The sequence below is a fragment of the Syzygium oleosum genome, unplaced genomic scaffold, assembly GCF_021117445.2.
Source record: "Syzygium oleosum isolate NSW1041296 unplaced genomic scaffold, Sole_v2.1 Sole_v2.42, whole genome shotgun sequence".
Lineage (NCBI taxonomy): Eukaryota > Viridiplantae > Streptophyta > Magnoliopsida > Myrtales > Myrtaceae > Syzygium > Syzygium oleosum.
Window position 1 is genome coordinate 1,428,825 of NW_026607526.1, and position 143,248 is coordinate 1,572,072.

General features: G+C 40.7%; 8 protein-coding genes, 2 long non-coding RNA genes and 3 pseudogenes across 17 annotated transcripts; 7 read left to right on the forward strand and 6 right to left on the reverse strand.

Moving 5' to 3' along the window:
* Window positions 1–3,683: 3,683 nt before the first annotated feature.
* On the reverse strand, window positions 3,684–4,685 carry LOC115662061 (ATP synthase subunit b', chloroplastic-like; annotated as a pseudogene).
* Window positions 4,686–5,996: 1,311 nt separating this feature from the next.
* On the forward strand, window positions 5,997–8,043 carry LOC115691206 (pentatricopeptide repeat-containing protein At5g61800-like). Its single transcript, XM_030617789.2, has one exon. It carries the CDS (start codon window positions 6,144–6,146, stop codon window positions 7,896–7,898), a length of 1,755 nt encoding a protein of 584 aa, XP_030473649.2. The 5' UTR covers window positions 5,997–6,143; the 3' UTR covers window positions 7,899–8,043.
* A 202-nt stretch (window positions 8,044–8,245) lies between these two features.
* On the reverse strand, window positions 8,246–11,393 carry LOC115691208 (uncharacterized). 7 transcript variants are annotated; one of them, XR_008815164.1, is made up of 5 exons: window positions 10,920–11,385; window positions 10,700–10,814; window positions 10,468–10,582; window positions 8,902–10,242; window positions 8,246–8,792 (listed from the first exon to the last, which is right to left on the reverse strand). XR_008815164.1 is itself a non-coding variant. In XM_030617792.2 (5 exons), exons 1-5 carry the CDS (start codon window positions 11,018–11,020, stop codon window positions 9,305–9,307), a joined length of 1,185 nt encoding a protein of 394 aa, XP_030473652.2. In that variant the 5' UTR covers window positions 11,021–11,387; the 3' UTR covers window positions 8,246–9,304. The 7 variants fall into 7 exon arrangements, 3 of the variants coding, with proteins under 3 accessions (XP_030473652.2, XP_030473651.2, XP_056162187.1); XR_008815163.1 differs by having other exon boundaries at window positions 8,246–8,797; XR_008815166.1 differs by having other exon boundaries at window positions 8,896–10,242.
* A 6,595-nt stretch (window positions 11,394–17,988) lies between these two features.
* On the forward strand, window positions 17,989–38,498 carry LOC115691215 (uncharacterized). Its single transcript, XM_030617797.2, has 20 exons — window positions 17,989–19,089; window positions 19,376–19,862; window positions 20,624–20,711; window positions 20,836–21,017; window positions 21,145–21,281; window positions 22,668–22,734; window positions 23,568–23,724; window positions 23,826–23,940; window positions 27,911–27,986; window positions 28,077–28,259; window positions 28,386–28,546; window positions 29,387–29,492; window positions 30,042–30,246; window positions 30,358–30,644; window positions 30,875–30,996; window positions 32,926–33,070; window positions 33,245–33,337; window positions 35,299–35,372; window positions 37,390–37,443; window positions 37,726–38,498. Exons 1-20 carry the CDS (start codon window positions 18,083–18,085, stop codon window positions 38,018–38,020), a joined length of 4,041 nt encoding a protein of 1,346 aa, XP_030473657.1. The 5' UTR covers window positions 17,989–18,082; the 3' UTR covers window positions 38,021–38,498.
* Window positions 38,499–39,217: 719 nt separating this feature from the next.
* Window positions 39,218–43,369, reverse strand: LOC115691225 (actin-related protein 6). Its single transcript, XM_056306265.1, has 8 exons — window positions 42,829–43,369; window positions 42,270–42,530; window positions 41,181–41,388; window positions 40,986–41,049; window positions 40,497–40,581; window positions 40,322–40,372; window positions 40,173–40,235; window positions 39,218–40,086 (listed from the first exon to the last, which is right to left on the reverse strand). Exons 1-8 carry the CDS (start codon window positions 43,302–43,304, stop codon window positions 39,957–39,959), a joined length of 1,338 nt encoding a protein of 445 aa, XP_056162240.1. The 5' UTR covers window positions 43,305–43,369; the 3' UTR covers window positions 39,218–39,956.
* A 2,638-nt stretch (window positions 43,370–46,007) lies between these two features.
* Window positions 46,008–49,643, forward strand: LOC115691224 (uncharacterized). Its single transcript, XM_030617810.2, has 5 exons — window positions 46,008–46,703; window positions 47,688–47,844; window positions 48,441–48,661; window positions 48,801–48,974; window positions 49,233–49,643. Exons 1-5 carry the CDS (start codon window positions 46,482–46,484, stop codon window positions 49,317–49,319), a joined length of 861 nt encoding a protein of 286 aa, XP_030473670.1. The 5' UTR covers window positions 46,008–46,481; the 3' UTR covers window positions 49,320–49,643.
* Window positions 49,644–51,211: 1,568 nt separating this feature from the next.
* On the reverse strand, window positions 51,212–52,677 carry LOC115691252 (probable calcium-binding protein CML17). The gene has a single exon (XM_056306301.1). It carries the CDS (start codon window positions 52,615–52,617, stop codon window positions 51,901–51,903), a length of 717 nt encoding a protein of 238 aa, XP_056162276.1. The 5' UTR covers window positions 52,618–52,677; the 3' UTR covers window positions 51,212–51,900.
* A 6,491-nt stretch (window positions 52,678–59,168) lies between these two features.
* LOC115691235 (vacuolar protein sorting-associated protein 52 A) lies at window positions 59,169–72,510 on the forward strand. The gene is made up of 20 exons (XM_030617837.2): window positions 59,169–59,592; window positions 60,469–60,563; window positions 60,703–60,760; window positions 62,409–62,504; window positions 63,798–63,899; window positions 64,594–64,677; window positions 65,365–65,445; window positions 66,181–66,324; window positions 67,220–67,311; window positions 67,622–67,703; window positions 68,362–68,544; window positions 69,327–69,442; window positions 69,522–69,580; window positions 69,845–69,945; window positions 70,549–70,599; window positions 70,999–71,178; window positions 71,253–71,387; window positions 71,497–71,571; window positions 71,698–71,755; window positions 71,854–72,510. Exons 1-20 carry the CDS (start codon window positions 59,590–59,592, stop codon window positions 72,156–72,158), a joined length of 2,100 nt encoding a protein of 699 aa, XP_030473697.1. The 5' UTR covers window positions 59,169–59,589; the 3' UTR covers window positions 72,159–72,510.
* Window positions 72,511–83,337: 10,827 nt separating this feature from the next.
* On the forward strand, window positions 83,338–84,075 carry LOC130136101 (uncharacterized). The gene is made up of 2 exons (XR_008815154.1): window positions 83,338–83,779; window positions 83,900–84,075. It is a non-coding gene; the product is annotated as an uncharacterized LOC130136101 (long non-coding RNA).
* A 692-nt stretch (window positions 84,076–84,767) lies between these two features.
* On the forward strand, window positions 84,768–86,083 carry LOC130136102 (uncharacterized). Its single transcript, XR_008815155.1, has 2 exons — window positions 84,768–85,443; window positions 85,633–86,083. It is a non-coding gene; the product is annotated as an uncharacterized LOC130136102 (long non-coding RNA).
* A 12,837-nt stretch (window positions 86,084–98,920) lies between these two features.
* On the reverse strand, window positions 98,921–103,008 carry LOC115691216 (probable galactinol--sucrose galactosyltransferase 6). 2 transcript variants are annotated; one of them, XM_056306183.1, is made up of 8 exons: window positions 102,838–103,008; window positions 102,644–102,700; window positions 102,107–102,550; window positions 101,598–101,989; window positions 100,996–101,508; window positions 100,644–100,853; window positions 100,348–100,482; window positions 98,921–99,879 (listed from the first exon to the last, which is right to left on the reverse strand). In XM_056306183.1, the coding sequence occupies exons 1-8, from the start codon at window positions 102,991–102,993 to the stop codon at window positions 99,189–99,191; spliced, it is 2,598 nt and encodes an 865-aa protein (XP_056162158.1). In that variant the 5' UTR covers window positions 102,994–103,008; the 3' UTR covers window positions 98,921–99,188. The 2 variants fall into 2 exon arrangements, with proteins under 2 accessions (XP_056162158.1, XP_030473661.1); XM_030617801.2 differs by having other exon boundaries at window positions 102,644–102,686; window positions 102,840–102,960.
* Window positions 103,009–118,346: 15,338 nt separating this feature from the next.
* Window positions 118,347–122,737, reverse strand: LOC130136158 (aspartate--tRNA ligase 2, cytoplasmic-like; annotated as a pseudogene).
* Window positions 122,738–132,531: 9,794 nt separating this feature from the next.
* LOC115663525 (disease resistance protein RUN1-like) lies at window positions 132,532–138,998 on the forward strand (annotated as a pseudogene).
* Window positions 138,999–143,248: the final 4,250 nt, after the last annotated feature.

The following is a 143,248-nucleotide window of genomic DNA, read 5'->3' on the forward strand; positions in this document are numbered from 1 at the left end:
TTCTGGCCGCCCTCGCAATGAGATTTGATGGTGCTGGTGAAGTAATACATGCCGTTCGCATTCGCAGGGAGCTGGTATCTGTAGCTCTCGCCTTCCTCACCTTCGCCCAACACCTTCGACACCTTTCTGGAGCGGTCGTAGTCTTCTTTTGATACAACGGCCAGGTTCTGAGTTCCCTTAAAATGGACGTCTGCAGTATATAGTTTCATCACAAGCGTTAGAATCGACGGGTGGGAATGACAAAGGACGCCTCCAGAAAGATTTGATCAGAATTGTTCGCTTATCGATTTTTTGCGATACAAAATCACTCATACGTACATATTGGAATGAAAACGATTAAGATGAGATAGAAGCAAACGAAGAAACAATCGCCTTCATGCAAATAATATCAGATAGACTCAGTTTAAGAATAATATAACAAACGGCGTCAATCACAGTGCAAAAGATGTGTAAAGAGTAACTTGTGCCTTTTCCTTTAACCTGGTGTGGGCTGGATGTTATTGAGAGTAATTGGCTTGATCTGGTAATCTCTGTACAGTACCTTCTCACATGTGATGCAATTGTTCTTTATTTAAGCCAATGACTAAGTGAAAGAACCAATGTGACGATAAGATATCAAGCAAAACAGTGAAGAAACTAAGGAGCTGTGTCAATGGCTTACCCAGAGAGTCACCACCCATGAATACTTTGCTGGCAGCCCAATCATCATAGAACCCGGAAGTTATGTTCGGCAGAGAAGTCCACCTACGTCGTCGCTGACAGTGTGGCGTGCTGCCGTCAAGCCCCTTATGAGACACGTCATCGCAACGACCAGCGGCACAATCAGACTACTTCTGACCATCTTCTTCTTGCGGAGGAGGATTTTCGGGCTTTTCTAGTGATCTGTCTCTTGAGAATCACAACAAAAGATGGAAGTGTTCTGGGACTAAGAGATGTCGGAAATGCAAAATCTCGTGGATGTCTAGAAGAGTATGTCATACGAGGATGGTTTTAATTGTCTGCGATCACAGCAATTATTGACACTTTCCATGGAGAAAATGAGATGGGTCAAGTTTGGAGACTGGTAAGAGTTGAAGAGTTCAGATTCAATGGTCCGACCCCCTCGAGGAGCTTGCCTTCCACAGTCGTGTTGAATCCATTCAGACATTTGGGAAGCTTCCCCAGTCAACTGTGAGAAATCTCTAAACGCATTGGATTGTTTTTGTCTCGAACACAGTTCAATGAAAAATTTATGTTGTCCTTTGTTGTGGATTAACTAATGATGCTTGAGTTGTATAGCCATAAGATCTTGAACTGTTGTACTCCGCGCTTGAATTGTGGTGACTAGATTGAATTTACTTATCATACACAGGGAATTATTCACTTTTCAAAGTAATGATCACACGTAACACGACAATAGCCAATGCATTAGAAATTATAAAGTTTATTTAATTAATTACTTAGAGGGGCACTCGTTAACAAAATCTGTTTACCAATAACTTTATGAGGGGCATTTTGATATTTGGAATTAGTCCCTCGTTATAAATAGCACGAGTACAGCATCATTTGCGAATGTTTGCCAGTAGCCAAGGGCCATTCGCTTGCTCTCCACCAAAGTTCCAACACACATCTCTCTCTCTCTCTCTCTCTCTCTCTCTCTCTCTCTCTCTCTCTCTCTCTCTCTCTCTCTCTCTCTCTCTCAGAGACAGTACTTGAAGAAGATGGGCAGAAGCAGCATGGCGATGGCTCTGGCTTTGGTCGTGTTGGCCTCTATCGAGTGCGAAGCGGTGACTTACTACGTTGTCGGAGACGGCAGAGGATGGACTGCTCCGCCCAACATCACCGCTGGTTTCTACGCCGACTGGGCTGCCAATAAATCCTTCGACGGCAGCGACGTTTTGCGTAAGCAATCTTAAGCCCCTCCTCCTATTTCGTTTTCGCGACATCGATTTGGAATTTGAGAAGAGAGAACTTTCAACTTTTGTAATAGGGAATAAAGCTGAATGAAGTTGGAGGACTTACCTGAGATTGACCGGTAGGAAGGGCATTTTCATATTTTTGGTGTAGGGATTGATATTCGTGCTGGTTATATTTTGGTAGGGGTCAGCAAAAGAGCCGGAGAGCCTAAAAGCCCGGACTGGCCCGAATTTTTTGGGGCCCCGGGCTCGGACCAAGCTTTCAGGCTCCCCTTATTTCTTTTCTTAGGCTGGCTCGAACTTGTTTCCAAAAACAAAAAAGGAATAATACACAAAATAGTTAATAAATTTTGGCGCGATATACGATATAGTCTCTAAACTTTTAATTTATTCAATGCGGTCCTAAACTTTTGGTTCGTGTTCAATGCGGTCCCGAATTATATGAAAAGGTTAGATATTGTCCTTCCATTAATTCAAGATCATGGACAACATTGATACTTTCATATAGTCCAGGGACTAAATTGAGCATGTACAAAAGTCAATGGATCACATTGAACAAATGAAAAATTCTAGGACCACATTAAAGATTAGGTTAAAGTTTGAACAAATTAAAATTCGAGATATGACATCGCATTGAGCCAAAATTTAGGAGTTATTTGTGTCATTTTACTTATGAAAGAAAACTTAAAAATAACAAATGTAAAAACAATACATAATAGAATATACGTTATTCATACTCGAAACACTTTGATAAAAGTCAAAAATGAATTTGAAAAAAAAACATATAAAAAAAGTGATTTTTTATGTGAAAAAATATATTAATTATTACACGATATAGTCAATGTATTAGAAATTGCGAAGTTTATCTAATAAATTGCTTAGGGGCACCCATTAATGAAATCCGTTTACCGATAACTTTATGAGGCGCATTTTGATATTTGGAATTAGTCCCCTGTTAAAAATAGCGATACAGCAATTTGTACGACACCTTCGGTTACCAAAAATATATATATTAATTATTCTAATTTCGCTCTCTGTAAAATGAAAAATAATAATTACTCGGGCTAGGCAGCCCAATCTTCGTTCCAGGCATTTTTATTAAATTGGGGCCGATCCGAAACAATTGGCCTGGCTCGTGCTCACTCACACCTTTCGGTAGCCGACTAACTGCGGCATTGCCTTTGAATTATAGGCAAGACCACTTGCACGGGTCAAAAACCTCGACCTTACCAATTCATGAGCCTCGTAGCACTACAAAAAAACATCTTTTTTCCGATGAAATTTCCAACGAAAAATTTGAAAAAATTCGTTGGTAATTCGTCGTCGCAAATTTTTCCAACGAAAATTTCAATTTTCGTTGAAAATTTGCGACGAAATTTTTTTCGTTGGAAAATTCGTGGCTAAACTAGTTGGAAAAACTACAAAAAAAAAAAAAATTTGGGTCGAAAAATTGTGGCAAAATTAGTTGGTAATTATTTGTTGCAAAATTCGTCATGACAAAAATCGTGCAGGCGAGGGCCAGCCTCGCCGCCGGCGAGGGCCAGCCTCGTCGCCGCGACGGCCGAGGTCGCCATGGCCGGCAAGCTCGAGCTCGTCCAGATCGGGGCGAGTTCTGGGTGACCTCGAGCTCGCCGACCATGGCGAGCTCGGCCTCGCATGGCCGGCGAGGGCCAGCCTCGTCGCCCTTCGAGCCGGCCGGCCGCCCCGACGACCTGGTCAAATGTTCGAGCCGTCATGACCAGGGATCGGGTGCCGGGCTGATTCATGAAATGGACAAGTTTGTGCATACACTAACTGGTTCACATTACTCACTTGCAAAGTATCTCTTTACACGGATACATAAGAAAATTCAAGAATTCTAGACATTCTTGCGTCCAAATCCATCCCAATTCTCAATAGTCTTTTACCTTTTCTTCTTTCAAAGATGCAGAGCGAAGAATCTCCGGCATTGATGATCGATTTCAACTACAGAGTGGGGCAAAGCGGAAGATGGTGAAAATCATTTGATGGGGAGGACCTTGTTGACGATGTCTTGGCTGAGGACGGCGATCTGGGAGTCGAGGGCCTTGATGGTCTGCTCCTTCTGGTTCTCCAGGGTGGCCAGCGCCTACTGCAGCTTCGCGTCCACCTTGCGCCGCCCGTCCAGCAGCTTCTGCTCCAACTCCGCCTGCGTCTCCTTCTTCATCTTGCTCAGCGTCGCCGATATCTCCGCCCGCGCCGCCCGCATCGCCGCCGCCGCCTGCTCCTCCAGCTGCTTCACCTCCGCCGACGTGTCCTTCACGCTGCTCAGCTTCTCCCTGATCGCCGCGTCCCGCTCGTCCATGAAGCGCCCCAGCGGGGAGAAGTAGATCTTGTCCAGCGCGAACATCAGCAGCACGAACTCGCCCATGATGACGGGCAGCGTCAGGTTGAAGTCGAATAGCGCCGCCTTCTCGATCTCCGCCGCCAGCGCCGACAGCGGCGAGCCAGGAGGGCGGAGGACGCGGCGGCGGCGAGGTGGGGCAGGGATTTCACGGAGAGGGAGGCGAGGGGCTTCGGGAGCCTGAACTTGGGGACGGAGAGGGTGACTTGGGGTTGCTGCTTGGGCTTTGAGGCGAAGAGGGTAGGTGGGATGTGGGTCTTGCAGGAGGAGGAGGAGGCCACGATCATCTTGGCCATGGCTAAGATTCCGAGGACGGCGGCGGCGGCGGCGAGACTTTCTCTCTCTAGCGACGGTTCTTTGCCGACTGCGTTTTGGAGAGAGAAAGAGAGAGGGAGAGATGTTGATAAAAGGGAAGAAGAAGAAGACGAGAAGAAGGAGACGAGACAGATTTTTCGTCGGGAAAATGAAAATATTTTCGTGGGAAAATTTGTTGGAAATTTTTCGTTGAAAATTTCCAACGAATTTCGCGACGAAAATTTTTCGTTGAAATTTTAACGAATTCAAAAACCGGTATTGTTCGGTATTTTTGAAATTAGTGGGAAAATTCGTTGGAAATTTCCAATGAATTTTCCGACGAATTTCAATTTTCAAGAAATTATTTTAGTGTGTCGATTTTCGTTTGGAAAATTCGTTGGAAATTTCCAACGAATTTTCTAACGAATTCAAAAAACCAGATTGTTCGGCATTTTTGAAATTCGTGGGAAAATTCGTTGGAAATTTCCAACGAATTTTCCGACAAATTTCAATTTTCAAGGCAATTATTTTAGTGTGTACGATTTTCGTTGGAAAATTCGTTGGAAATTTCCAACGAATTCAAAAAACCCGGTATTGTTCGGCATTTTGAAATTCGTGGAAAATTCGTTGAAATTTCCAACGAATTTTCTGACGAATTTCAATTTTCAAGGCAATTATTTTAGTGTGTACAATTTTCGTTGAAATTTCAACGAATTTTCCCACGAAAAATTTTCGTTGGAAATTTCCAACCAATTTTCCGACCAAAAATTTTTCGTTGGAAATTTCCAACGAATTTTGACGAAAATTTTTCGTTGCTTAATTTCCGACAATTTTACTTTTCGTTGGAAAATTTATCGCAAATTTTTTCGTCGCAAAAATTCGTGGCAAAAATCCAGTTTTTTTGTAGTGTAGGGTATTCCATGTCCCAACTAGATGGGCTCTCGTGTCCTTACCCGATTCGTCCTTCTCGGTCGAACAGCTCGTCGTCTTACATGTTCCCGTGATCGAGATCTCAAATTCAGATAGTTCCGAAGCCGGTGTATCTTTAGATTGGGGTTAGCAAACATGAGCACCTTGTCTTAGACAGTGATGCATATACCAATAGGGTTATCACAATACCAATAGGTTTCATGAATCCAATCTTATCCACGACAATATCATGCTTATGATCAAACAATACGCTCATTTAATATTTATGCAGATTTCCGATATAACGGAACGCATAGTTTCGCTGCTAAATCGAAAGAAGACTACGACAGTTGTGCCAAGGTTTCTCCCATTGCTAAAGGGTCCAGTGGCCTGGGCTACGGATACACACTCCCGAGAAAGGCCGGAATGTACTACTTCATTTGCACGATGGACAGCCACTGCGAGGCCGGCCAGAAGCTGGCCATCAACGTCACCTCCGCCACCTCCGCCGGCTTCGCGACGTCGGCACCCTCTTGACGGTCGTCTGCACTTTCGCCTTGTTTCTGCGTGGTCATTGAAAATCGGTTCATTGTAATCTTGCATGGCTCTTTTGATATGTGTTGAGAAGATACAAATCTTGCACGTATCGCTCAATCTCCTTTCAAGAATCAAATTTTGTATTCATGTCTTCTTCAATCTTGCATGGCTCTTCGTATGTATTGAGATGCATCCGACTTTCCTATTTGAAGTCTCAATCTTTGCACGTTCGCTCAGTTCCCCTTCTCAAGAAAATGCATGGAAGTTGTCCTTTTGAGTTACCAAAAGGAAGGGAGCTGATGTTGATACCCTGTTCGTCCGCGCTTCTCGCCGTCCTCAAGAAGTGCAGCAGCATCAAACACCTTCACCAAGTCCACGCTCAAGCCATCGCCAGTGGCCTCCTCGCTGCCGCCGACCCGAGCCCCGTCCTCGCCCGCATCCTCTCCGCGTTCACCGCCCTCGTCCCCGCTCCCTCTCTCCCCTCGAGCCCGAGCGCCGAGGCATCGGCGAGCTACGCCTCCTCGGTGTTCAGAGCCATCCGGGGCCCGACGACGTTCTGCTACAACACCATCATCAGAGCCCACACCCTGCTCGCTTCCCCTGTCTCGGCCCTCCTCCTGTTCGTCGAAATGCGTCGCCTTGGCTTGCCCCTCGACTTCCATTCATTCCCTTTTGCTCTCAAGGCCTGTGCCCAGCTTCAGGCTCTCTCTTTGGCTCGGGCCCTCCATTGCCAGGCCCTCAAGCTCGGGTTCGCGGCCGATCTTTTCGTCGTCAACTCTCTCGTCCGTGTGAATTCTGTGTGCGGTCATGCGGCCGATGCGCGCAGGGTCTTCGATGAGAGTTCTTGCCGCGATGTCGTGAGTTTTAACAGCATGATTGACTGTCTTGTGAAGTCCGGTGATGTCGAGAACGCGCGGAGATTGTTTGAGGAAATGCCCGAACGAGACGCTGTCTCGTGGGGTACTCTGCTGGCTGGTTACGCACAGACAAACCAGTGCGATGAGGCTATTCGGCTGTTTGATATCATGATTGCTTCAGGCATTCAGCCTGATAATGTCGCCATTGTTTCTGCTCTCTCTGCTTGTGCGCAGCTGGGTGAAATTGATCGAGGGAAGAAAGTACATGAATATATCAGGCAATATAAGATACGAATAGATTCTTTCTTGTGCTGCGGATTGGTCGACATGTACATGAAGTGTGGTTGCATCGAAATAGCGATGGAGCTGTTCGAGGCGAGCCCGGAAAAGAATGTGCATACTTGGAATGCCCTGCTTGTAGGGCTAGGGATGCATGGATATGGTCATTCATCACTAGACTACTTCTCAAAAATGGTTTTCTCAGGTTTACGACCTGATGGAGTGAGTATTCTTGGAGTTCTTGTTGGGTGTAGCCATGCCGGTCTAATCCGTGAAGCCTCTGAGATTTTTGACAAGATGGAATCGGTATATGGCGTTGTCCGAGAGCTCAAGCATTATGGGTGCATGGCCGATTTGCTTGCCCGGGCTGGTCTGGTCAAAGAGGCCGAAGACATGATACATAAGATGCCGATGAGAGGTGACATCTTTGTCTGGGGTGGGTTGCTTGGAGGTTGCAAAATACATGGAAATGTTGAAACTGCAGAAAAGGCAGCTAGGAATGTAATGGAGTTGTGCCCTGAAGATGGCGGAGCCTATTCGATTATGGCCAACATATACACGAGTGTGAACCGGTGGGATGATGTGGTCAAGACTAGGAGATCATTGAGTGCTAGTGCCGCGAAGAAGAGCTCTGGCTGTAGTATGATTAAACTAAATGGGATCAGCCATGAGTTTCTTTCTACAGATAGCTGGCATCCTGAAATTGAGGAGGTATACTTTGTTTTACATTTAATAGGACAACACCAACAGGAAGGGTGGTATTAACTTATGTTCCACATCACGCGCATGTTGAATGCGCCAATATATTTTCTTTGGAGGCAAATTTGCTGATTCCCATTTGATGTACTAATGTATATAAAGTCAAAATGTCTATTCATCGAGTTATTGTGATCAAAGTAAGTTGTTCATACCATGTCAAAGAACATCAATAGGATTCAACTCTTGAAAACCAATTGCAATTGTGCACGGCGCTTTTTTTCTCAAAACTAGAAAGGAAAAGAAACTTCAGCTTCGACTAAAACCAACAACACGGCAAGGTGTGCTGAGAAATGCAACACCGACAAGAAAGATTCGAGTTTCTGCATTTCCCATAAGCAGAGTACTATCAGAAGTATTGAAAGAGCTCATCATTTTCAGAGAACAGATCTTTGATGCAGGCATTTGGGTGTGCCTTCAGCTGCACACTGAAGGCTAATCTCTTTTTTCAATGGCGCTTACAAAAATATCGTTCCCGCCCACCACACGGGGTGACTAACTCCTGCTGCAAGCCAATACAACAAGATCCAACAAGGATCAGATCAGACTACAGCTACCATACTGACCATCAAAACTAACCATCTCAGTTAAACTCTCTTACCAGATCAGATCGACCCCCCTCTCGTTGTTTCCTCTTGTTATACATTGTCTCTTAACTTATTGCTTCATTTCATTCACTCCTTGACACACCTTCTCTAAAGACTCTTGACCAGGTCATGATGGCATGAGCACACTCTACTCAAGTTAGTCGACAACCCCCCGAAAAAGTTACAAAATAAGAAGTCAGAGAGAACGTCACCGTTCCAGTTGGAAAATCGAGCCAGAGAAGGCATCTCCATAGTTGATGTTACCCTGCATATGTCTTTTCCTTCGTCCAACAGACCATTTAGTTCATCCTAAATTCTGAACTGTCGTGAAGATATACCAACATAAGAATATGGCAGCTGGGCACTGCACGACTAGTTGAATATTTTTAGAAAAACTAATGAGCTCTTCAGCAAAACACCTGTACCATTAAGATATCGCCTTCTGACATGAGGACATTCTTGCATTTATATGCTCACTAAAAAAGCTCATATAGGAGCTGGTTGATATCTCATTCTCGAACAGAGGCAATGCTGCATCTACCCTCTGTCAGATATCTGTTCCCAGAAGTCCCATCGCACAATGTAACTTAACATGCACCAAGAAAGTGTCTGAATCCATATATGTCCATATAAAGAAAATTCTCCACGGATTGTCTGAGATGAGAAAGCTTGGTTTGTTTTGTCGTCTAAACTTTTGCACCATGAACACTTGCAACCATCAGAAGCAGGTAACACTATGATCGTTGACTACGTAAATCAAGGGCAGATGCATACTTTAGGGCATTTCTGAACTAAAAGGCATATTGATATAGCTGCAAGAAAAAGTGTCTATAAACCAGTACCCAAATTGCTTTGGAACTCTGGTTGCCAGAAAAATTGCCCAGCTCCCTCATTGTTTCCAAAAGGTTCCTTGCGCTTCCTAATCGTTGCGTCGAAAATCCTACCCTCATCTTCTGAAATCCATTTACATGGCGAGAACTCGAGCTGTTCTGTGCTTGAGGTTCTGCCCGGGAGAAAACAGAATTCCTTGTTGACCTGCATTTGTGATGCAGCAAGCGCCATTCTCTCCTGGGAACAATTTAAATCAAAATCCTCAGCTTCAGGAACTGGACTAATTCTCATGCTCGCACACCGATCTGAATTCAAACTCAACCGTAATGACAAGTCACATTTTTCCTCTGAGGATTTCTCACCGGTGTTTCTGGCATTGACTCTTCCAATAATGTTCAAAGAACCTTCAGAACTATTATGGGATAAAACATTGCGCAGCATACCAGCTTCAGTAGACTCTGGAATTGATGTCCCTATGGGGGTTCCAACAAGTATAGTGCCTGCATCATCTGGAACTTGTGAAACTGTCCGCAACTCCTCAGCTTGATAGTGGGTTCCATAGTACAAGGGATATACCGAACCAAAGTTCATAAAGGTGTTTGTTTCCATGGTCATCAATCCGTTAAATCTTCGGGGACTACTGTCAAATGGAAGAGGGTGACTGCAAGGAGAAGCAAGTTCATGTCTTTCAATCACATGATTGGAATGCTCAGCTGCCAAGAGATGGGAACTTGCAGTTTCGGACCTTGCAACGTTCGGAAACTGTGTAGAATGAACCGCCGGTAAATGTGGAAATCGTCTGTCAGTTATTTTATCCGAAGTTCCAGACATCTCAGCAACAGGTTCCCGTACTCTTGGAGTCAGATAAGTCCTAAAATTATTGTGCCTTTGACTTCTTGAAGCTCTCACAGCGACACAACCCAAATTCAGTGCAGCTGCTCATGAGCGAGCACATTAAATCAACACAGATACATGGAGAAACAGTGTAAAAAAGATTCTAAATTAAGTCCAAAAACACATGGACACAGACCAAAATAACAATCACCGAACTCTCTACTGCCATGTATTAGCTGCATTAGGAGCTGAGCCTGAAGCTGGTGAACCTTCAAAAAACTCAGAGCTAGATCTAGCAGAATGCAGTCTAAAAAGCATTTTAGTACCTTCAACACATGGTGGCAAAAGGTCTCCGGTTTCAGTGCTCTCATCCCTCCGGATAATGGTGTTAATGGCATCATTAACCCTCTCCCATAGAGTTTCGAGATCCATGTACTCCGCCTAAGCAAACAAACAACAACTTAAATTACAACAACCCACCATAGAAAAACCCACGAAAAGACACATAAACCCAACAACCCAAAAACCGCAAGAAAAAGTCGAAAGAACAAGAAGAACCTCGGAATTAGCTTTAGAGTACATGATTTCCTCAGCTTTGAGAACAACAGTGGGAAGCTTCTCTAGCCATTCCCGGTTCTTCTTGGTCGCAGCGCTGTGAGCCTCTTTGACGACCCTGATCAACACCAAGCGGGGCAGTCCCCAAATTCACAACTCCAACACAAAAACACCAACTCTAACAGCCAAGAATTCAAGCACGAATCAACCAAGACCAACCCACCTGAAGATCTGCTGGATGATGGACCCTCGCATGGGCTGGTGCCTATCGCTGTGCCAAGCTCGCCTGACGCACTCATAAGGTCTCGGACCAGGCCTTGGCATCTTCCTCCCCACGAGATTCACATCAAGAAAACAAGAACCAACGAAGCAGAACAAGAACAAGAAGAAGCAGGGGAGATTTTCTTTATGATGCTTTCAAGCGGCTAAGAGAGGGAAGAAGCTTGATGGGGTCACTGTGGGGAGTGCGAACGTCGTGCTTTTGCTATCGCTTGCCACTTTCGATGCCCAGTTCGCAGTGGGTCGAGAGGGGGGGATTGAAGAGGGGAGGAGAGAGAAGGAGTTGCTTTCGCTTTCCCCATTCGCTTACGGCCTCTGTCCTCCCCAATAATTCACACGAAGCCTTTCTTTTCTTTTCTATAATGCTTGAATGATATAACATGGAATTGTATTGTACCGCCTGTAATTTGCCCCACGGGGCGGTTTTTCTCCTCTCCGGTGCAAGAGATTATCAGAGAGCAAGGACACGGTCAAATCAAATGGATGTCCCAGAATCCAGACAGACCATATCATCATCATCATTCATCATTCACCCAAAAACATTTACAGAGAAACAAAGTTTTATCAGATTCCAAGTTTCAATCTCCCTTTCACAGTGGCTCTCTTATTATACCTTAGTAATTCGTCCCGCGGGGCGGGTGGGGCGGGCAGGGCGGGCCCCAATGTTTTTCGGCCCGCCGGAACTTAGACAAAACGCCCCAGGCCGACCTCGAACGGGACGGTCCCGACCTGTTCGGCCCTAGCCCGATTTCCGTACTTCCTTTAAATTTCAAGAATAGATTGGTTATTATGTTTTCAAACGCCAAAATCATTCTTTTATTTGTTTATTCTTCTAGTTTAAGAAATAGTTGGGGCCATGCCAGGCCAATTCAGGCTTAGGGGACCCCGAAATCCCGGCCCGGGGCTATTCGGGTTGGTCCGGTCCGGGCTCCAGGCGAGTCGGGCATGCCTCCGATCGGGTGGACAGGGAGCATGACTCGAATTTTTACTCCCCCCGTGAGTTCACTTGACAAATTTCTAGTCAAACCTTGCCTGACCAGGCCCAGCCACCTTGAAAGAGTGGAGGTGAGCAGACCTTAAAATCTCAACCAAGGTCCTGACAAGGGCAAAATGGATCTGAAGCGGGAAAAGAACAATGTCATGCCTTATCGACCAATCAGGCTCTACAATTTGTAACATCTAAGATTCAATAACTAAGATAATGTAGGAATTCAATGACACACGTGGTGGACCATATGGAGGGAGGCATGGACACGGTCATACCCCCTATGACATGTCACAACCTACGCGGTTGTCCATCTAGGCCAGCAATATGTCATGCTTTCGTCGAGACTTTGACAAGACGCTTAACCTCCGTTCATATCGCGAAAAATGAATAATTTAAAAAATATCTTAATAAGAATGATCGATTATATCGGTTATAAAAATAAATGAACGAAAAATAATTTTATTATTCATGAAAATATTTAGGCATAGATTGTTATCGATAATGCAAGCATTTTCTATTGACTGATTATTTTAAACGATCATTATTTTGGAAAATATTTTCAAATTATTCATTTTTTGCAATACAAAAAGAGCCTGGAGATCATTAACAGTTTACTTTGTGGGGGCTTAAACTATCCATTAGGGGTGAGCATGGTTCGGGTGGGCGGTTCCGACCCTGAAATCGGGAACCGCTCACTAAAGACCGGTTCCAAAAAATTGGAACCGAAAATCACTTGTTGGCTTCATGGATCCACCCAGGAACCCTACAAACATAGTGACTAAGTATATTCCCTGAAATTATCTGCTAACAGAGGCTCAAGTAAATACAAAATCACAGCTATAGCAAGAGCAAAAGGCAACGATGAGCCGAAAACTGACAAATCTCGAACTCAACTTCAACATAATTGGAAGCACCCTAGGTTGGGAATCAAATTCGCCAATAGCAGCAAAAAGAATGAGTACCCTTAAGTAGAAAATTTCACTTGCTTGCGAGTTTGCGACTCGGTGACAGAGTTTAAGGCAAGGCGAGAGCCTAATGCGAGATGCGAAGGAGATGCGAGATGTGGTGGAGGGTCATAGGTGAGGCAATTGTGAGTCTGCAACACAGCGACAGAGTTGAAGGTGTGGTTACGTAAGACTCTCACGGTAAAAGTGAGATGAGATTAGGGTTTCTTCCGTTTGTTTTAATTTTGGGGATCGTAAGATGCGAGCAGGACTGTAGGGTAAATGGCAAAAGACATGCAAGAAAGATTCACTTTAACTAAAAGTGAGCCGGAATTAATTATATATATATATATATATATCTCAATCTGGTTCAGATAGGCAGATTAGTAGTTCCACACCCAGAATCGAACTAGTACTCACCGGTTCCTATAAATTGGAATTAGGAACTGGATTGGTTTCTATGGAAACCGCTCGTTCTGGGCTAGTTCGGGGCGGTTTCTGATTCCTTTACACACCCCTATTGTCCATATTTCTTGCATTCCCTCCTTTTTCTTCACTCCAATTTACATGGTAATGTCGTTTGTCGATGCATGCGTTGTGTGCTTGCTTGATGCTTGGCTTGTGATTTTGAAGAAGTCTGAGTCCAATTAGGGCCGACGTCTTGTCAATTATCGTATCAACAATCAATCGTTACTCTGATCCGATGATTGCCTAAATATTCCAGATCGATGTTGATGTGAAACCGAAAGTTTCCAGTGATTTAGATCCGGAGTAGGAGAATGGGGTGTTGTTTTCAAACTCACTGGCCCACGAAACAACATAAACCCCCCAACGAAAATCATGATTAGACCAATGAATTCCCTAACCAATCATGTTCCGTTTGAATAACACCAACTTGGATTAACTTACATCTCATCAAAACCAAATTTTATGGATGAACTTATGTATGCTACAACCCTAGCAAAACTGAGAAGTATAAATAAATTAATAGTTGGTCGACAGTCTCTTTTGGACCTACTGGCATTATAATCTTCTTGGCCAGATTCCAAATTATAATTTGCATTATAATTCGCATTTTTCAGAAAATAATGTCTTTTCTGTTTATTTTTTTCTCCTCTTTTCCTTCTTCTTCCCCCAAATTCGCCATATAATTATTGAAAATTTCAATGGAGCCTTTCATCCTTCAATGTCATGTCCATGTCTGTCGCTTTATCTACAGAAAGGCTGGCTATCCGTTTGCTGTGCCATGGTACTTCTTGATATCGAAAGCGCTCCGCGTCCCAACGACCGACGTCCTTTCATTGAAGAGCATCGAAGTGAAATATCACAAACTCGTGAAAGAACAGATGTAAGGCATGCTATGTTCTTGATTGACTCATTTGCTCATCTTCTTTATTTTTTTCGATTTATTTTTATTTAATCTCCTTTAATAGTATCGAGATGGGATAATGATACAAACAGTCCCTGAACTTTGACTCAATCTGCAATTTGATCCCTGAACTTTTAATTTGTTCAATGTAGTCCATGAATTTTAAGCTAATGTTCAATATGGTCCCTGAACTTTTAATTTGTTCGATGTCATCCCTGAATTTTTGGTACATGTTCAATTCAGTCCCTGAACTATGTAAAAATGTTCAATATAGTCCCTGAACTTGAATTAATGAAAATGACTGCATTGAATATTTTCATATAGTTCAGGGATTGAATTGAACATGTACCAAAAGTTCAGGGATGACATTGAACAAATTAAAAGTTCAAGGACGACATTGCACATTAGATTAAAGTTTAGGGACTACATTGAACAAATTAAAAGTTCAGGGACCAAAATGCACATTAGGCCAAAGTTCAGGGACTGTTTGTGTCATTTCCCCTATCAAGATAGAGAGAGAGATTTTTACGGCATTGATGTTTGGGGTGCAAACGAGCTCAAGAAGGGCTCGGACTGAAATTCGGGCCGATTCGAGGTTTTCAGCTCTACCGGCCCTGTTTTGCAATCCTAACTGTTGTGATGGACTTGGGCGGGCTTGGGAGGTTTCTCGATGGTAACTAACTATAGGGATGAGCATCGGCCGGGTCTCGATGGCATTAGTTGGCCCAAGCTGATCATACAAGAATAGGCTCGGACCAAACTAAATCGATCCTTGCCATACCAGTTTGGGCTTAGCCCAATTTTGTTTTGCTTTTTCTTTTTCTTTGTTTTTTGGGTAATTAAAGGGGTAGAGCTTAAAAATTACATCATTACTCTCCTAATAAAATATGATGAAATCTAATTCCCTAATAACAAACGAAGCAAACCTATCAATGACCTATCTAATACATAATTGTCACCTACATTATTGGGTTGGATAACTAACAATTTTTTTATTATAGTTTGGCATCTAATACCTAACAATTTTGTTTTCCTTTTCAATTAGAATGGATAAGTTATTATATTTTCGCCCTCACAGATGACTTTTTTTATATATATTTTCGACCACTTTTTCGAATTCAACCCATATCATTGCATCAATTCTCGTTCATTTGATTTTAATTATGTTGTGTTAACTTATGTATGCATTTACCACAGTGTCTTGAGCATGAATAATGCATTTTCTATTATCCTATTCTTTCGCATATATATACATATCAAAAATTAGTTCAAGCAGGTTCAGGCATTTTGAGCTTAATTTTCTCAAGACCTGACCGGCCTTAATAAAAACATAGGACAAGCCCAAAATCATGGTGCATGCCTATGCGAGCTTCCAAAAATCTAGCTAGTCCGGTTCAGTAATTTTTGCAATACGAAATCGAAAGGAGAGGTCTCGATTTGTTTTATCATAATTCTCACATAGCCATTACGAGTTTCGCATGTGTATATGTTGCGCTTCAACAATTCCTTGACCTATACATATTAGCTTGCACCCGCGAAAAGTCTTTAATATCGTACTTGCCTAAAATTTGGCCGAATATGTAATATAGTCCATCAACTTTCAATTTGTTCAATTTTATCCCTGAACTGTAACCCAATGTGCAATATGATCCTTGAACTTTCAATTTATTCAATATAATCCCTAAACTTTTGGTAAATGTTCAATTTAGCCCCTAAACTATATGAAATTGTTCAATGTTATCCCTGAATTTGAATTGATAGAATGACAACAACGAACATTTTCATATAGTTTAGGGACTGAGTTGAATATGTACCAAAAGTCCAGGAAACCACATTGCATATGGGGCCAAAGTGTAATGATCATTTGTGTCCTTATCTCTTTGAAAAAAACTTCAACTCAGTGAAATTTATAATTGCAAAATTTGGTCTCACCTAAACTTAGAAAACTCAGCCTGCCGTAGACTGGACACAAGCAAGACTAATCTTTATATTATATGAAGAAATATAGAATAAAGATCACGAGTTGAAACAGCACAATGATTATGTAGTGGTGGAGCATTTCTTGGATCTGGAGATGCCTTGTACGTCTTCTTCGTGGCTTTCCAATGAATGGGATCTCTTTCCCTCTTCAATAAGAAATTTGGGACCATTTCTGCATTAAACAAAGTAAGAATGGTGCGTGTCCTTCTTATGGATGCAGGCGTGCGACAGAAGTCATTGATGTTTGCCCTCTATCTTTTACTTAAAGAAAGAAGAGGTGTCCCATGGCAAATGGGAAGAATAGAGTAGTAATTACTAGCTCTCCTTTTGATCTCGAATGTCGAAAAATGTGGATCTCTGTCCGGGTGTTTTCTTTGTCGTGTATAGTTAACTAAAATCACGGTTCTAATGATCGAGATCGAAGGAGAACGCCATGCGTGACAGAGAGATCATATTCACGTATCACCTCATTGTTATCTTGTCTCATTTTGAATTTATCTGTTGTTCGATATCATACTACTATAATTCATCTTGATAATATATATAGACTTTTACAGAAATTAACGGTTTACATTGAGGTTCAAACCACTTGTGGTATTGCTTTATATTGTGAAGAGATCGGTCTACGCCGAAGTAATTTTTTTTTAGCGATCATCTAGTTTCAACATTGAAAATTAATATCATCTAGATTGAGTATTCCATTCACCTCTAGTAGTATCGTCCAATGAGTTATTACTACCTTTATGGCTGGCTATTGGTGGACAAAGATCTTCCTCTCTTTTGATACTATGACTCTCTCGATGATTGCTTGTGCTCCCGTTGAGCTCACCGCCATAGACAAAACTCGATATCGACGAGGCGAGAGGAGGTGTCTCCTCAAGATCCCTTGTCGCCCTCGAGATCTAAGTAAGATATCTTGGGTTCGTTAGGTCTTGACGGCCGTGCACGCACAGAGAGCAAGAGACTATTGAGGGTTAAATGCGAAGGCATTGACACTAAAGCAATGGTGGTGCCGCCTGGAATGGACCATGACAACTTCGCGAATGGCGGCGATTGTGTCGGTAGCTTGGGGCTACGGCCAAAGTGGCTAAATAGAGAGAGATCTGGTGTTTAGGTTTTCATGCCTGTGTAATCAATTGTATTGAGGATTAAAGTCAATTGAACACGAATAAAAATATAGCATCACTACTAATAAAGTGAGCACGGATAAAATTTTTGTGGATAAGCATTAAAGAGTCACGAGTTCATACGATGCTATATAAGTAACTTTACGGGCACAGATCTTACCTAATTTAGATAGCTTAAAAGTCGTAGTATCACCTTATGAAAGCAGCTTTAATAAATAATTACAAACAATAAAATTCTCGGAGTTCTTTTATTATTGGACATTTCAAGAAGGGAAATTCCATAATCCCATATTAAAAAATACTGACGAATTCTCGTCAGTTCGAACTGCTAGATGTAGAGATGGTAAGTTTTTCGATTATAAGATGATTTTAAAATGATAGTAAGATTATTAATTAAGATAGTCAAATTCACTGTTAATTAAAAAAAATTACGGCATATGAAGATAATTATTTATAAAAAAAAGAACCTCAAATAAAAAAGAAGAAGAAGAAGAAAATACCATATACTAAAACACATAACTCGATCACATTCCGAAAAATAAAAATAAAATAAAATAAAAACTCCGCGAACAAAACGCGGTAGTCATTCATAAAACGGACTGCAGCTCCGGCTTCGGTCTCCCTCCACGTTTCCCCGGGCGGATGCGTTCCCGTTGAGGAATCCCGATCGATCGCCGCCGCCGCACCGCCGCCGCCGCCATGTCGATTCGCCGGCCGCCGCAGCCGGCGGCGGAGTCCCCCTGGGACACGATGCTCCCGGGCCCGCCCAGCCGCAACAACTTCGGATCCATGGACCTCTCCCCCTCCGGCCTCCTCGCCTTCCCCTCCGGCTCCTCGGTCACCGTCGTCGACTCTCGCTCCCTCCAGCTCATCACCACCGTCCCCCTCCCTCCTCCGCCCCCTTCCTCCGCCGCCGCCTCCGCCGCCTCCCTCTCCCCCTTCGTCACCTCCGTCCGCTGGTCCCCGCAACCCCTCCCCCACTCCGTCCTCCTCTCCTCCGCCTCCGACGACCTCCCCTCCCCGCTCCTCCTCGCCGCCGGCGACCGCCACGGCCGCCTCTTCCTGCTCGACCCCCGCTCGCGCTCCCCGCCCCTCCTGACCTTCGAATCCGACTCGGTCTCTCCTAAATCCGGCATCCAAGACCTGTGCTGGATCCAGTCCAAGCCGGATAGCTTCCTCCTCGCCGCCCTCTCCGGCGCCTCGCTCCTCTCCCTCTACTCCCCCGCCACTGGCCGCTGCATTTGGAAGTACGATGCCTCGCCGGAGTACTTCTCCTGCATTCGCCGCGATCCGTTCGACTCGCGCCGTGCGTGTGCCATCGGGATCAAAGGGTTTCTTCTGTCGATCAGGGCGCTGGGCGAAACCGAGGAGGACATCTCGATCGGCGAGCTGCAGATCAGGACGGATTGCAGTGAATTGCAGAGGTTGGAGAGGGATTTGAGCGGATCGTCCTCGTCGTCACCGGCAGCTGCGGTTTTCCCTACTTATGTGGTGAAGTTGGCATTTTCGCCACACTGGAACCACATCTTGTATGTGACGTTTCCGAGGGAATTGGTTATTTTTGATTTGCAGTACGAGACAGCATTGTATGCCGCAGCATTGCCTCGAGGTTGTGGCAAGTTTCTTGATGTGTTGCCGGACCCGAACCACGATTGGCTTTACTGCGCGCATCTCGATGGAAGGCTCAGCATTTGGAAGCGAAAAGAGTAAGCAACTTCATAGCTATTCGTCATCCTAGGCAATGAGCGTACTTGAAATTTTGAAGCTGCATTTCGTCGAGAGGATCATTGCGTAGGGAATAACTTTTAGCTTGGTTTTTATTTCCTTTGCTTGTATGGTTGTCATGCGCGGCGTTCGTCAAGTAAAGCTAGAAGCTGTATATTTGTTGTCGATGATGAGTACCTTGTTGAAATGTGCTCTCCCTCTTTCCCCACTTAGTTTGATGGTTTAGCTTGGCATTCAGGCTATTTGCTTACAAGCATGGTAATGCAGGGGAGAACAGGTGCATGCTATGTGTACTATGGAAGAGTTGATGCCTTCCATCGGCACAATCGTACCTTCTCCTTCGATTCTTGCAGTCGTCATCTGCGAATCAGATTCCACCCTTCAGAATGTTGCAAGGCAATACTCTGATGCACCTCCTTCACCTGCCTCCAGTGTGGAGTTTGACAATCCTTTTGATTTTAGTGACGATTCTCTTCTTGTTTCTAAGACGCGATTGATCTCCATTTCTGATGATGGAAAAGTGTGGAACTGGCTTTTAACTTCTGAGGGTGATTTGTGTGCTCAAAAGGACACAAATGACGCAAGTGCCGTGCCTGATGCCACTGCTGTATCGGCTCTTGAGAATAATACTGAACACAGTGGTTCTACCACTGAGGGAATTGCGTCTGAAGGAGTTCAGCAGTCAGTGAATGTCAGTGATGCTAGAAGCCGCGCGTCAAAATCATCCCTCAAAGAGACGGAAATCTCATTTAAGGTTTGTGGGAGAAGAAGTTCTTTGTAGTCATTCGAGCTCCTAGGTGTTATCTATAGCTAATCAGATTTGAAAAGAATCTCATGGTTAAGAAGTATAATAAACATTTGCACTGTAGCTCTCCTGTGAACAGTTGAAATGCTGATAACCTGAAATCATACTTGCATGCATTAATAATGAATATTCTGCAGCTGTGGGCATACATGGAAAGATAATTCTCGGTGCCTTCTTTTCTCCAGTTTGGCAGTGAACATGCCCTGGTTAAGCTCTAAATTTTAGTTTCCTTCTTTTAAAGCAATGGTGCTGTTCTTTTGAATGGGATCATAGGAGAGAGAATCGTGCTGGATAATTTCTTTCTGTTGTCTGTTCTTATTAGGCGTTAAGAGGTTAAATTTCTCTTCAGTTATGTTCTGTTAGCGACAGATCAACACTCATATTAATGTCATACTTTCGGACATCTTTGATGTGGACAAGGGCCATCTGAATGATCAAATGTTCTTGTTATCCTTGCTAAAGTCGTGATTGCTCCATTCTGTGATTTCTGTGCATACTCTTGTTCTTATTATAGTTACTAACTAATGGATTCTAATTGTTTACCATCTCATTGAAATTTAACTCCCAGTGCCAACACATCCTTCCATTTAGGACTATTTCTCGTGTTCCCCAACATTTTCCATTTATGTCTATTTCTCCCAGTGCCAACACATCCCTTGTTCTCTGTTTAGCATAAAAAGGCATAGTGACAAGTTATATTCCTGATGCAGATGAGTTTAGTTGGACAACTTCAACTTCTTTCATCAACAGTGACGATGCTGGCTGTACCATCCCCTTCGTTAATCGCTACATTAGCCCGTCAGTTGCATTCTATCACCTCGTGACATATCATAGTGTTTTCTTCACTTGCTGAATAATATAGTTAATGTCTATCGAGGATGTTCGAGATTTTTCACTGATTAATGAACGTTAAAATATGAAGGTGGGGGAAACAGTCCTGCTGTAGCTGTTCCACTGGTTGCTCTCGGAACACAAAGCGGGGCGGTTGATGTTATTGATGTTTCTGCCAATGCCGTTGCGGCAAGTTTTTTAGTTCACAGCGGTGTTGTTCGTGGATTAAGATGGCTTGGCAACTCTAGGCTCGTCTCATTTTCATACATCCAGGTCCATTTGCTGTACATGCTATTTTACTCCTCCCTCCATTAGCATTATTAATGTCCCCAGCCATAGCATTAGATTTGCAGGTCTGCTGCCAATTTCTAATGCATGACTCATGTTTAATTGACTTCAGGCAAATGAGAAAACTGGAGGCTACACCAATAAGCTCGTTGTTACATGCCTTCGAAGTGGCCTTAATAAACCATTTCGCGTTTTACAGAAGCCTGAACGTGCACCAATAAGAGCTTTAAGAGCTTCCTCATCCGGAAGGTTGACTTCTCTTTGCTTTCTTTTGACTTTATAGGGACGGTTTAACTACACAGTATGTTTTTTGAGAACGATCAGCTTAACTCTAATACGTTATGGGTACCATGGTGCTACAAAAGAAATAAATAAAGAACTTGACCATAGTATGGATTAGCATGGTCCTATAAGAGGGTGATCTTGCTTATCACTTAATCTCTATCTATTTCAAAAAGGACCTTACAGCCAATGGACCGAGTCAGTTGATGTACTCATGAGTTCTATAAATCAAATTTCGAGTTCATAATTATGGCAGTCCATGTGTTAAACACCTAATTTGCTGCAATTAAGGATTTATACCTTGTTAGTATCAACTCTGTGTAAATACATACTTATCATGTCATACAAGTACATACACAAGGAGATTGTAACAATTTATATGATAAACGTGGTGGCGTTTTGTGATTTTCTTACCTTTTTGAGCTTGTTGGTCCTCACTTATCATTCAAAGCCCAGTTAATCACTCCAAAACTAGTTTCGGAGTATCTTTGTGTTGTATCTTAAGTAATCGCATTTCATGAAAAGTAATTATGATTGGCTTGTGATTTACATGCTTGGAGTTAGGAGTTCTGCCAATAAGTTTACTAAAGAAAATGAATTCCTGCAATTCCATCTCATTCTTGTGTTGCTTTATTGCCCACTAATAGTTTTTACTGTCTTTTATTGTTATCTCTGTCAATTCTTTGATGTAGCTTAAGAAAACTTGATGTGGCCGGCTGCAACCTATTGCAGTTAGAAGCAGTTAAGTCATATAGTAATTCAAACTCACTAATTGTCAGAGAATTTATTGGTGTAGTGAGGCGAGGGGTGGGCATGGGGCTTGACTGTGTTATTTTTTGAGGTGTAACTAGAAGAGCGGCCTAGTACTCGTGATCTTGCACAAAATACGTGGACAGATTTCTTTGCAAATGTGGGGTGTCTTTAATCGCATGCAAGTGATTACAATGACATGGGAACATTGAGATAATTACTGACACTGGAAAGACTTGTAAGGTGGTGGTTCTTGTCTTCTGGTTAAACAGCCTAATAAAGAATAGTATTGATCATAAGTCATGAAAGTCTAGGCAATGCACCTTTAGTTGGTTGCTGACATTTGGGATCTATTTAGCATAACGTTTAACTCATTAAAAAAAGTTGGAAGAGGATCTGTTGGTAGCAACATTGTTCTGACTGATGAATTACTTCTGATATGATGGTTATAAACAATAAGGGACTATCAAGTGAGAACTCCTATTTGTTATTTTCCTTCCTGGATTTTACCTTTCTATTCGACTCCTTCACCTTCAGCACAGCATTATTACTGTTTTTGCCTTCATGTGTCTTAGTAAGTTGTGTGATCACAACGCATTGCAGGTATCTTCTTATTTTGTTTCGTGACGCTCCTGTGGAGGTCTGGGCTATGACTAAAAACCCTATCATGGTAAGTTAGCTTGTAATATCTTCTGCATCAGAAACATTTTGCACACTTGTTGCTCAAATGATACTGACTAACCATTGGCCATTGTTTGAGTTATGTTATTACTAACTTTACATATGGTGCTTTTCCTGTACCCATTGATGGAAACTAGATTTTGCAGTCTTTAGCTGTTGGTAATCTCCAGATTTTGATGTTCTAGTGAAGCTTCTCAAACCATATTAAAGCTAGTGAACCGATTCTTGTGATTATTTACTCCATGGCATGCCACCAAGTGAAGTCAATATATGATATTGTAAACAATAAGAAACATGTTGGAGTATGAATTGTTAAGGTACAAGAACTTGATCGTTTCTTGACCAGACATGCTCTATTCCATAATACATGGATATGAAGTTACATTACCAGAGTTAGCTGCAGCATATAAATTTTTGACCCTTGACCATTCTGTAATGACTAGGATGTGAATGCTTCTCCATACTCATGATATTAGTTCATTCTCTGTAATGCTACATTTGTGGTTTTCATTTTATGCTATGGGATATTTTGGGTGACAAGTACTGCATTAATGACCCTGTCTCATAAAGTACCAAAAATGTAGTTCTTATTCTACTCGATCACGTCAATAGAATTTTATGCAAAATCTGCACGTTTACATTTCCCATTATTTTGAGTTTCCTACCTTATGTGATCTAGTTTTTGGTATAGTAAAGTACCGTATTTTGCAAATTATCATGTTAGCCATATGAGTGGAGCATGTACATCTGATGCTATCCTACAGCTTTGCCATATTGAATGCTGTGATTTCGGTATTTATCATGCTTTATATCTCTATGTAGCTTAGATCATTAGCCCTTCCATTCACGGTATTAGAATGGACTCTTCCAACAGTTCCGAGACCAAGTCAACTGCCTAAGCAATCACCATTACTGTCCAAAGATGAAGGAGCTGTAGCAACAGATGGGATATCTTCTCCGACTACATCTTCAGATTCCAGTGAGCATGTCCATATACCTGCTAGTTTCTGTCTTGTTGTAACCGCTGAATATTTCAAAGTTTATGTTTCATTTTAAGTGGAGAGTGACTTTCATCTGCAGAAGCATCGACCCCGGATGCATCTCATGACGATACAACTGAAAGTTTTGCATTTGCTTTAGTTAATGGTGCACTTGGAGTGTTTGAGGTTCATGGACGGAGAATCCGTGACTTCAGGTATGTTGATGTGTCATACTTGCGTATGGAATCTTTCAATGTCGCTTGGTTGTATCTTTGTTGAATAAACAGCTCTTCAAAGAAAAGATTTCTAGAAATCGGCATATCACTACTTGTCTGTGTCATGCCATTTTTTAAGCGGTCACTAAATTTGTGGTTCATATTTGAATGCATTATAAGATACTCCATTTATGCTTGTCAATTCCTATTTCTTAGTGGATTGTTCTTTGTTGGATGATAAAAGATTTTATTCAGAAAAGAAAAGGCTTTGGAGACATGCCAACTTAAACCTTGACGTACATCTACTTTTGTGTTAAATGATTAGCTTCGGTGGCGCTTAGTCATACTTGAGAGTTTGTCTACATGGTGATCAATCACAACCTAACTCTTACAGCATGTTTGGTTGCAGAAATGACTATTAACATCACAAGTATGTTACCGTTTGACTGTCTGTTACAGTGACAGAGTGATCCCTGGCTGCAATAGCTATTACATGACCCCGTGTAATAGCTATTACATGACTCCCTGTGTAATAGTTATTACAACCTTACTGTACTAACTATTTCTAAACTAACCGTCTCTTCTCTTCCACTCAATCTTCCAATTTGATTATTAATTACAACTAAAATTTACATTAATTATAGCTATAGTTTATGTTATTTAGAATTTATAACACCAATGGTAACTATTTCGACATAATCACATATTATATGATCGATAATAAAATATTAAATAATAAGCAATGTTATCTTGATTACACATAACTATTTATTATGTAAGAAATTATTCATAATCTAATAATTAGAATAATATTAGTTGCTTACTATTAGGTAGGATTATCTAGATTTCATAATATAATAATTATCTTAATAACTAATCTTACTTAATGCTCAAATTGTTATATTGTTATTGTTTCAATCATGCTACTGGTTATGTAATAAATAACGTTTATTTTTATGTAATTACATATTATATGATTAAATTTAAGTCGTAATCATAAATTAATAATTCAATAATAGAGAAAACTAATATATTAAATTGTAATATCTTCATTCTATAACTTGGTCTTTACACTTATGATAGGTTATTAAAGTGATAATACTATAACATAATCACATGTTATTTGCTTAAATTTTAATTATATTCATATGTACATTATTAAAATATAAATAAGTATTTTATATCTTGAATTATAGGAGATGATGATCGCAGAAGTCCTAAAACTCTGTCGATTTGTCAATTTAGTCCTAAAACTATTTTTGGATCATTAAATCCTAACACTTGTCGCCATATTTCGAATTAATCGTTTTGTTTACTCCGTCGCTTTTTCTTAGGTGGAAAATCTACGAGGCATTTTTTATTAATTTTTCTTCTATTCTTCGCACATTCTTCGCACAAGTGGCGCATCGGCACCACATCAGAAAGGAACTAACATTAAAAAATAATTAAAAGGGGGCAAAAAACAGAGATTTGGGGAAGGGGGGGTCCACCGCCTCCATTGCCAGCAAAGGTCACTGCCTCCAGTTTGTGGTTGCGGCAGCCCTCACTAGGGCAAGGTGACCCTCGTCCAAGGGTGGCGAAGATTGCCGCGGCCACCACCAGGCAAGGGCCATGGCCCTCACTTGTCGCCCCCCCTCTCCTTTCCCATTCCTCTCCTGCAATCTCCCCTTTCATTTCCTTTTTTAAATTTTCACTATATTTTTTCTTAATCTTTTAGTTTATTTTTGAAAGGGATAATGACACAATCCCTGAACTTTGACTCAATGTGCAATTTGGTTCCTGAACTTTTAATTTGTTCATTGTAGTCCCTGAATTTTGGCCCAATGTTTAATGTGGTTCCTGGACTTTTAATTTGTTCAATGTGGCCCCCGAACTTTTGGTACATGTTCAATTGTCCTTGAACTATATGAAAATGTACAATATAGTCTCTGAACTTAAATTAATGAAAGGACTACATTGAATATTTTTTCAAAGTTCAGATATTATATTGAACATGTACCAAAAGTTTAGATATCACATTGAACAAATTGAAAGTTCAGGACCACATTAAACATTGGATTAAAGTTCAAGGACTACATTGAACAAATTAAAAGTTCAGAGATCAAATTGCACATTGAGTGAAAGTTTAGGGACTGTTTGTGTCATTTTTCATTTTCCTTTTTTGAAATGTCAGTATAATTGTAAATACAAGACAAAAAGATGAAAAAATAATAAAAAATGCTAGGTCGGATTTTTCTGTCGACCAGAAGGTGATTGAGTTCATGAAAGGACCAATTCAATGAACAATAAAAAATTTTAGGATTTAAAAGCCCTAAAAAATAGTTTTAGGACTAAAGTGATGAAACATATGTTTTAGGTTTTTCCATGTTATTATCCCTAAAATATGTATCCAATAGGGAAAATGACACAAATAATCCCTGAACTTTGGTCCAATGTGCAATTTGGTCCATGAACTTTTAATTTGTTCAATGTAGTCCCTGAACTTTAACCCAATGTGTAATGTGGTCCTTGAATTTTTAATATCATCCTTGGACATTTGGTACATATTTAATTTAGTCCTTGAATTATATAAAAATGTTCAATGCAATCCTTTCAATTAATTCAAGTTCAGGGACTACATTGAACATTTTCATATAGTTCAGGGATTGAATTGAACATATACCAAAAGTTCAAGAATGACATTGAGCGAATTAAAAGTTCAAGAATCACATTGAACAAATTAAAAGTTAAGGGATCACGTTGAACATTAGTCTAAAGTTCAGGGATTGCATTGAACAAATTAAAAGTTCAGGAACCAAATTGCATATTAGGCCAAAGTTCAGGGACTCTGTCATTATCCCTATCCAATAATACATAGGTATTAAGCTCATGAATAATTGACTTTTAATTTGATAATTATTGTGTTCCTTGTAAATTTGATTTTAGGAATATTTTGGAAATTTTGATTTTATTCTCCCTTTATTACATGGGTTAATATCACGAAAAACCCTAAACTGGTACACTTATGACAAATTTACCCAAAATTAATTTTTTGACTACCAACAACCCCAAATTGGTATCCCTGTGACAAATTTACACCAACTATAACCCCCAAAAATCCCAAACTGGTACACTTGTGACAAATTTTCCCTCCGTTAGTTTCTGTTAACTTGGATTAATACCACAAAAAATCACAAACTGATACTCTTGTGACAAACGGAGGGTAAAACCCCAAACTGGTACATCTATCAATTGTTACGTGTCATCCAACTCAGCAATTTGATGGTAAAATTAATAGAAACTAACGGAGGGTAAATTTGTCACATATGTACCAGTTTGGGGTTTTTTTGGTCAAAATATTAGTTTTTGGTAAATTTATCATAGGTGAACCAGTTTGGGGTTTTTCGTGGTATTAACCGTATTACATTTCATTCATGAAATTAAACAATGTCATAGGTATTACATTACTTAAAGCAAACAAAGTAATAGTTATAACAGCTTTATTAAATTTTAGCGTAATAGCTAGTAAATTACACCTTTTCTATTAGTGCAATCAAATGCAAACGGGTGTTATGGGTTCGTAAGGGTAAAACTATGTGGATCTGTTTGTGTGGGCAATGTCATTATTTGTGATGTTTTGGACAACTGGGTGTGAATTTTCTGCATTAGGAGTGATGTAGGGATTTTCCGGCTCAATAGGCTTACTTTAGATTTCTCATTACCTTGCACATGTTTGAGCTGATTATATGAGTCAATCTGCCACATCCATGAACTTTCTGCCACTGAAACAGTCTAATTTGCAATGATTACTATGACTAATCTTCATAAAAATATAGTCTGAAGCTTAATTTCCACATAGATCTTTGAAGCATATGCTGGTTGTCTGCTCATTTATTACTTTGCCACTTTATTACATTTCAAATCTTTAATATCTGCTTTGGCCAAGTTCTACTGTAAGTTTCACAAAGGGCTACCTTTTACTTGCCTGTAGACCTAAATGGCCTTCATCTTCATTTGTTTCGTCTGATGGGTTGATCACAGCGATGGCTTACCGCTTGCCTCATGTAGTACGTATCTCTTTACTTGACAGCTGATTGTTAAAGAACCGATGTTTCCAAATTATTAGTTTGACTTATAGTAAATTTCTTATTTCTCAGGTCATGGGGGATAGGTCGGGGAATATCAGATGGTGGGATATAACTACTGGACATTCCTCCTCATTCAACACGCATAGGGAGGGAATACGAAGAATAAAATTTTCACCTGTTGTTGCTGGAGACAGGAGTCGAGGACGCATTGCTGTTCTATTTTATGATAACACTTTCACTGTTTATGATCTGGTATATTCATATATAGACTGTTGATTACAACTCTTTTCTGCGGATTTTGTGTCCGTAATTCTTGCTTGAGAAATCTTGTCTTTTGTTTAAGGACATTCACAGAAGTTTACATTCTTTTATGTGCAGGATTCGCAGGATCCATTAGCTAATTCTCTCTTACAACCTCAGTTTCCTGGAACCCTCGTACTGGAACTTGACTGGCTATCCGTTCGATCGGCTAAGGATGACCCGTTAGTTTTATGCATAGCTGGAGCTGATAGCAGCTTCCGCTTAATTGAGGTTAACATGTATGTCCTTCTAATTGTAGGTCACCATTCTTTTTTATTTTTTGGTTTTATTATATCTTGCTTGTATAAAGTATAATATAGGCCTGCATTCTCCATAGTTCTGATTTATCCATAGTCCAGTTGTCCAGTAATTAGGGGAATATGGTGACTCAGTAAAAAGGGCTCTATTAACTATGTTAGTAATGATACTTTCGGGACATATTTTCATTTTATTCATCCTATTTCACACTCGAGCTTCTGTGAGGCTGTTGGTAGAATGTGTCCACGTGATGTAGGAATTGACAAATTTTTATGATATGCTTGTTAATAAGAGGTGCATCAGCCCACACAAGGCTTAAAAAACTTGGTAGTGAAACTTGCTAATAACATGACATATACAGGGCTAGAGCTAAGCCAATCAATATATATGACTCAATCTGGTAAATGTGTAACAGTTGTACAGCTCATCAACTACTTAGGGGATGGCCTTTCCATACAAATAGCTGAAAAGACATCCTCTGATAAAATATATCCCTAAGTTTGGTGCTTGTACCTTCCGTCTCTGCTTCGAAATAGATAATCTTAACGAGTGTAATTGTAGATATCTGGGTTTTCTGAGTTTGAATCATTTAGCCCGCTATTATTAGAGTGATGCGTGGAGTGATTGGAATAAAAGATCCACAAGGTTTCGTTTCATACTTTATGACTATTTATTGTTAACTTCAATGAACTTTCGAACTTTATTGGTTTGATTTCCATTTCAAGTGTTTTCTTATGCAAGATGGATAATTAGGTTATTTAGGATGTTTGTCCTGCAGTTGTCACTTTGTCCAATTCAACCATGCTTTTCTCTGCTTACAGAAATGACAAAAAATCTGCCTCTGGAATCCAGCCTAGGCCTATCAGAGAGAGATTTCGGCCAATGCCTCTGTGTTCTCCCATTCTACTGCCACTACCGCATGCCTTGGTACGGGCCAATTTTTTTTAACTTTTCTGACTTGTATTTACATCTTATTTTACTAAAATTACTTATAAAAAAGTCCCACTATAATCTGAATTATCATTCGGCTGTAATACTCATAAGCAATCATTAATGGAATACATGCAATGCAGTTGGGGAAATGTTAATGATTCTGCTAGCTTGATAAGTTAAACTTTGCAGTTAGCGAGCAAAAAATTTAACTCTACCCTTGTTCAGGGTTCTGAGGTTGGATGGTATCTTCATGGAGGATTAGGTGGGACTGAGATAAAAAGTTTTGAGTTGAAAGGAGAAAAGTCAAAATAGTAAATCAAACATCGAAGTTGCAAAACTTCATAGGAGTATTAGCAGAACACAAAAGAAGTTGTATTGTTGAAGCTTAAAATGCACACATTTATGGAGCTAGATAGTCCTCTTCCACTGAGTGAAGAGCCTCTCATTTCTGCAGTTTCATCAATAATGAGTTCTAGTAGCATGTTTTTTTTTTTTTGGTCGAATAGTAGCATGCTTAATTTCCTCGTATTTTCTTGACAATAGGCATTGCGTATGATCTTGCAACTGGGGGTAAAACCCTCTTGGTTCAACACTACTGGGACCAGTATAAATAAGAGGCCTCACTTGATTCCAGGGGCCGCTTCGTCGACTGGAGATCTGCGTGGTTACATGATAGATATACCACCGGTAGGAGACTCCGTGGTGCCGGAGATGCTTCTCAAAGTATTAGAACCATATCGAACAGAAGGTTTTCATTTTGCTTTAAATTCTGCATTCTGTATTTGGCTTTTATATTGAATTCCTGAATTTTTTTACTTTTATTTGTGTTGCTTACACAAGTCAGGACATGTTGTTCCAGGTTGTATGCTGGATGAAGAGAGGGCGAGGTTGTATGCTACAGTGGTTAACAAAGGCTGTATTGTAAGGTTTGCATTTGCTGCTGCTGTCTTTGGTGAATCCTCTGAAGCCTTATTCTGGTTGCAGTTGCCTCATGCTCTCAACCACTTGATGAATAAGTTAGTGAGGAAGTCTCTGCAGAGAGCTCCTGCATCTGCACAGGTACCAGAGATCGACGAGACTGCCATGCTGAGCAGGATAACTTCAAAAGGGAAGTCAACAACCGGAGCAGGGAAAAAGGATCAATTGGTGAGTCTGTCAGCTTCGAGCCAAGTGAATGTAAAGCCAAAACAGGCTTACTAAGCTCATGAATTTTAGGAGGAATGATATTGATCAGTGATCTGGCAACTCTTGATTCCTCGTTGTCTAGGCTTTGAAATTCCTTTTTGAGCATTAAAAAATAATTCCTTTCAGTAGTTCCTCTTGACTAAATGTTGGATAATTTTAAAATTGTTTATTATCTTCTATTTCATTGTCAGAGCCAAGGTCAACTAAAATCAATGGCCTTCGAACAAGAAGAGTTGTGGGAAAATGCTAGTGAGCGTATTCCTTGGCATGAGAAACTGGAGGGCGAGGAAGCTGTCCAGAATCGTGTGCATGAGTAAGGCCTGGCTCGTTTTTCGTAATCGCGGTTTGTTGAATAAGCAGACATAGATACGTGAAAAGAATGAATAAGCATTAGAAAACATGGTTTCGTGAAAAAATGATGCATTTGTTCCCGGTGGAAAGATTTGCTTAGAAGTCGTCTCCATCAGTTAGCTTGCTCCGAAATCCACATTTCGACAGTAAGCTTTGCATCTTGCTTGATCTTTGCTGGACTGATCTTTTAAAGTTTGTTGGGCCTGATATATATGTGTATATGCATTTTTGAGTTAATTATATGCATAGCATTTCCTCATGTCTTCAAAGTATTTGTTGAATAGGAGAAAGTCTGGGTTCACTTATGTTGCCTGTAGTAAATCAATATACATACGGTTCTATCTGTGCTTTTAGGTTCTTGGTCAAAAGAATTTCTAACCTCAGTGCAATTTGAGAATGGTTTAGTATCCTTTGAAAGATTTGGCCTTTAGAGGATTAGTGCCAATAGACTATGTAGTTTCTGGGGACAGTAAACTTCCCTTTTCTGCTGTGAAGTTGTAAATTGGAGTGGACAAACCTTTGACCCAATCTTATATGGCAGAGCAAACATCAAGCGTCTTAAGCTCTTGTATAACCAAAAGTTAAATCGGAACCATCACAATTGTACTAGTCTAAACCAGTTGATGAGCATGGAAAAGTGTACACTAGAATACCGACAACAACAAACTAAGCCTTCTCCCACTAGGTAGGGTCAGTTATGTGAACTATTTTATGCCATTGTGATCGATTATGTATTATTTCTTTCATAAGTTCTTGATGCTTGATATCTTTCATTATTGTATCCTGGCCTTCCCCTGCCCCTTTTAACCCCCTCTTCATCTCCTAATCCACATTATCACAGGAGTCTCCAAGGTTTTTTTTTTAACGTGACCAAACCATCTTAAACAAGCTTCTCTTATCTCATCTTTGGTTGTTGGTACCCTTACTTCTTCCAAGATGTATTTAATTTTAATCCTGTCTGTTGGTGTGCCTGCTTTTTCAATAAAGCATTCTCATCTCCACTAATTTTATGCAAATTTCGTGTTTAACAGCCTAGGACTTCTCGCCATACAACATCAATGGCCTTATTGTTGCATTGACTTCTTCCTTATGCTTCAGTGGCATTGTGTAGTTGCATAAAACACTAGATGCACTTTTTCCATTTCATCCGTCTTGCTTGCACTCTATGGGCCACTTCCTTAGATAACCTGATGTCTAATTCTCATCAATATACTATTAGAAAGTCTAATTCGAAAGTTTAAAAGGTGAATGGACATTACATGTGTGTAAGGCCATAAGAAACTCCAGAACCAATCAATGTGAGACACATTAGCATACGTGACTTGAACTTCTACTCTTACTGAAATTAAATTACATATACTGTGTCTTTGGCCGACTTAACTTAAAACCCTTTTTTTCAATGTCTCTCTGTAGTTTGAGTTTCTCGTTTACTCTTGTCGGGTTTCATCTACGAGCACTATATAAATTTACATTTCAAGATGCACTAGGTATCAGTTCATTCTTATAAGGAGTGCGTCTTTGGGTCATGTCATGAGGAAGTTACCTCTTGAGGGTCGAAAAAGTGGACTTGGAACAAGTACTTCATATCAACGGAGATGCATCAAAATAACAAATTATGTGATGCATCTCCGTTGATATGAAGTACTTGTTATATATATCAATTTTGTTCTTTTCCTGATTTTAGCAAATCCCAAATTTGATTTAGTTGGATCCGAATGACGTGTGTAGTCTGTTGTGCAGTGAAGACTTTTAACTGTCTGGCATTAATAGAATTAGAGTGTAATATTGTCATCTTCTAGAAACCTGAATTGTTATCATTCCGTGATTATTCTCTTGCTGTTAAGTTCGAAAGGTTTTAATTACGAATTGTATTTTTTATATTGACGATCAGGCTTGTGTCGGTTGGAAACTTAGAGGCAGCTGTCAGCTTGCTGCTTTCGACCCCTCCAGAAAGCTCTTATTTTTATCCAAATGCTCTACGTGCAGTTGCACTTTCTTCAGCTGTTTCAAAGTCCCTTCACGAACTTGCTGTAAAGGTGAGTTTAATCTTATAGGATTGCGAATGTGGAACTATTACTCAATGTATAAAGCCCAATATCTTCGATTTACTAAACAAATCAAAACTTGAGCTGCTTTGATGTATATATAATTATCTTTGACAATGGGCTAAAAGTGTTTGCATACCTTTTGTTGGGGGTTTTACTGTGTAGGTTGTGGCTGCCAACATGGTTAGAACTGACAGGTCACTGTCAGGTACTCATCTTCTCTGTGCTGTTGGAAGGTATCAAGAAGCTTGTTCACAGGTTTGAATTTTCTTAACTAAAGCTTTGATATATCTTCATTATTATCTAATGTTAGTTGTCTACCTTAGGGTGCGTTTGGCAACCATTATGTTTCCGGAAACAATTTCTGTTCAGAAATGATTCTTTTTTATTCCGTGCTCGGGAACAATTTCTAAGTATTTGAAGGTGTTTGGTAACTGTTCAAAATTTCTATTCTTGGAATAGAAAAAGAACAGAAATGTGTTTGGTAACTGCACAAAATTTCTTTTTATTAATAATATTTTGAAATTTTTAATATTTCTTTCTTTTTCCCCTTCCTTGGCCATGGTCAGGTCGCCGGCGCCGGCCACAGGCCAGGGCCGGCAAGGGTCCAGCCCTCGCCGCCGCCCTCTCCAAATCCGGCAAGGGCAACTCGCGGCTTGGGCGAGTGCCGCCCTCGCTGCAACCCTCACCAGATCCGGCGAGGAAGGCTAGCGGCCTGGGCGAGGACGGCTAGCGGCCTGGGCGAGGGCCGCCCTCGGCGGCCTGGGCAAGGGTCGCCCTCACCAGATCCGACGAGGGCGGCCCTTGCCCAAGCCGCGAGCCGCCCTCGCCGGATGTTGCAAGGGTCGCCCACGCTAGATCGGGCAAGGGCCGCAATGCCCTCGCTGGCCTTGGCCTGTGGCTGGTAGGAAGAAGAAGAATAAAAAAAAAATTTCTTTTCCATTTCTAATTCTTGTTCCCAGAATCAAGAAGCAACCTTTTTTGGCTTCTTGATTCTATTCCAAAACTGATTCTGGGAACAAATTTTTGCAAATTTGTGCCTAGGAACAAAAAATTTACCAAACGGATTTCTGTTCCAAAACTGATTCTGAGAACAAAAGAATAGAAATAGTTACTGTTTGGTCGGTTGCCAAACGCGCCCTTAGTCTCTGTGCAAACCAGATGAAGGTAAGTTTTGTGTCAGGGAATTCCATCTTTTCTATTGTCTGGCCTCCTCTTGAGTTTAGATAGAGAGAGATGCCATACAGTTTCACAGATGTCCTATCAGACATTCCTGATGACTGTTTTCGGTTTCTCCTACATTTTTGTGTGCTATTATATTTTTTCCTACTTCCTAGAATGTTTTCGTAGTTTTTATATTGAAGATTCTCCTAAATCATATCATAGAATTTGCTCAAATATACTCAAAGCATAGGAGTTAATATGGTGAAGAGGAAACTTAACAGTGTATGTAGTGCAAGCCTCAACTGATAGTTTTTATTGTAACAAATTGTATAAACCTCTTGCTTATGCATTCATTTAATAACATCTTCCTTCACAAGTTATGGACAATTTGATGAGGTTAATCATCATATTTCGTCAAGAGTAATTCAAATCTCTAATGAGAGGCTGGAATGAGAATAACATTGTATATCAGAACACTGTTCTAATTATCTGTTCTTTCTCCTGACTTTGTTTAGCTGTCCAATTATTTGATGTGGTTACATCAGCATCCTGTATGGTTAACAAAATCCTCTGGCTTGCAAACATGAGGAGCATTGAGGGTTTTGTTTGATTTACATCTAGAGTCCCTTTGTTTACATCTCAAGTTTTGCCACTGATGATCCCTTGGAAGTCATGTTCCTGCCAGCATAGATTATATCTCATTATAGATTGTCCTGGTGTAGATTCTTTTTGGTGCTTTAATATCTCAGTGACTAAGGATGCACATTCTATGTTGTGGGTGGAATTTGGAGGACTTGCTTATTCATTTTTTGAATCAATCCCTCTTTTGGTGGCATGATTAATACTGTCATCATCGTAATCATCACTGCTAATCAATTTTATGTAGTTATCGATTTTTTCTGTGAATAGTAAGTACGCTCCTAGTGCAAGAAAGGTAATATAAGACTGAACTGCCAAAACTAACCAAATTAAACACTGTCCAGACTTGAACAGTTTTCTCACGGACCGAGCCAAAATCAACCAAATGGCTCATCGCTTTGATTAATTTTTTGCAGTTACAAGATGCAGGATGCTGGACAGATGCGGCGACTTTAGCTGCTACACACTTGAAGGGCTCTGACTATGCAAGGTTATCCCAAAATCTCCATTTGTCAAATCTTCATTCTTACTTATCCAATTCTTTCAAACCTGATTTTCCTATTATCTATCCATTACAATCCAATATATAGCATTTATGATCTCTGATGCTTACACTTGTTTTCTGATAATAATTTCTATTTGTTGCCCTTTTATTATTTTGAGAAACAGTTGAAAATCTCTTAATCCTTAAAGATTGTCTTTTATCGAACTTTAGTGCCCTCTTCTCTCATCAATGAAAGAGGGCATGGGTCTTCAAGTATCTGTGCACATTTATTATGCACATTAACAAAATGAGATTGAATCTTTTTATTGTGTTATACTCCAAGAAAGATCCTCATTTGATTCCTATCTTATACTCCAAGAAAGATCCTCATTTGATTCCTACTCTTAGGTGGATGATGTTAATAAAGTTGCTTGTCTCTATTGTATTTCGTTTTGTCAGGACATTTCAATCAAGAACGTGCTTACTTCTGTATGCACAAGTTTCTGGAACTTAGTTTTAGAGTGAGTTTGTTTACGCTTAAGCAAAAGCAAAACTAACATTTTTTTTGTTATCCACCAAAATTTAAATTGTTCCAAATTTCAAATACATATGAAAAATTTGTTGGAATCTGTGTCAATATTTATATGTTGTAAAATTTCTAGTGTTTCGGATAAATGAAAAGTCAAAGTGCATATGTTTGAAGATTTAGAGCGTGTCTAGACTGACTTTTACCATGTACTTTTTATTTGACCTAAGTCTTGTGGTGTACACACTTTGATTTTTTTCAACTCTAAACACTTCTTTCGCCACATATAAGTAATGACACGCAATTCACATATGAAATTTTTCATGATAAACCTTAAACAAAAAGAAAATAGTAAAAGTCAATTTGGACATGCTCTTAATATATTACAAAACATGATGATTGGGATGTGATAATGTTGTCTGATATTTTAGTTGCTCTCAAGGGAAAACAAATTCCGTTACTTTTTTTTTGGGTATCTTCATGCACTAATATGGATAAGTGAATCTGGGACTCTTAGTCTTGTCTGTGTTTTTGGCCAGTGGAGATTTATGAAAGTTCCTTTTGCTGAGGTGTGGCAAATGACAATTAGAAAATACATATTTGGTAGATCTGTTGACACTCAAGAACGATAGAATTGAAAGTTATTGTATAGATGATTTAATTAATTAGATGACTTACATTACTTAAAAAGTTGGTGATTTCACTAGGCAAGGTCATATTACCATGCTATGCATATTTTCATCCTTGATAATGCTATCTACTAAGCAGGTGTACAAGATTTGGTCTGATTGTATTGGATGTATAAACATAACCAAATCTCAGAGCATCCAATTACGTAACATGACAGCGTTGAGCATGCCTAGCATTGTTCTTTCATATAAGGTGCACTTCTGCTGGAGACATAAACTATGAAAGCATTGATTTTAGTCGCAGAAAGACAAGCAAAGTCGCGTTCTTTCTGATTAATTAGTTGCTCTTTGGTCAGATCTTTCCTGCACTAGAACATTACCTTTATTTCTGGGTCTTTCCGATCTGCAGGAAATTTTTTCTTTTTGCGAGTATTCTCTGTCCATGTCTAGATACGTGAAAATTGACATCAAGCCATGGAGGATCATGTGTTACTTCTAATGCCAAACTACACGAACAAGTTGGGGAATGTCCAGACCCAATCTACTAGACAGAATTTCTCCTTCAGTTGGGTTGCTACCCAAGTTGGACATTTGCTTCTAAATCTTCTCACCCAATTAAACTGCACCACAGCAAAATTCCTTGAGACTCGGATTGAAGTGTTTTAGGGCAGGACCAACCATGTAGTTGCCGGGCCCTTTATTACTGAACAAGCTGTGATGGATAACCTTAGAATCAGTTTCTACAGTAATTTTCTTTAGTTCTTGCCAAAGCTAAACTCAGGAGATGGGCTTGAAGATGGAACATTTTCACTCAAATCGTATCTACCGTGAAAATTCTGACCATTTCATTGTGTTATTCTGTTCGCAGAGTGTTGCTGAGATGGGCAGACCATGTACTTCTGGCTGAACACAACATCTGGAGGTACTATTCTGTTCCGTTTCTGTTTCTCTTCATATGAATAAAGGGCTTTTTTTTAGGCATCTGGTGCACCTACTTGATTATGGTTGCTTTTTTTTAGGCATCCCAGATCTTTCAGAATTTTCAATGAATTATAGAATAAAGGGCTTAATCATAATGTAAATGTAGATTTTGAGAATGTAGAGGATTGGTATAAACAAGATGTGGCGAGTGTAAATAAGTGACACCTTTTCTTTGATCAAGATCATTTGATGCTCTTCTCAGAGTGTGGAACTTTTATTACAGGGCCTTGATTTTGTATGTTGCTGCTGGCGCACTCCCGGAGGCATTGGCAGCTATTCGTCAGGCGCAGCGACCAGATACAGCTGCCATGTTCATACTCGCTTGCCGTGAAATTCATGCGGCTTTTATGTCCAACATGGGTGATTCTGATGACGAGTCTTCAGTCAAGAAGGAGCAGTTAAACTTGCCTGTTTTGGACCCAGAGAATGAGGATGTCATTGCAGTCGGGGAATATTATGGGCAGTATCAGCGGAAGCTTGTTCATCTCTGCATGGATTCGCAGCCATCATTCGACTAAACAAGCTAAGCTGGGTCATTGTCCGGTCTATTATTCACTTATGTCTCTGTGCGGTGACATTGTGCAATACCTATAGCAGCGTGAATGCTCGTGGGATTCCTTCTTGCTCACAATATACGTCGTTGATGCTGGATTCTTAATTTAGATAACCAAATTGCTCTCCCGTTCGGAGGGTCGTCAACCTGAGAATATAGTGTGGCTCCACACAAGGAACTTATACTAGAGGAGGAGAACTACATTCATCAAGGGAAATCTGGCATATTAGGCTCTGGGAGAATTCTGTGTTGCAGAAAACTCTACCCAATGGGTCCATTTGTATGTATTGTCAAAAATTTTGCCGTCGTTTGAGTTGATTTCCGCAGTTTTGCGAGGAGAGTATGGCGCTTTGAGATTCACATTCTGATTTATTGTTTCCCCTGAATGTACAGATCATTGAACTAATTTGCTTATAGATATTGTATCTGTCTATTCGTGGCTCCGCCTTTGCATTTGTTCTCTTCATATTAGCCTAGTTGAAAAAGTGCCCATTGGTACAGAAACTAGTAGAGAGGTGTGATGGCTGGAATTTTCAATCCTTGTTTGTTTCATGAAAAATAAATGATTTGAAAAATATTTTCCTAAAAATGTTCGCCTGTATAAGAATGAATGAATAGGAAGTTTTTTCACCGTTTACAGAAATTTTAGACAAATTATTATCGATAATGAAAATATTTTTTTATTAATTAATTATTTCAAGCAATGATGTTTTCCGAATAATTCATTTTCAGCAAATAAATGGAACCTTTAATATGAGTTCACGTTGGAGAATTCTTTATTTATATCTAGTTAGATTGGATTTTAGAAAGACAATTTCTCCTTAATTGATGATGTTCAATTATATATTTGTCATTATAAATTCTTCTTCTAATTTTTCCTTTGGATTCAATCAAATTAGATTTTCATCGTGAAAGTTCACTATTATCAAAAAGAAACTTTCTCCTTAATTAATTAGATTCAGTTATATATATCATTGATTTTTTTCCGTCCTTTCCCTATAATTATAACCGGATGAGCCAAAGATTAGATTAATTTTTTATCATTGGATTTCTCTTTTTTTCCCCCTTTCGCCATAATTTTGGGATTATATAATTTGGAGTTCAAATTTTTTTAGAAATATCTTCAAAGATGTAATGATATGGTTAGTTTTAGCAGGTTAAATTCGCTAATCCAAAACATAAAATGCTTAAAATTAAAGAGAATAAATTAAGCCTCTTAGAAAATTTGGGACAACCAAAGTCACCCAAACAAATGATGATGGTCATAAATTGCACGGTTCAGGAAGCCAGCAGATCTGCATGAAGGTCAGAAAGTTTGGCTCAAAGCTCAGTGCCGACCGGGCGGAAATTAATGAGCAATCTTCACCGATTTCAGTACCATCATCTCCGCAGGACGCTAAACATAGAAGCTACAGCAGCAGAGAAATGAGCAGGCAGTTTATATATCTCCATCGACCGCTGACAGTGCCACGAGGTCTCGCCATGGAACTACCCAGTTGAAATATTGCTCCACTGGTAGTTGCAGAATCCAAAGTCCCTCTTTTCTGGCGGTCAGCTTGATTTGAACACCTTCACCATTCCACAGATATGCTGGATGTAGGATGCCGGAAATTATGGGCTAGCTCAGCAACATCATGAGAAAACTGCTCCGATCAGTAGTAAGCACCCATAAAGATCCTCAACCACCTTGTCTAATAATTCACCTGAAAACAGATTCAACCACTTAAGATGTATCCTCTGCAGTCCATGCCCTCCATGCCCATTCCTCAAGTATCTCAAAACATTCTTGTTTTGACTCTGCGACTTTCTAGATTCCAACCTTCAATGTCTTCTCAGAGAAGGGACCATATGGGAATGGGTTACTCAGAGTAATCAAGCATGCCGAAACGTTTGAATTCAACTCAACGAAGGAATCTCCGGCGGCATCGAGCAGATCCCAGCTCTTCATACTCAGCTTTTGTGACGCACATTGCTTCGAAATCGGGGCTGGATGCCAAAAGTGATCCTCCTCGCCACACACCTAGTAGAGGACTGAAGATAATAGACAATTTAGGCAAAAGGAGGCCAACAATAGCATCTTTGGAGTGACAAATGAAACATAGAAGGGAAAAAGTTACTCTTGTTGAGTGGTTATCTTCACTTTGTAGTAATCAGGGACAAGAGGCCGGAGTTCTTTTTCTCTGTAGGAAAGTGTCAACACTATAAGGCGGTGAAAATGCCTCACTAGAATCAACTCAAGAGGAGGTAATGGAAAGAGAAAGCTTACAGTCTCGCAGCAAATCGAGGAAAAAGTGTGCTTCCACCAGTCAATATGATGCTTCAAAATTCAGAAAAAAGAAAAGAAGAGCACAAAAAGAAGTTAACTACTGGTAATTGACAATTGCAAATGCATAGAAGTGAAGCCAGCAGTTCAACACGGCAATGCTCGAAGGACAGAATACCTTTCATAAAGAACGGGATGAAGATGCGGATGGCAGGAACTGATAGCTCGAACAATGCACTCTGCCAGTCCAGCCTGATTCATTCCTGAAAAAGAAGTTCCACAGTTGCACTTCAATGGCTGATATTTATACATTACTGAACAATAAATGATGGAAGGATCACTTCCTCAGACCAAACAAGATGTGATTGACATTTCTTAGTAACAGACAACTGGTAAATGCACCAATACATTGAATCTTCATCTAAGATGCCGAAAAGTAGATTTAGAACCAATAATGACGGATGTTGACCACAAAGACAAAAAATGACCAATGGATCAGATTAAGCCCTTTCTTAGACCAAACAGGATGTGATTTGTCACTTCCTTCGACTGAACAAGATGTGATTGACATCTCTTAGTGACAGGCACTAAACAATTCACCAATACATAAATTCATAACTAAGGTACTTAAGAGCAGACTACAACAAGATAGGAGCACAAAACGCACCCAAATCTGCAGGTCGAAAAATCATCTCTGGGACAAGGAATCGCTCATTCGTCAGGTCGAACTCCTGTATAGAAGGTAGAAAATTTAAGGAAAGTCGCAAAGGAAAATATCTTCTATATTTTTTCTGTGCACGCACCAGACATTTACGAATAAAAAAAACCCCGAAAGAGCTGTAATGAATATATACGATATTACATTTTTGGTTAAGTCAATTCTCTTTCTGTCCTCTGCAGATTCTGGCCTCTCAACATCAATAATCGTTCCACCTGATGTAAGATGAGACTCATCGGTCGAATTGAGGTGTCGTCGTGCTGCTTCTGGGTCTTTGACAAAGCCCTTTGTATGTGTGACTCCGTCAGGAAGAACATATGTGCATCTAAAGACATTATCATGTCCAGGCTTCCTAAAGAAGTACAGTTGATTCTTGTGAGCTCACTGAAGTGACAGTTGTCTACCAATATGCATTGGTAGAAGTTCTAACACAATTAACTAACTAACCAAAAACTTCTGCTGTACTGCAGGGCATTTGATTTCTTTGGGTGATACTTACTAAACTGAATGCTAAACATAGAGGCTAAAAAATGCATAGATAGAAGTTCTAACACAACTAACTAACTAAGAAATATTGAAAACAACAACTAAGCTTTATGCCTTATCCCGTTATATGAGCCATCTGCATGAATTTTTTGTGCCATTACACTTATGTATCAAGTTCTGTAAGATCCAATTCCTTATGATTCTTTGAAAGATGTATGCACTCCTCTTTCACTCCTAAATTTAGTGATATTAACTGATAAAATTAATTCAATTCCCCAGGCTATTCGTAATTTTATACCATGCTTCCTGAAGGGTTCAGCTGCTTGGGGTTCCTTATCTTGTTGACTTAAATTTTGTGCTGAAAAAATCTCTGGATGATTCAATAACAGCTGGATGGCTAGTAGCAAGGCTAGTTTTGATACCAGTAGCAGCTTAGCCATGTATAGTCATATTGTGGAGCATTAAAAATTTAAACACATTTGCAAACCATTTGCAAGTATAATGCAAACCTATGTAATTGGCAGATATTTAAATTGGGCAAGAAGAGACTTGATCTCACTGTCCCAAATTTTCAGGAAACAAACTACTGAATGAAATTCTGTTACTTACCATTACCTTCAGATTTTGATATTCATCATTTCCCTCATTTTCCAAGCAACAAAGCAGAAACAAGCTTAACTCCATACATAAACTGCTAGACTATCTTCAACTCATCATGATGAGACGTCTAACAAAATAAAGCATTACCTTGCAAGCTGCAAATCACGGTCAACATCAAGGGAAACAAAGCATAGCTTCTCCTTAACATCATCCATCAAGAAGCTCTCATCCATAACATTAATCGATCTATACGACACCAGCTCCTTCAAATAATTCGTCAAAGCCTTCCCGCCCAGATCGATCCTCTTCACCCCATAATTCAAAGTAAAATTTTGAAAAACAGGCGTCGCGTGTGTAAAAGAGAACCCGCAATCCACAACAAGACTGCACTGTGCCTTGGAGACCAACCTGACACACACCCGAAAGCCACAACAACGTGAAAAGCCATAAACAACTCGAAATTTCCAGCTTTTCAAGATTCCCATATATGAAAGAGGAAATCTTAAAAAAAAATTATCAAGACTTTAAGCTCATTCTAGTCAACTTTGATGCTTCAATAGCTTTGTTCCATCAACAATCAGCCATGACCAGAATCTCAGAATGATACCCATAACTCCTCCCAGAAGAGAAGTCCTAAACCAACCCACACATCATTTCCCAGTATCCTAATAAAACGAGGGTATGAGTCGAACATTATAGCGATTACCCTTGTGGGCTCGTGCTGGCCTCGTACAGGTGAACGAGCGAAGCAGAGTCGGCGACGTAGAGGGACTTGAAGTTGAAGTCCTCGAAGACGAGCTCGTCGGTGGCGCGCTGGATGGAAGGGAGGGTGAAGGGCGGCTCGGTGAGGAGGAGGGAGGCGGAGGCGGTGCTGACGCGGAGGTGGCTGGCGAAGAGGTGGGCCCAGATGTCGCGCTGCAGGTCGGCGTTTATGAGGTAGCCGCGGTCGATGGGCCGGCGGACGGCGGCGGAGGTGAGGTCGAGGGCGGCGGCCGCGGCGGCGGCGGTGGCGGCGGCGGCGGAGGAGGAGGAGGAGTGGGGGAGGGGGTCGGGGTGGAGGAACTTCTTGGAGGAGAGGGGGCGGAGGAGGCAGTTGGGGAGGACGGTGGTGGGGTCGAGATCGCCGCCGCGGCCGGCCTTTATGAGGCCGCCGCCGTTGTCGAGGACCACCACGCCGGACATTTCTCCGGCGGAAATAGAGAGAGCGACTGGTCAGGCAGTGGGCAGTCGGGGTGAAGTGGCATATATATCAATATGGATGGTGCGATGCCTCGGTTTAATAACAAACTCTATTTATTTCGCCAAAAAATAATAATTAATAATTTATTTTTTTAAATATATCGCTTATATTATTTAAATAATTAGTCAATAAAAAATATTTTTATTTTTTACAATAATATATTTACCTGAATGATGAAAATGTTTTTCATTCATTAATTTTTATAGGAGATATAAGAAATAATTTTTTGAAAAATATTTTCCACATCCATTATAGAAAGCCTTTTTTGTTGGTCAAAACAAACAGAGCCTTAATCAAAGGATTATTTTTTATAATTACACGATATGTATGGGACGAGGGACTATCGTTACTGAAATTTAGTCGGGTGCTCGAAAAATCTATTACTTATAAAAAAAAAGTATATAATTGTTTAATGGATCCAAATTCGACAACACCGGATATATGTTGATTCGAAAATAACAAAAAGAGTAACATTAAATTTGAAAGATTTGCATAAGTATATAGATTTATATGCCAATAATGAAATATCTTTAGTCTTTTCAAATGTCTGTGTTAAATAAAAATCAAATTGCAAACATCGCAAGATTTATACTATTAGCAAAGAGAAGTATCCGATCCTGAGTAGGACCTTAAAAAGTTTAAGGGAAGACAGGAGAAAGGATTCCCCAGTACGATGGAGGAAGAGGTTCATCCCGTATTCCAGTCCTCTCTCTGGAAGAAAACAAACACAGGGAGCGATTTTTTATGTCCAACATCACATCTGCTAAAATATCCTAAAGCCTTTTAGGCCTAATACTCAAAAAAATCTCAAATTTTAACTTTTGCCCCAATCTTACCTTTTATCTCATAAAAAAACCTTCAACTTTAGGTCATGTCCCAATTCTACCATGGCCTTTTTTTGCTCTATAAAAACCCTCAACTTTAGGTTATGTCCCAATTCTACCATAAACTTTTTTTTGTTTTATGAAAAACCCCTAAATTTAGGTCTTATCCCAATTTTAATGCCTAATTCCAATTTTACCCTTAATTTTTTTTTTTTTTGTAACCCAGGGAACCCCCGCACGGCCGACAGCCGGGGAGTAAACCCTGGGGGCGACACGTGCTAGCCACCACACATGTGCCACCGGTTAAGTCACCCTGCGGCGCCCGAGATTCGAACACTCAACCTTTTGCGAGAGGAAGAGTGCGCGCTCCAGCAGCGCCACCCAGGCGGGTGGTTCCTTTAAATTTTTAGTCCTATAAAAAATCACAAACTTTTACTTGAGTCACAAATCTGCCAACATTAACCCTTCTTCCAAAATTTCTCGTTGGAAACCGAGAGATGGAAAACTCCCGAGCATAAGCTGTTCAAGCGTTCCGAGCATGAGCTATTTAAGCGTCTCGAGTGCGAGCTCTTCGACCGCTAGAAATGAAACATTCCCAAGCATGAAAGATCGACGAGCACAAAATCACTAAGGGTGATTTTAACGAAGGGTTAATGGAGAGAAAATTTGGGACTCAAGTAAAAGTTAATGATCTTTTATAAGACAAAAAAATAATTAGAGTGAAATTAAACTGGACCTAAAGCTGAGAATTTTTATAAGACAAATAAAAAGTTAGGCTAGAATTGCTAATGAACCCAAAATTGAGGCTTTTTAATGATACAAAAAAGGTTTATGGTAGAATTAGGACTGTATCTAAAGTTGCGGGTTTTTTATGAGACAAAAAAATATTTAAGGTAGAATTGGAACATAATCCAAAGTTGGAGGTTTTTATGAAACAAAAGGTAAAATTGAGACAAAAATTAAAGTTTGAAGTTTTTTTAGAGTATTAGGCCAAGCTTTTTACGACTTTTGCAAAGAGAATTTCGCACGCCCGAAAGGATAGTTTTGTGTTGGTGGGTATCTAGTACTTCCCACTAAAATCACCCACTTTGGTCACCTCATTTCTCATGATTATGGGTTCCTCGTTGTAGCTCACTCATCTTTCTTTCCACGGAGAACTACCAAGTTGCCCGCATTCGCATAGTGCGTGCCTCAACTCTAATTTATAAAAGAAAAACAGTAGAAAAAGTCATTCCAAATAGGTAAATTGACTTAGATATCCGGGACAATAGCACAAATTATGTATAGATTTGGTCCAATACACAATGTCATCTTAGGATTTTTAATTTGTGCAATATGATTCTTGAATTTTGACCTATCATGCAATGTCGTCCCAAATTTTATTTATTTATTTAATGTGGTCTACGAACTATTAGTAAATATTCAATGCAATTCTTAAATTATGTACAAATGTTTGAAAGTTTAAGAACGACGACATTGAATAAATTAAATTTTTTTAAATAAATAATATGGCATAATGAATTAAAGTTAAGACGACAGGGGCGAAAGAGAGAGCCCCCAACTCTGACCGGGCTCACCGTGGCCATCGGCCTATCTTGAAAAGTTTCTTGCTGGGCAGGGCTACGGCCATCTCCCTCCAACCTTCGTCGTGCTAGCCTGTAACATCACCCTAGCCTTCTTCGCCGTGACCCAATACCCATCCGCCACCGGAGCACCAATCCCCACTCGGACAAGAACCTTTGCTTTGACCTCACAGACAAGAAAACCAAACCAGGGAAAAGGAAACCAAAAAACCAAAAAAAAAAAGCAGCTTTAATTATGCAGAAGCACAGAGAGAAGAGAGAGAGAGAGAGGGAGGATAAAGGGGGTCGTGACTGCCCAATTTGTGGAAGGTAAATAGGGTTATTCTCCTCAATTTGCTTCCTCCAGCTTCTCTCCCTCTCCCTCTCCCCCAAGTCACCAGACCGAATCCCTGCCCGTATCAAGATCCGCTTTCCTCCCCCCTCCCCCGAGTCCTCTTGAAAACCCAGCAAGAAAATCAAGAAACCGCCCGGAATCGGAGATTGGGGACTGCCCTCTTTGTCTCTGTGCCTGTTCTTGGTTTTTTGGCGTTTCGGGTCAACTGGGTTCGATGCTATCCCTGTTCCCGTTGATCTGAATCGACCCAGTTGGAAGATCAGCTGCATGAGCTTGGTCGTGGGCTTCAAAGGGTTGTTAGATTAGATCGGCCGCTAGAGAGAGGGAGGGGAGAGAGAGAGAAGGCGAGAGAGAAAGCAGACAGATTTCTGCAAAAACATGTCTGCAATAGTGTGTGGCAAGAGATCTTTTTTTGAGGAATTGAGTGCTGCACCGTCCCCCGTCGTCTCCAAGAGAATTCGCTGCTCGTCCTCCCCGGTCCGCTTGTCCCCTCCGAGGCAGCAGCCGTCCTCTTCTCCTCCTCCCCCGTCCTCGCACCTGCCGGGGTCGGCGGTCCTGATCGAGCAGCTCGCTGCGATCTTCCCTGATATGGACAAGCAGGTCTCGAACTGTTCCATCGTCCTGCATGTGTGCCCTTTATTTGATTCTTGTGCAGTTTCTTGGGTAGAGGAATGGAAACTTGTTCGACTTTGATCGGCTTTTAGGCTGTGAATTATCCTTTGGGTTTCTTCAATTTCGTCCATAAATGACTTTGTTTATGCCTTTTTCATACGTGCTCCTGATTTCTGGGTTTTGTCGATTTTATCGGTCTTCTGCTTCCGGGTTGTTGTTGGTAGATGATATTTAAGCTGAGGAGTTCTAATCATAGCTTTAGGTGATTTGAGTATATTAGCATTGATCTCTCTTAATGAATATTGATCTGTTAGATGTTGATCTGTCTTGTGACATGATTTTCAATTCGGTTGATTGACCGCTTATCATCATGGAACCGTATGATCAGTGATCTTATTTTCATGGCTTCAGGTGTTTTGAGCATATTAGCATTGACCTCTTTTTAGAAAATATTGAATGATTACATATCGATCGACTTGTGACATGATTTTCAATTCATTTGATTGACCACATATCATCGTGGAACCTTATGATCAGTGATCTTATGTTCATGGCTTCAGGTGTTTTGAGCATATTAGCATTGACCTCTTTTTAGAAAATATTGGATAATTACATATCGATCGACTTGTGACATGATTTTCAATTTGTTTGATTGACCGCATATCATCGTGGAACCTTATGATCAGTGATCTTATGTTTCGTCAAGAAGTAAAAATCTATATTTTCTGTTTTAGAGCGCTTCTTTTGTTACTTATCCTGTGATTATGGCATTGCCTAGCAATTGACAGCCTATGTTGTAATTGGAGTCTCGTGTTCATTGTAATGAAACATGCGAAAAAATGACCCAATTTGATATCTGAATAAACTTTCTTTTTGTTTTTCTTCCCAGATGATGATCTGATTCTCATTAGAAAGAAAATATAACCACCAGGTTGCTAATATGACCTTTTACATTGTTTTGACATGTTCCAGCTTCTTGAAAGAGCACTTGAAGAGAGTGGTAATGACTTGGATTCCGCCATCAGAAGATTGCATGAACTTCGCTTGGGATCTACTGATCCAAATTTGGGTTCTGCTCTGGATGGGTCTAATGCATCAGTGGATGTCAATGTTCCGCTTCAGTCACAAGGTGAATCTTGGATCTTGGTAAATTAACTGCCTGAATTAGGAAAGCAAGCTCCTCGAAAGTCAACTCAAAGAGCATGCTTACTTGGAGTAATATTAACTTATACGCGTTAATTTCTGTATATTTTTGGGGAACTTTGAGTTTTTATGTTCCTTCATCGTCACAGGATTCATTTTATAGATGTGGAAGTTAAACAATCAATTTCATATATTTGGATTATTAGAAAGAATGGCATGGTTCTCTTTTGAAATTGGATTACAGAGTAGGAAGGAATGCTGTCGTACCTAGGTTTTTGAATTTGCCTTGTGGCATGTGAGAGCACATTAAGCGATGAATATCCAATTTACTTTGACCTCAATTACCTGCTTTGGGGCTCTCTCTTCATCACAATCTTATGTTGCATCCTTTTCTTGAGGCGGGGGGTGGTAGGGATTTGATCCTTTTGCTTTAACCACTTGTCATGAGCCAGGCTTTAGTTCTGGATTTACCTTCTTATTGAATTTTTTATTGATGTGTCATCTTACTTTTAATTTTCAAAGTATTTTCTCCTTGTTGTGGTTTGAGTTTTATGACAGTAGACGATGGATGTTGCATTGCAGGGGGTGCAACAACTGCTGGAGAGCCAGCTTTAACACAGGATTCATCAGCTGAAGAGACAATATCAATTGATGGGGCTGAATGGGTGGAGCTCTTTGTCAGAGAGATGATGAGTGCCTCCAACATGGATGATGCCAAAGCCCGTGCTGCGAGAGCACTCGAGGCATTAGAGAAGTCCATCTTGGCACGGGCTGGTGCAGAAGCATCCAGGAACTTTCACCAGGTAGCTATTTTAGTCATATGGAGTATTTACTACTTTGACTTTCGACCCCCCTGGCCCCCCAAATACCTAAACCCCCCCCCAAAAAAAAAAAAAGACTTAAGAATGATCAGCTCTGTTATGCCGACGGTATCCCTTCCAGGAAAATATGCTGCTGAAGCAACAAGTTGAAGCACTGATTCAAGAAAATACAATTCTCAAGAGAGCTGTGGCTATTCAGCATGAACGCCAGAAAGAGCACGAAATAAGGAGTCAGGAATTGCAGCATTTGAAGCAGCTGGTATCTCAGTACCAGGAGCAGTTGAGGACTCTTGAGGTTTGAACTTGTGAACCTTGAATCTTCTAAGCTATATGCTTAGTTTTTATTTAGTTGAACATAAATTACCTCATATCTGTTATAGCATTTATATGTCGAATGTAAAGAGGTTTTCATATTTCCTGTTTGGCTCCATTCATTGACAGGTCCTTGAGATATATAGAATCCATCTTGTTGTCTTGGTGTAACCCTTGCTCTTCTTTGGTCACTAGCAATTTGATCTTTTTCTTACTGTTTTATCTTTTGATGCCATTCTAGGTGAACAACTATGCACTCACGATGCACCTGAAGCAAGCTCAACAGAGTAGCTCCATCCCTGGGCGTTTTCACCCTGATGTGTTTTAGGGAACTGAGAATCCGTTGATTTGGGCTGTTGATGTGGACTGTGGTCTTATGCGCTCTCTTTTAAAGGGTGCAAATGGCCTGAAAACATGCAAAAGCTGTAATCCTCCCCACCATCCGCAATCAGCAGTGGGTGTCTTACAAGACGAGTTAGCAAAACAAAGTTAGAAACTAGCTTGTTACATTGTTATTCTTCTTTATTCCTATTTAAGCAGATGGAAATGGTGTTGCATGTTATGCCAGTATCTGGTTGTGTGTGTGTAATTATGTGGGGATCATTGTTTCTGAAAGTTGCTGTATCACTGCAATATCACATTGTTTCATGAACTGCTCTAGCAAATAAGTAGAAGCAATGTCGTTCAAGGCACTTGCATGGGCATCCTACCGATGCCCATAGTGCCAGACAAGGAAACTTGGCGACGCGACCTTGCTCAAGTACGACAATGAGGGGGCACCTTGTGTAATGCGCAAACTGTGCTTTGCTCACCTCAAAACCATTTACCATCACCACTCAGATATATTTGGTAGAGCTTGACTGTAAGGAAGATCCTTCTCCCATCGAAACGAAAGCTCACGGAATTAGGCCAACAAATGATTAGGATAGCACCTATTATTTCCCTTATTTAAGATAATTTAATGCATGAGGTGATGTGCAATCAAAATATGACAATTTGATGCACTTTTCTTGTCATAAGCAGGTGTGCTTCAATTTGCCACCTTAATTGGACCTGTTGCTTCGTTCTGCGATGATCTGAAAGATAAAAACATTTTCAAACCTTCAATTCAGAGGATACGCTCTTTGAAGGAGCTTCAACATGTCCTCTACACAGGGAAAGCCAGTCCTGGCACTACATCCTTTTCCCCTTCTTGGCCAGTAGTTCCTGCTAAGAGTGGTACGAGAACCTTATACCATTAGTACTATGACATTCGTTGAATCTACCCGAGGTAAGTTGTAGGATATGCTTTTCCAGGAGGACCAGCATCTTTCTTGCTTCAGCTCTAAGGAAGGTAGACAGGAAAGGTTGGTCTTTTATAGAGACTCTGTGTCGGTTCATATCGATCTATCGCCGAGGAACTTTAGCTTTTTATCTGGTGGGCTGCTTTCGGTATGGACAAGTTTGTGAATGGTAGGGCCACAACTCTAAATTTCCATTAGCAAATCTAATGCAGAACTAGGTCCTTAAGGCATATAGCCCCGGAGGCAGAGTTCAGAGAAGCCCTCTGAGAATCAGAACTTAGCATGTGGGAAGATAATGCTCCTCTCCTCTGGTCTGCGACAGGTTTGTTGAGGTTTGTTTGGTCATTGGGCACGGTAAGAGGATAGAATTTTGCAATCGATTTAGCATTCAATAGGCATGGTGAGTCGCGGAGTATCGTTTAACCATCCAGTGACAAAGCAAAGCTCAATAGCTCCGAATCTCGCTTTCTGGTGCTCGAGACCCCGATAGCAAAATGTGAAGTTCTACTGCTTCGTTGCTCATGATGATGCGGCCAATTAGATTGTTGGCTGAACTCCTAAGGAAGCCTCCGTTCCGTTCCGTTTCGCTTCTATTCGCGATTTGAGGATACCTAAAACGTTCAAGGCAAGGCATATTCGATGCAGTCCCTTGAGTGTACGATAAGAATGTGGAGATTCCAATACTTCCTCTTGCATAAAAATTTAGCATAGAAGAACCAGACGTACGATTGCAGCCATGTGCAAAATACTTCATCGTTTTTGTTATTGATCTTCTATCTATTGAAGTAACCTCGAATCATTCATCAAACTTCATTCTGGACACGAGGCTCCTTCATCCTCGCGTGTTCCAGGGGTCAAAAGGGACAAGCCGACGCTACGACGTGATCCTTCGATAATGAATATGATATGTATGCCGTACAAGCGCAATGCAATACTGTTTCTATAAGTTGAGTCATATATAAGATTGAGAATGAAATTGTCGAAACTGGTGACGCGAAATGTCCACGAAGTACATTTGACTGGGCAAGCCCTTCCACCCCTTGACTCGGCCTGTGCATAAAATGGACAAAAAGAAGAAGAAGAACGAAGAAATCATCAAACTCCATCCGGGGAGTCAAATTCTGTTGCTACCCCCGCAAGGGCCGCGACCGTCCCATTCTATTCTGACCACAGGACCACTGTTCTAACGATCAACACGATGCCTACTGGTTGGTTTCTATCAAATTTCTAGGTTAAAACCCAAGGAAGGAAAGAACAAAACTATACAACACTGCAAGAGATTCCCTGATGAACAGGTGACCCCTCATAGTAAATAGGATTATGTATCTATTACCTAACGCTCGAGGTTTCTCCGTCGACGCCTCGATGACTGTCGGATCCCCTCGAGAGACACCCACGAAACACTATTCGGAACTTTGATCTTACGGTTGTGATGGACCCCGTTCTCGGACATCTGATCCTTGCGAGGACTCCATCGACACTTGAAGTGACCGGTCTTCTTCTAGGTTATATCAGTTGCCTGTACAGTGTACACCATTCGTTGGCGTTCTTGCATGACACTTGATGACTGGGGAGGCGGAGAATACAAGGGAAACGGAGTAAAGGGTCGGCCCCAAAAAAAAGGACTCAATATGCAGAGACGAGAAGCGTTTGCCCGCCCCTCATCATCCTCTTGAACTCGTCGAAGTTGACCATCCCGTCTCCGTCCACGTCCACCTTCCTGATCATCTCCTCGCACGCCTCCGCCCTCTTCCCTTCGCTCATCCCCAGCGACGACAGCACCCGCCCCAGCTCCTCCACCGTGATCACCCCGTCCCCGTCCCTGTCGAACACGTCGAACGCCTCCTTCAGCTCCGCCTCCCCGTCGCCGTCGCCGCCGCCGCCGGCCTTCTCGACGGCGGACATGGACTCCAGGAGGCCGCAGAACTCGTCCAGGTCGATGCGGCCGTCCCCGTTGGCGTCGGACCCGGTCACCGCCTCCTCCACCTCCGCGTCCGACACGGAGATCCGGAGTCCCCGCAGTGACTCCCTCAGCTCCTCCCTCGTGATGTGCCCGTCGCCGTTCCTGTCGAACGTCGCGAACACCCGCCTGAGCTCCGTCCTCCTCTCCGCGCTCATATCCGGCCGCTGCTCCTTCCTCGGCTGCTCCAGCACCGTCGCCGCCACGGCGGCGGCGCCATCCGACTTGCCGGACGCGGCGGGCGATGCAGCGGCGGCGGGAGGGTGCTCCGCGAAGAGGGTCCGGAGCAGCGCGGGGAGCTTCTTCGGGGGCAAGCGGAAGAGTATGTTGGCGAGGGAGGCGAGGAAGACGAGGGACAGCAAGAGGGCAGTGAGCAGCACCATGGCCTCCTTTGTAATGGGGAGTTTGCTGCAGGAGAAAGGGAAGGAAGTTGAGGAAGATGAGAGGAAGGAGAGGGAGAGACACTGACACACAGGGAGAGATAGACAAGACAAGGGAGGGGTGGTTGGACGAAGGAAGAAGAGGAGAAGGAGGAGGATGGGGGAGAGACGGGTGGAACGTTGACGTCCAAGTTCGGGAGGGGTTAACGCGGTATTTGGCGTGGCCGGGGGGGCCACAAAACCGCGTGGAATTAAAGCCCGGGAGTCGTCCTATCGTGGGAGAAGTGGCCATCGCAATACGCGTGGAGTGAAGAGGAAGTGTTCCGCGCGCATTCATTTTCTTTTGTTCTTTTTCTTTTATGGTCCTTTGGTGGGGACCCGCATGATCGATGGCGACGGGAATGCCGGGTTGTTCCATGAGCCTCCGGGTAGCCGGGGGGGTCCTCGTGCATGAGCTCGTAAATTATAAAAGAAGATAATAATGATCGCAAATCAGTATAACGATGGAGTCGTGCTCTTCACCCTTTTTCTTTGCAGTTTTTTTTGGCTTTGCCCCTTTTCTTCGTGCAGAGCGCCCGCCGGACCAGTAAAATGGGTAGGTCGGATTGGGTTTGAGTCGGGATCGAAAATGGTCCAATCCAAATTGATCGATTTAATATGTTTTGACATATTTCCATGTGATACAAATCTAGTAACCCATACCCGACTCAGTCCGTACCCGATTCATACTCGATCCGACCCATATTGCCGAAGCACTTCCATATTTAACCAAATCTAAGAAAATTCATATGTAATGAGAGAGTAGAACGAACGAGCACGAGCACGAGATCGAGTGAGGGCGAGAAAGGGTCATAGAGATGGGTTGGGTCTAATCAAATTGTAGACTAATTTAACATCTATATTATTTTAGGTTTTACCATTCTAAATTTATTTGTGACCCACTTACTGAATATAACTAACAACTCAGCTCATCAAATATGGATTAAGGAATGGGCATATAACACATTTTAATAGGTCTAGCGTCCGCCCACTCACCAACGTCATTATTTGCTACACTGGGCATGGCTATGATTTCAAGTTACCATGACCTCTGCAACCTCTCTCTAGATATGAAGTAGCGACCTTGAATCGGACGTCAGGCTCAATAGACTTGTCAAAATGGGCCATATACCCATTTCTTAACCTATATTTGATTAGCGGGGTTGTTATATTGATTAATTATATTCAGTATATAGGCCATAAATATGTTGAGAATGGTAAAATTCAAAATAATACGAGTGTTAAAAAGGTTCACAACTCACTCAGATCCAACCCACTTTCATGACTCTCTCTTCACTCATTCTCGCCCTTACTCGATCTAGCACTCGTTCACTCTAGTTTGGGTATGAGTTTTTTCAAATTTGGTTAAATATAAAAGCATTTTAGCAATATGAGCCGCGTGTGGTATGTGTTAGATATAAGTCAGGCCGAGTATGAATTACTAAATTTGTATCATATGGAAATGGGTTAAATAGGTTAATTTGAATCGGATAATTTTTTAACCGACATAAATCCTACCCGATCCATTCGTTTGACAAATTTAGAATCAGCCGTTTACATATCAAAGTTCCCAAAAGCATCCAGACCTCATTACTATTGAACGATTTGCATGTGGTTATCAATCGCAAATGTATGAGTGACGTATGAGTGGCGGATTTAGTGTACGAGTAACTCGAGGACGGTTGTTGGACTGAGGCATGGCTAGCTGCATAGAGGGAGCGATCGCAGATGATTATGGAGAGAGAGACAACAGCAGTCCCGACAAAAATTGTGCACCTCTCTCTCCCAAAAACAATCCATTAGCACTTGCTTCCCACCAGCAACTCCAAGGAGCTCCATCGCCGTCTTCGACGGAAACCGACCTCCATAGTGATCTCTGTGTGTGTGTGTGTGTAATGATGTGACTCGGTTCATGTGGGTCAAATTTCCAGAAAAAGTACTTAAGTGACTGCACACGATGATAGCATTTGACATGGCTAGTGATCTCTATGCGTATGTAGTGATATGATCAGTTTCACGCGGGTCAAACTCCTGGAAAAGTGCTTAAATGACCGCATACAATGATGACGTTTGAAGGCGGGCCTTACTTGTGAATAATAGACATGTCAAAACGGGTGGCCGAGTTAGATTTGGATCAGATCAAAAATGATCCGATCCAAATAGATCAATTTAATCCGTATTTAATGACTCATACCTAATTCGATTCATATTACTAAAACACTTCCATATTTAACTCAATTTAGGAAAATTCGAACCCAAACTGAGATGAGAGTGCGGAGTAAATAAGTACGAGATTGAGTAAGGGAGAAAAAGATTAATTGAATTTAAATAAGTTGTAAATCCATTTATGTCCAATTTACAACTTATTTAACACTCATGTTATGTTTATATCCATTTATGACTCATTTAGTACATATAATTAACCCAATTATGACCTATTTACTGATATATGTGTTAAGAAATTGATTTATGACTCATTTTGATAGGTTTAGTGAATAACAACACAAGATCTCACCCGTCAAAAGTGAAACTTGGGATACTTGGGATCTCTCTCTCTCTCTCACACGAGCACACGTATACACACACAACAAACACAACTCGCCCTTCTCCACCACCACCTATGCCCATCACCTTTGTTGATGTTAACACCATCCTAATTTCATCGTCGATCCATTAGGGTTTATCTATTTCAGAGTGGGTAGATTCTCAGCTTAGAATTGAGAACTGACCCCGTGATCCCCGATTCCGAAGTATTAGAATCAAGAATTGAACCTTTAGGTTTCGGAATCACTGGATTTGGAATAGGCTCATTTTATGTTTTGGTAAAAGCTGACTTTTATAATAAAATATGAAAAGTTGCACCATTTCACAATAAAAAAACATTTATCGGTCAAGTGGTCATGTTGTTTAGTATCGAAGGCCCCGTTTCAATTTTTAATACGTATGGAAGTATTGGTTTATTCTAGAAGTGGCTTCAAAAGTAGTTCAGAATCGAGTAGTACAAAATAGTTACGGATCAAACCAGATGTACCGTAGAATATGTGAGACTCTTATAGCAATACCCAAAGAGGATCACTAGTGCGGACCACGCTCCTCAACCTTTTTTACTAAAAGAAAACCATAGTCAACAATATAAAATTGCTCAACTTGTGGTTTCTCTTTCATAAAGAATAAAAAAGAGTAGCGCTTGCACAATATGTCTCGTCAGATTTGAGTGTTGTAACCTTTGATGCTCCACTTTAACTTATTCTCACATTTCTTGAGGGAAACGTGAAATGTAAGAGAGTAACGATGCTGCCTCCATCACAATGTTTCGCAAGGAAGCCGAACAATCGACTTGTCCTGTTTCCCTGAGAATACTGTGAATTGAGATTTTTTTTTAAGGGAAAATTTCAAATCATTACCCAAAGTGGGGTCATTTTCTCAAAAAAGGGTCCAAAGTGGACGTAGTGTCAAATAATGGCATGAAATGTCCAATCAGTCTCAAATAGGGGCCCGAAGTGCCCAATTAGTTTCAAGTAAGGGCCTGGGTTCGCCGGCCGGTCAAATGCTCGCCGGACACTTTGGACCCTTTTTTGAGAAAATGGCCCCACTTTGGATACTGATTTGGAATTTTCCCTTTTTTTAATTAAAAAAATTAATCAATCAAAATAAAAATAAGCGAATCGAAAAGATTGGTGAAAATATTTTCGCGAGCACACTACGAAAGTATCGAGTTTTACATTTAAATAGTTGTTCAAAGCTGTTTAAATATCTATGCTACTATAAAGAGTATAGGGATTCCTACTTTTAAACGTCTATGCAAGATCTTAGTAAATCAACGTTATACTCAATTCATATAAACTTTAGCTATAAAAATGTACATTAGCACAAACAAATCTACCAATTATTTAGAACTAAGATAGACCAAACCTACTATTAATTTCACAAGTCTCTTTCAAAGTCATTTCTCTACTAATCTTTGTCACAATATTACAATGTGTAAATAGTTTGAGTAGAAACTTCTTGTTTGGTCATGAAGTAAAAATTTGTGAGCTCGAAAATTGGGGATAACTTTCGCGCGATGTTCACTTGAGTGCCACAACATTTTTTTTTTCAACCACTTGAGTGTCACGACTTCTAAAAAAATGTTTAATTGAGTGCCATAACTTTCAGTTGATCATTCGAGTGTTATAGCTTTTTAAAAATGTTCACCCAAGTGTCAAAAATCTAACGTGACATAACATTTGTAGTTAACTTTTTTAAAAAGTTATGGAACTCAGGTGATCGATTGAAAAATTATATAATACTCAAGTGATAAAAAAAAAAGTTAAAGCACTCAGGTGAGTGCCTACAAAAGCAATGACAATTATATAATTGAAAAAAAAAAAGTTATGATACTCCGGTGAGCGCCGTACAAAGTTATAACACTCGTGGTGTCCCTTTCCCTCGAAAATTGCATGTACTCCAATAGCGTACTTGATTACTGTAGAATGAGATTATGCCACGTTTTATAAAAGATTGGAAAATTCAAGAGTAAGAACATATAAATGGAAGTAGAAGGTATAAGATTCATGGCATAACTAGATGTGTGAAGTAACATATAAGAATTTGTCTTTAAAGCTGATCAACTTTCACACTTTATTCTCATTCAATGTATATATATATATAAATCGTTGATAGCATTTTGGGAAGATTAAAGCTAAGAGATTCCACAAGAACAGAAGCATCACTTTCCGTCAGTAGAAAACAAACTCGACAGATCAAACGTCTGATGAGATTTGGGACTATTTGGGACAAATTCTGTCGAACATCGAGGCTATTTTGAAAACAAAATGATGTTCAGGGAATGTTTTGAGAATTGACTTTCAATACGGGGGCTTAATCGAAAAATCCCTTCCGCTTCCTTCGGCTAGGCTTCGGAATCAACTTCTACTGTTTCACAGGTCCTGGCCCTCTACTTCTTCATCTTTCCACAACATGATCGACAGGAGAAACACCGCGTCTAGCGATCCATCCCCGATAGCAAATCGCGGGTTAACGAGCAAATTTTGTAACCCTGGGAAGAACAACCAAATATTAACTTTAATTGTTCTTCAAGAGACGAGTAATCCTACCTTAGTCCTGATCCTGTCAGGTGATATTCAGAAAAGGAGCTTGAAATGAAAGTGCTCCGCCGACGCCGGTGGTGGCATTTTTGAATATTTGATGGGATATGGGGATATTGGACGCAATTCTATCGCGTATCGGGGTCGGAATGATGTTCAGGGGATATTTTGAGAATCGACTATTAATACGGGGGCCAATTGAAATTTTCCCCATCCACTTCCTTCGGCTAGGCTTTCAAATCAATTTCTACCATTTATTGGGTCTTTGGGCCTCTTCTTATTTATCTTTCAACAATGGGATTTGCTTGAGAAATTCTACGTCCGACGATCCATTCCAAATCTTAGATTGCAGACTAATGAGCGATTTTGGTAATACGAGGAAGAAGAACATAATACTATTAACTTTGCTTTTCAAGAAGCCAGTAGACCCACCTTACTCCCGATTGATCGGGTGGTTTTTAGAATAGGCACTTGAAATGAAAGTTCTTCACCGACGGTGACTTTTTGAACGTCGGCTCAGATATACACTATTTAACACAATTTTGTCAAGTATTGGGGTTACTTTGATAAAAGTGATTTTCATGGGTTATTTTAAGAATTGACTATCAATTCAAAGGGCTAATCAGAATTTTCTCAGTCCGCTTCCTTCGATTAGGCTTTCGAATCAATTTCTACTATCTTTTGGGTCTTGGCTCCCTCCTTCTTTATCTTTCAACAACAGGATTGCCAGAGAAATGTTACATTCACAGAGATGTTCCAGATCACAAATCGCTGGCTAACGAGCAATTATATAATTTTGCTCTTCAAGAGACGAATAGACCCAATCTAGTCGTGATCCAATCAAGTGGCTTTAAGAAAAGGCTCCTTAAATGAACGTGTTTCACCGGCGATGACTTTTTGAACGTTGGATAAGATATCAAGCAAAATCAAGCAATTTGACACAATCCTATCGAGGATTGAGGCTCTCTCGAAAAAAAAAAAATGCTCAGGGGGTATTTTGAGAATTGATCATCAATACTGAGGGCTACCTTTGAGTCAATTTCTACCACCTCTTGGGTCTTGGCCCTCTTCTTGAATCGCCGAACGTGAAATTTCTTCGTCAATATTGTAATCTTGGGAAAAGTAGCGGAATGTTAACTTTACTTCTCAAGAGACGGGCAGACCTACCTTAGTTTTGATCCGACCATATGTGTTTCTCATAAAAAAAAAAAAAGGCACCTAAAATGAACGTGCTTCATCGGCCGTGACATCGGATCGGGAAACGAGCCCACTTGACATTATTTTGCGAGTGCTGGGGCAATTTTGAAAGAAAAAGCGAAGTTAAGGATTATTATGAGAATTGACTACTAATACAGGTACTCAATTGAAAAATTTTCCACTTTCATTTCCATCAGCGGTCGGGCTGTGCTTCGTCTTTCAACAATAGGATTGCTGGAGGAATGCTACATCATACGATCCGTTGCGATTCGCAGATCGCAGGATAACGAGCGGCTTCTGTAACCTCTGGGGGAGATCATCAAGATTTCAACTTTTGCTCTTCAAGAGACGACCGAGACCCACCTTGCTCCAGATCCGATCGGGGGTGTTCGGGAGGAGGAGGAGGAGGAGGAGGAGGAGGAGCTGGTCGTATGTGAGATCGACCCATTGCGGTTTGTGCAGAGATTTTCATGGAAGGGATGATCTGCACGAGAGTAGAGATCCTAGGACGCTTCTGGGTGTTCTGGGCAGCTGCAGAATTTCTGCTTCTGGGCTAATTAGCAATGCTCTGTGCGAAGATTGCTGCGATCGTTGCTTGTTCTTCTGGAAGCAGTGGCATCTGGTCTCGTTGATACTAGGATTCGCGCTCGAAATGGTAATAGTCTGCTAATCCTTACCCATCTCTCGTTTCTGTTACTTCATGCGCTCGAATGTAAAGGTTGGGTATGTGCTTGACATTGTGGGTCTGCCCTGGAGCTTCGCAATCTTTTTGCAAGCAGCTTTCGTTTCTATGGATCGAACCCAATGCGTTCCGTTGTTTTACCCGTGGGTCGGCGATGGTGCCTCATTGTTTTGTTTCAATTGATATCAATTTTAGTGATGAGAGCTGTATGGATTGGAAGTTCACTTCTTGGGGGGGTTTTGAAGTCTCCATTCTGATGTTCACAGACTGGAACCTTACCCACTTACCCATAGATTGTGAAAATTTGGCTCTAACTACTTTCATCAGATTCTCGTCTTAGGTTTTGCAGACTCAGGTGGAAGTGGGAAGAGGAGAAGTAGTATAGTAAGAGTCGGATGCAATCCATTGAGGACGCTTTTATGAAATTTACCCACTTCCGCTGACGGAATGTCCTGTTACAGAACTTTCTGAAAGTCTGAGACAATTTAAAGGCGGTTTTGGAATGCCAGGCATGAAAGCATGAAACAAAAGAAAGTTCTCTTGGTTGTCTAGTGTGAGTCACATGGATGATGTTCTACTGAAGTTGCAAATGGACTCTAAATGTAAATAAGATGCATGACCTTGATTGCACGACTCTTGTTGCTTTTGCGAGTTGGTCGTTTAATTTTTTTTTCTGTTTGTCAACTTACCGCGTTAGTGCTGATAGAGGCAATACGCTATCTTAGCTACAGATGAACTTTCATTTGCTTGTTGAAGTAAAACATCATATCCGTGAGTAATGCCTTTGTTTAAAATTCTTTTAGCCGAGGTTCTGAAGGTAAATTGATGTCTTTACTTTAATGCGTGCAGGGTCATTCTTTTGCAGAAGCAGGGGATGCCCAGAAGAACAACTTTAATTTAGGAGAATTTGTGGGAGACTTAAATATTGAGGAGGATGCCAGCAGGTACATTTTGAATTTTCATATTTAAATTGCTAGCTCCTATTCTTTATTGATTACCTACTATAGGGAAATCTTTTCGTTTGAACTTGATTTACTAATTATTCCATGCTTTTCTAATCGTTATTATCAACCATCTGTATAGTGATGATATTTCGCTGGAAGGTCTTCAACAAGAATTGGAAGAGTGTAAAGATGATGATGTAAGTGTTTCTTTTACCTGAAAGTATACGGTATGGTGTTGAACTATGGCGCCTTCTTCTATCTCCATCCTTAGCTATATGCGTTGTTCGGTACAAGTCTCGTGATCACATATGATTTTCTCAATGTACCATTAGCATATTTGCATCCCCACTTTTCAAAAGCTAAACTTTGCATCCTAAGCTCTTTATACTCTTCTCTGCGCTGCACGTGAGTCATTAGTGAGCTCCGTTGATCGAAATTCTGATCGTTGACAATCCTACCTTATAACTATGAGCGGACAAAATTTCCCTGTTGGACCGTTTGCAATATCTTGCCCTTTCTCCCCCTTCTTGGATTTTTGGCACTAAAAATGTCAGCTTTTGCTTGAAAGTTTTCTGCTGGAGTGAAATTTTTGTGTAAATTGGTTCAACTTAATTATTTTGTCGTCACAAACTTCTTTAAATGAATCACTATCAGTATTGTAGAGAATATCTTTCTAGTTGGATGAAGAGATACTTCGAGTCTTTAATATTTATATTTTTGGTTGCTCAGTGTTAGGATAATTAACTATTAAAGCCTTCATCTAGCTTTTAGAACAGTTGGTAGTGGTCCCACCAAATCTCACACTTGGCATATCCTCCATTAGATTCATAAATTTCATGTTCAATTAGTTGCAAGTCTCATATACAAGGGCAAAGTATATTTTTGGTCCTTAAGCTTTGTTGCTCATGCTATAGGGCTTTGTCTAGCTTTTTTTGCGGGGAGGAATGTTCTTAAATAGGTAAAAATTTCCTGAGTGAGATGAGAATCTTACATTTGGAAGAAAAAAAGCATTGCCAATGCCTAAGGCTCTATGTCTATGGAGGGAAAACCATACAGTCTATTTCTTGATTTGAAAGAGGCTATCAATGTGACTCAACCTGGTGAGTTATGGGGAATGCTTGATGCAACCGCGTTAGTATACTCACCCTACACTGAAACCCAGTGCTTTTTAAGTTTTCTTTATTAATTCCTAGAAACATCTTGAATGGTCCATATTTAGAGTTTGGGTTGCATCATAGTACCTTTATGCTATTGCTGTTGTTTTTATCAGAAAAGTGTTGTAAGAACTGGACAATGACCCTTTAATTGATGGCGAAGCATTAAGAGGAGCTTTTTCAAAGAGCATTGTATTGGAAGTTCTAAGCCTTTTTTACCGAATAAATTGTGAGTCTTAACTTTTTGATTTGTACAATATGGTTTAAACCTTTTTGAAATGTTGCAATGTAGTCCTTCCTGATATTGGTCCTTGGTAAGAGCCTAAGTGACAATTGTTTCAGGACTTGCTTGTTTTCGGTAAAACAAGGTTACGACTTTTTTTCTTGGTTGGAAAGTTTAGGAATTACAAGGTTATTTTTCTTGAGGGTTTTATAGGAGAGGTACCTGATCGTGTTACAGATATGTCTTTAGCTTTCAATAATTGATACTGTTGTTGACATTTGCAGCTTAAATGTTAATATTTGCAGCTTAAATGTTAATTGTACATTGTGCCTTGTTTGTACATGTTTAGTGAGTAACTTTTACTCCAGAATGCTGACTTCTGTTGGATCGGTTGATATTTGTGATGGATAATACAGATTGGACTTTTTTTATTGACATTAGTATATCTTCAACTACCATTTCCTGTAGGTAGTCGCCAACATATTGTCCAAGGGTACAGCACTCCGTGATTACACGAAAGGGGTGGAAAACAATCTTCGGCAAGTTGAGTTGGACTCAATTCAGGTCTGCAACTATTTTAATGCATGTTTTGATTACTGGCGGCCTATTTGCATTTTGCTGTTATGTGTGATTTGCATTTGAGATTATTTTATTTCTTTGCTTAGTAGTTGGGGTAACACAAGGAGGTCTCATTTCATATTCATAAGGACGCATCCCTGACAACTGTGACAAGAGTGGGTCTGCAGATCAATAATATGCCTGAAGAATGTCTGATTAGGCTGACGTTTAATTACCAACAAGCTTCTATCTCGACCATGGATCACTGTTCTTTTTCTTTTCAACTTGATATGCTAAGTAGCACCGACACCGACACCGACACGCAACACGTGACACGACACGACACGACACGCCGACACGTCATTTTCAAAAAATAGAGAATTCCGACATGTTAAGACACGTTGTATATTAAATGTATATTTTTATATATACATGATAAATTATCATTTTTATGATTAATTCAATCAAATTAATTTGATTCAAATCCACAAATAAATAAATAATAAAAAAAAGAGTGTCGGACGAGTGTTGGTGTTGGACATTGACACGGAGGCCTCCAGAGTGTCCATGCTTCCTAGGATATGGACTTAAGTCCGCTTTTGCTTCCCTTAATTTATGTTGTGTGCGCAATTGGGTTCTCGATCTTCTTTTACTCAATTAAGTCCTCTAACTCACTTAGTTTATGCAATCAAAGCCTCCCTCAATGGCCATTGCTTATTCCGTTAAATTGTGAGTGACAGAGCTGACGTGGCAAAAATTGACACATGGCGGTTCTAAATTTGAGTGCATTTAGAGAGAGAGAGAGAGAGAGAGAGAGAGAGAGAGAGAGGGTAGGGGGGGGGGCATTGCTACTGTCTACATCCTTGTTAATGGTTGAAGAGGATGCCCTAGCAAGGGTCTGTGATGAGGGTCTGTGCCACATCAATGCGGCTTGTAAATTTCAACCATGTGAGTAATTTGATTCTGTTAGACATGGCCAGGGCAATAGGACTTGATTGTAAAAATCGAGACAGTTAGATGACTTGATTTCGCACACCAAATATTGAGGACCACCTGATGTGTGTATAAAATAAATGAAGTTAGGTCAGGGCAGGTTGTCCCCCTTCCCCCAATTCAATGAAGTTGGTGATGAATCGTGAAACAGCGTAATTGAGTCATTGAGATCGGCACATGCATGCAAAACCGATATCATGAAAGAACTTTTTTCTCTGTGGTGCTTGTGTTATGTCATCTATTTTCATGTTCCTTTTGGATGATTTGAACTTAAGATGTATCAATCATAAATAATTTTTTTGGCAGGACTATATAAAAGAAAGTGATAATCTTGTCTCTCTTCATGATCAAATTCGGGAATGCGACAGCATATTATCACAGATGGAAACTCTACTTAGTGGTTTTCAGGTACTTTGACCTGCTTAGCTCTTTACCTATTATTTACTCGCAAATGGATCGCAGATTCACACTCACTGAAGGACGAGATAACATTTTTTTGGACGATGCTGTACATTATTAAATAAACACATTGTTCTGCTGTGACTGATAAATACTTGGATAAGTTGCTCCAAGAAAGGCTTTCCTCTTGTGGAATTCCATAATTAAGCATTTTACTTTCAAATTTAGGCTTTGTTACTGTATGACCAATGTCACAATTATATTATGCCTCTTCTGATTATCATGCCTTGGATATACTGATAAATGGATTGTTTATCTGTGGATGGGTAATCTGTAGAAGGAAATTAGGTCCTGACATCAAGTTTCCTCAACCACTCATAAATTGTGAGTAGCGTGGGGTGGGGAGAATGTCTATATGGCTTCATTTCACCTGTGTTGCATTCTATTTTCTTCGCTAATTGCTATTTGAATCTTTTCCTTTGACACGTGCTTTGCATTATTCAAGTTATTCAGTGTAGGGAAGGGCATTCAGCTTGGATACCTGTGTTTAAATTGCCTTGGTCAACATACTTCTGTTAAAAGTTAAACTTGCTCCAATTCTTTTTTGGGGCTTGCCTGTTATCTAGCATGCTCATTTAGAACTAACATTTAGTTACATGTCTCTTAGTTCAGTCGGTTTTGGTAAAAAACCTTACTTCTGCAGGCTGAGATTGGGTCCATTAGCTCGGATATAAAAATTCTTCAGGAGAAGTCTATGGATATGGGTCTCAAGCTGAAGAATCGCAAGGTAAGTATCATCATGGTTGATGTCTGCTTTGTAGTATGTCTTCTTTTCTAGCATAGGCTTATGCTTTGGTATGGTAGCCTTTTTTGTGATAAAGAAAATGGTGCGTTTTTCTCATTTTTCCTGTTTTTACTCTAATGTCTTAATACTTGAAGATGACGAGTCCTTTTCATTTGGTTTGAGGTTTTATTTTCCTGAGAAAACTTGCTCAGCAAACTATTGCCTTCATTTTTTTATGTTTGGGGGGTTTGTGGGTGGGGGGTTGGTTTTGGGAGGGAAGGTGGGGGTACTATATTTATTTTCAAGCTTACAAGAAAAATATTCTGTACATTGGATTTATTGTGACGTTCTACCAGATTTCCATGGCAAAGCAAAGATGTACTTCTTTACTTCTAACTGATGTGTTCCTTGAGGCACATAAAAATTTTATTCTGTAGAAAGGCATTTGCACTCATGAGGCTCTTCCAGGTGGGGAGGAGGGGGAGGGGATTCTTAGCAATTGCATATAACCTTAAGCTTACAATTTATAGAGGGTGTGTGTTTGTTTATCTATCAAAACCTTAAAGCACGTTATAATTGTAAATAGATGTGCTTGAGGTGAGGTGAGCTTTTCCGCTGCCTTTGTAAACTAAAGGTACCTCTTTTTCTAGTTTCTGCGGTAAACCTATAAGCTTAATGTCATCCAAACAGGTGGCAGAATCAAAATTGGCGAAGTTTGTTGAAGACATTATTGTCCCTCCAAGAATGGTGGACATAATTGTTGATGCAGAGGTACTGTTTCCTCTCTTCCAGTCTCTTTTCTCAGTCATCTACGTGGTGCACTTTTTATAATCACTAGCAGGGAGCCTGTGCTTGGACAACTTGTTTAGTTCGTTTAATGGAAAATTCAAAAAGAATCAATCAATGCATTTTTTTTCCATGAAGAAGACTTTCATTTGGGTCATAAATGAAAAGGAAAAAAGCAACAAATAGTTGTTGATGCAGAGGTGCTGTTTCCTATCTTTTGGTCTCTCTTTTCTCAGTCATCTCCGTGGTGCACTTTTAGAAGCTCTAGCAGGGGGCTTGTGCTTTGACAACTTGTTTAGTTTGTGTAACTGAAAAATGGAATTAACTTGTACATCTTTTTGTCATGAAAAAGACTTTCAGTTGGGTCATAAATAAGAAGGAAAAAAGTCGACGCATCTAATTTAGAATGGCACTAATGTTATGGCAATGAAGAATGAAGATAACACCATGCCGTCTACTGTGCCCATGGAGTTGCCCTCAAGCAAATTGTAGATATGTGACAAGGACGAGGGTGATTTGGTAGCCCTAAAAACTGTGGGTCCTAGAGAAAAAATGTTACATTAAATTTCCACTACTAACTTTTCCACATCTTCAATACAAGGCAATACCAAGTTCCCTACCCATTTTCTTAGCAAAAGGTATATTATGTTCTGTGTCGTTTGAATCTTCTTTTACCCTTTAGCTTGAGATATTTAAAACATAATTTTCTTTATCATTCAGGTCAATGATGAGTACCTGCGAACTCTTGAGATTTTGAGTAAGAAGTTGAAGCACACCGAAGTGGATCACATGGCAAACACATCTAAAGCCCTTAAAGATGTTCAGCCTGAGCTGGAAAAGCTGCGCCAGAAAGCTGTTTCAAAGGTTGTTATCTTGTCTTATAAATGCATTGACATGTAAACCCTGACCTAGTCTTGTATATTTGTGTGCTCCTTATTTACTGTAGTTGGCGTACCTTTCTTTATGTCCCTTCACACTTTCAGGGTTTTATATGTATTAGATTAGATTGTGTCCTGGTCAATTATCTAGAAGAAGATCCGACCAAAAGAAAAAAAATTATGTAGAAGATCCAAATTAGTAGTTTCGAGAAACTTAACTTCGGCACTTATGTTAGGTTGCCAGATGGACAATTATAATATTTTTTGAAATAGTATAGAAAGGCATCAAGGGCTACATATTCTTAATGAACTGAACTTTGAGCTGATTTTAAATTCCAAATGCTAAATGAAAAGCTAAAATCAAAACGCTTGAAGCATAACTCACCCCAAACACAGTATGAAATATAGGCTCTTATATTCCTTGAAAACCTCAATGTTGAAGTCCTGAGTCCTCACTTAATAGCACTTCCTACGAATGATGAAATGCATGCCATGCACGGTTCACTGAGTTTCTGTTTGGCTGGGTTTTTGCTAGTATGATCACTATAAATAATAGAGTCTCATTACTAACACTGGCTCTGAACCAGGAGATCTTTGGTTTGAATTTTCCAATTGTATCACTGTTGCGAGATATTGTGAATTTACCACATCCATCTGATTTTGGTTGTCAGAACATCCATGATGCAGATTACTTTTCCTAATCTAAGTATACCCTTAGAAAATAGGGAAAAACAAGCCTTCTCCTGACAGTGATACTTATATTTTTGTGGTACTACCGAATGTCAATATACTGGCAAACTCTTAGAGATCCACTTGTACTGCATCTCTTCTATGTTAATAGTATCCTTGTACTTCATCTGATTTGATTCTGTCGGTGTTAGGTTTTTGATTTCATTGTTCAGAAGCTTTATGCATTGAGAAAGCCCAAGACAAATATTCAGATCCTTCAACAGAGTGTTCTTCTGAAGTACAAGTAAGTGGTCTCTTGTTATTTTATTAATTTTAGTTTTCTTACATTGATTTTGGCGGTTGTATCTATTATGGTTTGACTTGTTATCTTCGGATATGCTGTCTAGTTTCCTAACAAGATACTTTTGGTGCAATAACAAATTATTATGATATGATGTTTCGCATAAATCTCACTGTTAATTCCTTACCTATATGCATATAACGCACCATGATGCTTATATAAGTGGTCTAGCTGTTTGGTTTAATAAATGCAAAGCAGCAAATATTGGTATACGCTCTGCAATACCATCCGATTGACATTACATGTTTTCTAGATATATTGTTTCCTTCTTGAAGGAACATGGCAAAGAGATCTACACTGAAGTTCGTGGAGCATATATAGATACGATGAACAAGGTAAACACATTTATATTATTCCCAAAATCCAGATCATATTTTGCACGACTAAGTAGTTTACCTTACTGAGCTATGGAAATGATGTATAATATGAATTTAGAGTGGCACTAAATCTGCAAATGTGTGTAGAATGACATTGGCTGGCAGAATATTGAGTTTTACCTGTCCCATGATGTTACATTTCCCCATCCCAATCAGGGAAGTCAGGGTTCAGTTGCAGCGGGTTTTTCTCCCATCCATATCAAGACAAAGTTTTTGGTTGTAGTTTGTGGACTTTGATGGGTTTATGAAGGAACTTTTTGCGAATGGGAGAATTCAAAAACTAATGTAATGTGATAATGAGATACCTATTGACTAAATGCACTTTGCACTGAAAGTTGTTTGCTTTAATCTATTCCAGAAATGTCTTACCTCTTAAGCTATGCTTCTTTTTCCCGATCTTATTTATTACCTCCCTTAGCTAAATGTGCATTTGTCATGAGCGCTCATGTCTCAATTTATGCTCATCATCTTACTAGGAAATCTAGTTGCAGCTTTCTCAGTTCATTTTACGTGGCTTCTTTCTTGTTTATATAGACATGCTCATCTTCAGCACAATATAAGGTTGTTCCCATCTATGTATAGGTGGCTAAACATGTTTGGCACTGGTTGGCTGCAGGTTTTAAGTGCACATTTCCGAGCTTATATACAAGCGTTGGAGAAATTGCAATTAGACATAGCAACATCTAGTGATTTGATTGGTGTGGATACCAGGAGTACGAGTCTATTTTCTAGAGGAAGAGAGCCCTTGAAGAACCGGTCTGCTGTATTTGCTCTGGGGGAGAGGATTAACATTTTAAAGGTTTAATTGCTGCAACTATGATCTATAATTAGCTTCTTTAAGATTAAGGCCTTATGCACTTTCTGATGAGAAACTTTCGTCAATTGTGCATTCTGATTATGTGGTTATATTATGGACCCTTTGATAGGAATTTCCGTGCTGTTACTAGAGGGAATATAATAATTGCAACCTGTTGAGTGTCTGGCAGTCTTGATCAGTCGATCATCCCACTTAATTTTGTTGATTACCCCTTGTCAAATCATGGTTTTCTTATAGCAGACCACTATCTTAAAGGCCAGCCTTTGTGCATGAAGTTATTTGAATTTACGAATATCCAGATCTTTTATGCATGACTAAATATTCCACATAGTGAGTAACTAGTACCACTTTAGGCAAAATTAGTTATATAACTTGGCTAAATTATCTCATTTTGCAAACAAAATATTTTTTCCTGAGCACCAAGGTTTTGTTGCCACCCTCCGCCTCTCTGTCTTCATCTTGGTTAAATATATTCTCACGGCATGTAATATAATGACTGCTGACAGTTTTTCTCTTGCTGAGGATGGTTTAGGTTCATGTATATTTTTTAAACCTACCTAAAATTGTCAAAGAGCTCATGAAGAACATATAGTTTCTCAAGTAACACGTGAAGAAATAGAGAACTTTCTGACCTTATTATGTAAAGATGTTATTGCACCCCTTGATTTAAGAAACTCTTGAAATTTTCCTTCTTTAGTTTTTTCTTTTCATTATGTCTCTGTCACACGAGGGAGGTGAATATGATCTCATATCTTTGGTTTCAGGAAATTGATCAGCCTGCATTGATTCCACATATAGCTGAAGCCAGCTCACAGAAGTACCCATATGAAGTACTCTTCAGGAGCTTACACAAGCTGCTTATGGACACAGCCACTTCTGAGTACTCAGAGCATTCTCTGACTGTTAATATCTTGTTTATCATTAATAAATATATGATAACCCGGACTCACATTTTATAGGTATCTTTTCTGTGATGACTTCTTTGGAGAAGAATCTATCTTTTACGAGACTTTTGCAGGTTGGTTGGATTGCATTCCGTTAATTGACATGAAGCATCTTGTCCTTGTCCCATTTGCCATCCTTGTAGTATGTCATGTATATTTAGGTGCATTTAAATTATTTGTGACTATCTGGATGCTACAAGTATTCTTTTGAATAACAATAAATCGGGGGTTTAAGAGTTCCATTTAGACTTTGAATTGATTCTCTCTTTCACAATCATCCACCAATGTCTGTAGCAGCCACGAAGATCACTTATGTGTTGTTACTTGGATATAATCAGGTCCTTTTGCTGTCATTGATGAACACTTTGGTACAATACTTCCCAATTGTTATGATGCTATTGGTCTAATGCTTATGATACGGATAACACACCAGCATCAGGTAATGTTCGTGAATCTTATTTAATCTGCAGTTCTTTCTTTGTTAAAGAGCTAGTGCAGTCCAGTGAAGTACATTTTACTTGAAGTCATAACATAATGCCAGATGATGATCAGCTATAAATTTTGGCGAATATTTCTCTCACATTACTCTGCTGGACCTAGTCTCAGAAGTTCATAATGCCTGCAGCAAATAAGAAAAGAAAAACAACTGAGGAGTCGCACTATTAGTTGAACAATAAATGTTCTTTTCGAATTGTTGTTAAAGTTACGATGTTCGATTCGTTTGCATTAAGTGATTAACTGGTAAAAAAATACTTGACTGCCAATTTTCAAAAACCAATTTCTACTGCACAAATAACAACAGTTTTCGAATAGACTTCGACTGCCAACATCAAGTGATTGATTGGGTCAAAAATACATGACTGCCGATTTTGCTCTAACCATTTTTCACCACATAAACAAACAACTGGTTTTAGATTAACTTCAGCCATGAATTCTCTGCAGCCATGAATGCTAATGAATTTTCATTTTGTGAAAATGGTTGGTTTTGTTATTTCCTCTTAATTGGTCTTTATGTTAATATTTCCTTTCTTTTCTTCTTCAGCTAATTATGTCTCGGCGACGAATTCCATGCTTAGATTCATACTTAGATAAGGTTTGTATCTTCTCACCACATATCATTTAGTATCAATTGGCAACCTTTCTCAGTTTGTACTCTTCAAGTTCACTTAGAATCTCATGTGCATGCATCTTCAGTTTGGGTGTGTTTTCAAAGTTTCACATATTGAGCAAGAAAATTGATATCAGATTTTGATGTTTTTATTGTTGGATAATTGAAAGCGTATTAGGTACAAATTTCTTTAAAAGATTTAAGCATGGTAATAGTAATAATTTACAAGTGGATATAATGGGAACTTGATCTTATTACTGGACGGGGCGTTATGTGTTATATATGGAAGAATATAAAACCTGCTGTGAGTTTGTTGGAGCAATTTGCCACTGCTCCTACGTTTATTTACTTTATGGCAACTTACTATCGACTGAAAATGAGCAGGTCAATATTTCTCTGTGGCCACGCTTCAAAATGGTGTTTGACTTGCATCTCAACAGCCTTCGCAATGCTAATGTGAAGACATTGTGGGAAGATGACGTCCATCCTCATTATGTCATGAGGCGTTATGCAGAATTTACCTCATCACTTATTCACCTTAATGTTGGATATGGAGATGGGCAGGTAAATATGCTGATAACAAGGGTTGGTTTAACTCTTGTGAATTGATTAATATACTCCAAACTCATTGTTTGCAGCTAGAATTGAACTTGGAGCGGCTGAGGATGGCTGTGGATGATTTACTCATAAAGCTAGCAAAAACGTTTTCAAAACCAAAGCAACAGATCGTGTTTCTTATCAATAACTATGACATGACTATTGCTGTTCTCAAGGTAGGTTACAGTAATTACGTCATCTCACGTACTATCTTTCTCTAAATAGTATCTTCTCAGTCCATGGTCCACCACTTTGCCCCGCCGTAAAATATTGACTATTTTCCAGGAAGCCAGCCCAGAGGGTGGGAAAATTCAATTGCACTTTGAGGAATTGTTGAAGAGCAATACATCATTGTTTGTGGTATGAAATTTACCTGTCATATAATAGATTTCACATTTCATTGAAGAAGTTAAATCGAATCTGAGAGACCACAAAATTTGCTTTTTTGCTAAGAAATTGTCGTGGTATTGTGCTTCTCCTCTGCAGGAAGAACTGCTTCTGGAACACTTCAGTGATCTGATCAAGTTTGTAAAGACAAGGGCCTGTAAGTACCTATCGATGCTAGCTCCTTTATTGGATGGATTTTAGTTTCATTTATGCGTGACCTCTGTTATTTTCCTTCCTGCTCTCGTCATTTTTCAGCCGAGGACCCAAGTTCCACATCTGAGCGGCCTATAACCGTCACTGAAGTTGAGCCAATTGTGAAGGACTTTGGTAACCGATGGAAGGCTGCCATAGAATTGATGCACAAAGATGTGATTACCTCTTTCAGCAACTTTCTGTGTGGTATGGAGATATTGCGAGCTGCTTTAACTCAGTTGCTGCTTTATTATACCAGACTTTCCGATTGCATAAAGAAAATCCAGGGGGGATCTGCACTTAACAAGGACCTCGTGTCTATATCTTCAATCATGTATGAGATCAGGAAATACTCTAGGACCTTTTAGGTTCTCTTAATTAGTGAAACACAATTTTTGTCTCGGCCTGTGGAGTGAGGATATCACATGCAAAGATCTCGAGCACTCGCCCTTCGATTACACATTTGCTTGCGTGTCGATTATGTATTACAGAGGGTTTTTCTGGCTAAGCTTTTTGAAATTCAAAGTTTGATTATCTCGGGGCACATTGTTTTGTTGCGGCTACTTTAAATAGGTGGCACTTAATCATCACAGATTTTATGATATGATTGCAGCAGTACATGTGCTCATGTAAAGAGGCAATTGTTTTGTGATGTAGCAACAACCGTTCTTCAAGTACATGAGTAAGTCTCTCCAATTTGTTGAGATTCATTTAAATTCTGACCTTGATTGGTGACACTTGCATCGATTTTCTCAAGTCACAATTCTGCAAGCAATTTCACGTATAGGTGTTAGAAAAGATTTAATGCACCTTGATATTTTGTTGTTGAAGTTACACGTGGAAGAAGAAACTCTTGGGAAGAAGTGGTGGAAAAGATTTAATTCACCTTGACGTTGTTGTTGAAGTTACACGTAGAAGAAGAAACTCTCGGGAAGAAATGGACCCTGCATTGCAAGGGATATAGAAAATTTACCAGCGATATCAAGAATAGTAGATGGTGAGCAAGGAAAATTCCAACGGAAGGTATAGTTTTTGTCTGTCCTTTTGTATCGGAAAGATGGCAACGGCCTTTACTAAACAAATTTCGGCCCTAATATTTTGCTTTAGGCCCTTCTTTAAAACCTCTTTCTACCATCAATAGCCGTTGCCATCGTCTTGGCGGTTGGCTTGGAGCAATCGTTTCTGGGATGAGACATCAGCCTGGTCCGGATAGTTGCTATAGGGCAGATTCGAAGCAGAGGCATGGGTCACATTGTTCGACATTGCCCGAAGGCGAATGAGCTGAAGGTTTAATCGATATTGAAGGTGATGAGCGTGACATGGGTGGAGCTGCAGCTTGGACATGGCCCTGAGTAATAATAATTATTGGATGGCGGAGGAGGCGGGGCCTTGACAAGCCCCTCCGCCCACCGCCATGAGCTTCTTCGCATGGAACTGCCTAAGGTTCTCGGCAGCCTTGATGGTTTGGGAACCGAGGGCATTGGGCCGCTCCTACCCACCATCAAGTTTAAGCAGCTTGGTTCCGAGATGACAGACTACAAAGCGTGATAAAAAGAGAGACGAAAACAGGCATGGACACTCTACAATAAACAACTAAGATGTTACGACTAACTAGCGAAAAAAACAGTTTCTCTTTCAGTTTGCTTAGACCTAATCATGAAAAATCGAGACCAAACTAAATTGAAATGGATCTATGCTGTTCGGTTCACAAGCCGAAACCGCACAAGCACCCCAAACAAACCAAACCGGTAACTTCTCTTTCGCTCAGTTTAGCCGAACAACCCTACTTTTATCTCACCCTTTTTGAAGCCCGCAATGTGAAAACTACATCAGGCGCTCTTGGACCATCACGCCGTCGTCTACCCCAATCAATCATAAAACCAGAAAGATCGGTACATCAAAACGGCGATTACCTTCCCGCCGGCTAATCGAAGAGAAAAAGAACCAGAATGTGTTTGCTTCTTTCCACTCCTTTTCTCCAATTAAGTTGGAAGCCCCTTGTGCACAATCTCAGGAAGAGAATCAAAGCACACCCAGCAAGTCACAAGGCAACACAGCCAGTGGAGAGTGACTTTGTGCATTTAATTCCCACCAACAAAAGGAAAGAGCACATGGCAATGTTTCCACCAATGAAATTGGCACCATTCCACATCCCCCCCTCCCAAAAACAAAAGTTGGGATCGAATCATTTAGTGAGGAGCGGGCCCACTTCGTCTCAGGGGGACCGGTTCCTGTGGGCCCATCTCTGTTTTGTCCATTTTGTCATCGCACCAAAAAGATCCAACGGCAGCCCACGGCCCACAAACCTTATGTTATTGGACAGCCTACATTTATGGCCAAAAGAGAGGAAAAAAAGTATTTTATAATCACAATCGCGGTCCCGTGACCCTCTATTCGGAATTCGACACATATCTCCCGGTAAAAGCGATTTGGCAATAAGGGTCCTTTTTTTTTTCCCCATCTGGCGATCGGATGGCTTGAAGGATGCACGTGCCGAGATCATCGAAGCTAGCTTGTCATAATCGGATGGATGGTCTCGAGATCATGTGGCCTTTTTCTTCATTTTACCGGATTTCAAGTATCCCACAAGCACCGATGACCCTAACCGATTTGACAGATCTTATCTTGTTTCGATGTCCTGTTCCGTTCATTCCTACCCCTCCCTATGCCCTCCTTGCATCACATGCCCCGCACTCCTTTAGGATGGTCCCCTCACTTACTATTTTTCTTTTTGGCTCTCTTTATTATATGATATGACTGGTTAGAAAAAGCATAGTTTTTCTTTTAAAGAAAGATCATATGAATTGGGGGGGAGGAAGGCAGGGCGGGCGGGGGTGGGGAGGGGGTGTGGTGTGGAACTAGAGGGAGTAGAACAGTGAGACAAATGGCTGAACCAATTAGACTTGCCTAAAGTCTCTTTCTTCCCCACTTTATAGGACTTTTCATGGAATTTACCGCGTTCAAATGATACCCAAGTGGCCACTCTTCCATATAGGAATGGGGAGGTGGGAAGTTCGAATCCTCACCTTTTCAGGAAAATTGGGGGTGGGGATATTTAGTTTCAGATGTGGAGTTCGATTCTCACGCTTTGTAAAGAGGTAGAGTAAAAGTCTGAGAGTGAGTTAGGAATTAAAGTAGGACAAGACCAAAATAAAAAATCACGTACCGCTCTAACTTGCAGTCGGTTGACTGTTGAGAATACTCGAAGTCTTCTAGAGGAGTTACAGTCTCTCTCGTCCTCTCTCTCTCTCTCTCTCTCTCTCTCTCTCTCTGTCGTCCTTTTATGGACCATGAAAGTGAGATTCATTAATTGGCCAAGAAAACCATCAATACACAGAGGGAAACAACTGTTGATATGTAAGTGGAGGATTCTCTTCTCGTTATATGAGAACTAGGTGACTACGAACAGGTTGGCAGTTTTCTTTTAAATCGACTTTTTGGACATTTTTCATTGGTTTTTCATGTTGGAAGTCCATGAAAGTGAGATTCATTAATTGACCATCAGATGTTGGGTAAGTATTCTGGGATTTTCAAGAGAGAGCGGAAGAGAGAAGTCAAGGATTATATCTTTTGTCAATAGATATTGATGGCTCTATTTATAAAACATGAGAAAGACTAACAAAACCATAATTTCCTTTTTTTTTATCACTTACTAACTACCCATTAATATTTTTAAGTATACTTTAACATTGCTCCTCAAACAGGAATATTCTTGCATATGATAGGTGCAACTTTCTTCTGGAATCTGCGACTAAAGCGCTGTGTAAGCCTCCTTACACTAGACAAGGGATGTGGATAATGGCACACACACATCCTTGATAAAAACCTTGTAGAAATCAACTAGAAGCAAACTAAACTGCATCACTCCACGATGCTCATCTTTGGCTGCTCAATAAAGGTGTGCTTGACTTTGGGACTTGAAAAGGATGGGAAAAAAAAAAGAAAACTAAAACCAACAATCTAACGAGAACAGTAGCTTGATTTTGAAAGAGAAGCGGAACCAATGACCATGATCGAGAACGATGCTCAGCAGAATGACATAGAGAACAAAGAAGCTCGACTTGTGGGAGACTTCACTAGACAAGGATGCTGATAACAAGACTAACAGGTCACGGGAAACAACAACTCTCCCAGATGATGACCAAGAGATCGGCAGCTCACGAGATAGAGTTTTTCTTAGAGACAATCGGAGCAGATCTGAGACCACCACAAGTTTAGGAAGATGGTGCTAATCTTGAATGCCGACTGGTTGTGGCTACTTTCAAGAATGAAGATCGGTGGGCGAAAAACAAACAACTTGGAATCATGAACAGTAGTGGTCTCAGTGTCAGGGTGGACGATGATGGCAAAGGCGAGGTTCCGTTTATCTTTTTCTTAGGCCGATGGCAATGTAAATTATTTTAGGATTTTCAAGAGAGAGAAAAGAAGAAAATAGTCGAAAATTACATCGACACTCAATAACTTGATAAAAGAGAACATTGATGGCTCTATTCATAGATTATGAGAGACACTAATAAAACCCTAATTTTCTTTCTTTTTTATTTTATGACCAACTCCATAAATATGCTTCAACATATTGAAATATGTTTACTCTTATAGAAAGCCCTTGACAATACCTACAAACCAACCCGAAAAAGGGTACTTATTTCATACTAGCAAAAACGAAAATTTGCTTACTAACAAGTGTGGCAACCTATCTGACCAAAAAAAGCCTATCTCGATTATCTTTTCGTGTGGTTAATATACTGATCTAGCTTAAAGGCCAAATTTATGCCAAAATAATAAATAAAGTCAAGGACTTTCTGGGGAAAAAAGAACAAAGATAATTTTGTTCTTTGGCTCCCTATTACACGTCGGAGTACATAATTGTAAATCTGTGTGGGGGTGCACGTTGCAGCAAACTTCGTTGTTCTTTTCATGAGTTGCATATGCAATTATTCCGGTAAAAATTGAAACCGTGAAGCATTGTTTGCCAATTTTGTCCGCAGCCTTTTTGTCAAATATAGGAGCAACGTTGGATTTATTGTGGTCGTACCAGCACTGCAAAAACAGTGCGATGTTGATCAGATGGTGTTGTTTCTGCTCCTTCCTGCTCGTGCACTTGACTTGTCGTGCATCATACCTCATCACAGACGCAGAGAGAGAGAGAGAGAGAGAGAGAGAGAGAGAGAGAGAGAGAGAATTCACTGCTTGATTCTTGGAGTTTACTTTGATGGTGGTGGGTCTCTCTCGTGAGATAATTACAGAACCATCTAATCGTTCTTCTGTTCGTATAATTGTCTTCTTCTGACCTTTCTGCGCTGCTTTACTACGACGAGCTTGGACTTTAATAGGTCTTGGCTCCATGCAATAACAAATGCTGATTGGAAAGGTCGCATAGGTCCCAAACTGTCCTCTCTTTCTTCTTCCCCACTTTTGTTTCTTTCGAAGATTTTGAGCGGGGTTTGGAACAGTGAGATTGAGGCAAAAACAACAGTATCATGCTGTAATGGGGAATCGGAAAGATGGGTTTTTGATGAAATTGGCCAGAGTTCGGACATGTTGAAGTTATATCAATAGCGTTCGCAACGTAATCCTAGAACATCACCAAGATTTAGGTTACTTGGAAGTATGTGGATTCGCATCAAATGCAAATACCGAGAGTTCAACTCGCCGTACTCGCATGTGACTGTATGAAATAGTAATTACATAACCGGCGTATTGATAAAAGTAATCAAAGAATATCTTCGTCCACCACAAAGCTCGTGGCCTTCTCTCTCTCGCTCTCTCTCATTTTCCATGTGATTCTTTCATATATGCTCGTATTGCGACGATTCCGTGACCGAAGCAGACGATCGTAATGTGCACCATGATAGAGAATCTTCGTCCATCACGGACACCGCCGCTAAGGTCGGGTCGCGGTCAGGGGAACGGCTTCTAAAAGGGACCGTATAAGGCTCCAAAATATACCACACGGGATTCTACGGGCGGTTGGGGTAATCCATACATCATACGGTCCAATGTCACTATCGGGTCTAGACATCATGATGAAGCCGTACCCGGAGCGAAGTCATGATCGCAATCGGACGGCAGACCATGAAGGCCGAAGTAGACGGACATCGGTACGACGTTCGCACATAATGCAATCACTCCCCTTTACAGGACTGCACCCCCGCCAACGTACCCCCGTACGCCCCACCACACGCAAGCCCCACCACAAATCAAATTTGATATAACAGGTGGAGGTGGTGGTGGTGGTGGTGGGGGCCGGCGGCGTGGGCCCCGAATTCCGGCAGCAACTGGGCCTCGCGCGAAATTCCCCCTCATCTCGATTCAAGTTTCTTGGCCCATTCGACCGAGACCGGGCCCACCAACCACGTTGGAGGAGGAGGGGAATAGAAATCATGCGGATGGATCGATGATGGTGTCGTCTTCGCCTTATCCTACGCTATTCTGTGCTCCGTCCTCCTGCTAAAACCCAAGACCCGTCGCAAGAATCCGCCAACATGCCATCACCTCAGAACCCCATCATTCATCCGTTTCGGAAAAAGCGTGTTTGGCTTCTTGCGGTGTTGCTCTGGTGGTATCGTTGAGAGAAAAAACGTTGGAAGATCCGTGGATGGCGCTGATGGGCATTATTACCATTTCCATGACATGAAGGAGTGGATTGTTCTTTCTTCATTGTACATTTGCCAGTTTAGTGCCAGTAGATTATACCGAAACGATGTCTAAGCTGCCATTCCTTTCCTGCTGCGCAAGTTCCACCTTCATGTCCTAGCTGTTTGCAATGTCCAATACGTACGATCACTCGACCTTCAGTAATGTCCATTTCCGGTGCAGCTATGTTAGGATCGTGGTCTACCCTCTCTCCGACTGCCTTGTTTCCGGAGGTGGAAAATTTAATTTCTTCTTCGGATCTCTGGTTTTGGACATTAATCTTCATGAGGTGGGAGGACTAAACTGCCGCGCCCTTCCATGTATTGCCATCTTCAAGACCTAGTCTCGTCTCCGGCATATGGCTAGAACACGAGAGAAAGGAAACTTGAACATTTGCTATTTCCCACACGCACACCTGCCTCTCTCGCGACCTTTTTGCATCCGATCATCGCGACGTGCTGTAATTGCTTTCATAATCTCTTGCTCTCGTCAAACGGCACGAGATCATATGTGTTAGCCATGGCCACATCACCTTAAAGTTTCTCCATTACAGGTGGAGTGTAAAGATCTCCCTTTGGCAATGCTTCCTTTGCAAGCCCTCTCCTAACATTGAAAACCAATCGATAAAGGTGCACACATGCATGATGGGTATTATATTGTTTATAGAGCAAAAGATACAAAAAACCCTAAACTATGTCTATCGTGACACATTCACCGTAAATTTTTTTTGTGACATCAAAAATCCCAAACTTGTACTTGTATGACACATTTGCCCTCTGTTAAAGTTCTGTCAATGAGAACTGTTAAAAATCTACCTATATGGACGTCGGAAAGCAAACGGTATTGACATGGCTAAGTAACATAAAAACTGTCGTTATTTTGACTGAAAAATCATCTAACAGAACTTTAACGGAATGGAAATGTATCGCATTGGTACAATTTTGGGGTTTTTTATGTCACAAGAAAAAGTTTAGGGTAAATGTGTCACAGTGGGTATAATTTAAAGTTTTTTGTAACTTTTTCCCTTGTTTTTATAAGATATGATTAAAATATTTAATTGATTTTATTTATATAATTATTATGCATAAATAATATGTACTAACATAAAAAGGGAAGTAGGTTCCTATTTTTCAGTCCTTGATATACCCTTTATTAGGGATAATGACACAAATAGTCCTTGAAGTTTGGCTGAATGTACAATTTGGTCCATGAACTTTTAATTTGTTCAATGTAGTCCCTGAACTTTAGCCTAATGTTCAATGTGGTCCCTAAACTTTTGGTATATGTTCAATTTAATCCCTAAACTATATGAAAATGTATAATATAGTCCCTGAATTTGAATTAATGAAATGACTACATTGAACATTTTTATAAAGTTCAGAGACTATATTGAGCATGTACCAAAAGTTCAGGGATCACATTGAACAAATTGAAAGTTCAGGGACCACATTGAACATTGGGTTAAAGTTTAGGGACTACATCAAATAAATTAAAAGTTCAAGGATCAAATTGCATATTGAGTCAAAGTTCAGGGACTGTTTGTGTCATTTTCCCCCCTTTATTAATGATAATGGATATATATATATATATTTTATGTGTGTTATCTATGCGAACTTAATAGTTTTACTATATGGTTCATTTGACTATCTCATCTCGATGGAGATATAATGTATGAATACAACCTAATAAATTATACCATCGTGATATGTATACTGTTGTCGGTAGACTATCTCTATAAACAAGCCAGCCATTAAAATTATGCTTGCTAATATCAATGGTCCAAATCAATTGATACCAGTCCATGGCTGGTTCCTCCTGTCTGAATTCCTTGTATATCTCTTTACAATAGTATGTTTGCCTAGAGATAATAGGTGTTAGAGCAAGTCTTAACTTGAGAATACATCGCCAACTTCAAGCCTTATTGCCCTTTATGTCGAGTTGTATAATGGGAGTACCTCTACAATTAGTGTGATGAATGTCTCCTTTTAATATCTAGCTTATTTTAAAATTATGATAAATTTTAAAATTAATTAATAAATATGTTAATTACTAGACGATATTCTACCTTTGCTAAAACAAGAAGTTTTTTCTGCTATAAAAAAGGCAAGCTTCTGTATTTGCTCTAGTTTTTAGACTTACTCTTACCTGATTGAGATATTAAAAATTATTAACAAATAAAAAAGCCAAACGGATGCTTCCATGGAACAAAGTGCTCTTAATAGGTAAATAAGATGGAAAGTGCCTTTTTCTAGGAAAAATAGTTTGTAAAGAGTATAGGTTTGGGTAAAAAAATCTTGATGTTTGGCAAGAAACCCACAATATACAAATTTAAGCTATTTTTAATCAAAACTCTACATCACTCTCAGCACTTAATATTATCAACACACAAAATTTATCGTTTAGCGGTTATGAGAGCACTCATTCTGTCTTTGATGAAAAAAAAAAACTCTTCAGTCTTTACGTGGCAATTCAAGTTTTTAGACGTAGAGCGAACAAAAAAAGTCAAGGGCTTTGACAAATTTTAGTAAAGCTAACATAAGAAAGTACACTAGAAGTCTTAAAGTTTATGCACCCAATGCAATCGAGTCCGTTTAATGAACAGGACTGTTAGTCGCTTATGGCACTAGGAATTTGGCTGCGTGAGAGCCTTAGATTACATTTCTTAATAATGGTTTTGGATTTGATCAAATATTAACTTAGGTACACTTTTTTATAAAAGATTTAGGACTCGATTAAATCAATTGAAATGTTTGAAACTTGAATTACTTACATAAAGTTTAGAGCTTTTAACTTACTTATCTTGAGATAAACTAAGATATGATAATAATCAGCAGTCCATTTACTCCTCCTCGAATTTCAAAACCATCCCCATGTTCAAAATAGCCCTTGTGCCTTTTCATTGTGTCCATCATTGGTTTCGATTGCTCTACTAGAGTGCTTTGTTGGTGTCGGAATGCTTTATTGAAATTGTCCCTCGTATTGGTTTCTCTCTGTCTCTCTCTGCTAGCTAGGTGTCACATTCTAATGTGGTGTTGGTGTGGTTTATGAGGTACCAAGTAGCCACGAAATCAACAACTTAAGATAAAAATAAAAATATGAGAGAGAATTAAATTACTATGCATTAGGAAAAACCCTTTCTTAGTTAGGTCTCCAACTTTTCTACAAAAGTTTCATGAGATCCCATGTCCGGCTACTTAAACATAAAGAATAACATCATTTTCTTTTATGAAGTATTTGTTTTACATATACACGGCATAATTCGTTTATTTGATGTTAAACGAATAAGGAACTAACCAACCCAAATTCAAATCAAGTTTAATTCAATTGTTGCACCTTCATAACACGAAAATGATTGTTGATCCAATCTTAACCTTCTTAATCAACTTTTCAATTATACTATCTTGGAAAAATGACACAAATGATTCCTGAACTTTGGCTCAATATGCAATGTGGTCATTGAATTGTTAATTTATTCAATGTTGTCCCTGAACTTTTGGTACATGTTCAATTTAGTCCCCAAACTATATGAAAATATTTAATGTCGTCCTTGATCTTGAATTGATGGAAGGACAATATTGAATATTTTCATATAATTTAAGGACTATATTGAACATGTACCAAAAGTCTGAGGACTATATTGAATAAATTAAAAGTTCAGGGACCATATTGAGCATTAGGCAAATATTCAGGGACCACATTGAAGAAATTAAAAGTTCAAGGGTCACATTGCACATTAGGCCAAAGTTCAAGAACTATTTGTGTTATTATCCCTACTATCTTCTTAGGTACAAAAACTATGAACATGACCGTTTGTGCTTAAATATTTCTTGCACACATGGTATGGAAAAATAGAGGATTTCAAGCCCCACCCATTTGAAAGTCTTGACAAGTGAAGCTTTATGTTCATGTCGTCCCATATATTATATTACAAGAGCGTCTCGACTGCTTTTTTTTTTTTTTTAGTATAATCTCACATTGCACTGCAAAAACAAAAAGAAAAAAAGAAAAATCAATCCACAAGCTGGAAGGTTAGGAGAGAAAAAAGATAATGTATAAAACGCCTTCCATTAGATTGATGTTCGATTTGATGTAGAAGAAAAGCAGAACATAACGATTGGGGGACCATGAACACCCCATACCTTTATCTCCCAAATAAAATCAAAAGAAGATCCCCTCTTCACATGGTGGCATGTGGTTCCCTTGGAATGGTTTCAAAGAAAATTTTCATCCAATATATATATTTTTTCTTGGAGCCATTTCCTATATGCTTGAGAGTACTAATTTCCAAGATGATCCAATAATTGCATGAGTATGGCTACAAACATGGAAATCTTGATGACCAATTACAAAACCTGATACTAACATCTTCATTCATGCATTGATCATTGCATACGGTTTTCTAGTTACATCTCTTTTTTAGGTTTTTATTTGCACTTTCCAGATGCTATTTGGAATGTAGGGTTAGCAATTATTGTTGGTGTGTTGTATTCGTATTTCTAATTCAGTCGTATCCCATTTGTATTGACAGAACATGCATTGTAACGTAAGAAAAGATAAATGTTTTACTTATGATAACGTAGTAATTCGTGTCCATGGACAATATTCTTTCATTGAAGGATATTTACTTTATATTTCACAACGTAAATTGGTCATATTTAGAGTTGTGCATCTTACCTAACTTGATGTGTGAGATATGAATATTTAACGTATTGTTATGAAATTAGGGTTGATTCCCTTTTTTTTCTAAATTTTTACTTGATGTAATATCTGATGTGAGTGCACAAAGAAGTATTTCTTTACAAATCTTCTAGTTCCGACGTGAATGGCTTGTTTCTTACCAAAATTAGGCTTAGTATGGTGAGGGAAACTTCCTGCTGCAAAAGGAAATAATGATAGTGAGTACGGGAAGAATTAAAAACTTGTGTACCCAATAAATAAAAATTGTATTTTTATTTTCCAAGAAGATTTTCAGTTCCTTCAAATTTTTCTTTGCTCGGCAGAGCCCAGTCTGACATCTTCTTGCATACCCCACAACGCACTCACTTAAGAAAAAAGCAGGAAGGGGTTGGTTTCGAGGGTAAAATGAACCCTACTTACTGTCTTCTCCTTCTTCCACTCGATAAAGCTGGTTTTCTCTTGCAGATTTGTGCTAGAGTGGTCCATGAAAGCCTTTTGTATGGGCCTCTCTCTCTCTCTCTCTCTCTCTCTCTCTCTCTCTCTCTCTCTCTCTCTCTCTCTCTCTCTCTCTCTCCCTTTCTGCTATATCAAGAGAGAGTGTGTGAGTGTGTGGGCGTGGAACTTTGTGAACAGAAGTTAGAAGATTGAAGGGGATGTGAGATCTGAGGAGGTGAAAGTGCGTGCAGCTTGGAAATTTCAAGTCCTGTCATGCTTTTCCACAGCTTTCTTGAACTTCTTATCTTCCAGTCTTTTGATCTCTCTCTCTCTCTCTCTCTCTCTCTCTCTCTCAAAAAAGATTGAAAAAAACATCCTTAGAAGCTCAAGAAAGCTGTGGGAAAACATGGCAAATTCAGGATTTTTTTTTTCAAGCCATTGTGTTGCAGAGAAGAGAAAACTATCTTGATATTCCTCTACACATGTTGTGAAACTCAGCAGCTTCAGATTCATCTTTATGGTAACACCACTTGTTCTTATCCTCCCTTTTCTGGTTGTTCTTTCTTTTTGGGGAAATGGCATGGTGAATTGTCAGATCTAGTGCACACAACACATCTCAGCATACAATTGCAAATCAAAACCTCCACAATTTTTTGTGATAATTGGGTAATTCGACTTAATTATGCATTCTTCTTTCTTAGAAGTAACCATGGTCGTGACTTGTGGCATAAATTCAACTGAATTATGCATTTTTTTTGTTCCGTGTGCAATGTGGGTTCATCAGTGTTTCTGAGAAAAAGAAGGTGATTTCTGCAACTGATTTACTTCTCTCTTTCTTATAATCTTTATCCACTGCAACACGTTTCAGGCCATGCATGGAAAAGGGCCGTATTTTCCTAAAACAAAAAGAAACACCATAATCTCCCTTGTCGTCAGTGAAATTTATGAAAAACATTTCCATTATATCCTGCAAAAAACCAAACAAATTCTGATCACTCGATCAAAATGGTGAAAACGGATTGGTGTTGCAGGGGAAGATTCCTTCATCTCCAACACCAGTAATCATTAATTTATAATGAACGGTTCTTCCTGTTGCCATCCCTAGTTGTCTTACTACATCGTTTCCTATATTTCCGTGAAAAAAAGGTTAAACTTTGTCACCATGTGACCTCAAGATTTTACCCACATAAACCCACACACACACACACACACACTCTCTCTCTCTCTCTCTCTCTCTCTCTCTCTCTCTCTCTCTCTCTCTCTCTCTCTCTCTCTCTCCAGGATATTGTCCATGCTACACTCACCTAAAATACCAGTTCAATCACATTCCAAAAAACCATAAAACTTGTGGAATAATACGTATTGTGATTGGCTTTTGTCAACCACCTCATCTGTAGAATCCGTCCGTAGGTGTATAGTTTTTTACCCTACCTAGTTTGACTCTTTCAGAATCTTCCTCTTTTGCACAGTGCTTTTAAAGGTATACTGCAATCTTAGTAAAAAAAAATAGCCAAGTACCAATTAACTCTTGCATTTTCCCACCTGCTAAATTGAATTGAGGATCTTTTAACTGCCCATTACAGGTTGAACATCACTTCATTGGATCTGAATTCATGAACCCATCAAGAGAAAAGTTGAAGAACGTAGAAGAAATGTCAGGACAAAGCACGTTTTCTCTCTCACACATTCACCATACGTGTTTTAGTTGGAGAGAGAGAGAGAGAGAGCAGGTAAGGATCTGTTGCAATTCTGACATGTTTCGCTTTTCATATTAGTTATTAATAGTTTCTGCGAGTGATTTTTTTTCCCAGACTTGTCAAGTTGGAATGGTTGTTGGGTTGAATCGCGCCGGATGCTCTCAGCACGTATGTTTTCTTGCTCCAGATTCAGTGCATCTCTGCAGAGGTAATCCTAGTTTTCAGATTCAATCAATGTTTAAAACATAGTATAGTTCTATTTTTATTTTTATTTCATTTTTCAAACATGAAAAGAGTTGAAAAAAACCCATCAGGTGATTTTAATATTCGAATTTGAAAACTATACTGAAATGCAATTTTCAGCTATATTTTTGCTCAATCATGGTAAACCACACAGGCCATAGATATACATTTTCAAGAAGCTTCCATCTCTTGGCCGTAAACAAGAAGCTTTCAATACTTAAATGGGTTCAAATGGTTTTCATCACACCATGAAGCTTGCAAATATTTCTAGTTTAATGCAATTGAGATGTTTTCCAGTCCACATTTATATATGCAGCCTAGAGAATTATGAGATGAAAAGATGGCTTTTGGTTCTCCAACTTCTCTATAGTGAACAGATTTGAGACCGTTGTGACCAGCATTTGCGAAAATCTCATTGTGCATACATGCTGTGTCAATATAGTTCCATCTCCCGCACATATATAGCTCAGAATAGTAATTAGTTTTGTGGCAAGTATTCATTTCCTAGTTGTGACTATGATTATCGTTAGTATGTATGATACTACATGTACTCTTGACTTTCGACAGCATTTTAGTAGAAGTGGGTGGATGGGCTCTTTGAATAAGCTCAGTTACATTGTACTTGAGATTTGATGTGGGAGGAAAAAAGGATCAATTCACCAGAAGGCCATCCTCTCCGGTCACTAAGTCTAAAATCAAATCTAGAGGAAAACAAAGTTTTCAATACGCAATGTAGTAACTCTGCCAATATCATACCTAAACATAGTCCTATGAACAAGTATTTCATTGTGGCAAATGGAAATACTTGGAGACATTATATCATATAGATTGGACCTTATCGAAGATATATTCTTAATTATTAACAGAAGATGACAACAAACAGATGATATATGTGTAGCTGATCTCAGTTAGTTTGGAAGAGGCTCAAATGTTGCTCTTATTGTCATTGTATCTAATAGACCTGAATTATACTGGCGAATGAAGGGAGATGACAAGGAGTTGGGAGTCCTAAAAATGACTGAAAAACTAGCAGCCAGGTTCCGCAGCCGAATAAGAGCAACAGTAACCCAAACTGAGTATAGGAATAAAATGAGAAGCTATCGGTTCAGAAATGTTGTCGTCGCCGGAGAAAAAGAGACACGGCACGTACCTCACTTTAATTTTTTGGGGGACGAAGTAGTGCACCCTGTTACAAGTGGGCCTAGGAGTTCTTGGGGACTTAAAAGTTGTAGTATCCGATCCATTTCAGTTTTATCATCACTGAGGCATCTTGTGTGCAGTTGTTCAGAAGACACAAACATTTGAATGCTAATATTTGTACTGAACAGCTGCACGACAATATCAGAGTTCGCCTCAAGCTAAATCACAAAAACTAGTTCCATGCATGATTGGGTTAAAAAGGAAGCAGATGCGGTGTAATTCATAACCTAGACTTCTCACCATGCAAACCTTTGCTTACAAGAAAATGAATTGAGGGAGTGCTACGCTTCACCAGACATGCCTACTGCAAGCGTTTAATAGGACTCTTGTGTACTAAAAGAAAATCTCTCTCTCTCTCTCTCTCTCTCTCTCTCTCTCTCTCTCTCTCTCTCTCTCTCTCTCTCTCTCTCTCTCTCTCTCTCTCTCTCAGAGGCATGCACGCATGATGACAATGATAAATACTACAACAAAACTATCAACAACAATGTTGCGACGACCATGCCCCTGTAATCTAAAGTTTCAAGAGAATATAAAACCTAGTTAACTTTCATGGAAACCATGTCACACATTATTTTGTAGCCTCAAGGTCCATTTCTAGACTCATAGTGTAGATTCCATTGTACAGAACAAACCATAGATCGGCAGAAAATACGGCTACATAGATACTTTTACCAACCAATTAAACCAACCTAGTTTCACATATTATTGCAATCTATGTACGGGTATAACTTTAGCACTTCTACTACATACCACCAAATGGGAGTAACATAGCTACATTCATCATGTGGATATATTTTCCAAATTGAATTGTCTTTATTTGTTAGCTCTTGGACAACTCCATAAGAGATAAATATGCTTTTGCCAGAGCAACCAGTAAGGGGCAGTCTTTATAAGAAGAAGTTTGCGCCATAGAAACTTCTGAATCCCAATGTTGTATCTCATCATTTCAAATGTAGATTATCTTTTTGACTTCCTTAATCTTTTCAAATGAAAGGAAAATGTGGTAAATGGTTCTATTATTTTTCTTGGAGTCACCGAGAAGGTAACAAGGAATGGAAAGTTATAATTAAGTCACTAAGCTCAAACTTTTAAGACTCATTCATGATTAAATATTTCCTGGATTCGTTGTAATAGATTCATTATTGGTCAAGTTGTTCTAATAGATTAAGTCCATCATATTTTAAGGAACGGTGAAAATGTTGCATATATTGTGTTTTCTGGCTTATGCTTTTAATAGCTATTTGGCATCTACATCGGACTTCATCCAGACAACGCAGATCCAATATGTTTCTCTTTCATCATATTTGGTTTTCCTGCCGCACCAACGATAGAATGAATCTACACAAATTATATTCTTTGGTAAATACATCTAATTATACTTGTTTGTTCGATTTCACTGCAGACTTTTTTAAAATTTAGTCGAAATTCATAATAGTCACCCTCTTGGTTCGAGGTAACTAAAAATAGTAAAAGCGTCACAGTCGTAGACATTTCAATAAACAAAAGCCCCTGATATGCTTGCAATACATGTGTAAAGAATTGTGGCATTTCAAAACAGACTGCGACTTAAGATTAGCTAAACAATTAAACTCCCATCTGAACAAATCTTGACCTAAATATTCCAAGATATGATTTCGGGCAGGGTGATTAATCAGACATGGTCAATGAGATAAAACTAATGAATTCAGGGAGCAAAAAAGTGAAACTGAAATTGATCTGCTTCGTGACGAAAACCAGAAAGGTAAAATGGGGATATCATCTCGCTCCACATTGGCAAGACCATGCACGGCTCAACCATTTCAAATGGCAAGGAACTTCATTAAAATTCAAAAGAATTTGGCCACTTTCATCTTCACATAACTACACAGAACAACAACCATAAAGGAGACATCTTTAATTTTTTTTTTTTTTTGGATAGTCAATCATAAAAGAGTAATCTGTGAAATGCAATTACAGCATTCATCCTCATCATTAGAAAGATTGATGAGCTTTCCATGAACTCAAAAGCAAACAAATTTTGGCAGGTGAAGTAGATACGCGAAGTTTCGACCAAAAAAATTAAGTAGATACGTGAAGTTATATGACAAACACAAGTGACTTGTCTTGAAACATTATCCCACTTACAATCACAAAACAATCGGAAAAAAAATTACATGAACCGGGGCATACGCCATGAACCCCACCTGTATTTAAGGTGGATCACTAGATGGAGCGTTCCATATTTCTTATGCTGTAATTTCCAAACCACGTCCATTTGTCCAAAAAAGATTAAAAAAAAAAATCAAGAAAAAATGGTACAGTTCACTGTGTGGATTCGGCCTCAATAGGCTAAAATAAGAGAAGACATAAAGTATCTCCATTTTCTTTTGTTTTTTGGGTCAGAGAAGTATCTCCATTGACTCGGCGGAAATTTGTGAAGGAACACAAGGTGTGGTCATTTCAAAAAGCATGTCTAAAACTGAAAGCTCCATTACATCACAGCTTGTAACAGCTCATTTTGGTCCGTGACAAAGTCTTCGGCCAAATAGCAGCCCCTCAAGTAATGTAGCTCTTGGACCCAAAAAAAAAAGTTATGTAGCTCAACTTTTCACAGTATCTATACGACCTTTTTAGTTATAGCGTTTCGGGTAGTAGTACTCTCGTTTTATGCAATCTAAGAATCAAATGCAATATTAGGACCCCATTTTTGTTTTGCAGTCACATGCAAATGGCAACGTGTTGTGTGTATGTTGTTCTCCGGAGCAATGTTTCGATTGAGGGAGCAGTTTTGAAGATTATTAAGGATGGTGTGATCAAGGGGCATACTTGGTTTAAGAGGAAAAACACAGGATATGACATTTTTCAACTGTCAAGGGACATTTTCTTTGACTATTGATTTTTTTAATTTTCCCTATAGCTTTTTGGATTATGAAATGGAAACCCTAACTTACATATTTTATTACTTAATCAATATCAGAGGTTTCTCCCACAAATTTAGTTGAAGCTTGAAAGCGATTCACAAGGTATAGAGGCTTAATTCAAAGCTTAAACTTGGTGTGGATGGAGCTCCAAAAAAATAGAAATGAAACAAGTAAAATAAGCATTATAATTAGGACTCCAGAACTATGCAAGGCAAAGAATCATTACAAAAAAAAAATTAAGAAAGGGAAAACGAGCTTAGTAAATCCAATACAAACAGAAACACACACATGACAGCAGTTCAAAAATAGAAAATATGCAAAACTAATAGCACATGTCATAATTCAATTATAAGCACACATTTTACAGAGTGAATTAATATCAATCACAGAAAAGACTGATCATGATGGAATAATCTGGCAATCAAAGTGGTGACAGGCCAATACAGTAAACAGGCAAACAGATCAGAAGCATGAATTGCTTACAGATTTTGACTGATGGCCATGGACTGATGAGTCATTTAACTAGTTTGTCTTTCCCACAGTGCCTGCACTTAAGAAACAGTTTCACAAAAAATAATACAAATCAGATAATTAAAGAAAAAGGAGCCATCATAAAACGAAATCTGGCTATTTGACCAGATCTATGCATGGTTTTCATGGATCCCACATTATTGCTCACCTCGAAAAATGACGGATCCACAGAATGAACGTCCATTACATTTGTGAAACAAATAAATTTCATCACCACCCATTAAAAATCACATCTTCATGTGAATGAGATATGAAAATGATCTGACCAACATAAAAAAGTGCTTACTAGCGCGAGAAAAGACTTTGACAGGGAGCTTCACTGAACATACTGACCGTAATCCATGAAGTTGCAGATGCAAAACAAAAGCATGTGTAACCGCACAAAAAAAATCTCAAGAAATCACACAGATCCTGCACAAGAACATCTGTGCCTTTTTTTCTTCTTGACCCTCTCTGCATCTTCCCACAGCTTTATTGAACCGCACAAGAAGAAGAGGACAAGAAAAAAGAAAAAAGAGAAGATGGGTCTCCTCTAATTCTCCTCACATCTCTCCAATTATAACCATGCAGTTCAAGAAAGCTGTGGAAGAACACAAACAGGGCCATTCCACGACAAACCCATCAAGGCTCCAAGAGAGAGAAGAAAAAAGAGAAGGAGAAGAGATTCTTCTGAACCGAACCCCATCAATCAAAAGAGAGCAACAGAAAGTGTCTGGTCGAAAAGAAAGTGAATAGGCAAAAGGAGAGGCAGAGAAAGAGAGAGGAGAGAGAGGATGGAGTTGGAAGAGAAGGATGATCTTGGGATGGTATTTATAGTGGGTGGGGATTTGCCAATCCCTAGAAGCATATTGGGCCTGATGATGATCTGATCAGATTACCACTGCTGCCACAGGAACAAGAACATCTCAACCCCACCTTTTCTTCTCATCTTTCCCTGCAATTAAAGAAAATCTGACTCCGGCTTAACCCTAGAGGAGAATTAATGTGGGTTGATCAAGAAAAAGCACCATTGGGTGAGGGGAAATCGGGACTGATGACGTGCCGGTGCGATTCAGGCGCGCAACTTGCCGTATCTGACGCTGTCGGTTACCCTAATTGGGGGACCTCCAAAACTCTAAGTAGGCCCCACGATTGATAAAGTGAAAGAAGTCTCCGTGTGACATAATACTAGGAGAGATTGCTAATTTATTAAAATCGACCCCCTCATTTAAAGGTGAGGGTGAGCATGATCCAGTAAACGATTCCCATCATGGAACTGGGAACGGCCATTAAGGATCGGTTTCGAAAAATTAGAACTAAAAATAGGCCGTTGGTTCCATGAATTTACTCGGAAATTGGACTGCCGGTCCAGTCCGGTTCCCAGGTGGGTCTATGAAACTGGTCCCACCAAGCTTCACGCAAATGGAGATGACCGAGAGCGAGAGAGGAAGGCGATGAACGGCCAAAGGCGCGGCCATGAGATGATGGGAGCTGAGAGTCGAGTTTCAAATTAAGGATTTTTAGGATTTTTATTTTTCATAAAATATTTTTTTTTGTTGAAAATTTTTAAAATATATATATACTAGTCCGGTCTGGGTAGGCGGTTCCACGCCTAGAATTGAGAACCAGACCAGTACTCACTTGTTCTAGTAAATTGGAACCGGAAATCGGACGCGACGATTCCCGTTTTCTTTGCACACCCCTAATTGATGGTGCTACGGAAACACTCGTTAAGTGATCACACGTAAAGAATTGACATTTCAAATGCATCGACTGCTCTAGTGATATGCCTAATAAATATGTTAGAGAACCAAATATGTTACTATCTTCTTCTATTTTTGGATAAAAAAATATGTTACTATCTTAAGCGATTTAACAAATGCCTTGGAAAAATTGGTGTGATAAGTGATGTGGGGGGATTTTTATAATCGAATGTTGAGCATGACTCGATAACTGGAATGCCCAATTGCAACCCATCAAATTATTTGATAAATCGATTTAGTAAAACGGTGTTAATGTACCTAGCATTCCTCTGATAATACTTATACTGCATGTAAGTGCTTCCGCGGTATCGTTCATCCGGTAGCAAGTGTCCTCATTTGGTAAGATATTGACAATGGGGGAATGGGGCAGACAAAAGGTACTTCACATTCTTATTAGATGAACCTGCCCATGGTACATGTATTAATGAGGCACGCAAAAGTCTTTGATTTAGATGGGGACAATGTGTCACCACGCCTTATTGTTAAATGAATTAACAAGCTCTAAGTGTTGTATGCCTCATTCCATACTTTGATGACATGGGACCTATGGAGCACCAAATAAAATAATTGTTTCGACACTAAAGCCGTCGGGATGTGTTGAATGAACAAATAAATATAAGAATTTTCTGGTTGAAAACTCCAATATGAAGAATAGGAAGGAAAAGACTAGATAATCACTAGGAGTGATCGGTTCAGGGTGACTGTTAAAATCGGTTTCCAGTTAATTTTGAAATCTGAAACCTATATCGTTTGTTCTGGAACCAACCTTAGAACCTCCATGTTTTCGGTCCAACTCCAGGATCTATCCGAGAGTACAACAATCTTTTAATTGTTCCCAATAACGGAGCAAAAAACAAGGAGAAAGATAACAAGGGGAAGATCCCAAAGAATGAAACTTTAAATGACTCAAACTGTATGCTGCATTACCATGGAGGATCCAGGAGTATTTGCAACTAAGAGCTTATGATACATTTCAATAACCTTCAAGTCACGAAAAGATAACCTACCTAAAGTAGGAAATTCAAATATGCAACAATATAATCAAATTCCTAATCTAGATTAAAGCGATCCTAAAAACACCCTCAAATCAACAACATATCCTATATCCCACGCCCTGCAAGAGGTGGAGCGCAAATCTGAGTGTGTATCGTGAGTGAGAGATAGAGTAGGACCGACCAAAAAAAAAATTAGCTAAAATATCATCAAATCAAATGACATAATTATTCTAAATTCTAGTAACCGATCGGACGGTATATCTTCGGGAAAATTACCAAAAAGTTTTAAACCTATTGCACTAATGCCGATTCAATTCTAAACCTTTTAATTGTGTCAATTAAGTACATCAGCTCAACTTAATTAGAAATCACTAACGTGGATGACGATTGGGCCACGTAAGACGATTGGTTAAATAATTTTTTTTCTTTTTTTTTCTTTTCTTTTTTTCTTTTTCTTTCTTTCTTCCCTTTTTTTTTCTACCAAGCCCTGTGACGGTCACCGGCCGACCCTCGCCAGTCATAGGCCCTCCGGCAACCCTCGTTGAACTTGGAAGAAAAAAATTAAAAAATTAGAAAATTTTTAAGAAATTATTAAAATTGTCCACATCAGCGCCAGTTATGCCATGTAGTCCACATCAGCGATTTCCGGCTAAATTTGATCGGATGGACTCAATTGGCAAATCGTGAAAATGTGTATGATTCAATTGGCACATTTGAAAGATTTATGACTGAATTGACACGAGTGACAATAAGTTAGGACTTTTTTGATAATTTCCCCGTAAATCTTCAGCAAATCTCGATGCGATCTTGATCGTGTCCCTTGTCATACTCGCTCGATTAGAGAGAACTCGTCCTCGAGTCGTGAAGAAATAATGAATCATATCACTCGTCCTTGTCCTTAGGAACATTCCAAACGATTCGTCAAAATCTTCTTGCTTCCCGAGAACATATGCCCCAATGAACTTTTTTTTCAAAAGGTTCTTGAAATAGATCAAGAACGACAAAATCGATTCAAATACTCTCAGCCTGTGTTCCACTTTGAATGGGTTTTGCACCATCTCGCTTACCGTTTCGCTCTTGGAGTTACCACCGCTTCGTCTTTGTCACCGTAGTGATCCCAAAATGACTGCATGCACGGATTTCCTCATCATCCCACGTGATCGTTGCTGCTTCCTCTTCCAAACCTTCATTATAATGGTTGTTGATCTCTTCAAACTTTTCAAATTCCATTTCTTTGGAAAGATAGGTGTCTTCTACCATCTCGGAAGGTAAACGATCTTCTGTATTTGGAGAATCTTTATCTTCATTTGGACGACATTGACTTTGGCTCTGGCTTTCACGTCGTCCAAGTTTCCGAATCCGCCTTTGGAGTTTTTGAATTCGTCGATGCGTTTCCTCTATCTTGATAACACGTTAATCTCTAACATTTTCGGCACTATTTGTTCGACTCGGGGACATTTCGAAACCTTAGCTCTAATATCAAATGTTGTCGGGAGATAGCTCTGATGCCAGATGACGTCGGGGTATGTGTTGGAACGAACCAATAAAGTACAAGAATTTCTACATCTTGTGAGGTGGAAAACCCCACTGTGGAGATTGGATTGACGATAGTGAGATAAACATATATCCGCGATTATGTGTTAACTTTGGTCGTCCAAGAAAATCCTAAATCTATGCTATGGAACTGCTGGCTCGAGTTTTAGTGGCAAAAAGGGAGATAAATATCAGTGCGGAACATTCGGTTTTGGGCTATAGTTACTGCTCAGAATCTAAAGCTAAGAAAGGTTGGGCATAGGCTTGGGACGAATGAATCCGTCACCGCAACACCATCAGTGTGTTCATCGAACGTATCTCTCTCACGATGGCATTGCGAGGTATTTCACTCGATACATCAACCTCGTGCATGCTAAATGAGATTTATGTGGGGTGGACTCCACGATTGAAATGGAGAGAAATGCGAAGATGGGAGGCATTACCCCGAATTGCTCAATAGGACTATTGTGGTTCGTTTAAAGTATGGTTCTTCGCATGAGTGATTGCAAAAATTCAAGATCGAAATTTCATGACCATATGCTATTCTTTTAATACGTTAGATAAATCATATCGGGTTTATCAAACTTTCTCCTAATCGACATTTTATGTTGGAATCTCGAAATGTTTATCCTATTTCACCCTTAGATTTTCCAACACCATTTTGTAAACTTAGAATTATGAGTGTAATTTGATCTGGGATGATGCCTAAAGACAGAGTCTTTACCTATTTTGATGCGTTGAACTTCTTACTAATTCGATTTTATCGTATTGTGAAAGTCGATCAGTACCACTTTTAAGAAAAAGTACTAATTTTTTAAAGTTTTTTTGGTGACTCCTAAGAAGTGGGTAGTCGACCTTTTCTTTCGAGTGGCTTTTTAAACGAATATTGTTGGGGGTACTAATAGAATTATAAATTGAGACATTAGTTGGGGATCTCCTGGTCCAACCTAATCCCCATACCCAACCAGCAAACAAATGTCTGGAGGACAAGTTCGTGGAAACGCACTTTATCATTTGTCCCCATCTTCCCGAATTGAAGGCGCACACATGCCTGACACCATCGGCAACAGGTGTGTCTTCTTTGATTTAACCCCCGACTTTGTCTTTCTCCTTCTCCAGTTCACCATGGTAATTCTACTGAGAAATCTCGAGTAAAAGGTGACTTCTCTCTTTTTTCTCTAGTCAATAGCCATCACGGTTCTTGTCCGATTTCCCACGAATTTTCATATGATGTGTTGAAATACCTCACATCGCTTGCTTACGAGATCTATGTGCTCTTATATATGTGTGGTCTTCTTCTACCTATTAGTTTAAACTTTTATGTTTGACTTTCTGACATGGTATTGGAGTCGGGTTCTATCCCAATTTATTTCGAGCCTGTGGCACCATGTTCTTTAAATTTCATGCATCATTTGAACTTTCTGACAAAGTTAATAACTTATCTTCAATCGGACCACTTCAATCGGTACTGCATTGGAAGCAAGCATCTTTTTTCTCCATTTGGACCTATCTTGGCAGATATCTTTCACCTAACGTGCCAGCTCAGGTCATGTTCTTTTAATCATGTGAGAAGGGAAGAGTGTGTGCAAACTGATATTAGACACGAGCATGAGTTTCTACAGTTGTTCTTCCAAAAAACAGTGACAATCTTTGTTTTCTCTTGAAGAGAGATTCTATACACACTTTGTAATTTGGAACTTATGGTCTTACAGCTCGTATGTTTGTATTTCCTTGGTGTGGTTACGCTGCTTATGCTCTTCAATAATGTTGATTTGTCACTTCTGTCGCCTCGTGATGTTCTTTCTTTCACATTGAAAAGATTTACTTACATCAATCTTAGTGTCGTTGCTTTCTTTAAATTCTTCGTTGGTGTTGTCCCTGTAAGTGGTGCTTGGCTTGGTTGATAGTTAGCCTCATAGTTCACCTAGGCGTGGAAGGTGCATTGGTCCCAATAGAAGGTTAGTTTGATGTGCGAAAACTTGCCCTCGACCATCTAATCGCAGTAGAAAAGAGTATATATTAACATATCTACTTCAACGCGACGGACCGGTCTAGCGGAGACGACAACTGAGACTTTGTATCTCGAGAATTTTAATATATTCTATGCTTGAAGTCGAGCAACCTCTTTGGCAGAGCCATGGGAAAGGGTAACGTTAGGTATATTAAAATTTATTTATAAAATTGATATAATGACTAAGTGAGTGATGTGACCGTCTATAGATTATAAAAGAACAATTGAATAAATGAATTATACTCAACCAAATTTGATTTTACTATCTCTATATGCGATCGAAACGCGGATGTTTCGGTGTCATTTAACCCACCAGTCGAACTTATCTGGATACAACTTGTCTATATGCACACAGATGTTTTTAAAACTGCACTGAACAGAAGCCTCTCAGCTTTTGAGCATATAATTGAAGTGGAGGTTTGTATAATACATGAATGAACGGGAGTTAGTGGATCTGTTTCTCTTTGTTGTCGCATGAACTGCAAGCCACATGCGAGTTTATAGAGCTAATAATGCAGGGATCAGAGATTGTCTAATGTTGAGGACATGCATTACAGAGCATACCCTCAGCTTTCATTATCCTCTTCTTGGCCTATTCACAGGGTATACTTAGTGGGACATGTCAGTGTTCATTGTCCTTGTGCATGCATATAATGGAGATCATAATGGAGATCATGTCCTTACAAAACACGATTCAGTCGCCAAAAATGCGGATTAGTTGTTAAGTACTTGATTCGGATGCGACAGATTGTATACATACATGCACCATAATGTCTCTTGCTTAGAATGATCTTGGTGCTAGCTGCCCCTGTGGGTTGAGCAATTACCGGGTGGATGCACGTGGACGGCACGCTTCTGTCTGCGTCGATAGACATTAACTGAGTTAAAGGCATGAATATCGCATACTAGCGAAACGATGCTGCAGCCATGTTTTCTAATAAAAAAGGGCAGTATTTCGTTCCATCCATGGTCAAACGAAATTCCCTCCCACCATGCTTTCGGAGTGGTGAATTGCAAGTTACGGACGTCGCCCGTATAAAGAATGAGATGCCTGAAAGATTCAAACATTCGTTTTACATCAGCATTGCTTCCATCGTTTCAGGAAACTCAGTTCTTCATTCTGTCAAAATTTACAGGATCTGTTCAAGAAGACCAACCAAGCTTTCAGCTTGACAGAGGCCTTACTTTGGGCCTTTGGTACCCAGTCAAAACTCTCAACACAGAGCGAGTGGGCCTTGAAACGATTCTCAGGATTTTGAGCAGGTGATTGAGAGTGAAAATCCTCTGGTTTTTCATTGATCACTCCAAAGGAAACTTTTGGCAGTTCAATTGAAATTTTTTTCTTCAACCAAGTTGTTGAACAAGTAAGTTACAGACATTGTAATGAATACATTAATGTTTTGGTGATTGTTGATGAACTGTTTTTCAATTATGTTCTATAAAATACAATGTTATTTATAGGATAGATTATCTATTATAATTACAACAAAAAAGCTAATGTTATTTGGAAAATACGGCGGCCTTGAAAAATACTTTTTTGAAATTGGATCAATCTAGTAAGAAGAGCCATTTCTCTATAAAATGTACACTAATAGACACGGCAATGGAGTTTATATCTCTCACTGTGATCTAGCATTCAAGATGTTGGTCAAAAAATACTATGACAAAATTAATCAAAATAAATTCATTCGAGCAAATGCAAAATATTGAACAGATTGCACAAGCAAGCAAAAATAAAATGACCGTACAAAAATGAAATGGAATGGAGATAGAGAAAGCTGGCTCAAGTCGATCTATAGTGGTTCGGCCCGCACCTACTCCACTCGCCGGATCTGCTTGCCAGTTTTTCCTAAATCGACTATTCCAATCCATAGATTACAAAAGGTTGGTCGATCACAGAGGCCGCTCTCCATTTATAAACTCGTGTCTACTCGGCTTTACACCTCACACGGGTGTAAATGAGGAAATGTTACGTAATTGTAAATTTTCCACCAAACAAACGGACGCGCGAAATATTTTTCATTTCCCTTAGAACATCACTTCGTGTTTGCAAGTGCTTTTCTTTGAATTTGAATGTCCAATTCTCAGACAAAAAGACTTAAAATCCGAAAGTGTAAATACCCTAAGTTTGTCACAGTTTGCTTCTCAAGTCGAGCATTACCAGCTCAAATGAGAACCACCTAACGAATAGAGTTTGCTCAAATCTGCAAGATGACCCGAACTTTTTCTGCACCATTCACGTGCCTCTTCTCATTTCTCTCATTCCCATACGTCGCCATTCGTCTCAGCCGAGCCCGATCACTTCGGTTAGCGGCGACATTCACAGATCTGGTCCAGAACCCACAATTTCGCCTAGTTTTTACTATGCTTTTTTGTGATTGTAAAGCAGAAACTTCTTTGGTACTCGAGAGCAGAAATCAAAATTATTCGCATTGTCTTTTTCCTGATTGTTTCTCACGTTATCACCACCAACAAGCCACAATTGCATCCAAGGAAAACATTGAAAGAGGACCAAGAAGCAGAGGAGGAATTCTGAAGGAGAACAAAGACTGACGATGCATCTCCAATAATCCCATGATAGGTTACACTGAGCACAGGGTTCATACAAAGATGACGAAGCAAACTAATCTTATTCTTAATTATTTAATCAAGCTCTCCATGATGAGCTCATGAACCCTCCTGAACTAGTACAAAAACATTGTGATGGTGCAATGCAGGATCCACTTCCTTACAAATCACAATCTCGACCCCTGAAATGCATATAATTGTGCCTCTAGTTCCACATTCTCATCATCTATTCATAATTGAACTTCAATGGCATGAACTCTCTGCGCCTCCTCAGGCAAATGATCCAAGTCAAAGCTCAACAATCCGGATGCCGCATCGTATTTGAACTCGACCTCGCTCATGCCCAATTTGCAACTCTTCGGTCCAGTGGACGAGTATGCACCGAACTTGCCGCATCCCTTGACCTCCATATGAACAATCCCCACCAATTCATTGCTGCGATTCTCCAGTCTTTGCTCGGCCATGACATTCCCTTCTCCTGCATACTCGGTCTCGAGCTCCGACAACTCAGCCCCACCCTTGACCTCGTATCTCAGCCCTTCAATTGCTCCGCCAGCATTGAACATGTTGATGAGCCCCAGCGGAGCAAAGCTGAATCCAGGTGCCAAGACCTTGATTGGTGTGAAAGTTATTATGTCGTGCTCGAGGACTTTGAGCGACACGGGCATCGCGGTATTGTAAGGTAGGATGATGAGGTCTCCGCTCTTGTGGCAGTAGATGGCGCAGTCGCCGGACCAGGTGGGGTCCGTGGCGGCTTCACTGATGAGGTGGACATCACGGCCACGGATGTATCCGGTGATGGCCTCGGCCTTGGTTTGGTGGAAAGTGTTCTTTCTCTCCATGCTGTTCCAGGCTGCTCCTTGGCAGTTGTAGACGCCAAGGACTCCCGTGTACTTGTTCATGTTCCATATCTTCAACAAGCTGAATGAAAGTAGAAGAACTGGTCGGTAAATGCAATTGGGAGATTGAGAGACATTATTGTTCTACCAAGGAATAGGTTAAGGAACGGATTAGCTATATTGTTCTACACTTGTTTCAAATGACCGGGCTAAACTGACATCAGAAAGACGATACATTGTAAGACCTCAATTATCTGAATACGATTTAAATCCATTTCAGATAGATTCAGGACAGAGCTTCGGCTTCTCTGATGGGATTTTCTTGTGATTGAACTATCTACTGCCAAATCCTAATATAAGTTACAGGTTGAGTCCAGACATTTCCGTCTTCTAGCTATTAGAAGTTCATAGATGCACATGTACCTCAACTATCATCTAGGTGTCCCAAAACTGTAACTCCTAGAGTTTAAATCATCTATTTTCCATGAGAATTAGATGAATTGGAATACCAACAATTGACAGTTGAAAAGAGAGCAAGCGAAATCCATACCTAACGCCATCCCGGGCTGGGTCAGATAATAAGCAATCGCGGGTGGGCCGACCAGGCAAGCGGGCTCGGAGCACCGACCCGTCAGGCAGAACAAGCTTCTTAAGGAGCTCAAAATTGTGCTTCCCAGGTGCATCACTGCACAAAACGGAACATCCAGGTTAGTATTAGCAAACGAGGATTGAGTCCGATGTACTTGCAGTATAATTAACTAAGAAGAATGAACTTCGCCAGTACATCACTTGATACAACATTAGATACTGAAAACTCTCTCAAAATGAAGGGTCGCGATTCCTTACCTGACATAGATGGGACCGCCGCTGATTGCCCTGGCCGAAGCATGGTACTCGGCAGCAGGATGGACAGAGTGGAACATGTCCCAATCAGTTTGCATGAACTCTCCCAGGAAGACGCTGTTGTACGCGACCGCCGCTATGTGGATGGTGTGCGAGACAGGATCTCTCGGGTAGAAATCATCCGATGCGCGCACAACAGCAGTTTGCTTCGAGCTGTTTTTTCGTAAAATCATTCGGACAAAGTAACTTAGTCAGAGTATGTAAGAAACACAAGGCGTCATCAAACTGAGATTTCAGGTCTATGCATTGAAGAAAAATGTACCAAAACTACCAGAAACTAAGAGGCCACACTTACCAGTACAGGGCATCGGTGTTGTGGCTCATGCAAGCAATGCAACCATTATCCGGGAAGTTCCTGGCCACCGATGCATCGAGCGCCTGCTGGTACTGCCGTGTCAACTCGACCCGACCGCCCAACCCGGCTCCAAGCGTCTCGAGTATACACTGCACATCCACCTTAACCCCATCTATGCCCGCGCTCGCCAGGTAACTGTGCAACTCATTGTAGAACTTGTACACGTTCTTTGGGTTCACAAGCCCCAACCCCTGGAGCGCAATCGCATCATTCTTCCATGTCGGCTCGTTCTCGATCACCCCTTTCGACAAGGATGGGTACTTCATCAAGGACCCATATTCCTCCATCTCCTTCACTCCCGGTCGGACCCCTCCCCAATATCCCGTGATCGCGTGCCACACATACACATACTTGAGCCCGTGATTGTTCTTTGCTGTGTTGACGATGTTCTTGATCCCCACCGTTGGGTCATCCTTCTTCTGGAACTTGGCGTTCTCCTTAATTCCGGTCAATCTAAAAAATCGATATCAGATAAGAATCATAACCTCATTTCTGATCGAAACAAGAAAGCTTTAGAACTTTAAATCGTTCCAAACACGCACCTGAGCAACTGCTGCTTCTTCTCGCCCTCAGAGCTCTCCTCGGCCACGGGATCGCTCCCAACTGACTGCCACCCATCGTCGATGATCACGAACTTCGGCGGGGTCCCGCCGGCCGCGAGAGACTCGAGGCCGGCTTCGACGCCCTCTTGCGTCACATCCTGGTAGAACGCATCCCACGTGCACCAGCCGAAATAGTCGACGATCCCGGGCAGCTTCTTCTCGTGCCGCTGCCGGAAAGTCTTCAGGTGCAGTTTGACGGCCCTGATCGCCTCGAAGATGGTGGCGAACGGGTCCGTGCCGGAGTGGACAAACACCGAGCGGTTAAAGGACGAGGCTTTCGTCTCAACATCGCCGCTCTCGAGGCAGAGCTCGAGCTCGTCACGCTCATTCCCCTGCAGGTACAAGACCAATTAGATATCCACAACTCTAATTGACAGACACGAATTCGAAGAAAAAAACATAAACTTTGTCAGCAAATTCAACTGAACACGAATTTGACAGTCCTATACCTGCAGGCACGCCCTGAACGGTCCTTCGATCAGAGGGAGGAAGACGGTGTACACGATCTGGTTCTCCTCGTCCCCGTCATCGGACTCGAGGTGCGACCCGTCCTTGGTCTCGACCAGCAGGAACTGGGTCTCCAGCGGGATCTCGCTCCCTCGGTCCCCCGTCTTCTGGGCCATCCACCAGAGCTTGAACCGGAAGCAGGCCATGAACCGGACGTCGCGGAGGATCCCCACCGGCACCACGTGGCGGCTGTCGTCCCTGTCGAAGACCGCCCCGAGGAAGACCCCCTCCTCGACCGGGCCGGACGCGGCGACGACGTTGTCCGGCACCCCCGTCAGGATGGTCCGGTCCTTCACGATCAGCTTCCGGTCCGAAATCCGAACCGCCGGCTTGATCGTCATCTCTCCCTTGCCTAGCTTATCCAACCGCCGATCTGGCTCGGTCCTCTGCAACCGACGCGAATCCGCCGCGTTAGCACGACGACCCCCTTCTGCAAACAAAATACTTCCTCCCCAGATCCGAAACGAAAATGACGGTACCTGAAAAGCCGAGACGCGCAATGCCCGCTTCGATCGATGGTGTCTGCAAGTTCCGGAACATGAACCCACCAAACAAAGCACTCGTTAGACGACGACCCAGATGAACAAATCGTCTCTCTGATTTTCCTCCTCCTCCGCGAGTCGCGAGACCGGGAAAGAGGAAGGAGGGAGGGAGGAAGGAAAGATCAGAAAGTACCAGAATGCGTGGAGCGAATGGCGAACGCGTTCGAGGCGGCGAGAAGAGAAGAGGAGCACGCGAACGGGGAAGACAGTGATGAGAAGGAGCGGAGGATGCGCCCGGTATTTATACTCGAGAACCTTGGACTGTATTCCAATGGCGTCGACGCCATTGTTGCTTTCTCCTCTCTCTCTATCTCTCGTAGATGTTAACTTGCCGTTGTTGCATTGTCTCCAGCCTCGTCGACGCGGCCCAACGTTATCCAACGGCCGAGAGGAACATGTCCGCCCTTGACGGCGGATCGCGTCGCCACGTCGGATCCACGTCGTACCAATCCGCGCGCTCGCTTCCCGCGAGATACGACACCCCCATGAGAAAAACGAGAAAAGGAAAAGTGGTGATCCCGATCGCGTCACGCGAGGGTGCACGGTGCTTCCCGTGAGCCCCCGGGGGGGCCTGAGGGACCGACACGTGTAGGGGGTACGTGATTTCTCTTGGGGGGGAAAGCGAGATCTCGTCTCCTTTGTCTGGGCACGTGTCGGTCGGGAGCTGGGGGATTGCGTTCGTACTGGATGGTGAAATTCGTGGGGGCGGCCGCACTGACTGTCGTGGGATTATATTATCGTGGGGAATTAATGTGGTGGGGAGGCTCTGATCTGTGTCCACGTATGTAGGGTTTGACGCTTAGCGGCGATTTTGTCGTGCATCCCTGACAGAGTCTGTGCTTTCTCGTGCTTTTCCCCGTCAGAGCCAGCTGAGATCAAGGTAATCCCACCGGTGATATTTGACCGGTCTTGGTTAAAAAATTTTTCTTAGGGGAAAAGCCACCGAAACTTTCTAATCATGCTTGTTACGTCACGTTTACCTTAAATTTTTTTTAGGCATGAAAAAATCTAAATGATGCCCAATGACATAGGTATCATAAACTTTTTCTTACAGTGTAAAAAATCTCAAATTTATATCTATATAACACGTATATTATCGATCAAATTTCTGTTAGATGCCTTTTTTTTATGGAGATAATATCGTTTTTATTTCACTCGAGTCACATTGACACCGTGTGAACACTGTTTGCTTCCCGGCATTCATGTATGCGGATTTTTAACGGTCGTTATTAATAGAATCTCGACGGAGGGTAAATTGTCACGCATGTATAAATTTGAGATTTTTTGTGCACAAGATAAAGTTTAGATTTTAGGGGGTATGGTTTCACAGCGAGCATAGTTTAGAATATTCCGCGGCTTTGGCCCATCTTCGTAGTTGTTGTCCCGGTAGGTAATTCCTTATACCGTACTCTCCATGCACATTGAAAGCAGCAAAGGTTACTGGCTTCAAGATGGGCGACTGAAATTTTATCCTATCGGTATCGGATTGGGAACCGACCCTGGAACCGGTTTCAGGGTCCACCCGAAAACCGATCAGGACCCTTTTCTCTTTTCCATTCCGTTGCGTAAATGGGCATAAACGCGGTCCGGTTCCAAGTTTCCGAATAGGATCTGCCAATTTAAGTAAAAAAAAAAGAAATCGGAAACTTAAACCGGGCCCGGTTCTCGAGTCGAGCCTGCTCGGTTGTTCACCCCTATCTCCGCAAGCTAAGCATCCCCCCCCAAAGGGAAAAGAACGAAAGGGAAGTAGCCAAGTGGCACGCGACATTTGACTGGGGGCTTGACAACGATCACGGCCGTTGAAATCTCCGGAACCAACTGGCCCCAGAACAAAGAACAAAAATATCTTCGGGGGGAGGGGTTGGGTGGTCGTCCGACTAATCATTCGCGGTCGAAATTATTGAAATCCAATGATGGGGGTGGGGGCGGGTCCTACCGGGGCTGCATGATTAGGCAATATATATATATATATATTTTTATTGGGTCAAAGATTAGGCAATATTTTAAACCGGGGGGGTTTTAAATGGGGTGGTGAGCTGGCAAGCTTGACCAAAAACGGGGCGCACGCATCTCGCTCTCGCTAAGCAAATCCCAGGTGTCCCCCCCGAATTTCTCGCGCCAACTCATTTTTCCCTGTGCGCACAAGAAATCCCGGAAAAAAAAACACACACACACACACACACCGTGCGTGGGGGGACGGCACACGTGTCGCGTATGTCCCTCGTCCTGGATTTCGACCGTCTGTTTTGGTCTTAATGAATCTCGCATTTATGCGTCGCTTTGATTAAGGTTCCGTGCTAATCTTTTATTTCATTTTTAAAATTGGTGATTGATTGACCGGGGCGGGGGGGGGGACTCAATGATTTTGAACGGAAAGATGATTACGTGTGGGGCGAAGTGGGTAAGGAACGGAACGAGGTATTTTTTAATTTGTTTAAGAAATTATCTTGTCGTCGCTGTTGGGATGCTGACGTCATCCGCAGGGATAATGACGGGTCATTAATTGGCACGGCCCCAAATGGGGGTGATTACAGCCTAGCACTTATCGAAATGACATGGACCGCCGCCACCGTAATGCTATTTAAGTTCATCTTAACGTGGCTAGCAACAAAAGAAATAAAGTTGATTTTTTTCCGATTTGATTCGTGAAGACTTAAATGATCTGAAAAATGCTTTCTTAGAAATGATCGATCATATTGCTTGAAATAATGAAATAATGAAAAATGTTATAATTGTTGATGACAACTTATTATGTGCGATGAAAAAGAATTCCGTTCATTTGAAATTTTGTAAGAAATATAGACAATCACTTTTATGAAAATATTTTTTATATCATTCATTTTTTGCAAAATAAACGGAGTACTAATTTGTATATTATAAGAGCACCATGAATCTATCTTAACTTTTCTTCCAATTAGTCATTTGCTCATCATATGTCATTTTTTTCCCTTTCTTTTAAGTCGCAAATGATGAATTTTCTTTGTGAAAAAGTGCGAGCGAGTCTCTCGCCAGCCCTCCATTTCACTATTCAATAATAAAAAGTTTCACCAAATTTTACGCGGGTGAGAATACGTAGCTCCCACATTGGAGTTCTCCCTCCCTTTAATGTAGCTTGTAACCCAACGCAATCCTGAGATTAGTCAGTACCCACATTAGGTGTTTTGTTCCCACGTATCTTTAAGTATGTTACATTGTAAAAAAAAAAAGGACTTGATAAAATTGAAATAACCGTTCCATTCTAGTTTTAAACAACTAAACGTTAATCTCAGAAACTAGTAAAATTAACAAAAAAAAAATACTCTTTCTGTGTCCTTAAGACAATACAAGCTGCAATATAAGTTATGATGCTCCAAATCTTATCCTAGCTTGGAGACATAAAATTATTTTTAAGTCATCACCGTACTAGTACTGTAACGTTAAAAAAAGTGGCAAGTGATTTTAGAACTACTCATCGTTATATTAGCCTTCCATCAAAATTATACTAATCACTATATAAACTCGACTGTCGTGAACTTAATAAAAGGTTATCATCACCCATATTTTCGCTAAAAGTGAAATTCTTTGTAAGAAAAAAAATGTGGCTAGGCGATCCAATCGTTTGAAGGTCACAAAAAATTGCGCACGATGCATGAACTTAAGATGCCATAAGGCCATTGAAGCATCGACATGTCTCGTCCGATTTCATCCACATTCTGACACACAAAAACCATTCTAGACTCTACTAGTAAAATTACCACGAAACGAAGAATGATACACATGCTCTCGTGGGTCACTTTCATTTTCCAAAGTGGCCCTAGCCCCTTCGACCGTTTTCTTCATCAAGCCATCGATGACGTCAAAAAACACTGCTCAACACGTCACCTGTTGAATCTACAACTCACATGCCCTTATTCTCGGACGTCTAGGTGAGGACAAAATCCAAGACAACCAGACAACCTAAAGTTACCTTGTTTTCTTCCGCTGAAATTGTCACCTTTCTTTCCGCCCGCCTTTAATTTGGACACGTCCGCAATCTCAAATTCCAATTTTGCCACGACCTTATTGGCATAAAACACAGATTTAGCACAAACAGTTGGATTGACGTTACCATCTTCTTTTCGTGAAAGTATATCCTTTTGCCAAAACTTTCTGTGTTTTTTGCCAAGATTGCATTAACACAAGATTAGCACAAAATCGGCTTTCCTACGCCATCAAGTATGAACAATTTCATATTCGGTATACGTTTCCCGAATTTCGGGTTTCATCTCTTTCAGTAAGGAACCGTGCATGCGAGCCTCTTTTGGAAAACATTTGAAACGAAAAGTCTGTTTTCTTCCGCAACCTGCTATCTCTTTATTGGTATATAGTATGGCTTCTTGGTTACGTAAGAGCCTGTTTGGAAACTGACCAAACAGTACCTGATTCTATTCTTTTGTTTCCTAGAAGAAAAAAAGGAACATAAATTGGTTTGGTAAATTTTTTGTTCATGGGCACAAATTTGTTCCCAAAATCAGTTTTGGAATAGAATCAATAATAAAAAAAAAGTTGATTCTTGATTCTGGGCACAAGAATTAAAAATGGAAAAGAAATTTTCTTTTTTTTTCTTCTTCTTTCCTAGCATGTGGCCGGTGGCCAGCGAGAGCGAGGGCCGCCCTTGCCGGATCTAGCGAGGGTCGCCCTCGCCGGACCCTTGCCAGGATCCGGCAAGGGCGGCTCGTGGCCTGGGCGAACAACCCTTGCCCAGGCCGCAAGGACGGCCCTCGCCCAGGCCGTGAGGGTCCAGCCCTAGCCCTCGCCCTCGCCGGCAAGGGCCAAGGAAGGAAAAGAAGAAAAAAAGAAATAAAAAAAAGGAAAAAAATAGGTAAATCAGTATGAGATTTTTTATGGTCAAAAAATTAATTTAGGATAAATTTATCATAAATATATCAGTTTGTGATTTTTCGTGATATTAATCCTTAAGAGTTCGTGCTAATTTTTTATTTTTATTTTAAAACTGGTGATTAATTGACGTGGGGGTTTGCTCAATGATTTTGAACGGAAAGATGATTACGTTTGGGCGAAGTAGGTAAGGAACGGAAGGAGGTATTTTTTAATTTGTTTAAGAAATTATCTGGTCGTCGCTGTTGGAAAGGAGGAGCAGATTTAAAGATGGGGGGATGCTGACGTCATCGGCTGGGATAATGACGGGTCATTAATTGGCACGGCCCCAAACGGGGGGGATTACAAGCCTAGCACTTATCGAAATGACATGGATCGCCGCCACCGTAATGCTATTTAAGTTCATCTTAACGTGGCTAGCAACAAAAGAAACAAAGTTGATTTTTTTTCAAATTTATTTCACGGAGAATTAATGATCCGGAGAATACTTTTCTAAAATTGACCGATTGCATCGCTTGAATTAATTATTAATCAATAAAAAATGTTATAATTATCGATAACAACTTACCGTATGCGATGAAAAAGAATTCCGTTCATTTTATTTTTGTAAGTAATATAGACAATCATTTTTAGAAAATATTTTTTCAAATTATTCATTTTTGCAGAAGTAAATGGAGCATAATTTGCACATTATAAGAGCACCATAAATCTGTCTTAATTTTTCTTCCAATTAGTCATTTGTTCATTATATCTCCATTTTTTTCACTTTCTTTTATGTTGCGAATGATGAATTATCTCTGTGAAAAAGTATGAGAGAGTCTCTCGCTGGCCCTCCATTTCATATTCAGTAATAAATGTTTCACTAAATTTTACTTGGGTGAGAGTACGTAGCTCCCTCATCGGGAGTTCTCCCTCCGTTTAATGTAGCTTGTAACCCAACACAGTCTTGAGATTAGTCAATACCCACATTAGGTGTTTTGTTCCCAAGTATCTTTTAAGTATGCTACGGTGTCAAAAAAAGGATTCCATAAAATTGAAATAACCATTCCATTTTAGGTTTAAACAACTATATATTCATCTCAGAAACTAGTAAACTTATAAAAAAACAAAAACTCTTTTTGTGTCCTTCAGGCGTTACAAGCTGTTGTATAATTTGTGGTGCTCCAAATCTTATTCTAGCTTGGAGACATGAAAAAAAAGTTTTAAGTCATCACCGTACTAGTTAACGTTAAAAAGTGGCAAGTGATTGTAGAACTACTCAACATTGTACGAGCCATGTACATTTACAGTACAATTTTACCTAATCCAAATCTTAAAATTAGAACCCCCCGTCCCTGGGGTCGGAGTCAATAACTAGTCTTGAGAGAGAGAGAGATCTTGGTCACGATAGCAGTAAACGGAGACGAGATGAGGGTTGGAGGAAAGCGGCCTTCGCGCCAATGCCCTCGGCTAGAAAGCAAGGGCTGTAGAGAGAGCGAGAGACGAGATTAGAAGAGATTAAATTAATCACTACATAATATAAACTCGACCCTCATGAACTTGATAGTGGGCTACTATCACCAACATTTTTGCTAAAATTGAAATTTGTCGCAAGAAAAAACATGTGGCTAGGTGATCTAATCGTTCGAAGGTCACGAAAAATTGTGCACGTTGCACAAATTTAAGATGTTGTAAGGCCATCATAGCATCGACCCGTCTTGTCTGATTTCATACACATTCTAAACCCAAAAATATTCTAGACTCTACTAGCGAAATTTACCACGAAACGAAGAATGATACACATGCTCTCGTGGGTCACTTTCATTTTCCAAAATGGCCTAGCCCCTTCGACCATTTTTCTTCATCAAGCCATCGATGACGTCATAAAACACTGCTCCACACGTCACCCGTCAGATCTACAGCGCACATGCCCATATTCTCGGACGTCTAGGTGAGGACAAAATCCAAGACAAACAGACACCCTAAAGTTACCTTGTTTTCTTCCGCTGAAATTGTCACCTTTCTTTCCGCCCGCCTTTAATTTGGACACGTCCGCGATCTCAAATTCCAATTTTGCCACGACCTTATTGGCATAAAACACAGATTTAGCACAAACAGTTGGATCGACGGTACCGTATTCTTTTCGTGCAAGTATGTACTTTTGCCAAAACTTTCTGTTTTTTTTTTTTTGCCAAGATTGCATCAACACAATATTAGCACGATATCGGCTTTCCCACGCCATTGAGTACAAACGATTTCATATTCAGTGTAAGTTTTCCCGATTTCAGATTTCATCTCGTTCAGTAAGGAACCGTGCATGCAATTCTCTTTTGGAAAACATTCGAAATGGAAGTCCATTTTCCTCTGCAACCTGCCATCTCTTATCTCTTTATGGTATATAGTATGGCTTCTTGGTTAGGTAAGTTGTAGAAGTGAAGACCAAAATACTTTCTTCTTCTTCTGCTGCTAATGACATAGGAATGGAAATAAATCAAGCTATCATTCGGTCGTTTGGTTTCGACTCGATTTTTTCGGTTCGAGCAACTTCAAAGTTCAATCTAATCTATGAATAATTTTATTTGGACGGAGCAGCTCGTAAGCACAATAAAAAAATAAAATGAATCTTTTTGCAGAGATTTTGTTTGGAAAGCAACCGATCGAAATGCCATAATATAAAATACCGAGAGAGAGATAATGATATTTTTGAAACTTGAACATTTACTTAGCAAATATAATCGACAAGTAATCCGAGAACACTAATTGGCGTCACCTATTTCCAAACAAAAATTAAAAGAAGAACACATATCAATTAATTTAATTTTCACTATCCTTTGCAAAGTCGAATGCAGGCAAATAATCTTAGTACTATTAGACACTTCCATAGTTACAATTTAATGTAAGGTAAATAACACAAACGGTCTCTGAATTTTGGCTCAATATGTAATGTGATCTCCGAATCTTAAATTTATTCAATGTGATTCATGAATTTTAACCTAATGTGTAATATCGTCCATTAACTTATAATTCAATATAATTTATGAATTTTTAATGCATGCTCAATTTAGTCATTATGTCAATAATTTAGAGATCATATAAAATAAATTAAAATTTTCTTGAACGATATTATATGTTAAGTTAAAATTTAAGAATTTCATAGTATATTTGAAGATTAATTGTATCGTTATCCTTTTAATGCATACGCACCTTTAGATTACGTACGAGAGAGAGACACAAGATGAAGCCAATCAGCCTCATCATCACGATTGCCGTACACGTGTCCCTGTTCCTTATCCCCAATCACCTTATCCTTTGCCCGAGAATAATGGTACTTATGTCGAGTGGATTGCGGTAATCAGAAGGCATCTTCAAGGTGCCCCCCCAATCAGAGAATTTGCGAAACGATTCTGCTAATGACAAGTGTCCGGCGACAGAGGCCATGATTATATCATCCTTTGGAAGACACGAATCTCCGCGCGATCTCTCTCGTGACTCGTCACATGCGTCTCCTAAGCCTGTCGCATTATTAGATTTAAGCCCTGCGGAAAGAGCAAAGAAGAAGACAATGACGCAGTCCTCGCCTTTTCCGAATAATCACGTGTTAGCAGCCTCGCCACTTGCTTGTCTTTGACCTCTTATTCTTCTTCAGTATCTGATCCTAATAGTGGCACGGACCAAGTCACTCCACGATTCGAAAGCTTATGGATCACTTTACAAGGTCATCGGCACGTGCCAAAGACTCCGACCCATAACAACTTGCGTGCAACTGATGGAATTTGAACGTAAACATTCAATACGCCAAATCGTCTTTCTTAAGTAAGAATTGGGTTCTCTAGCAGATACCGGTGGTCATAATGTGACGTCACGGATCGATCGTCTTTACCCCACGTGCCAAGAGTCCGCTCGCTTGGCGACATGTGTGTATGCATCTTGGTTTTGATTAGTCATTTACGCCAAGTGTGATTGTTGCATGATGTATTCGTCACGTATAACGCGTTCTTCATGGTAGAAAGGTATTGGATCTAAATCGATGTAGAGTTAATCTGACAAATAGGGATTGGGAAAACAAACGAAAGCCCGCTCTTGGTTCCAACTCGATAACAGAGTGATCAAAGTTTCACCAAAAAAAGTTTTTTGAAAATGGATCGAGTGTGGATGTATGTGTAAAGGGCGTGCCCGCTCTTCAAATCAAAATATTACGTAAAAAATGCTAGTCGATCTAATTCTAGATTTGGGAGTTATCCTCTCCCGATCTAAATTTGCGAGTTTAATAAATATGCTTTCGGGGATTCCATACTCACGTGCTCTCTTTGTGCATAAGTCCTTAATGGTGATTGTAGGAGTTGTGACGTCTTGCTAAACCATGAAGATTTGCTCTTTCAAATATTAGATATGTGTTTGTTTAACATGTTTTAGTTGTCTCCGTACGGCGAAAATATAGAAGAAGCTGAACCTAGCGCGCATGGCAAACTTGCCGTATTTATCGGAGAATGAATTTCTAGCGAATGCTAATCATTGACGAAGATACGAGATTCAGTAATCGGCCGCTGATTATTTTGCTTGACGGATCCATTCTTGTGGAACAAATGTGTGCCTTACACAACTGGTGCTTTGTTGATCCTCCTTATTTTTTGAATTTGACTTTGTTTTACAGTATTCTAGGTGTTGTTCTGTTTTGTCTGCTCTGTTATGAAATTTATGTACTTTATATTCTCTTTTTTAAGTAATGAATACAATTTCTTTCAACAAAAAAACATAATAGTTAAAACTGAAATCAAAGTACATTGCTTCGAAAGGACAATGCTTCGTAGGAAAATTGGTATAGTTTCGACATAGTTTGAGCGACTCTTTTCTCTTGGTGTTTCTTCATATTCATGCCCCTCGGGTTTTTTCTAACGGTTACGTGAAGAATCCTTCCTCGTGCATTGGTCGATGTTTCCATGATTTCCTTCGTTTTCCACTATTTTGCTAACTCCCATGGCCATCATGCATTTTGCAACAACTGCCTCTTCTAGTACAAGCCAATTCAACTTTATAATTGCTCCCATTCTCGTTCAAAAAGATCAAAGGTCATCTTTCTCTCCTTCGGGCGAGATATTCATTAACATGCTTCAGGTCAGAGCGAAGGGAAGCAAGCCTCAGATCGAAATTAGACCGGTTGAACTCGATGTGACGTGACCATTTATACGTCGCTCTACTTCCTGAAATAAACCCAGGCATCTTTGCATACTTCAGACGCGGATATATGATTGGATTCGTCTCTTTGGAAAGTGAATACGTAACATGTCTTAGGTTTGGAGTTTGTTTCTTGGGCTGAAGATTCGCGATTGTCGGTTAGAAGCAGTATCATGTCTAGTAGGACTACCGTGTCTGGACCAAAGAAAGGTCCCGCAGGCACAAACCTAGTGACATATATGCACGTAGACATATGGCTGTACTTGTCGCTTTCCATGGGAACTGGTTTAGCCGACATTGTTGTTGGAAGATATGCGATATCATTTGCATTGAGATCGATATGCAAGCATCAAGTGGGATTGGATTTGATTTGTAGAATATTTTATTTCCATTATTCATTTACGCATTGTATTATAAACGTGTACATCGTGTATTGAACAATACATAGAAAATATACATTGAATTTTCTCTCAAAGCCATCTCTCCTTGTCTTCGGTCTTGCTTTCTTTCATGGTATCAGAGCGACTTCGCTCCTGATTTAGCTTCCGCAAGTCCTAAACGATTGCCTGCCGAGAATTTGGACCTGAAAAAAACAAGGTACCCTCCTGGCGAAGGAATCAAAATTTTTTAAGTAGACGAAGAAAGGCTATACACTTATCTCCCCATGAATCAGAAACAACCATCAACTTCCGATTAGACTCCCACAGAAGAGGTCACTGATCAACATCCCTCGGAGGAGGTCACCCCACAAATCTCACAGACTCCGAACCCATAGACTATGGGTTCCGGGGCCTAGGCCCAGCCCATTTTTTGGCAACCCTTTCAGGCTCAGACAAACATGGGGCAGCTCCTACCGGGCCCACCCATTGTGGGCCAACCAATCGGGGACCACCCTTACCAATGGATACCGAGTCCATGGTACCTTGGGCCAAGCCTAAATGCATCATTGCCTGGGGCGGGCCAAGAGAATGTCCAGCCCAACAGCGGCCCACCAGCCGCAAGTGGAGCAAGCTGGACCAGTCAATACGGAGGTATCAATCGGGTCAGGAAACCCAGGTATGGGTCCAAATCCCTACCCGGTTTTGCCACTTGACTATTTACCGTATCCGATGGCGGCTGTCACTGGCCGACCAGAGCCCGGTGACGCTCTCTATGTCTCCGCCGCCAATGGACCGGAGTTGCAGCTTATTAGCCACCATCTCACGGGGATCTGGAAACTACTCGATCTGGGCATAGGAATTTCGACGGGCTCTTGTGACAAAGGACAAAGACGGATTCATCGACGGATCTGTCCCGACCCTGACTGACGAGAGAATGGCGAGACAATGGAGAAAATGCAACCAGCACGTCAGAACGTGGATCGGGAACTGTATAAGCCTAGAAATCGCGGTCGGACTCCCCCCCCACAGAAGATGCAAAAAACATGTGGGAAAATATAAGAGAAATGTATGGGAAATTAGATCGTGAAAAGATTTTGTCCCTCACCCAGGAGCTTTTAGAGCTAAAGCAGGGGAATATGAGCATAACCGCTTGCTTTAACAAGCTATCGGCTCTCTAGAACGAGCTTGAATCAGTCGAGGAAAAGCTCGAGGGGCCCAAAACCACGTTATAACAGTATAGGGCGATAAAAGATAGGGAGAAAGTCACACGATTTCTTTTGATTTTAAGCAAATCCTACCTTACCTTTAGATTGCAAATCCTCGCCATGGACTCGGTGCTGCTGCTCGGACGTATTTTTCAGCTGGCGGTACTGGAAGAGAGCCAACGACTCGTCTCGCTGGAGCATGCAAGGGGAGCGGAAAGCGTCGCCCCTGCGACCCGCGGCGATCGTGGCGAATCGGGTTCTAGAACCCTAGATCGAGAGAAGGAGCAGTGAGGGTTAGTGGGCAATGACCTGCAGCAACCTAAAGGAAGCGTGATGGACAGTGGAGATCGCAGCTCGCAATCTGATGGCTGGAAAGGCACTGATTCTTTAATGGAATCGGACAGTGGGCAGCAAGCCCATTCGAAGGCATCCAACGGCCCAAATTTTTCGGGTGCACAAAAATATTATGGAAAAAATTTTTGTGAATATTGCAAGCGGCCCCATCACACAATCGATAACTGCTGAAAATTGCATGGTAAACCCGGGGAAAAAGGAAAGAAAGGAAAAGAATCCTCAGCTGCAGCTTATCAAGTCATTGGTCTGAACAATGATTAGCCCATCACATATGGACAATATCAACAAATTATGCATGCATTACAAAAATTAGACACTTCTAACAGGTGAAGTAGTTTTTCAGGTATTACTCATTGCCTGATAAATTCTATTTCCAGAAATGCTTGGATAATTGACTCAGGGGCAAGCGACCATATTATCTGCGATAAGGGATTATTCTCCATTATTCATAAAAAATTAAATATTTATTTATGTGAAATTGCCGAATGGGAATGTTACTCATGTTACTACGACAGAGATAGTGAATCTTAGTTCTTAAATCACACTCAGAAATGTCATTTTTGTCTCAGACTTCCAGTTCAACCTTATATCTGTGTCTAGAGCCTGTGAAGAAAATTCTTGTCAAATTTTTTTCAATGCCGATACTTGTTTCTTACAGGCCCTTTCGACTGGCAGACTGATGGGCTTGGATAGTCTCTCTGAAGGATTATATTTTTGGACCAGTTTTCCCAGAAATTTTGATTTGTCATGCATTTCTTTCAATAAACAATCATTGTGTAATTCGACTGTCAATGATAAAAATTTCCTTGTGCATTCCAGAATGGAGCATAGTGCCTTATTTCCTTATTCTCAAGGTCATATTTGCCCACTTGCAAAACAATCTCGTACACCTTTTCCTCTTAGCAAGAGTCGTGCTACCGATATTTTTTCCTTAATTCGCATTGATGTGTGGGTGCCATATCACACACCGAACCATGATGGATCTCGGTTTTTTCTCACCATTGTGGATGATTATTCCAGAGCTACATGGGTTTTTCTTATGTAGTTTAAGGCTCAAGTTTTCCATAACTTGAAGACATTCATTTCCTTATCAAAGACACAATTCGGAAATCTATCTGACGCATCCGAACAGATAACGGAAGGGAATTCTTCAACCGTGAGTGCGACACTTTTTTCTCATCTCATGGAATTTTACATGAAAGCTCATGTATTTACACCCCACAACAAAATGGGGTGGTTGAAAGAAAACACCACCATCTCTTGGAGGTAGCATGGGTGTTAAAGTTTCAAGCTTCTATCCCGAAAATTTTTTGGGGAGATTGCGAGATAACAGCGGCTTACTTGATTAATCGGATGCCATCAAAGGTATTCAACGGACATTTGCCATTTGAGCTCCTATTTGAGAAAAAAGCCAGATCTGGACCATTTGTGGATTTTCGAATGCTTATGTTACGCCACTTCTACGGGCCCTCGGAACAAGTTGGGTCCCCGTGCCCGGCGATGTATATTTATGGGATACCCGAATCTACAAAAGGGTTATCGTCTTTTTGACCCATTAACAGGAGAATTTTTCGTAAGTAGGGATGTTGCATTTCACGAAAACACTTTTCCTTTTGAAAGTGACTCCTCCAAGGAAGATGTAGGGGTCAAAAGCGCTCCTCGTATTTTTCCCACTGAAGAGGAGGATTAAGAGATCCCACCTATGTTCCGACTATTAAAGGTTCTCCAATATTTGTCATAATTTCTACTGACGATACTTCTCCGTCAACAGCATTGGAACCGGTGGAAGATGATGCGTCCATTGAAGATATTCCAACACACGCACCAGAACCTTATGACGAGGAATTATCAACTCTTATGGAGGAAACTTCACCCTCACCACCAAGAGACCCTCCACGACATTCCGGGCGCATCACACGTCCACCCACATGGACTAAAGACTATGTTTGTGCTGCACACAATTCACCAGATATTCGATATCCCATCTCATCCTACGTTTCCTTTAATAAACTCTTGTCAGAACATAGATGCTATATTAGCCGAATATTTGAAGATCGGGAACCTTCTAACTATTATGAAGCGTCCACTGATCCACGATGGCAAAAGGCCATGGTAGCCAAGTTGCAAGCCTTGATTGAGAATAACACATGGGAGCTTGTGCCACTGCCCCCTCATCGGAAGCCGATTGGGTGCAAATGGGTGTATAAGATCAAGTATCGGTCAGACAGATCCATCGAACGCTACAAGGCTCGTTTGGTGGCTAAGGGTTTTACACAATGGGAATGTTTTGATTATCACGAGACATTCTCCCCAGTAACCAAAGATGTCACCGTTCGATCTTTCATGTTGGTTGCGGCCTTCCAAAATTGGACTTTACACCAAATGGATGTCCATAATGCTTTCCTTCATGGTGATTTAGATGAGGAGATTTATATGGAAGTTCATCAGGGCTTTCGAAGACAGGGGGAGGATAAAGTATGTTGTCTCCATAAATCCCTATATGGTCTTCAACAAGCTTCCCAGTAGTGGTATGCCAAATTTGCAAATGCACTCACAGCTGTAGGATTCAAACAATCTCGTTTTGATTATGCCCTTTTTACATGGACAAAATGTATGTCATCAATCTATTTAATGATATATGTTGATGATATACTCATTATGGGAAATGACGAAAATGCCATAAAGAGCTTCAAGAAGTATCTGCATTCCACATTTCATATAAAGGACCTGATATCACCCAAGTTTTTTTTGGGAATTGAAATTGCCCGATCCAACCAAGGAATTTCCCTCAGTCAACGGAAAATTGTGTTGGAAATTATATCAGAAGCAAGTCTGTCAGGATGCAAGCCAGCTGTTGTTCCAATCGAACAGAATATCAAGTTGACCACGGCGAAATATGATGAGGGATCTCCTCAAGAAGATGATCCCATACTCAAAGATCCAGCAGGCTACTAGAAACTTGTTGGGAAACTCATATACTTGACCATGACCAGGCCAGACATATATTATGCGATACAGACGATTAGTCAGTTTATGTACAAACCAAAATAATCTCACATGAATGATACACTGAAGATTGTGAAATACTTAAAGAAATGCCCAGGATTTGGAATATTTCTTTCTAGAAAGTGCAACATGGAAATGACGGCTTATTGTAATGCAGATTATGCGACCTGTCCAATGAGCAGAAGATCTGTCACAGGTTTTTGCATTAAGCTAGGAGACTCCTTGCTCTCATGGAAGACAAAAAAACCGCCGACTGTCTCATTGTCTTTAGCAGAAGCAGAATATCGGGCGATGGCGAAAACTACTTGCGAGACAGTATGGCTGCGAGGCTTACTGCGAGATCTTGGAGTACGAATTAAGGGCCCAACCAGACTATTTTGTGATAATGATGCCGCTCTCAAGCTTGCGGCTAATCCTATGATGCATGAGAGAACGAAACCCATAGAAGTAGATTGTTACTTCACACGGGAGAAGATTCAAGAGGGGATAATTGAAACAAGAGGGATAGAGATTGCAAAACAACCCGTGGATGTTTCACCAAACCCCTCTGTCAGAAACAGCATACATATCTACTGAATAGGCTAAGTGTCTTGAATATCTACAAGCCACCAGCTTGAGGAGGAGTGTTGGAAGATATGCGATATCATTTGAATTGAGATTGATATGCAAGGATCAAGTGAGATTGAATTTGATTTGTAGAATATTTTATTTCCATTATTCATTTACGCATTGTATTGTAAATGTGTACATCGTGTATCGAACAATACATAGAAAATATACATTGAATTTTCTCCCAAAGCCATCTCTCCTTGTCTTCGGTCTTGCTTTCTTTCAATTGTCGAGACCCAAGAAGTAAATAGCTACCAGCTCCAGTGCCGCTCTGAAGCCCCCGTGTGGACGTGCGCCCTGCCTGCACAAAAATCATATCATTACGATGTCTCGTCAGAATGGAGAGAAATAATCTTCACCTTGAACAACTAGCTGACCAAGCATTGAAACGCAACGATTTCAACAACAATTGCAAAAGAAACCGACCAATTTCAAGAGAACAATGATGACAAATTGGATTACCTAAAAGACTCGATGTATTCTTCACAGGCCTTTACTTTAGTTCCACATGCCTCTGCACGCTTGGCGAGAAGTTCATAATCATGGACACGCTGAGCTCCTGATATGATCTGCCCGCCTGGGACAGAATAATACAAATCAGAAGTTAGGAGATGAATATAGGTTGAATGCAAGGTTTGCTGGTCAACTATAGCACAATTCATGTGTAGAGACACATGAGATTTACTGGGTGTTGGTAAGAGATTTACTGGGTGTTGGTAAGGGGCCTCTGGATGCAATTTTATAATAGGGTCCATGCAAAAGAGAAAGGAGAATGCATGGAACAAGTTTTAAACCATCTGAGAGCTATGAAAGATACATCTCTATATAGGACTTCTCGGTATGCAAGAATCAATTGGAACATATAGTTGTCATTGTCCTGAGATTTCAGGACTTCCCTTCCAACCGATTCCCTCCCTATGTCTCTTTTTTGACAATTTGAACATCCATTTTATATAATTTCGAACCAACTGCAAGACCAAATAATCAAGACAGCGGCATAATTTCCAAACCATCAGTCAGAAAAATTTGGTGAAGGTATAGAATGGCCCAAAACTTTACCTCTAAGAAAGACATTAAATGAATTACTGTAGGCAGGATCATCATAGCATGGCATTGTGCTGAATGGCCTAACAGCCAAAGGATAACGGTGAAGTATATAAAACTCCATGCCATACCTAAGAATAAAGGAAAGCTCGGTAAGTTAACCAAACCAAAAAATAATTGCAATAACAATCAAAACCCTAACTTAAGACTTTAGGCACATCAAAGATTATTTAACTTATTACTTTTCAAGAACCAGCTGACCCAGTTTTCCCTCTACTTCCACGCTCAAGTGATCAAGAGGCTCAATCTCAATGCCAGCATCCTGTACAAGCATAGTAATGTCAGAGCAGCAAGGGAAAAGTTTAGCAATGCAGGCATGTAGGTTCACAGCCAGACCGACTACTTCAAGAGCACTCATCCACAAAAAGGTAACTATTACAAAGATATAAACAAACGTAACCTGCATTTAATGGAAAAAGCAACCTCAAGGATTTTGGACCAAAAGCAATTAGAGTCAGGATGCTACTATCTTTATGTATTCAATCTGTAAGTTGATCCGATCTATACATGCTATTGGATAATGAAATGACTCCAGAAACCCTATGCCCTCATTTCGAGGGAGACAAGAAATCAAACTCCAAACAGCAAAAACTAAGAAGCAACCAACCCTTTGCTGGCTAGGTAAAATATCAGTGTGAGGGTGATTCTTTAGATTTAGCTAATCATAGGAGCTTCCTGCTTAATGGACATGATTTTCCCAACAGATTCTATACTAAATTTCACTAAGTCCAAAGTTCCAGCAGAAAAATATCCATCAGAAAATATATGCTGAAATATGGATCAAAATAAATGCTGGAACCCAAAAATATAAACTGCATCCGTCAGTTCCAGAGCAAATTATTTATTAATGAGCATGCATTAGGAATGCTTTGACATTTGGAAAGCACATATAAAGAAGGGGCTTTGAGTGCATCCGCTCGAAGTAGGTGGAGTGTTTAGTAAATAGTATTCTCCAGGCCCATTCCAAAGAAACTTTTGTTCGGTGAAAACTATACTTACAATAATCTTTGTTCATTTCTATTAAGAAATAGCTACTAATTTAAGAATCATCTCAAGGTTGGTATTATCTTCAACACAATTCAGGTCCTGCATTGAGAAAACCACCTTTACAAAACAAAACTTTGGAGTAAAAGGACTTCATATTTCTCAAAGCAGAATGTCTATTTTTAAAAATAGACTCCTGGTATTGAGCCCCTTAATATACATAAGGAATGCAGAGATGCCTATGATTGTGGGAGGATGGACCTACTAAGTAGCTGATGATTACTAAGCTATTCAAATCTACTTGACCAAGCCAATGGTCTACCCCAACTGACTTACACCGCATATCATTGCAATTCTCACTTTATCATGGTTCCTCTTCCAATGGAACAAGTCATTAGGTAAGAGGAATGATACCACATTCTGTCAATTTCATTCAGAAGCAACAAAGGAAAAATCAGTTAAGAGCACCCATGCTCCTACTTTGACAGCTATGAAATTATTTCCGATAGTATATTTACAGCTCTCATCCCATGAATTGCTGCCCAAAATACGCATCGTTTTCAACTCATGTCTCCACAAGTGCCAATGAACCCCATGTGTTCCCACACTACCTGTATTTTTTCAGTTAAAAACACATATGTGCAGTTATATTAGCTGACCAAATATTTTTCTGACCTTGAGCATTTGAACCCCTTCTTGAAATGCAAGCTGCAGAGTCTTTCTCAAGTACTGCAATAAAAAATTCATTGCCCATGAGTGCACTATGCTGCCTATTGTTCTCGGGATTACGGAAAAAATATAGACCATATAACCTTCAAAGGTTTAAAATGATATCCGCTTCCAACAGCTTCGAGTTCCTTCTTGCAATTCGCATTCAAAGAGTCGAACATTGTAACGAACATACGGTCCACAATGTCCATTACCTGCACATAGACGTCTATTTCACAGAACTGAACTAAAGCACAAAAAGAAATCCAAAAGTACCCAATCCCACCTCATAATAGTGTTTCTTAATCTCCATTTCAACATCAACACCAGTATATTCACAAATGTAGGAGTCTTCTACCCTAAACGCAGGGCCAATCTCATAAACACGCCCATAATTGGCATGAACATACATTTGCATGTACAGCTCAGGTAACTGAGCCATGCATGCGGGATAGTTCAGCTTAAGAACGGCAGAACCTCCTTCAGTGAACGCAAGTATGGGCTTCGGCGTAGTGACTTGATCAAAGCCCTCAGAAACCAAGAACCGCCAAAACATCTGCACAATGTGGAACACCATACAAATTGATTTGTTAGATGCCGCTTAATGCGTAACAGCCAGAGCATCAGCATCTTAGGATAAGTGGACAATCAGTTATATGAAGATTGGAGACTACAAAAACAACCCAAACGAAAACAAAGGAAACATTTCTCCTATCCACTCCATGCATTATGCGTTATGAAGATTCACAATCTTTTTGAACCATATATATCCTGAATGGCTGGGCGAATAAGCTACGCATCAGATGAAATTATTTCGCAATTTGACATTTTACATCTAGACATTTGCAACAAAAGAAATACAATGAGTATGTGAATTTCGTTGGGAATGGGATCTGGAAAGGTCACAGTTTCAACTTGACTCTGTATTACAATCGATTCTGTCCTATGAGGCGTGCGCGGGCCGAGGGCTACGAAATTTAAACTCCTGAAACGAAGGAGCTGCTCTCCTGCCTGCAAATTTTGCAAACACGGAACATAAACAGAATAGCCTCCACACACACAAGCCGACGGATGAAATGATTCGACAGAGAGACCTGGGGAGCCCTCTCGATCTCGGCTTCGTCCTCAAGATTGAAGGGAAGGCTGGGCAAGGGCTTGCTGATGCAATAGAGCTGGTTGACTTACTTGAATCTCCACCCGCTGGGAAACGCCCTCGATGGGGGAGGAAGGGACCGTGACTGATCCGCGGACGTCGATGATGGACCCCGGAGTCAAGGAGGCCACGAACTCCACCATCTGCCTGCTGACCGAACCCTCCCGCTCGGTCACTACGCACCGCACCGTGCACCCCTCCCTCCTCACCAACACGAACGCCGCCGCCGCCGCCGCCGCCACCTCCCCCGCAGCGGCGGTTATCGCCTGCGCCCTCCCCCTCCCTCACCAGCACGCTCCTCCCCTTCATCCCCTCCGCCAGCGCATCGACCTCCGTGTACGGCTCCCCCACCGCCTCCTCCTTCGACTGCAGCTCCGGCAGCGGCACCTCCCTGTAGTTCCCAGCCAGCGGATCCGCCGCATCCGGTGGCGAGGATGAGCCCATCTTGCTTGCCCTGGGTTGCTCCGGCGACTTGGTTGAAGGAGGGATTCGAACGCAGGAGAATGCTCTGGAAGAGCGGGAACTGTTCGATGGACCGTGATGCGTCTTTGGGATTTTAATCATTTTATACGAGAGATTGTTCTCGGGGGTATTTTAGGTAATCTAGGTATTTATTTTAAAGATGATATAGGCGGCGCTAAATTCACATAAGTATCCAATTTGTTTTTATTTAGAAAATAAAAGATAGTATCTTGGGAAAATTCCAATTAAGGACCCCAAGTGGGGTCAAATTCTCAAAAAGGGGTCAAAGTGAATATTGTGTCGAATAAGAGCTGAAGTCTTCAATCGATCTCAAATAAGGACTAGAAGTGCCCAAAATGTCCCAAATAAGGACACGGGTCCCGTAGGCCAAAATACTGCCGTGGTGAGAGAAGTTCTGTTAGTCAAGACAGTAACTTTTTAATTTTTTTATTATTTTCTTTCTTTTTTCCTTTTTTGTTTTTGTTCTTTTCCTTTTCCTTTTTTTTTTTTTTTTTATTTTCTTCCTCCGCCGGCCATAGCCGGGGCCGGCGGAGGTCGCCGGCCTCGGGCGAGGCCGGCCTCACCAGTTGCAGGCGAGGTCGAGCCTCGCCGTTGTCGGCGAGGCCGGCTCGCCGATTGCAGCGAGGCCGGCGAGGTCGAGCTCGCCGGCGGTCGGCGAGGCCGGCCTCGCCCGACAACGCGAGGCTCGACCTCGCCTCGCAACCGGGCGAGGCCGGCCTTGCCCGACGCCGGCGAGGGCGGCTCGCTCGAGGCCTCGCGAGGTCGAGCCTCGCCCGGCCGGCGAGGCTCGACCTCGCTCGCAACCGGCGAGGCCGGCCTCGCCCAGCCCAGCGAGGGCGACCTCGCCCACCCCAGGCGAGGGCGGCCCTCGCCCGACGCGGCGAGGCTGCCTCGCCTGAGGCCGACGACCTCACGCGCCGGCTATGGCCGCGGAGGAAGAAAATAAAAAAAAGGAAAAGGAAAAGAACAAAAACAAAAAGGAAAAAGAAAGAAAATAATAAAAAAATTAAAGTTCTGTAAGTGTGATCTAACAAGAATCTCTCTGCTGCCGGCAGTATTTTTGGCTCAACGGGACCTGTGTCCTTATTTAAGACATTTTGAGCACTTCGGGTCCTTATTTGAGATTGATTGAGCATTCCAGGTCCTTATTTGACACAATATTCACTTTGGACCCCTTTTTGAGAATTTGACCCCACTTGGGGTCCTTAATTGGAATTTTCCCTAGTATGTTTGTCATCGTTGCTATTAGGAAAATTCTAAATAAGAATCGAAGTCATTTTCTAAAAAGAAAAATGTCTAAAATTGATCTTATTTCAAATAAAAGTTTGAATTGATCAAGTCAATTTCAAATAAGGATTTGGGCTGGCCGACTTGATTTTTCCAGCGATCGGAACATGGGACTTTTGTCACAGATAAGATTTTAAAAAAAATTGCAATCTCTAAAAGATAAAAAACCGTCCATTGCTTCTTTTTCTTTCTTCCCAAATTTCTTTTTTTGTTCTTTTCCATCCGTTTCTTAAAGTTCCCCTTTTCTATCTTCTCGTTTCCATGACTTTGTATTTCGATTGCCTATGTTACTGAAGGGATGGGTGCCGGTTCCGGAGAAATTGGATTGTCAAATGTTTAGAACTAAATTTGTCACATTGAAAAATTTACGACTGAATTAGCCGCCTTACAATATATTTATGACTTTTTGGATAATTTTCCTAATAAAAAGAACATGAAATTTTAGATTGCAAAGCTAGTTAAGGCCTACAATGTCTATGATCCATATTTCACTGCATTTGGCCGCGCGATAAGGAGGCAAACCCAAATGCTTGTGTTCTTTGTTGATTGTCTACTTGAGAATCTTGTCGGATCGAACTCAAGCTTGCCAATTCTCAGCTCGCGAGCGCAATTTGACAGGTTTGTCGAGTTTAATCGAGCTTCTATCATGAAAGGCATTTATCAATTAAAAAGTGACATCGAAATCATCAAAATTACATCGTACACCTACATTATTCAAGTGTTTCTGAGCTCAAAGCTCGAGTTCCTTTTCAAATTGGTTGTAATCAAGTCGAGTCAAGTTTCGTGTATAGAATATGCAAATCGAGTCGAGCTCGAACTTGGACAATCTCGACTCAACTCGATCGCACCCCTAATAACATCTTTATTCTTCTTTGGCTCTCTCGATGTTGAGATCATTAAAGTAATTTTCACACGGATAATTTTGCATGCCAGTTAGTTAACATGTTACTAATTAATTTGGGTGTTGGCCTGATGTTATTTATTTGAAACAAACCAAATCGATCATGAACCAGAGTTATAGATTTTGTTCGGATTGTGATTTGATTTGGGATGAAAGCACCTCGAAAACGAATCAAACAGAACCCAGAACATCCTACAAATAGCTGTGAGCCTCAAAGGGTTCAAATTCAATCACAACGCTTCTTTCAATTTGACATTACCAAAAATGTCAAACTTTCAAAAAAATCTCACACAAGCACTATGTCGAATTCTAGTCCCCCAAAAGCCGTCTATCGCGTCTCTCTCTCCTCTCTTTGGTTTGCACCTCCACATGTCACGGACCAACGTTCACTCGTGGGGGTGGATCGACAGTTCCAGCACATGTTCATTTGTGACTCGAGAGGATTATGAGGAGGGCTATGCATGTTGTGGAATGGAAATGTGGATGTGGAGGTACAAGTCCTGGCACCGGGCATTGCTCATAACAAGGCTAGTCTTAGTCCTAAACCCTGGTAAGTCTTAAGCCGGTCTTTCAATGATTAGTATAAAGATGTGCCGGTAGACAAAAATGACAGGAGAAATGCATTCGGATTAACTTTACTTTATACTCCTATGGATTGCCAGAACCTTTTACATCTGTGGCATCATCTGGAGAATTTAAACGCACCTTCAAACCTAGCCTAGGCCATGGTGGGAGATTTTTATGAAGGGTTATGTCATTGGGAGAAGGAAGGGGGCAGAGATGCACAAACTTTCGTCTGGAAATATTTAGACAGTTCTTAGATAGTTGTCTGTAATGAACCTAGAGAATGAGGTCTGCCGCTTCATGGGGTCGAATAATAGGGATGGGTTGGCAAATGTTCGACAAGTGAACATAGAACAGGAAAACCTCCTTCCCAAATGTTGAAATCCAGGCTCTTCCTATAGTGGGCTCTCATCATAGCCCTCTTACTAACTCACTCTATTGAACTAACCAGGAGGAAAGAGCAATTTCAGTTTGAAAAGTTATGGCAGGAACATGACGAGTGTAACAGTCCGAATTTTCGATCCTTTTCCCGAGATTTATGAAATGAATATTTTGGCCAATGCACTTATAGTGAGATCTCATCCAGAACCGCGCATTCTCGGGATGCTAACCTTAGGGATAAGGTCATTACGGGATTGAGTTCGAACGACCAAAGAACTTAACCTTGGTTCGACCTTCGATCATGAGGATTGACGAGGGAATATTTTGGGCCAACAGAGAGCGATCTATTTGATTGATCGTGTCCGAAGGGAATTAGCGACGGACCCTCGCAATTATATGACAACCGAGGTCGTCTTGGGTAGGGTAAACTTAAACGTGATTTGACTTAGTGTCGGTCACGGGTCGAGAGCGCAAAATTCTAATGAGCCACCCGTTAGCTAGAGATAAGCTAAAGTCGCGATTGTTCGATTCTAGTCATTTCTTGAAATTCGGGCCCGGGAATCGAGAATTTTGAAAGTGACAGTTTTGAGCGGCCGATGACGTTTTTGGCTTGGCCACCCTTGGGGCCACCCATTTCTGCAAAAAAATAGATTTCGGTCCGGGACCGGAAAAATGACCGTTTTGCCCCCGGGGCTGCGAACGAATTTTAAGGACTGGATTAAGTCGGGGGACTGAGAAATACCCAGTGTGGCCGAAAATTGAAGGACAAGAATGCCCCTCTCCCTTTTTGGATAATTACATTTTTGCCCTTTGGTTTGTTGGATACGATTTAACGTGGGCCGTCGGATGAGGATAAGATTAAATCTCGGCCATTGGATCAGAGGGGTAGTTGGAAGGGTATTTTGGTAATTTTCGGGGTACAATTATTGGGGGTAGATTTATTTATTCATTTTCTCTCTCTCTCTCTCTCTCTCTCTCTCTCTCTCTCTCTCTCTCTCATTTTCTCTCTCACTTTCTCTCTCCTCACCCCCCACCGATCGGTTTCTCTCTCTCTCTCTCTCCCCTCTTCCCCGTGCGTGAGCCACCCTTGGCCGGCCACTAGCTCGCCGCCTAGCCCAGCCGCCCGCCGCCGCTTCTCCTTTCCGGCCACCGTCCGTCCGCCTCTCCTCTCTCTTTCTCCCTGATTTCCTGTTTCGATCAGCCCAGACATCGCCGAGCCACCCTTGGCCGCCCTCCCCTACCCTGTACGACCTGGACGCCGCCCCTAGCCGCCTGTGAGTTGCCCGCTAGCCACCCGCCCACGGTGGAGCAGCCGATCGCCCGCCTGGCCGCCGGCGACGCCGCCACCACCGCCACCGCTGTCCTGGTTAATCCAGCCCCTTGCCCAGCCATTTGTCTTGTTTTTCTTAGGTAAGTGTCTTCCCCAAAAACTACCTAGGACTTCGGGTATCGTAGGACATGTTTAGGCTTGGTTCGGGTAGTTTAAGTGGCTGTTTTGAGGCTGAGGTGAAGGCTGGACGTTTGGGTCGTTATGGACTGATTTAGTGGTGGAAAATATGTGGTTTGGAAGGCTCGGGTAGGGTTGTGATGTTGTGGAACGATCGGGGCTGCATTGTGTGATTGATTGGTAGGATTATGCCTTGAATTGAATTGTGTATGTGGTTGTGCGATTGGTGGTTGTTGGCTGGTTTGGAGTATGTTCTGGACTGTGCTTGGGCTGAATGTGGTGTGGTGGTGTGCCGTGTGTGTGTGGTCGTGAGATGTGGTGGTGTGGTAGTGCGATTGCGCAATGAGTTCGTGTGTCAAGTATGGGTGTCTGTGTGGTGCTTGTGTGGTGAGAATGTATATTTGCGAAGTGTATGTGGAATGTGAGATTGGGTATGGCCGTGTGTACGTGTGGTATGTGTGGAATGAGTGGAACGAAGGTACGGGAATGTAGGATTGGTTGGAAAAGTGCTGTCCTGAGGCGTGTTCGTTTACGTGGGACAATGCCATCCCTGACGAGGTGACGATGCCCGGCTCGACGGGGTGACGATGCCTGACGAGATCAGAAGACTGTTGGCCTGATGCTTTTTACGCGGGCGCGGTAGAAGGCAAGTGAGTGTAGGATTCCGTCCTGAGGCGTGTTCGTTTACGCGGGACGATGCCGTCCCTGACGAGGTGACGATGCCCGGCCCGACGGGGTGACGATGCCTGACGAGGTCCGAAGACCGTGGGCCTGATGCGTCTTACGCGGGCGCGGTAGTGGTGGAAAAGTTGGGAATGAGTAGAATTTGGCTGGACGTGTGAGGATTGCGAGAATTGGCGCGTGGTGTGAGTTCGTGTACGAGTGTGGTTGTATCGCGTGGTGTAGTGCTCAATTATGGGGAGAAATCTGCTAGGCATGGTATGGGACGTGCTCAAGTGGGTTTGGCCTTATAATCGAGGCACACGCGCGGCTGTAATGTATCATTGTTGTATGTTGGCTGTGTTATTATTTGACTTGCAGGGACGTGCATGATGAGTCTTAGGTAGGATTGCATGTGATTGTGAGTATGGTTGATCGTCGTGTGTTGTGCGTGTTTCGTCTAGCGGTACGTGAGAGCCTATGTGGGGTTTTGGGTTGTACACTTATTGAGATTCGTCTCATAGTTGTATAATCCACAATTTCAGACCCCCAACCTTAGACCCAGGAGGCCCGCCTCCTCTTTTTGGAGTTTGAAGAGCCACCCATGGTGCCTAGTGGAGCAGCAGGTGATCCTCCAGAGCCGGAGCCAGAGGACGCTGAAGCAGAGTGGAAGAGGGCGACTAGTAGGTTTCCCCTAGGGTATTTTAGGGGTTGCATAGAATAGGTCTGACCAGTCACCTTTTGATGAATAGGTCGACCTTTAGTGAAGCTAAGTTAACCAAGCCACCTGATCTTGTGATATGTTGGTGGTTTCAGATGCTAGTTTGCTAAATATGTTTGTAACACGATGTTTGTATGTATAATGCTTTGGCATTGTATATAAATGAATGTTGTTGTTATTTGACTGTCTGGTTGAGTTACCCCATCGTTGTCTTTATAGTTAGGGGCTTTATATTCGCTTCCGCATGTGTTTATGATGTTTGGGATTGGATCGGCGATGTTCCTGGGACGTCGCAACTATTCGACCAAGGAGCGGGATGTCGTGAGCTCGATGGGGTTCGGGGCGTGACAATGAGTGTCCAGGTTTAATAGCAAAGAAATGGAGTGATATTACTGATTCTTCCAACAACATCTGTGATAAATTAAGAGAGTCTCCTTAGCACTGACATCCTGGAGTAAAAAGAAGTTCAAGAACGCTAGGAAGTGTTGGAGTTGGCGAATTCTTCGGGACTCTTGTTTCTCATACCAAGCATGCCCACCTGAGCTTAGAAAAATCGAAGTATGATCCGACGACATGTGACCCCTGCGCACAGAATGCGGGGGTTCGGGGCAGCGCCCCCGAAACGGGGGTCTCGCTAACCGGATAGCGGGCAGGGGTTCCGCTCCCCGTTGAGCGTCCCCCAAAACAATATCGGTTTTTTGGCTTATGTTTTAAGCTGACCCGTTTGTTGTGGGATTAAAAGGATTCGGATAGGCTTGGATTTTGGGCCCATTTTAAGTCCTATATATTGTACTCGTATGAGAGATCATTGTAATGAGTGGCTGTGATTGTAAAACCTAAATATCATAGTGGAATCCCTTTGTAGGACGTAGCCCTATTCTGGGGTGAACCTGGGTAAACTCGTGTGTTAATTTTTTCTATTATTTGTGAGATTGTTCTGATTCGGATTGGATATAACCCCATCAGGAAGGAGATTGAAAGCTTAAAATAGCCATCTTACTCGGTAAGCAACAGAGGAGACCAGCTTGAGAGGGAGAGACCGGAATCTATTCAAGCAATAACTGACCAGCTTTGGAGGCAAGAGGAGCTGTATTGGCATTTGAAGTCTAAGTTTGATAGCTGAAATCGAGTGATCGTAATATCAATCCATGCTTCAACTATCTAAAAATGTCAATGGAATAAGCTTTCTCTATTACAAGATGCTGAAGGGACTTTCGGTGTGCTAAGCCTGAAGGCTAAAAGAAATGAAAACCAAATTCTTTAGTGATTTGTACTCGACATAGCAGGTATAAAATCAATTACAGATTATTGCCCTCAGGTGGTGTCAATTGAGAAGAACGCTGAACTCACTTGACCTCTATTGATGGAAGAGATCCGGTTGGCTGTTTTCGGGATGGGAGCAACTAAAGCACTGGGACTCGACGGAATGAATGGACTGTTCTACCAAAGAAATTGGGAGACCATTAAAGCAGAGCGAATTTAGACAACACAAGAGTTGGTGTTTGATAGCAGATTGAACTAAACCCAGATTACATTAGTTCAAAGTGCCTTCGTGCAATGTATAACTCAATATTGCCCGATTAGCCTATGCAAATTTGCTTATAAAGTGAGCAACAGTATTAGCTAACTGATTAAAACTAGTAATGCCTCGATTGATTTCTCCATGTAAAGCGCCTCTGTTCCAGTGCGTGAAATTGAAATTAGTTTTTAGTTGTGCATGAAAAGATGAAATTAGTTGCTGTGCTCAAGTTAGACATGAGGCCTATGATCGGGTGGAGTGGGACTTTGTAAGGGCTTATTTGATGAAGCAAGGATTATGCTCTATATGGCTTGACTGGATCATACATTGCATGACTAGTTCTGGTGTTTCTTTTGGTGTTGAGTTAAATGGAGAAATACTTTCATAGGTTGCGAGGTTTACGACAAGATGATCCATTGTCTACTCATCTGTTTATTCTAGTTGTAGAATCCCTATCAGTCTTAATCATAGGTTGGCTCAAAGGAATAAAATTGACCTCGGATTGCCCTGTTTTGTCCCATTTATTGTTTGCCGATGACTTGATCTTCTTCCTTGAGAGATCTATCAGAGAATGCTAGGAGCTATTGAACATTTTGAATCAATATTGTTATGCATCTGTGCTGGCAAATAAACAAAACAAATCTGGAGTTCCCTTGAGTAAGGCTTGTCCAGAGAGTATCAGAAACTCTCAGAGTCCCGCTTTTAAAAGGTGCTGGAAGATATTTAGGAGTGCCATCCCAAGTTAAGCTGTGTTATGTTTCAAAATACCAATATCTGTTTGTGGAATGATTGAAAAGAAAATTGCGAATTACTAGTGCTCCCTTGCAGAAGGCACAACTGGAGTCCATTGGAGTAGCCGGAAAGTTATGATGCTATCTTTGAGCACTTTCCTGAACACATTGCCCACAAGATTTTGGCAATTCCTTTTAGTTTCTAGTGCAATTGAAGATGGCCAAATTTGGCCCTTGAATCGAATAGGCAAATTCAGTGTAAAAAGTGGCCATACATCAAGAAACTACGGAGTGTTTATTGGTACCTCAAGACATAACCAAAGATCAAGTTTTTCCTACGGACTAAATCTTAGAATGCGTTAGCAACGGAGAACATCAGGAAAAGGGGAAATTGTATCTGATCCGACATGGTCCCTGTGTATGCAGAGACTGTTGAAACAATGGATCACATATTCTCTGCAGCTGGACCTAATTAACATCAATCTTAAAGATTTCCCTTTTAAGGATGTTGTCAATCTGTACACTTCCTATTAGTCAATGAAAGCTGAGAGTACCACCTATCTTTCACAAAAAAGAAAGAAAGAAAGAAGCTCTTCCAAACTTGTAAAAATCTTGGGTTAATGCTACTGTCCCCCGTTACGGATTCTGTGAGATAAGAGGATCTTGATGTATGCCGAATATGACCATTAGTGTCATGAGCGAGCAAGGACGATTTACCTTGTTTGAGAGAGAGAGAGAGAGAGAGAGAGAGAGAGAGAGAGAGAGAGAGAGAGAGAGAGAGAGAGAGAGAGATTTGATATGATTGATTTGGTGCGAGATGTGAGCACAAAGAGATGGAGAGTGTGCGGTTTTGATGTTGAAGGCAACTGCGATGACGGCGACTTCACATGACTCCAGCAACGGACCGACGCCCCTCGCCGACACCTGGCCGGTGGTGCACTGTTGAGGCCGTGGACAGCAGCTTCCCCCAACGTGCTTCTCTCTTTTTGTCGAGGCATATTCCTTTCTCTTTTTCAGATTCTCTCTTTGTTTATTAATTTTGAAAAAATTCATTAGTTTTTTATTTTTTCTCAATTTTTTTTAGAGCAAAAGTCACAAAAAAAATCTCAAATTATGCTTAATACGACATATTTACCCTAATTTTTTTTGACACTAAAATAATTTCAAACGGTATCTGTCAAACATATTTACCTTTTGTTAAAGTCTAAAATCTGCATGTATTGATCCCAGAAAATAAATGTTATTGACATGGCATTCGCACGATTTAAGTAAAAGAAAAACTACATTTTAATGTCACAAAAAAAATCAGGATAAATGTATCACAATGAAAATGTATTGTAACGAACATAGTTTAGGTTTTGTTTGGCTTTTTCCTTTTTTTTAATATTTTATCTACACGTAGGATGTGCACAGTTGAGCAAAACAAAAATATAATGTAGATCAAGGAACATATTTCGAAGTTTTTTTTTTTTATATTTCGAAGATTGACGTGCCAAATTTCGGGAATTCTCGAAATAATTACATCGGGAGTCACCAAACAAAGGGCGTTGAGGCAGTCGTGCGGCTACCAGTTCAGAGGTAGGCCGGAGCGATTGCTGTTCTTCTCCTTCTGATCCTGCAATGAAGAAGGCGAAGGACTCAGCATATGCAGCAGCCATGGGCGGAGACGCCGCATTGGGTACCGACTACTACGATGTGTACCCGAGTTTCAGAGGAGCTGATACTCGCAATGGAATCACCGACTTCCTTTATCATAGCTTGGATGATGCCGAAATCCGTGTCTTCAGAGACGACGAACAACTTGGAGCTGGTGATGAAATTGGCCGGCGGGTCCTGAGAGCGATCGATAGCGCCAAGATCCACATCCCCATCTTCTCCGGAAGCTACGCAATCAGCAAGTTGTGTCTCCGAGAGCTTGCTGTTGAGGTTGTCCCACATTGGTTGTGGAAGGGGTCGGTGGTCAATTTATAAGTGCGAGGGAAAGTCTCATCTTTTGAGCTAACTTTTGGAACGAAAGAGGTCTAAAACCACCCAACACTTGCGGCAATGGTGGAGAGGAAGGCGAAATCTGGTGGTGGGAAAACGATCCTCCCCATATTCTACGGGGTGGAGCCTCGTGATGTTAGGCTTGAAACCCCTTTGTACCGCGATGCCCTTTGGGAGCACAAGAAGAGTTCAGGGCCCGACAAAGTAAGAGCGTGGGAAGATGCTCTTACAGAGGTTGGTTCATTACCCGGATGGGACCGGGGTCTGGCAGGTATAAAGGCCCAGACTTTGTTACAGGAGGGTTTGCAACTCATAGATTATGTTCAAGAATACTAATGCTAAACTCGAATAGAACCAACTGATTACTTTGTTTTTTGATGTTGCGCTTAAAGTGGAAAGAAACTTCAAACGGTTATTCCGCAGTTCAATAGGAGTGGTTATTGCTCTGTCAGGTAGTATCAGCCCAAATGTTAAACTCTCGCCCTTTCTTTTCTAACTGAAACGGTTCACTTCTGTCGCAGCGAGGGTCAAATTATCAGACAAGTCGTTCGAGAAGTGCTCAAGCTGAAGGTAAACCGTGTGCATGTGAATAAACTCATATGTAGCTCTCATTTCTAATCATCAGTAGTTGATCACTGAAACTGCTCGAGTATATTTCCTTGGTAGTGTGTTGACCTTAAGTATGAGATGTAAGACTATTCACACTAGTCCTATACATAGGAGTATGCATGGCATGGCAAACAACCTTACCTTAGAGGTCCAGTCATGGAAGTAATCAGTCATGATTTTTGATGATTTTTGTATCCCTAGAGAGATTGGGATAATATTGCAAATGGAGTATAATCATCCGAAGGTTGATTACCTTCCATTAAATGCTATATCCTAACTTGTTGAGCGGTCGAAGTGTTGTATCAATATAGGTGGGATCACTTACTTGGATATTATTGGTGGGTTTTTTGTGTTGTTTCTGAGGCGCAGCAAGATATAAAAGGAAAACTAAATCCAATTGTTACACTTTTTCATTTCCCGCAGCAGCTTTCTTGTTTACAATTTATTTGTTCTTGTAGGTGGTTCTAAAGAAAGATGAAGAAAAAGAACCAGTAGGAATTGGAAAACAAGTGGAGGACATGATGGACTTACTTGATTTAGAACTCAGTGATGTACAAATAGTTGGAATCTGGGGGATGGGTGGGGTCGGCAAGACGGCCAAGGTCATTTGTGAGCAAATTTCCTCTCGTTTCGACAGTTGTAGTTTCCTTGCAGATATTGGGGCAACAGCGAAACAACTTGGAGGTGTTCGGCATTTGCAAAGCAAGTTGATTTCTGATATCCTAAACTGAGAATACGAGGTTGATCAAGTTGCGAAAGGGATCGACTTTTTTAAAGGAATATTACGGAATATGAAAGTCCTAACTGTTCTTGATGATGTGGAGGTACAATCGCATCTCCACGAAATTGTTGGAGAGAAGCTTGATTGGTTTGGTTATGGATCTAGGATAATTGTTACCAGTAGTACCAAATCTGTTCTTCCAGAGTCCATATCTCGAGGGTTGGCTCATGTTTTCGGTATCAACGTGATGAATAATGATCAAGCTCATGAGCTTTTCAGAAAGCATGCACTGCAAAGAAATTTTCCAAATCCATATCTTGATAAAATTGCAAAAGGTATAATCAACTCTGTAAATGGGATCCCATTACTTGGTGAAGTAATTGGTTCGCTCTGGTATGGAAAAGGAGTAGAAGAACGGGCTGCACTTGGGGAGCTAATTTTGAAATTTGGCCTGGATATTGAAAAGATTTTGAAGGTGAGTTATGAAGAATTGAGCGAAGAGCAAAGAGAGATATTTCTTGATATTGCATGCCTCCCCGCTGATGTGGATTATCGAATTGCTTCATTTTTTTTTTTGCTAACCGAGGTGTTTGCGCGGTCGGCGAGCTAGGGCTCAAACTAGCGGTGATGCCCGACTAGTCCTCGAGGGGGGCTAGTGCAGCATCCCACCGCCATGACCCCCCACTTAAATCACTGATGGGCGAGTTTGAACCTAGGACCTCTCGTGAAAGGAACTGAGCGCAAACCAATGCGGCCACCAATGGGTGGATCTCGAATTGCTTCATTTATGTGGCATAATCCCAATTTTCCCCTCTCCGATGGAATTGATGCACTCCGTGTCATGTCCCTGGTAAAAATTGGAAAAAATAACGAACTAGGGATGCCTAGGCTGTTAAGGGAGTTTGGCCAACAAATCATACGAAAAGAGGATGATCTACATCCAGGAACGCGAGGCAGGTTATGCAATTTAGAATTGGCCTGGAAAACGGAGAAGATGGAGGTACAGTATCTTGTGTAATTCTATGGCGGAATGCGTTCCTTACCCTGTTCTCCAGCCTTGGAGTGTAGACTGTAGAGAAATTGTCCTTTCTCTTTAATGTTGACTTATTTAGCTCTTTCTCATTTTTTCTGCACTTAATACTTTTTCCATTATAGGGACAGACCGCCTCAACTTTGACGCGGGAGATTTTAAGAGCATGCCAAACATAAGGTTTCTTATCTTGGATTGTGCAAAAGTGGTTGGTGATTTTGCTAATGTTTTTCCAAATTTAAAGTGGCTCCAATGGCAAGGATGCACCAGAGATTTTGTAGCTACTAATTTTCTTGTCGAGAAATTAGTCATTCTTGATCTTTCATGGAGCCAAGTCACTGAAGACTGGGGAGGTTGGAGAGAAATCAAGGTAGATTAGCTTTGTTTATTTCATTAAACTGTTTCCCTGATGAATAAGTTTTCACCAGAAAGCTTTTTATGAAGACTGATTTAAGATATGACACTTTCCGGCATATGGCATGTACAGAACTGAATATTACTCTTGAAATACTTAAGGAAATAATTGGTTACCTGCCAGCAACAATTAGAGGGTGCGTGGACGATGTTGGTGGTGGAATCTTAGGTTGGAGTGAGTTAAGGGGAATGATTTTCTGGATGTCGAAAGGGCAAGCCATTCGTCAGAATCTAAATAAGCATCTTCTTTGACTATGAAAACATTTTCCATCAGAAATCTTCCTAAACTATACCAGGATTGTCAGGTTGGAAAACATATCTTCAAAAATTGTTTTTCTTCGAAACAAACAGAGCCTTGGACTTTATTTCCTCTAAAGATTTGTTCAGTGTAGGAACTAATGTTTCTGTGTTATTTTTGCAGATGCGGCAGTTGAAAGTCTTGAATCTTACTGGTTGTGCTGACCTATTAATAAGCCCTGACTTGTCCTCTTTCCCAAACTTGGAGATATTGATTCTTGAACGATGTTCTCGACTAATGAAGTTAGATCCTTCCATCCGTCATCTAAAATGCTTAACTTCCTTAAATTTGAGGTTCTGCAATGAACTCAATATGTTGCCAATTGAACTAGGTCACATGAAAGCTCTTAAGAAGCTCCTTATTGATGGGACTTCGGTACAAGAAATTCCTGTGTCAATGGGTTACATGGAGAAACTTGAGATTTTTAGTGCCTCCAACTGTCTCCAATTAAGTCACCTGGCTGATTCAGTTCGTGGCTTGACAGCTCTTTCAGAACTCTCACTGGAAAATGCAAAAATTACTCGAATCCCCGACTCAGTTGAAAAGCTGGAGAAACTTCGGATTCTGTCTCTAAAGGATTGTCGTTGGATAGGAAGACTTCCGGATTCAATTTGCAATTTGGGAAACTCATTAGAGGAGTTGGATATAACATGGACAAGCATTTCTGAATTGCCCAATTCAATTACTTGCTTGGGGCGTTTAAAAGTTTTAAAAATGGATTCTTGCTTCATTAGAGAATAGAAATTGGAAATTTGGTCAACCTTGAAGAGTTACAGGCTTCCCATTGTAGGAGTTTGAAGGGTACCATTCCAACTGCTATTAAGAGTCTAGATCGTCTGAGGATACAGAGATTGGGACATTCCAGTATATCGGGCATTCCTTCGGAAATTGGAAGTCTTTCTTGTCTTCAGACTCTTGATTTACTTCGGTGCAACGAGATTCAAGCACTGCCAGAGCTTACCTCCGGTTTAACTTGTCTACGTGTGAGTTCTGATAGGATGGAGGCCTTGCCAGATCTTAAGGATTTGGTGAAGTTGGAGGAAATATATTTGGGTGATAAAGATCCTAAGGAGCTCATATGTGTTGAGTAAATTTCCTAAACAGATTTTGAAGTTGACAAAACTATCCATAATAATCTTGTAAATCTGATATGTACTCTGAAGTATTTTGATCCAGGTGTATATACTTTGGAAGTAGCAACTTTAATACTTCAAGAGAGCTTAACTTTCTGGATACTCAGACTTTACGAGGTTCAGAAGGAAATCTTCAGACTCTACAAGGTTCAGAACAAGAAGTTCAGACTCTACTGAAATAGGCACTCAGTCTTTTTCTTTAGGTGTCAGAGATCTTCAAACTCTAATTTTGAAGGACTTATTTTTAACTGAAGACCTACGCTGACTTTGTTTTTGAACGAAAAGCAAGAACCAGAAATTCTTTAAACTCAGGATTTTTCAGAACGAAACATAACAGCTTGTGATCTGGCGTGATTTCACTAAAGCAAAGTTTTGATTGACTTAATTTCAACCTAATTGATTGACAATCAAACTTTATGACAAGTATATACCACAACGGATAAAACTCTACTTATGAAAACCAAGATTCTGGTTGTATGGGAGATCAGATTCATTGGGATTCGGATTTTGTCGATCAATGGCTACTCAATCCATTTTATAAAAATCTGTCCAAGGCGAAGATTGGAAGATGATCTCTTGAAGACTGTCGAACGGCTAGTTTTGAAGTGGAGGAGTATAAAAGGAGACCAATAATGAGCAGAAGGTATAAGAACAAAATTGAGAATCAACAGTCCAAAGTCTGAGCTTATTCTAATTATACTACTTATTTTTCTTAAGCTAAATACTGAGATTTTGAGGGATACTCTGTAAAAGTGATTGTGTGAGATAGAGAGTTCTATCATTCACCGAGTGATATCACTCAGATCTTGTAATCCCTTTGATCACATAGTGGAATTTAACCAGTAGGCTGTTAGCGTGGGAGAGTTGACGTAGGCTTGATCTAAGTCGAACCACTATAACTTCTTGTATGCAATTCTCTCTATCCCTAATCTCTTATTATATTGTTTACATTGCACATTAGCACATTTAGAATCTGAACATTGTTCAGACTTTACTGATCATTATTTATTTCAGCATTAAATTCATCAAAATCACTCGAATCACCTATTCACTCCCCCTCTAGGTGATATCTACTAGCTACAACAATATGTCCCTTAACATGGATGGAGCCAAAATCCAGATCGAGTGATCTCTTAGTTGTGCTCATAGTACTTCCAAAACTGAAGATGTTGGAGTTGTCTCATTCTCGAGTCGGTGAACTGCAACTTGGGCATGGTGCCCTCTCATGTACACATCTTAAGAAGCTAGTTCTATCTGGTGTGAATCTTGAAAATGTGCCGGAACTTCCCTCGTCATTGTCCGTTTTATCTATTTGACTTTGTTCATCTTTGAGACAATTGCCAGCAGTTCACCATCTGAGCAAACTTGCAGAACTAAATCTCGTCCAATCTGCGGTAGAAGAGATTAAGGGGCTTCAAGGACTAACTGCTCTGGAAATCTTGAATATAACGCACTGTGAAATACGCAATCTCAATGGGCTTGGCCAATGAGGAGAGTTACAAGTTTGATTTTGTCAGACTGTCATTCACTTGGTGAATTGCTCGATATATTAAACTTGAAGATGTTGGATGTCCTAGTAGTCCAAAGATGCAGGGTGATCCGTGATTTTAAAGGCCTTAAGGAGTTAACCTCCTTGGAAGTGCTGCATATTAGTGAATGCGAGGCAGAAAGCACACAGCAAGTACAGATGCATCGAAAGCTCGAGAGCTGGAATGTTCAATGAACAGTTGATGTCCTGTGCTCCTGGAGTGGACATTCAGTTATTTACATGGCTCTTCGGACACAATCAAAACCATTCAGCTGTGGAGGGCAGCATCATTGAAGTCCACCGCGAAATTGATTTGGCAAACTGGCGCCAAAATTGCTGGAGCTGCACTTTGAAATTTAGCAGCAAAAGTTTTTCCAGTCCTCCATCTATCCAAAATGGAACCAAGTGCCATAAAAAAGCACCCTTGCACGACCTCAAAGGTTATCGGATCCTTCATATTCCTTCCTCTCTCACCAATCCATCTTTCAATCCAGTCTTTCTCATTCGACCGGTGACTTAGTCATTTCCTGTAAATTCGGAATGATTTAACTCCAAAGAGATCTGGAAAATATGGAAGCACTGCGAGGAATTTTCTTTTGTCAAAGGCATCTCCAATTCTTAGACGGTATACATAAGCACAATTTAGGGGCACAGTTGGAAGCTCTCACATGTGAACAAACCCCCCATACATCTAGTTGTCTTGCATGTCACGCGGGAGATGCAGATACAAATATTGCAGTTAGTGCAAGACATACTTGGGCGAGGTAATAATACCAAACGATTTTCTCCTGAGATTTATCATCATATATAGGTGTCTATATTACCCAAATTTACAACTCATTTGACTGTAAGAAGTGCACCTCTTTTGGTCGAGCTCAGTGAATAGTGAAGAAAAGCACCTATTTACCGATGTTCTTTTACTGACCATGCTGGCAGTCGATCTTGTACCAGTCATCCAAGAAACACCCGGCTCCTATTCCGAAGGGGAAAGGAATGGTGACCTTCCCGCATGTTTCATTAGAGTCACGTCTTGGAGGTCCAGGTGCAGCTCCTGATGGTCGTACCGTGAGGAAAACCAGAAGAAAATATATTAGCATCGAAACCCATCTCATTTAGTAAAATTACCAAAACTAGTAGGTCTCATTTCCTAAAAAAATGTTAATTCCATGGCTAAAATGTTGTGCTTGTAACGAAAGGACTGTCCTGTTCCCCTTTATCTCCAGTATATTATTATCAATATTATTCGTTCAATTTTGCTTGAAAGGGCAGTCACTTCGTGTAATTTTGGGTAGAAAAAACTAACAAAAAGAAGGCAGAAAAGCATGGGCCTAATACCCTAAAAAACTCAATCTTTAGGTTCAGTTTCAATTCTACCATAAACTTTTTTTGTCCCAAAAAAGACCCAAACTATAGGTGTAATCCCAATTCTAACCTAATTTTTTTTTGTCTCATAAAAAACCTCAAGTTTTTACTTGAGTTCCAAATCTACCCCGTTAATTCTTTGTCCAAAATTTCTCTTGACAACTGAAATATGGAAAACTCCTACACGCAAACTGTTCGAGAGTTCGAGCCAAGTGTCTCGAGTGTAAGCTCTCCGACCTTGAGAGATGGAAGAATCCTGAGTACAAGAGATTGAAGATCGAGATCAAAATCGAAGATCCCCGAGCTAAATGGAAGGAAAACTCTCTCGAGAGTAAGAGCAATTGAAGAAAGCCAACTCTAATTGCTCTAGCTTTTACCCAAATTTCAGATCCAATAAGATGTCGTTTGGGCCGACATGAAAATTTATCTCCAAAAGATGTCTGTTTGGATATGAAATTTGGGAAAATACTAGAGCAATGACGTGGAAATGCCACACTACTAAAGGAAATTTTGGACGGAGGGTTAACCGATGTAGATATGGGACTCAAGTAAAGTTGATGTTTTTTTATTAGACAAAAAAATTTAAGGTATAATTGGGACTGGATCTAAAGTTTATAGTTTTTTATGCTATAGAAAGAAGTTTATGGTAGAATTGGAACTGACCAAAAGTTGAGGGTTTTTTATGAGATGAAAAATAGTTTAGAATAGGAATGGGATGAGATCTAAAGTTGGAGTTTTTTTTTTTTTGGTATTAGGCCGAAAAGCATGTATACAGTCATTAAAAAGTGTGAATGCGTTCTTCTGAGCGAACTTTCTACACCTAATAGTTGAAGACTACAAATTGGAAATGGAGAAACGTCTTGCAAATGGCCTCTTCCAAAAAATACACATAAAAAAAAGGTATCTCAACGAAGGACGAATACATTTAACGAAATTAATTAGGAATGGGGAAGCATGCCATCAGGAACTCCAGCAAATCAATGGCATCCCCGGGCAATTGATCGAGTGAAACAATCCAACTCTCGATTTTTCGTGTTTCGGGTTTCGATTTGAGATTTCAATTCAATATTGTGCAGCATTTGGTGGGCCACGCTTTGCCAGTTCCCTTTCAATTTGAGACTTATGAAGGGGGCCCTGGCTGCAAGGTAGGCCCAATTATAAAACTCTCCTCTTTAAAAAAGGGTTTCAAACTTATGAAAAATAAAGAATTCACCGAGAAAAAGCAAATCCCAGAGTTAAATAGACATACATACACACACACACACACACACACACACACACACACACACACACACACATATATAGAAGATCAATTAATCTGTACGTTTTCGTTTATTAGAAAGGAATATGGGAAATTATAATAAAAAGATAAGAGCGACGAAGAGGTATGTAATATTTAAGCGTCGTTCTAGATGTTCAAAATATCTAATGTATTGAGAAAATAGATAATGGATATGAGATATGCTCCTAGTTCTAGCAACAGCGAAAATATATTCTAATATAAAAGTGCAGATTTCTACACAGAAAGCTATTAAATAAATAAAATTAAATAAAAGTGCGGGCATTATAAATAATAAAGAGACCGTATGCAATAAACAGAACAAAAAGGAGAATTGCTAGGAATTCTAAACTAACCATGTAGGTGATATTGCTAAAGCGGAATGAAAAGGGTAAAACGGTAAGAAGAAATAAGGATATATAACAATTGCGGAGAAGTGCTTTAAAGTAAAGTATAAACCATCCACGGGCGGTTCGACCGCCGTTTGTGGGGTGTGTATATGCGAGATGAAAGAAAGTATTAAGAAGAGATTACTGTTATTCAAACATAATGGAAAGATTACAACAACAGTATTGAAAGATTACAGAATGTAAGTATTGAAGTACAAGTGCAGAAATAAGGAAATTTTTTTGGTAGAAATTCTCCCGTTACTCAGACTATTGGTAGTCTAGAACGATAAGATTTTATACGCTATAAAAACTGGAAAAGGATTTGAAAGATCCTTGAAAGTCTTGGGACAAGATCTTTTCAGGGATTAGAAGCTTACTGTTTATGGAAAGGTTATGGAAATGTTTGAGATGTGAGATCTCTTATTCTTCTGAAGAAGGATTGGAGAGATCTAGAGAAGCTGGAGAGGTTTTGAACTCTGAGAAGAAAGGTCTGAGTCGGTGCCCTTTCAAGTGAGTGAGGTCTGGTTATATAAGCAGGCTGGGTTCCTGTAGAAATAGTTCACGGGTAGTACTGTAGCAAATAGTAGTAAGTGCACATTGTTACAGTGAATAGTGGCCGGTCATTATGAAAGTTTTGAAAAAGAAAAAGCTGACGGACTTCTTTCGGCTTAGACATTATGAAAACAGCCGGGAGTCTTTCGGCGCCTTTCTCTCAGGAGAATCTTGAGAGATCTTCCACTTGTTCAGGTTCTTCTTCTTCTTCTTCATCCTTCACACTTGCCCAGTTGTGAGGAATAGAGGCTATTCCAGGGATGCCATAGCAGTCATCTTCGTTGGAGTTGCCATTGTGATGAGAAGAAGCGGTTTCTTCTAAATCTAAAAGGACTTGTTTTAGCATCCCTGCTAACTGTTGGTGAGATTTAGCGGATGCTAGTCTAGAAAGCATAAACCCTTTGTCATGTAGAAAGAGGGATCATCAGAACTGATGGGGATGGAACCCCTAGAAATTAGCCATTCCTTGACGGCTTGCTTGGTGACCCTGTCAAAAAATTTGAAACCATCCCACCATTTGACTTTGAATCGTCTTATGAGAATGGGGATGCTTGTCTCAATGGATTTTCTATAATCAAAATACCAACCCAGGACCCAAGATACTCCGAAGTAATAGAAAAAGAGCATGAGCTTGGGAAAGTTTTTCTCATATGGAAGCGGAGAGAATTTTTCTAGAAAGAGTTCATAACTAGGTTGGATTCTTGGGTGGATTAGTTCATCTGTTGGTCCCAAGTGTTCCCACCATCTGATAAACCAATATGGAACAAGTTTGATATCAAAATCTTCGAAGAAAAATAACCAGGTATGGGTATTGTTGCTGTTTTTCCTCCAAAAGGTATTCCACCAAGCTTGTTGGTAGTCAAAATATGAGAAGGACGTCCTGTAAGGGAGGGCTTCATTTGTTTTGGTATTGAATTTTCTCAAGGCCAATGGATCAGGTTTCCATTGAGAAGGGTGGATGACCCTATGAATTCTGGCCGTGGAATAGTTCACATGACCTTTGTCCGAGAAGTGTCGGAAGGTAACGGATTTGGTT

Bases quoted from the DNA above. Each gene is read 5' to 3' on its own strand.
- LOC115691206 (XM_030617789.2), top strand. From the start codon at position 6,144: ATGTCTTCTTCAATCTTGCATGGCTCTTCGTATGTATTGAGATGCATC.
- LOC115691208 (XM_030617791.2), bottom strand. From the start codon at position 11,020: ATGCCAAGGCCTGGTCCGAGACCTTATGAGTGCGTCAGGCGAGCTTGG. The intron at 10,815-10,919 runs GTGGGTTGGTCT...GGTGTTGATCAG, and splicing joins ATCATCCAGCAGATCTTCAG to GGTCGTCAAAGAGGCTCACA. The intron at 10,583-10,699 runs GTTCTTCTTGTT...TTGTTTGCTTAG, and splicing joins ACTCTAAAGCTAATTCCGAG to GCGGAGTACATGGATCTCGA.
- LOC115691215 (XM_030617797.2), top strand. From the start codon at position 18,083: ATGTCGATTCGCCGGCCGCCGCAGCCGGCGGCGGAGTCCCCCTGGGAC. The intron at 23,941-27,910 runs GTATGTTGATGT...ACTTGCCTGTAG, and splicing joins CGGAGAATCCGTGACTTCAG to ACCTAAATGGCCTTCATCTT. The intron at 28,260-28,385 runs GTATATTCATAT...TTTTATGTGCAG, and splicing joins CTTTCACTGTTTATGATCTG to GATTCGCAGGATCCATTAGC.
- LOC115691225 (XM_056306265.1), bottom strand. From the start codon at position 43,304: ATGTCCGGCGTGGTGGTCCTCGACAACGGCGGCGGCCTCATAAAGGCC. The intron at 41,389-42,269 runs GTAATGCTTTAT...GTACTTCTTTAG, and splicing joins CGTGATTTGCAGCTTGCAAG to GAAGCCTGGACATGATAATG. The intron at 40,373-40,496 runs GTATTCTGTCCT...TGAATTTTGAAG, and splicing joins CATCCCGTTCTTTATGAAAG to CATCATATTGACTGGTGGAA.
- LOC115691224 (XM_030617810.2), top strand. From the start codon at position 46,482: ATGTCTGCAATAGTGTGTGGCAAGAGATCTTTTTTTGAGGAATTGAGT. The intron at 46,704-47,687 runs GTCTCGAACTGT...GACATGTTCCAG, and splicing joins TCCCTGATATGGACAAGCAG to CTTCTTGAAAGAGCACTTGA. The intron at 48,975-49,232 runs GTTTGAACTTGT...ATGCCATTCTAG, and splicing joins AGCAGTTGAGGACTCTTGAG to GTGAACAACTATGCACTCAC.
- LOC115691252 (XM_056306301.1), bottom strand. From the start codon at position 52,617: ATGGTGCTGCTCACTGCCCTCTTGCTGTCCCTCGTCTTCCTCGCCTCC.
- LOC115691235 (XM_030617837.2), top strand. The intron at 62,505-63,797 runs GTCTGCAACTAT...TTTTTTTGGCAG, and splicing joins TTGAGTTGGACTCAATTCAG to GACTATATAAAAGAAAGTGA. The intron at 66,325-67,219 runs GTTGTTATCTTG...TGTCGGTGTTAG, and splicing joins GCCAGAAAGCTGTTTCAAAG to GTTTTTGATTTCATTGTTCA.
- LOC115691216 (XM_056306183.1), bottom strand. From the start codon at position 102,993: ATGGCGTCGACGCCATTGGAATACAGTCCAAGGTTCTCGAGTATAAAT. The intron at 102,701-102,837 runs ACTTTCTGATCT...GTGGGTTCATGT, and splicing joins TTCGCTCCACGCATTCTGGT to TCCGGAACTTGCAGACACCA. The intron at 102,551-102,643 runs GTACCGTCATTT...CGTCGGTTGCAG, and splicing joins TGCGCGTCTCGGCTTTTCAG to AGGACCGAGCCAGATCGGCG.